General features: G+C 31.4%; 1 protein-coding gene across 1 annotated transcript; it reads right to left on the bottom strand.

Moving 5' to 3' along the window:
- Positions 1 to 1,143: 1,143 nt before the first annotated feature.
- LOC132713122 (uncharacterized) lies at positions 1,144 to 3,110 on the bottom strand. Its single transcript, XM_060695596.1, has 3 exons — positions 2,936 to 3,110; positions 1,508 to 2,441; positions 1,144 to 1,262 (listed from the first exon to the last, which is right to left on the bottom strand). The coding sequence occupies exons 1-2, from the start codon at positions 2,948 to 2,950 to the stop codon at positions 1,776 to 1,778; spliced, it is 681 nt and encodes a 226-aa protein (XP_060551579.1). The 5' UTR covers positions 2,951 to 3,110; the 3' UTR covers positions 1,144 to 1,262; positions 1,508 to 1,775.
- Positions 3,111 to 144,179: the final 141,069 nt, after the last annotated feature.

Here is a 144,179-nt window from a genome sequence, read left to right as displayed (position 1 = left end):
CGACACAGGTGTTCAATCCCATGCGCGTGTCAAACTGTTGATCACTCGTTATGTTTACGATATAATTTTCGCACCTCTTCAAGGATGTTTTTATTGCATTTTACAGGTATTTATGAAGATACATGTATATCTCCGAATTTCTAAACTAATTGGACACCAATCTCATTAAATCTAAAATAAATAGAAATTTTTTTTTTTTCCGAGTAATCGAATATCAATTTTGTTAACCGATATTCGGACGTTCGATCGAGTACTCGGTTAACCGAGTACTCATTGCCATCCCTACTTTATTTACTAATATTCTGACTAATATAAGTTACGTTTACATGTAAACCTTAATCATCTGATTTTTTTCCAAAATGAATCACATTTACATTTGACAAAATTGCCTTAAAGGGACTCCACTGAGGTTTAAAAGCCTAGAAACATAACATTTGAATTTCTTACATAAATGATCTGGGGCACAGAAATATACATGTATGCAAAAATAGTTAAGAAATATACTTTGAAATAATTGAAAATCGTATTTATATGCTTTTCTTAATCAGATTTGAGTGAAAAGCGTTTAAACACTTTTCATTTTGGGTCATTTATTTACAATATGAATTATTATTCTGGAAAAACGAAGTGCGCGAATGATCTGAAATCTTGCACAAAGATAAGAGTTCTAAACCTTCATCAAATTGTACATTTATATGGAAAAAAAATTTTTCAGTCCCATCACATCAAAAAACCTCAGTGGAGTCCCTTTAAGTTTGTAAATTGTTAATTTAAAAACCATGCAGTTTTGTTTGTTAAAACCATTTTTGGAATTATCAAATATATAGACAGGAGCCTTCAGACTATTGCACTCTCAATATGTTATTTGCACTGATAATTGTAATATTGCACGTTTATAACGTCATTTTTGTCACCGGATAATCGTGACGTTAATATTATCTGTATACTCTGCTGCAATCGATTTATAAATTTATTTCATATTACCTCTAACAAAGAAAGTTTGCATTATTATAAATTCGTAATAAATATTCTTGCTGAATGTAAACGGTAATTTGCAATTGCCTTACGGCTCGGGTTATATATACAACGGTCATATAACCTGTAAAAGATCTTTATAGCTTATACCATAACTGTCATAGGCATACCTTACTGAAGTCTGTGGAAAATGGTGCGACGGGTATTGTCGGTCGGGCGTAACCTACCATCTCTTCTCTCGCTTGAATTACCGCTGTCATGTACGCCTGACGTTCTGTTTGAGCATCCTAAAACAGTATGGTAAAACATAAATTGTGGTTACACTAAATACGATTTATTCAATCCAAAGCACAACTATATAAATATACAGTGTAATGTGTAATGTACGGTAATTTTACCGTTTCATTGAAAAACAAAATAAATGTACATGTATATAAAATATTTATGATTGTAATGTCTACGGTAATATTTAAAGGGAAAAATAAAAAGCTTCTTTGAAAATTACAAGATAACAATTAGCAATATAAAATACCTGCACATGATCTCTAAGACAATTTGCTGCATCAAGTTTTGCTTGCCCCGTCACAGCATCCATAACATTATGTCGCAACTGCTCACACTTATGGCACACGTCATCTTTTGGTGACATTATCTTAATGTGTGGAATGCAATTTTTCCATACATTTTTAAATGATGACACTCCAAGCTTCCGTACATCTGTCTCCTCACATGCCTTACAATATTGACTGTGTAGAGAAACTTTTGTTAGGTTCGACGGGAGAAAAATAGGGGCTTCCCCGTCACGGCCCCTGGGTGCTGCTGGCATAGGTAAGCAATTGATATCTGCATACCATAAAATCCAGTCTACAGTCATTATAACCGAGTGCATGCTGTGGTTTTCTTCCAGTGTTACCGTGGGTACGTGGTATTGCGCCATTGGTTGTAAAGTGATCAAGAAGGTTTCGGAGAGCTTTTGATCCGATATCATTGACATACATGAATGCCTCCTTGCAGATAGGTTTACCATGAAAAGTGTATCTAAATCGAGCCCGTTTCCGGCGTTTCCCTTTAAGAGTTTCGTCAGTAGCAATAAAATGTACACTCCCAGTAATGAACATCTCTGCTTCATTTTTCTCAATCTCTCTCATAGAAAGTATATGACTGTCAACACTAGCTTTGTCAAACTGGAAAAGGCAATCCACTTTACACGATGAAATATTACTGGCTCTGTTACATGATGCGTCATCAGTGACTCTGTCTGAGTCAGATTCCCTGGTATTTACAGTTTCATAATTTCTTACCACTTCTTCAATCCTTGCATTCACTACCTGTTCTGTGTCAGACTGTTCTTCGTCACTGTCACTGAATTCAAACTCATGGCTCAGATCATCAAAAATATCAACCTCTGTGGATGTAGGACTCTGCTCGGCAGGTGCTCCAAATGATTCAAACAATCCGTTTATTTCCTAAAATGATAGAAAAAGATATGTTCACTATGATACTGAAAGAAGATTAAATGAAAAAAAAAAAGAAAAAAAAGGACAGGGAGAAACACGCGAAACAACCGCTGTAACCACTGAGCTACGGACCCATATTAAATTTGCGGATCAATATTTATTATATAAAAATAATAATTGCTAAAAATAGCAAAACAGGGGAGAGAATCTCGTCGCTTAGCATTTATGTAAACACTGCTTTCAAAAGAAAAAAATCGGTTACAGCGATAATAAAATTCAATTTAAATAAACAAATATGAAATAAAGAAAATAGAAATTGCAAGTGTGATATCATTTAAAATCATTAAAGTGATAGTATTGCTGTGAATAATTCGTAGACCGGGATTTAAAGCTGCAAACATAGCGAACAGCAGACGTTTTTAAAAAGCTAATATTTTAACAGTAAAACAAAGACTAGACATCAGATATTTAGAAATAAATATAACATAATGTTTGTTTTTTACCTCGAATTCGTCCATTTCCTCAAAAAGTTCATATACAGCCAATACTTTATTAATCTCGCGCACCGAAACAAGTATATGGAGACGAAAAATTCGCTGTCATTAGCCGCTCTCCTTTTCCCGAAGTTTTTGACGTTACGTCATATATGCCCGAGTGCCCTTTTCTCGTGGCGGCGGTCATATATGAGCCGCTTTACGACAAAACCAACGTAATGCACCCGCGCAATCTGATCAGGATCTATGCTGGTCGCAAACGCATTACGTTGGTTTTGTCGTGACGCGGCTGATATGTGTATGGTTAATCTTAATAAGGAGATATATCCATGAGACAATCGATGCATACAAAATGGGCACTCTTTTGTTAGACAATATTTTTTCTAGTCGACAACAATAGGAAATATCGAAAAGCTTATTAATAATTAAGTTTGTGTTAACAAGAAATACTTATTTCAGTTTAGTGTGACGCATTGATCCCATGTTATATTTTCGTTTATTTTAAATATACTGTTTTAAATTTACTATTAAGGTAGCTATGGATGTAAAATATGTACAAACTACATCGTACTATTTACAACTTAATGTTACGTTTTCCTTTTTTTTCTCATTGCTATTTACTGGCTGCACTGCATTTAAAGACTTTATTCTCTTCATTATCTATTGCAAGGCACATTCATTTAATTCATATTTGAATAAAGACTGTTACCAAAGAAGGTAGTATTTAATGTTCTGATGAACAATTGTGCCTTGTCTGCATAGTATACTATATATTTCATATATGACCTATATTTAACTTAAAAATCTTGTTGCTATTAATATTATATCAATAATGAATTTGTTTTATATAAAACACTTTATTTGTTACACGATATCTAAAAATCAATAAAAAAAATCTGATCATTATCGTTTTGTGTGGTTTCCGTCGTAAACACATAATCTCCATTCGTGTTCTTTATCATTTCTTATTTAAGCTATGCAACTGTTCATTTTTTATTATTTTTATTACATTATACACCCGTTAAATTGTAATACGTTTATAAAGGATCATCTTCATTTTAGTTGCAAAGGCTTGATTTGATAGTTGATAGATATTAGTTTCAGCCATTTTTGTTTTAAATGTCATAAAGTATGCACATGATTATAATCAATTGTTATTTTACCATGGCAATATTTCAATATTTAATTCGGCATGGTAGTTTTAACCGATAAAGATCAACAAATGAATGTCACGTTTTGTCTCGCACAAAAGAATAATAAGAGGTTTTGAAACTTTTATAACTTGTTTGTGGTGCTTGTACATGTCTGCCTGAAAATAAAAATCCATGACTTGTGGGCATCAATAGCGACAACGATATTGTTTTTGGGATTGTCTTTAACAAAATAAAGTTTATCAAAATAGTACAAAATAATGATGCTTCATTATCATATAAGTTATTTTGTAATAAATTTTGAACAACATTAAAATGTAAATGTTCAAACACCGAGGTCATAAAGATAATAATTACAAAAGACGTGACACAACATGTATCATATGTTAAGTTTAAAGAAAAATGTACAATACTGGATCTGTAAATTAACATAAAATCCATAAATATATATATATATATAGAAACAAATTATCATCAATTCTGTTTTAATAACAAGTTACAAGAAAGCATTACAATTCAACATTAAAGAAATAGAAAAGGAAATGCACGACGCTTGTATTATTGAAATGTAAATCGAAACGTCGGTAAATGAATAAATGCGTACATTTAACACCAGTATTTTACACCAGCCGTCAGAATGTGCACATATAACTTTTCGGCAGTCATTAGTATGCGTACAAAGCATAGCTTATCACAAGCCATGAAGAAATGAGATGGATATTCAATTATGTACCTTTTTCTTAGGTTTGATGGGAAAGCACGATAAGGTTAAGCTGATACAAATTAAAGGCAATAAAATTTGACTTTTTTCCACCAAAAATGTTTATGTTCTTTAACCTAACTTATATCTTTGAAAATCAATTTTAATAAAACCCCTACAACATATTTACTGTACAAATATATTTCAATGTCTGTGAATGTATAAAATCAAGTTTCTTTTAGACTATGAATGCAAATGATGTAAAATATGATAAACAAGATCAACAAGGAAAGGCGGCGTTCAATGAACGCAACCCCTATACGACCCAGCAACAAGAACCAGTGGCAAGGAGCCCAGGCGGACCCCAAACAAAAACAGGACAGGACACAAGACAGGGCACGGACAGGCCAATCACTAAAATGATAAATAATTTGTAAATGATAAGGAAATCAAAGAAAACAAATAAATGATTGAATAATATGATATAATTTGTAACTGATAAGGAATTCAACACGCCCGGCAAACTGTCGCTCCACTTCAAAATTGTGGTGTACGGTAAAACGAGCGAACGGCATTTCCGAGGTAGAGCGGAAGGCCGATTTAAACGCCTAATTGTAAGTATTGTTTATGTTTTTGTCTTGTTATTCATTTAAGTTGTATTTTTTCGAAAAACGGAAAATGTGGTTCCGTGTAGGATTGACTTAGGCTTCCAATTATCTAAGCTGTTACAAAAAGAAAATTATATTAAGCCCGAGAGAACTTTTCTCCCTGACGAAGCGAACGATGATTTGTAGAATATTGAACTTCCCAACCATAGAAATGCCATACCTTTCGGATTTCTTGAAAAAGTGTATTAGTAAATTATCGACCCGTAATAAGAACTTTTCCTTCGTGCAAAATAAATTACTCCTGAAGGATTTCTTAAATTTGTAAATCGATATTTTTTGAAAGTAGTGGAGCGAAAGGGCAAGAGATGGAGCAAAAGGTTCGATGTTGAGCGCAAGGCGATATTAATTTGACGTATTAGGAGGAGCGTAGTCTATGATTTTTTACATATAAAAGCTATAGAAGTTAAAATAGACGTAATCGAGTGTTCAGACCGATATATATACCTTTGAAGACAACTAATAAAGTGTGATATCCTTTCAACGACTATAGCGGCGTAATAAATGTAATCGCGAAGGTGTCACCTATGGCTTCCGTGTAGATTTCTTTATTTATGTTCGAATTTTGGATGAGGCCCGACCATTGAATCATACACATGTATGCATGGCATAATACAGGATGCCACTTATTCTAGGTCAATCATGATTTTTGACACGGTTATGTACATTTAAAAACGTGTGTCCGTGCAAATGCGACAAAATCGAATATGCCACGTGATCATGGCGGCAAGTTTAGATTTTTATGTGAGCTTGAAAAATAGTAAATAATGTGATTTAGTGACAATATTTGAGGTTGAAATTTGTGCTGGAATGTAAAAAAAGGATTAATGAGTTCAACTGTCAAGTATGATTTTGCTTAAAATTGCTTAAAAGCTTGTTTTTGATGCATTTTCTTGTACAAAGTTTCCTTACGTTAATTTTACGCGCCAGTGACTTCCGTCCATTACCATTAGTGTATAGCACATCTGCAGTAAACAGTACAAGTGCACTTGAAAATAACTAACAAATATAAATAAAAACATTATATATATAGGTCAGTGCTAAGGTTTTCACCCATGTCTGGAGATTCCACACCAGATACTAATATTAGTAAAAAACGTTATATGTCATCACCATATGAAAGTATAGACTCGTGTTCTGCAGACTATGGAAGGCGACACCAACACATCAAACTTTTCATTTAGTGAGGACGATCTTGTAAAAATAGCAGAAGTATTAAAGTCTTCCTTTCAACATGAAATTACGCATCTTGTCAAAGATGCAGTTAGCCAGTCTGTCAGTGTAATTGTGGATGGTGTTCTCACTGGCCTTCAGGAAAAAGTCAAATCTCTTGAAACAGAAAATCTGAGGTTAAAACACGAGAATCATGAGTTGAAACTTAGTGTCAGTCAACTAAAGCTAGCTGCCGATTCTTCCGAGCAGTACAGTCGTCGGAACAATTTACGTATAACAGGCATACCTGAAACCAACGATGAAAACACTGATGAGATTATCATAAATACGTGTAAAAAAATTGACGTAAACATGAACCTGTCTGAAATCGACCGTAGTCACCGTGTCGGGAGACCGAATCACAAGGAATACTTCCTCCCTTATTTAGCATTGTTGTTTATCTGAAAGTGTAAATAGAAATTTCTACTATAACTAATTATATTATTGATAATTTTAGTCTGTACACTGACTGAGTTCTGCCTCACTTTGAGAGGAAAATAATAAACTAAACAACAATGCTTAATAAGGGAGGAAGTATCTTGAAACATAACTGGAATACGTGTTATATCCTTATAATGACTGACACCTTGTCAACCATTTTCATAGCGATTCCCCACCTTACAAATTCATGAAAACGTGACTTATTTGTGTTTTGCTCAGAACAGGTACGTTAGAGCTATTAATTACAGAAAGTCAATGTGAACTGAACTTGGTAGTAGTGATCCATTTAATTTAATGTGTTCCATGCATTGCATAATTTTGTTTCTGTTCTGCACCTTGAATATCTAACTTTTCAAAAAACATAACATTTTGGCGTAAACAATCGAGTTACACGTACCTGCTCGGAATCATTTGTTCGCGGTAGAACTAAAAATGTTCGACTTTGTCGCATTTGCACAGACACACGTTTTTAAATGTAAATAACCGTGTTAAAAATCATGATTGACCTCGAATAAGTGGCATCCTGTATTATGCCATGCATTAATGTGTATGATTAAATGGTCGGGCCTCATCCAAATTTCGAACATAAATAATGGAATCTACGCGGCAGCCATAGGTGACACCTTCGCGATTACATTTATTACGCTATAGTCGTTGAAAGGATATCACACTTTATTAGTTCTCTTTAAAAGGTATATATATCTTGGTCTTAACACTTGACCATGTCTATCTTAACTTCTATAGCTTTTATTTATAAAAATCATTGACTACGCTCCTCCTAATACGTCAAATTAATATCGCCTTGCGCTCAACATCGAACCTTTTGCTCCATCTCTCGCCCTTTCGCTCCACTACTTTCGAAAAATATCGATTTACAAATTTAAGAAATCCTTCAGGAGTAATTTATTTTGCACGAAGGACAAGTTCTTATTACGGGTTGATAATTTACTAATACACTTTTCAAGAAATCCGAAAGGTATGGCATTTCTATGGTTGGGAAGTTCAATTTTCTACAAATCATCGTTCGCTTCGTCAGGGAGAAAAGTTCTCCCAGGCTTAATATAATTTTCTTTTTGTAACAGCTTAGATAATTGGAAGCCTAAATCAATCCTACACGGAACCACATTTTTCGTTTTTCGAAAAAATACAACTTAAATAAATAACGAGACAAAAACATAAACAATACTTACAATTGGGCGTTTAAATCGGCCTTCCGCTCTATCTCGGAAATGCCGTTCGCTCGTTTTACCGTACACCACAATTTTGAAGTGGAGCGACAGTTTGCCGGGCGTGTCAAAGAAAACAAATAAATGATTGAATATTAGGCCCAGAAAGTCAAAGGGCACAGGGGAAGGGGACAGGAAAGGGGGGGGGGGGTAAAATCAAAGAAATAAAAACTAGGGGCAAAGGGGAAGATTCTTACCGTAGACGAGGAAACACCAAGGGACACAAGCAAAAAACCTTCATCTTAATATTTGGTCACAATGAACTTGAGTTATCTACGTCTACATGATACTGCATAACAATCAATTCTAATTTTGACTAGCGGGGAATTATTAATAAATTAGCAAGATGAAATAGCGTATGTCCTTTGTAGTTAATACACAATGTATGTTTATAGTTTGGTTCAATTATGAGAACCATTTATTCATCCGCCAAATTTATGCCCATTACGACACGTTTGATAGTACACCATTCGAGTTCCAAAGACAATATAACTTTTATAAAACTTTTAATTGTTGGTCAATCAATTTTCAAACAGAGAAATATAAATATCACATGAGCTCTGATCAGACATTGTCGCAGCAGGATTTTTACATTTTACAGGTTATTTTGAAAATCATCTTGAATAAAAGAATCACATAGAAACATAGCATTAAATTTTCGAAACAGAATTTTCTTCGTTAACAATTTTCCAAGGGAATCTGTTGCAAAACGTTTTATTTGATGTTCTTATCTTTGCAAATAGCGTTATCTGATTGTATGCAAATATTATCAGATGTCTGAGAACAAATGCCGAGTTTTATATCTTATTTAGACAGAAACAAATTTGTTGATTGCTTTTACTAGACATCAGTACTCCTGTTTGTATAGAGCAGTAACCTAATGGTTAAGTCCAACATTATGAACATAGCAAACATTAGCAGGTTTGATTAACAGACTCTTAAATAAGTAATGATATATTTTGTGATAGCTGGTTGACAAAAAGTAACAAAAATGCCGTTCTGCATGACTGAGCTTGATTCAAACGCAGGAATAAACATTTCTATAAATGTATATTATTACGATCGGGAAACTGAGTAGAACCAATCGATGATGATATATATTTAATGTAGACTTCGTTTTATTTTCTGATTATCAATTGCTCCTTGTGTGCCTTCTATACAATCATAATTCATATATGATCTTTATTTCACTTACAATCCCGACAACTACAGTATGATATATTCCCTGTACGGATATAATAAATACATGTACCAATGTACAGAGTTGTAGATCCATCAATGAATATCTCCAAAAATCTCTGATTTCAAATGCATATATAATTACATTACATGCTCTGGTATATTTATATTTCTTTTAAACTTTATTAAACCGACATATACCAATAAGAAAAAACACACACAATTTATGCTATAGTAAAACTGTAACTCGTTTATATGAAACAATAATATTTGCTTTTAAACTTCATAAAAAGAAATAAAACATGGATTTCCTTTTAAACATTTATTACTTCAACCCTGTCTTACTGCTATTTTTGCCACACAATTAAACCTGTCAATCAAAGCAGTAAAGCTAACAAGTCACCAGACTGAATAATTAGATTCTTATTGTCTTATCGATTGAAATCTTACAAAACATCGCAATATTGTTGTTATAAAAAAAAAGTTTATATTTTGGTTTAACATTTAGAATTGATGCAAATCTATTTTCAATTACTTGTTACTATAAGCAGTACCAAAAATACTAAAAAAGTTGGTTCATACAAAATAGCCACATCTGTTTACATTGACACTGACGATATCTTGAAATCAATTGGAATAACAGCATTTTTCTGATAATTTTTGTATCGCGCGGTTTCCGTCGAAACACATTATCGTCATTCGTGTTTTCCTTTCCTGTTCTTGTTTAAGCATTTGCAGTTATGCATTTTATTGTTCAACTCATAAGGCATCCGTTAAGTTATTAACAGATTTTAAAAAGTTTTGTAAGGATAATTGTTTTTTAGTTGCAAAAGCTTGATTTGAGAAAAATATTGGTTCCAACTTTTTGTTGTTGTAAATGTCATTAAGTATGCAAATGACGGTAATCAAAATTGCCATTTTACCATCACTACATATCTTTATATTTTACCCCGCATGTCGTCTTTGACCAGTAAAAACTCGTTTAAAATAGCAAAAATGCATTACTTTTTAACATTAAATAAATAAAGAATTAAACGAAAAGGTGCTTGTTTATTAAAATGAAAATCAAAACGTAGGTTCATTTGTGCATGCGTACAAGAGTCGCCAGAATGCGTACATCACCTGTCATGATCATTAGTACGCGCATACACAGCTTATCACAAGCAATGAATATATTTATAAAGGTGTACACAAATCCACCAATCAGTCGTCCGTATGCGCACAAACATCCAATTAACTTTCTAAGGTTTTCATACAAACAACTTCCAAGCTGTCGTAATAATTCGTACATAATACACTACATGGCTATATTGCCAGAATATTTTTGTTTTAATTGGAAACGTGATACGGTTATTATAAGCTGATACATTTAATAAATAGAATTTGAATTTTGCCAACAAAAATGTTCATGCACTTTTACCAAACTAATAACTATAAAAATCAATTTAAATAAAAAACCGCTACGTCATATCAGCTGCACAAATATATTTCAATGACAACTTATATATAAAATGTGTTTTTCTTCTCCCCGTATTCATTCAATTTCAAAGGAAGGAGAATTATTCTGTCAACAACTTTTGCAATGTAATCTGTAACACAAAATTAATTCATATATACTTTATTATAACAAGTATTCTTAGACTAATTATGTTTACACTATTTGTCTATGTACTTACTCATGTGCCTGTCTTCTATAATATCTGTAAAAACACAAATTATTATCTTGACTTTTAGAAAGTACAAATCTATTACTGTAACAAATGTTTTGTCACTATTCGTACAACTAGTCACTGTAGATCAATTTCTATTTCTACTGCAATTTCGACTTATAAGTTTCAATCCAGACATTCTTGTTAAAATAGAACATATAAAAGAACATACAACAGAATAACGTCCGAAACAGCTATCACTCTATGATAATTTAGATGGTTTAGAAAAAATAGTACAATGAGAAATAGAATTAAACAAAAACGTTTTAACAGTTGCTTATATATTCCTTATTGTAGGAGTAACACTTAAAAAAGCTACATGTACATGTAATATATATTAAATTAATTTAGATCATAATGTATTTAATGGGTATTCGTGTGTTTGTCAGTAATTCTTTTGAAGTATCATTGTTCTCTTAAAAACAACTGTATTTTGCTGAACTAAATTAAATATGTCTAGATGAATTCAGTCCCTTTTCGTAATCTCCTTTATTTTCAAGAATAACGGAATTTAACTCTTTGCTCTCTTTTATTCTAGAGTACAATTCGAACACCACGAACACCAATGAATGTATAAAAAACAAGATTTTCTAGGCCATGAATAAAAAATGACTGTAAACCTACATCTTTGCTCTTGCGTCATAGTGAACTTGAGTTATCAATAAATTATCAAGATGAAAGAGCGTCTGCCCTTTGTAGTTAATACACTATGTATGTTTACGTTTGGTTCAATTCGGAAATACATTAATCTGTTTTATGCCCATTACGATCCTTTCGATAGTATAGAAATTGAGTTCAAAAGACATAATTACTTTTATAGAACGTTTCATTGTTGGACAATCTATTTTCAAACTGAGAAATATAAATATCGTATACTTAAATTAGGTTGAAATGCAATTTTCTTTTAAATTGCGTCGTTAATTGAGACACATTGCCTTATAAGTATATTGAAATGATATTAATATTACGCCCTTGTTGCTTTTATTTTCCTTTTGTGGATAGTTAGCTCTGATCCTGTTCCTTAAAGACATTGTCGCAGTACCATTTTTACATTTTACAGGTTATTTTGAAAACCACATTAGATAAAAGAATATAAAACAGTGCATTTGACATTCGAAACAGAAGATTCTTTGTATACAATCAGAATTTTCCAAGGGAATCTGTTGCAAAACATTTTTATTTGATGTTCTTATCTATGGAAATGGCGTAATCTGATTGTATGCAAATATATATCAGAACTCCTTTTTGTATAGAGCAGTGCACAGTATGAACACAATAAACATCAACAGGTTTGATTAACAGACTTTTATATAAATAATGACATACTTTGTGATAGATGGTTGACAAAAAGTAACGAAAAGGCTGTTCCGCATGACTCAGCTACAGTCCAAGGAATGAACATTTCTATATAGTAACGGCCGGGCAAGAGAGTAGAATAAATCTATGATTATATATTTTTCAATGAAGACTTTTCGTTGCCCTACCTGTTGCCTTAGCAATAGTCCTGTTTGATAGGTGAAACTTTAGGGCTGCATTCCGTAATTCTTTTTCTTTAATAATTTTTTAAGCGTAATGTAAACAAATAGTGCTTCAGGAAGAGATCCTGATATGTCTAGACAATCTAGCTATTAGCCGTTGTCCTATAAAGATAGACATTTTATAAGCATTATCATGTGGTATTTTTTTTACTTTGAAGTTGCACAATGAAACGGCTATCACCATAAAGGCAATAGAATAGAAGTGTTTAATTAAAAAGGGATTTTAGAAACATTCTTAAAATGACTTATACGACCAAATACAATATAATTCAAAGCACTGAAATAACTGGAAAGTGAAAATGGGAACGATAACACTACAATGGGGAATCTTTGTAACATCATGTGATTTCAAAATGTTCAATTTTTGTATTAAGTTATTAAACTAGTACAAATTAAGTGCATGCTACTTTTGGCATTAAGATATTTTTTTTCGCAATTTCAGCGTTAACACATGCATTTGGGTAACGAGAGCTTTAAACGGCATTGTTTTGCTGTATTTTACCATGTTCATAAACGTTGAAGAGCTGACAAATGGAAAAGAAATCGCCTTGTTTTGAAATACTTTAAAACTGATAAAGGTTTTACAATTCCTTGCAATTACCAATATATATATCAAAGCATTTATTTTATCATTCATTGCAATACCTGCGCCTCACACTTTTTTTCAAGATTTGTATACCTTGCAACAGCAGATGTCAAGTGCTGTGTCTTAGCTGTAAAACGTTGCCCCATTCTTCACTTCAGAGTTTTAATATTTTGCTGGTGCTTCGGGACCATTGATTCCAGCACTTTTAAGTGTTGAAAATTGAGTACCGCTCAAGCCGATGCTAGGGGGCGTGAGGGGTGTTGCAAACTTTCATTAACCCTTATGTACATACTCAATCAAACCGAGTCTGCAATTTTCATGTAATTTTGTTGCGATTAATGCTTCCGTAAGATTTGACTTTTTCCAGATGTATTTACCAATCTTTTTACAATAGTAGCCTAAAATAAAATTTTGATTGATGGTGGTATTTGTAGCTTTCCTTCCGGATGACAGCAAACCACTTTGATTACACGAGAGCACAGTTCAGCCACCGCGTCCTTCCGTTTTCCAGTCCTGGATGCATTCACGTCTGCAAAGAACTGATATTACTTCTGTATGATAAATCTTAACGAAAATAACTTACTCGTCCTGGAATTGAACTAGGGTCACCGTTATGCATGTAAATAGTTATCCATGATTTTCGTTTATCAAATAAATATTATTAATTTATTAAAACAGATATGGGCTAAATATCTAAACTATTTTTATTTTACAAGGTTTCAAAATCTATTGGCGGTCGACAGGTATGATACATACAAAGGCATACAAACATAATATTGAGTATTATAATTAAGATTACAAACATTTTATAAAGTAATATTTTCAGGGTATTGGGTTAATTCATCTTTATTTTATTTAGCTTTGCTTTGCATTTTTTCCTGTACATCTTTTTCATACAATTGGAGAAGTTCGTTTTTCGCTTTTTTTTCTCATTGCTATTGACTTCGATATTTTATCCGGATGTTTGCTGCATTGTATTTCAAGATTTTATGGTCGATTATATTATTGTATCATATATTCCCTATACACTTATTATAAATAATAAAGTTAAAGGTTGTAGATCAATCAATAAATGAATATTTCCAAAACTTTTCGACTTTAAGTGCATATATTGAGACATTACTTGCTATTGTATAAATTAATTTCATTTTAAGATTATTGCACCGAATATGAACCAATAATAATACCCAATTTATGATATAGTAAAACTGTAATTCGTTCATATTAAACAATAATGTTTGCTTTTTAACAACAGAAATGGGAAAAAACACGTATTTCCTTTCAAAACTTTATTACTCAAACACACTTTTTAGAACATGTCTCACAATCAAATCTGTCAATCAAACGAACAGTAAAACTACAAAGTCACCAGACTGAATAATTAGATTCTTAACGTATGAAATCTTACAAAACATCGCAGAATTGTTGTAATGAAAAGTTTTATAGTTTGCTTTAACATCAACATTTTTATTACTTTACTATTATAACAATACACAAAATATGTAATAAATTTGTTTCATATTGAACAGCCACACTTTTTACATTTACACTTGCGATATCTTTACATCAATCAAAATAGCAGCATTCTTCTGAGTATTTTGTATTGGGTGGTTTCCGTTGTAAACACATTATCGTCATTCGTTTTCTTTCATTGGTCTTGTTTAAGCATTTGCAATTATGCATTTTATTGTTCATCTCATATCATATTGCATCCGTTTAAATGTAAATACATTCTAACAAGTATGTTAAGAATAATCATTTTCAGTTTCAAAAGCTTTATTTAAAAGCTGAAAAAATATGAGTTTCAGCTTTTTTTTGTTGCAAATGTCATTAAATATGCAAATGTGCCATTTTACCATCATTATATTTTACTCGGCATGTCATCCGATTAAGATCAACAATTTAAATGTCACTTTTTGTCTGGCTCAAACGTAAAAATATAAAATTTATAAATTAAAAGTTTATATAGACAAAAATTACAAAAGACGTCAAACAACATGTATCATATGTTAGGTTGAAAGATAAATATGCAGTCTAGGTTGTGTAAATTACCATAAATAATTCGTACAAATATTCACCAAGCAATGGTAATAATGCGTAAAAACATTCCATTAAGTCGTTAGTATGCGTACAGACAACTAAACATACATCATAGTTATGCGGACAAACATCCAATCGCAAGCCCCTAGTATGCAAACAAGTAAGTCGCGAGTATGCGTCCAGGGACACAATCATCAGTCTTAAAAATACGTACGGAAACGCGGAACCGTAACTCACTAATAGTAAGTATACATATTGAACAAACATCCAACAGCTGTAAGAATGTATACGACTGTAGGAAACTGAAGCATACACTTGACATTTCCGTGACATTTGCTTCCATTGTATAAGCGGAGCATCTAAAATGAATTTGGTATACTCACCTATTCATTAAACTAACACATTATTATCAATGAGATACAATTATGTACTTGTTTCAAAGACAGGATAGTAAATATCTGCATAGAACAGACTAGACTAAACCTGTTGGATATATTGCCAGAATATTTTTGTTTTGTTGGGGGAAACGTGATAAGGTTAAGCTGATACAAATTTAAAACACAATAATTTGAATTTTTACAACAAACAAATCATGCACATTAATCTTACTAATAATTAAAATCAATTAATCTAAATAAAACCCCTACGTCATATCAAGTGTACAAATACATGCATATTTCAATTTCAACATAAATAAAATATGTTTTTCAAAGTCCGCTTATCCAAGCAATTTCCAAGGAGGAAAAATTATACTGTCAACAACTCTTGCAAAGCAATCAGTAAAACGAATAAATACAATTCAGATATATTTTATCATAAAGAGTAATCTAATTATGTTTGCTTTATTTTGTCAAGGTACTTATTAATGTGCCTGTCTAAGGTAACTGTACATTATATCAATGTTCTGTATCAGACAAATCAGAAAAATCGAGAGGTACTGTCCTATATGAAAAAAGGCCACTCCGTTTTGTCCGTTCAAAGAACATATATAATGAGCAATATTTAAATTAAAAAAGATTTGGGATGGTTTGGCAAAATCTTTCTCACTCATTATTAATGATGTACATGTATAAATTTATATCTGTTTATTGTTTAACAGAGAGTAGACAGTTATAATTCACACATTATTTGCGAATGGAATAAAACATGTATTGATGGACACATTCATTTCCTAAGAGTGTCATTAAGAATCGTATTTATATTTACAGATAATTCAGTCTAGTCCTGAAATAAAGTCTCGTTTTTGCATATAAACTGAATCATATGAAACATCACCTTAATTGCTTTATTTTCTGATTCATTTTTGTGGGTGATGTTAAACTTTAGTTTCCATATAAACAAAATCATTTGAAACATCATCTTCATTGCTTTTATTTTCTCATTCTTTGTTGTAGGTGATGAAAACTTGTTATTCTGAAGAAAAAAAAAAAAAGAACAACAACAACAAAAAAACAAACAACAACAACAAAAACTACATCTACATGTAATATATAAAAACAATTCGGATCAAATGTATTAAAAGGGTATTTGTGTATTTGTCAGAAATTTTATTTGAAGCATATTTGTTTACTTTGCAGAATAACGGAATATAACAGTTGCTCTTTTTTTTATTGTATGTTTACAATTCAAACATCATATAAATGTATGAAACAAACCTCTTTTCAAACTTTGAGAATGAAAATTGATGCATTTTCTCTAAGCTGCATCAATTGTTGTGTAATGAAAGAAATCAGAGATGAAAGAATTTGCAATTTGGTAACTGTCATCATATCATTGTTCTGTATCAGACAAATCAGAAAAATCGAGAGGTACTGTCCTACGAGTATATGAAAAAAGGCCACTCCGTTTCGTCCGTTCAATGAACATATGAGAGCATTTGAGCAATATTTAAATTAAAAAAGAGTTTTGATGGTTTGGCGTAATCTTTCTCACTCATTATTAATGATGTACATGTATAAATTTATATCTGTTTATTGTTTAACAGAGAGCAGACAGTTATAATTCACACATTATCTGTGAACGGAATGAACATGTTTGATAGACACATTCATTTCCTTAGAGTGTCATAAAGAATCGTATTTATATTTACAGATAATTCAGTCTAGTCCTGAAATAAAGTCTCGTTTTTGCATATAAACTAAATCAGTTGAAACATCACCTTAACTGCTTTATTTTCTGATTTATTTTTTTGTGGGTGATGTAAACTTTAGTTTCCATATAAACAAAATCATTTGAAACATCATCTTCATTGCTTTATTTTCTCATTCTTTGTTGTAGGTGATGAAAACTTGTTATTCTGAAAAAAAAAAAAAAAGAACAACAAAAAAAAACAACAAAAAAAAAACAACAACAACAACAAAAACTGCATCTACATGTATTTACATGTATTTTATAAAACAATTCGGATCAAATGTATTTAAAGGGTGTATTTGTCAGAAATTTATTTGAAGCATATTTGTTTACTTGCAAGAATAACGGAATATAACAGTTTGCTCTTTTTTTATTGTAGTGTACAATTCAAACATCATATAAATGTATGAAAAACAAACCTCTTTCAAACTTTGAATGAAAATTGATATAAACCTACATTCTTATTTTTACGTCAGAGTGAACTTGAGTGTCAATAAATTAACAAGATGAAAGGCGTTTGTTCTTTGTAGTTAAATACATTATGTATGTTTATTGTTTGGTTCAATTAGGAGATACATTCATCAAATTTATGCCTATTACGACCATTTGATAGTATACAAATTGTGTTCATAAGATAGAACTTGTCAATGTTGGACAATGTATTTTCAACTGAGAAATATAAATACCGCATCGATAAATTAGGTTGAAATGGGATTTTCTTAAACATTTAACGTTTAGGCAGACGCATTGCATTTGAAGTGTATTTATGAAGATAGAAATGAATACTACACCTTGCGTTGTTTTGTTTTTCTTTTTGTGGATATTTAGCTTTGATCCTGTTTCTTGCAGGACTTTTACATCTTACAGGTTTTTTGAAAATCATCATAGATAAAAGAATAAAAAAAGCATTTAATTTTCGAAACAGAAGTTTCTTCGTAAACAATTTTCCAAGTCAATCTGTTGCAAAACATTTTATTTGATGTTCTTATCTTTGCAAATAGCGTAATCTGATTGTATGCAAATATTATCAGATGTCTGAGAACAAATGCAGAGTTTCATATCTTATTTAGACAGAAACAAATTTGTTGATTGCTTTTACCAGACACAGCACTCCCTTTTTTTAGAACAGTGACCTGTAAGTTAAGTCCAACCTAATAAACATAACGAACATTAACAGGTTTGATTAACAGACTCTTAAAAAGATATTATTTTGTGATAATTGGTTGATAAAAGTAAAAAGGGCCGTTTCACATGACTCAGCCACATTCCAAATCAGTAAGTACGACCGGACAACCATGTAGAATAATCTATGATGATATATTTTTCTGCCTTACCAATAGTCCTGATTGGCAGGAGCTGATATGTTTTGGGGCTTATTCCATCTCTTGTAGATATTTTTCCTTTTTATACTTTTTAAGCTTAATATAACAAAAAAGTTTCAGAAAGAGATCCTGATATCTCTAGACATTCTAGCTTTTTGCCATTGTCTAATAAAGATAGACATTTTATTAACAATGACATGTGATTTTTACTTTAAAGTTGCACAAGAAAACGGCCATCACCATAAAAGGGATCTCATAGAATAGAAGTGTTTTATTAAAAAGGGTAATAAGAACATTCAAAAATGACATATACGACACAGGACAAGATAACACAAAGCACTGAAGTAACTGGACAGTAAAAATTGGAACGATAACATTGCAATAATAATAATAATAATAATAAAAATAATAATAAAAATAATAATAATAATAATTGAATAACCTTTGAAATGATTTCATGATAATGCTCGACGCAAATGACCTGCACCGTCCGGAAATCGAACCAGGATCACCCGTTATGCATGTAAATAGTTGTGTATGGTTTTCGTTTATTGTATTAATCTTTTTTTAATGTTTTGAAGCAGATATGGGCTAAAATGTTGAAACTATATTTAACTTCAAAATTTCAAAAATTTTTGGCTATCGATATGTAAAATGCCTTTAGTCATAATTACATCGACAAAAAGACATAATTGATATGCATAAATACATAAAAACGTCGTATTAAATATCAAATGTTTAATAAAGTAATATTTTCATGGTATTGTTTCTTAACGTTTATTCATTTTTAAATCATATAATAAGAGAAGTTCGTTTTCCACTGTTTTTCAATGCTATTGTCTGCGATATTTTTATACGTAGGTTTGCTGCATTGCATTTTAAGATTTTATGGTCGTCATTATCTTTTGCTAAGAAAATTCATCACACTTGTATTTGAGTAAAAAGAAATATCTCTTTTTAGCATTTAATAGTTCGATTAACAATTGTTCCTTGTTTGCATACTATACGGTCAAATTATTTATACTTATTTGTTTAAACTTTATATAACTTGAAACCCCGAGAACTATAGCATCATGTAGTCCCTAGACGGTAATTGTAATTTATAATATACAAAGTTGTAGATCAATCAATAAATAAATATCTCCAAAAATCTCCGATTGAAAATGCATACTCGTATATTGATACAATGCATGCTATAATCTATATCATTTTTTAAATATTATTTTTCACCGAATATGTACCTGAATAAGAACACCAAGCCTAGACCTATGCTAAAGTCAACTGTATTTTGTTCAAAAACAAATAAAATAATTAAAACAATGATATTTGCTTTAAACTACAAAAATGGAAAAGAACCCATGCATTTCCTTTTTAAACATTTAAGACTTCATCACACAGTTTGTTTGAGAACATGTCTTAACTTCTATTTTTGTCACACAATCAAACCTGTCAATCAAACTAGCAGGGAAATTTTAACGTCACCAGACAGAAAAATTGAGATCTTATCGTCTTATTGTACGAAATCTTACAAAACATCGCAAAATTGTTGTAATGAAAAGGTTTTTAGTTTGCTTAAACATCTAGAATTTGATGCAAACCTATTTTTTCACTATTTACTATTAACACCAAATATTTAATAAATTTATTTTATACAAAACAGTCAAACTTTTGACATTGACTTACGTACGATTCAAAAATCAATTAAAATAACAGCATTCTTCTGATCATTTTTGTATCGCGAGGTTTCAGTCGTAAACACATTATCTTCATTTGGTTTCTTTCTCTGTTCTTGTTTAAGCATTTGCAATTATGCATTGTATTTTTCCTCCTTAATGCATCCTTTTAATTGTAAAAGCTTTATTTGTTGCAAATGTCATTAAGTATGCAATTGTGACGGTAATCAATTGCCTAAAATTGACATATTACCATCACTAAATTTTCATATTTTACTGGGCATATCATCTTTACCCGATAAAGATCAACAAAATGAATGTAAATGTCACGTTTTGTCTATTATTTTTGATATTAACATAACATGTTTATTGTGCTTGTACATGTCTGACAATAAACGTGCAATATTAACTTTCGGGCATCAAAAGGATAACTATTGTTTTTGTGATTGTTTTCAACAAAATAAACTATATCTAAGTAGTAGAAATAATGATTCATCATTATTATAAAATTGTTTTTGTAAAAAGTGGTAACGTTTTGTATTGAATACACACTAACATAAAATTTTTTCAAACACCGTGTTAATAAAGATAACGACCACAAAAGATGTCGAACAACATGTACCAAATGTAAAGTTGAAAGATAAAAGGGAACAATTATTTTTGAAAACAAAATATTATTAATTTCTGATATTATACATCTTTAAACTGCAATTTTAATGTACAATTTTATCTTAACACTATAATTCACATTTTTAAAGTCACTTTCGCTCACTTTAGTAAAAAAAAAAATCACTTTCGTATTTTAGTCATTTTGAACAAGCAAACAAACGGTCACCCAGCAGCTGTAAAAATGAATACGTTTTGATACTTCTGAACTGAAAATGGATCAAACACTTGATATTTCTGTGACATTTGCTTTTATTGTACAAGCGGAGCGGCTAAAATGACTTTGGTATACTTGCCTAATTATCAAAATAATATATATTAATTAAAGTAATATTGAGTAATGAGAGGGATACACAATTGTGTACTTTCTTCATAAGGACAGGATAGTGAATATCTGCGTAGAACAAACAAGCATGATTAAGACCTAACCTGTTGGATATATTGACAGAATATATTTGCTTTGATGAGAAAGCATGATAAGGTTATGCTGATACAAATTAAAGACAATAAAATTTGATTTAATTCAACAAACATGTTCATGTATTTTTACCTAATAAAATTAATTTAATGAAAACCTTATCAGCTGTACAAATGTATTTTGATGTCAACTTATATATACAATGTGTTTTTCAAAGCCCCCTTATCCAATCAACTTCAAAGGAGAAAACATTATAATGCCAACAACTCTTGCAAAGAAATCAGTAAAACGAAATCAATTCAGATATATAATATAATAACGGGAATTCCAATTATATTTACATTTTTTGACAAGGTACTTATATATATGCCTGTTTTTTATAATTCTGTGAGGGACAAATTATTATCTTGACTTTTAGAAAGTACACAATTATTTCTGTATTCTGCTTAACGTAAAACAATAATGCTTTTTCTGTTCTTACATTTATAAATTTCAATCCAGACATTAGTATATAGTAAAACATATACAAGAACAAACAACACATAAAAATTATAAAGTTTAAAACATCTATAACTCTATAATAATAATTTATATAGTTTAGAAAAAAAGAATGGATAAATAGAACTGAACAAAAACACTTATGCAGGCGTCACACTGTCCCGAAAATGACACCAGATGGGCATACGAATATGAATTTTTTAATTTCGTGCGAAGATAGCCCCGAAATTGGTCGACAGTCTCTCAACAGCCGAAACAAGAACGATTCCTACAGAAGGTCACACGATCGCATCCGAGCCACACACGATTCCAACCGAAGGTCACGCGATCGCATCTGATACACACATGAAGTCACCTCAAAGATGCAATTTTGTACAAAGTAGTTTACCAGCAGGACACGCGAAGGTCACAGGATAGGTACCCAACGTCGTATTTTGAGTTCGATGCCTTCGTACGTGGTTACGAAGGCGTCAAGTGACCTTCACCTCCGGGTGGTATACAACCCACGACCAACCGCGGCAAATTTCAGTTGCAGATACATTGTAGTAGTGGGAGCTAATTAAAAAAAATTCTATTCACACAAAAATCTATGATAAAAGTGATGACTTTGATTATGGTTTAGTAAACTATCCACATTTAGATGGAGACGTACCGCATGCAACATCTGACGGGGTATATGTATCTCAGTAAATTAGATTCGCTAGAGCTTTAAGCAACGTGAAGGTTTTTAACAAGCTAAATATTTTCATTACTAGCAAGCTACTCAAACAGGGCTACTGCTATTATAAATTACGAAGATATTTTACAAAATTTAACAATCGTAACTTTGATTTAATCTCAAAATTCAGTAGTGATTCGAAAAAGATTTTAATGGAAATGTTATTTACAAACTTCGCAAGATCTTTGGTCATTGTTGCCTTTACTAAAATTATTAAACGTTTAACCAAAAGAGGTTTTGACTGTACCTTTTTAGATATACCGCATGCTTAGTGTTCAACACTTTAACAATTGGTCCTTTCCTCTTTTGATTACATCAGACGGACCAAGTGGGATACTCTATGATGGACAGTTCTTATTCCCTTTGGGACTGAATTGCCATAATGTTCGTCTTCTGCCTTGCTTCGTCGGGCCTTTGTAGGTGATTTTTTGTTACTCTTCCTTTAAATTATTGAATACTTTTGTTATGGTCATATGGGTATTCCTTTATATGTATCTACATAAACATCAAGGTGTTTTACTTATTTTACCCTTTACTTGGCGGGGATTCATTTTATTTACACCGTTTCGTTTATAGGAACATGGTGGGCTAAGGGTGAGGTTAAGTGCACTATTAACCGGTTTAAACTCCCCAGCAGTGCCTATGCTGCTGATCGGTCTAAGGCGGCGCCCCTCTTTCTTCCTCAGATGCATGTCTTTGTTATTTCATACTGTTTTGATGACACCTTTGTCGGCATCTCTTGTTGTTTTCTCGTCTTTGGTAAGTATTTTCCATTTTGCCCCTAGTTTTATCTATTTAATATATCAATCATTGATTTGTTTTCTTTGATTTTCTTGTCGTTTACCATTATTTCGTCTTATGTATCATTTAAGGGATAAGCCTATCCGTGCTCTACCTCGCGCCCTGTCCGTTTTTCTGGGGGGGGGGGGGTACTTTTGTTTTACTTGGTTCTTGTTGCTTGGTTGTGTGGGGGTTGCGTTCATTGAACGTTGCCTTTCTTTGTTGATTTTGTTTATCATATTTGATAAAACTTTTTCATACCACCCAAAGTGGGCCTGTGGAGATGTTTTCTAAGGTGTCTTAGAAGAAGCAATGCTGCTGCCTTCTTTTTCTCGGTTGACTCATCTTCAAAGCATGTAATTCTGCAGGAAATAAACTGAAAATAATTGTAAATTAATTGTAAATAATGGAAGCTTTTGATGTCTCTGTAGAGATGTGCAAGAGTGACAGATGAGGAAGATGGTCTAGCCGTTTATATGTCCACCATGATAAACATGCAACCCTTGAGCCACTAAAAATTGCTTTCTTCGTCCTCATCGTGGTCCCATCTCGATGACATCGTACCAAAATACGATGGTGACACGACGGTATTGCGGGGGCTTCACGTAGTCGTGTTCCATCTTAAGACAATCGGGAATCTTCGTGTTTACCTCGTATTGTCTTCTTGAGGCTAAAAATGCCAGATTTCACCAATGATCACACGAAGAAAAGACGAAGACTACACGATTTGACAAGATGGCCTCACGACGGCCTAACGACGGGCAAAATTGACATACGAATTCAACACGAAAATGAACCTTCGCAATGTCTTCGGGCAATTTTTTGGCATGCCAAAGATTTTGGAACCGCTCACGAAGTTGCTGCCGGAGCTTGTAATATTCAGCCGGGGATCATACGATGGCAAAATATGCCCTCACGAATGGCACGATGTTATTACGATCAGATCCGAATTTGAACATTTCCTTATTCGTGTGTCCATCTGATGGCAAATTCGGGACAGTGTGACGCCTGCATTAACAGCTGCCAATATATCTCATTTGAGTCTCAATGTAACTTGTATTGTCGAATTCGCAACTTATAGTTATCTTTATTTGAAAAAATCGTTCTAAATTATGGATAATGAATAACAAAATGGGTGTGGTAGATTATTGTCTTGCATAAATCTAAGTTGCATCAATTGTTGTGTCATGAAAGCAATGATGAATGAATTTGGTCACTGTACATTATGTCATAGTTCTGTATGAAAACGAATCATCCCGGAATAATCCGGACGTTTTGTACTAGATGAAATGAGGCCATTCCGTTTCGTCTATTCAATGAACATATGGGAATATTTGAGCAATATTTTAATTAAAAATATTCTAGCTGGTTTGACGTTATCTTTCCTAATCAATATTAACGATGTACATGTTTTCATTTTTATCTATTTCTTGTTTTACAGACAGTAGACAGTTATAATTCACACATAATCTGTTAATTGAATGAAATATTTTTTGATAGACGCATTCATTTCCATAGAGTGCAATGAAGAATCGTATTTATATTTACAGATAATTCAGTCTTAACCTAAAAAAGTCTCGTATTTGCATACAAACAGAATAATTTGAAACATCAGATAAACTGCTGTACTTTCTGATAAATTTGTATAGGTGATAAAAACGTCAGTTTGCATATAAACTGAATCATTTGAAACATCACCTTAATTGTTTTATTTTCTGATTGATTTTGTAGGTTGTGAAAATGTCAGTAACACTGAAAAACAAAACACATCTACATTTATTACGACTCATATATAAAACCATGAGGCTCAAATGTATTTAAGGGTATTCGGGTGTTAGTCAGTAATTCTTATGAAGCATACTTGTTTACTTAAGCAAGTAACATTATTTTAAAAGTCTCTTTGCTTAATCTCCTGTCTTTTCGAGAATTACGGGATTTAACAAAGATCATATGAATGTATGAACAGCAAGTTTCTGTTAGACTATGAGTAAAAATGATGTAAACTTTTGCGTCATAGTATCTTGAGTTATCAATAAGAGCGTCTGTCCTTTGTAGTAAATACACTATGTATGTTAATAGTTTGTTTCAATTAGGGGAATCATTTATCAAATGTATGCCAATTACGACCTGTCTGATAGTATACAAATTGAGTTCAAAAGACATTACTACATTATAGAACTCTTCATTGTTGGACAATCTATTTTCAAACTGAGACGTATAAATATCGAATATTTAAACAAGGTTTCTTTTAAATAGGATCAATTAATGAGACGCATTCCCTTTGAGTAAATTTTCCCGTCTGTCGGGTTGTATTTACAAAAACACTTTTGAGGTAGGTAATTAATTCTTATTCTGTTAAAAACTACTTCAGTATGAGTATATGTTGGCAGGGTATTTGATATTGCATTACTCCTTATACATTTCTGTACTTTCATTTTACTTCTTTTTTACGGCGTAGCAAATGTTAAATTGAACATTTGAAATCAATTAATAAAACAATAAGATTTTTCTTACTCATGCAGTGTAAGACGTTTTGTGATCGTAAATAAAACGCAGTTTTGTCATATTTACAAATTTACATTTAAGAAAATAGCTTCGTTCTTTATATTAAGCAATAATATGACTAAATAATTGAAATACAATTAAAACTACGACTTGTGTTGTCCTCTGTGGACACTTAGCTCTGATCTGGTTTCTTAAAGACGTTGTCGCAGTAGAATTTTTACATCTGAAAATCATCTTAGATAATGACATAATAAAAGAACAGAAAACATGACATTAATCTTCAAAACAAAGGTTACTTTGTAAACTTTGTAAACAATCAGAATTTTGCAACGGGTTTTGAAACAAACCATTATTTAATGCATTTATCTTTTCAAATGGCGTAATCTGATTGTATGCAAATATAATCAGTTGTCTGAGAATAAATGCAACGTTTTATCTTTTATTTCACCAGAAACAAATTTGTTGATTGCTTTTACCAGACATCATATGTCCTTCCTTGTTATGTAGTTCACTGACCTTTAAGTTAAATAAAACATAATGAACATAATACACAGCATCAAGATTCAGATAATTTTTAGAAAAAAGAGTTTTTTCTCTGATAGCTGGCTGACAAGAAGTCGTAAATATGTGTTCAGTCACTCAACAATCCCTATATACAATTAGTGAGTACATATTTGTGAACACACAGCTGAGACTGTGTAAAACAGTGAATGTGACTACAAACAACAAAAATCTTTACTTACTAGTATCCTAAGCAATCGCTTTTTTTTATAATTTATGTCCAGTTGTGAATTTGCTGTTGGTTTTTAGATGTTGTAGTGGGTGCAATCCGTGGACTTTGTCCTCCCTAAAATTGTTGATATGTAGTCTAATAATTTGTCTTAAATCTACAGCCAACGTTTAATACTGAAGATCACAATGTGAGAAAAAATGAAGCCTGACCATGATTCGAGCTTTGGACTACAGTAACACATGACCGAGCTATTGTGTCTCTTAACCCATTACGCGATATACACGCCTTTTAACCCCCCTTTTTTGTTGTCTCAAATGGTGCATAATTGCCTTATTTAGGCCCCAAAAACTTGTTTTTGTTTGAGAAATGTTGTCAAAAAAAGTGACCACTTTTTCGGCGCGGCCCCTCAAACAAAAGATACATCAGGGGTTTGCCAGAAAGGGGATGTGCCCCCTTCTGTTTGGGGGGGGTGAAGGGGGCGGCGGCAGTGCCCCTCATCGCCAAGAAAATTTTGGACTTGTGAGAAGCTAAAAATGACCCCAGAACGATCATTAGGTAACGTGTAACCAACGCTGAAAAGCATTTGACTCTATATGTTGCCTGCTTTTTAAATTTGTCTTTTGACGTCTTGTCTGTGATATGCAAGCTTCTAAAGCATAGATCCCCTTTCAAAATTCCATTTTATTTAGTTCCGCCCATTGTTTTCTCGTTTAGGGCACACACTTTCTTTTACTTGGGGATCATACGCCGCTTTTCATGGAATGACACTTCTGTGTCACATTGAAGGTTCCATGATAACCGCCGTATGAACACATCTGCGGATGTTTGTAAATTCAAAATTTCACCATTTTAGTGTTTAAATGTTGAATTCTACTAAAGCCGGTGCAAGGGGGCGTGGACGGTTACACTTGCACTTTACAGTACCGTCCATGAACATGCTCAATCAAACCGAGCCTTCAACATTTTACAATTTTGTCGTGTTGGGCCTTCTTTAGGGATTCTGTTTTTCACTATTTCTATCTCAATGGATTGAGAAGTTGCAGCACTTCTCAATGCAGCACTTTGAAATCAATTTTGACGGAAAAAAAACAAAAAATCAACGAAAAATAGTGATTTTTGGCAATTTTGAGATGTCCCCTCGTTGCCATGGTAACAGAAAATTTAAGACTTAGTATGTTGTTGCAAAGGCAATGGTCCAGTCAACATTTGTGTCAAGTTTGATTAGTATTGAAGCAGGTTTTATAGTTTTATAGCAATTTGAACTTGTAACGGGAGACTTTTCAATGAAAACAGCCATTTTTCACAAAATGCTCATGAAGTAATGGGTTTGATATTCTAGGGGAGTTTTCCTTGCGTACTGTTACACAATAATGTTTCAGGAAGGGCTCCTGATATCTTTTATCATTCCAGATAATTGCCATTGTCTCATAAAGTGAGATATTCTTAAGCAAAATCGTCTCATATATTTTACGTTGAATATGCACAATAAACCGATAATCTTCACAAAAAAGACCATCTCATCGAGTAGTTGTCTTCAGTTAAAATTAAACAAAAATATATCAGAACATTAAGAAATGACAAATACGATCAAAAGCCATATAATATATGATAAACAAGATCAACAAGGAAAGGCGGCATTCAATGAAATAACACTGAAATAACTTGAAACATGTTAAAATTGCGATATGGAGTCTTTGTAAAATCATATGTTTTCAAAATGTTCACTATTTAATATATACTACAAAGTTTAAAGTAACTTAACTGGTACTAGTGAATTACATGCTACTTAGGTATTTTAGCTTGAAACGTTAAAACGTTAGGCATTTGTCAGTCACGTTAAACTGCAAATGTTATGTTTGTGAGCATAAAAGTTGAAGAGCAGTCATTGGAAAAAAGTCTGTAAAGAAATACCCCCAGTGAATTCGACAGAGCACGATTCAGTCACTACATCTTTACTTGTCAGGTCGAGCAGTTTGCCAGTACTAGATGCATGCCTTCGCCTATCAAGGAAATGGTATGGAATCTGTACATGCCAGAGCAGAGATACATTGCGAATAAGAGTTGAAAAGATTTGATGATTAATCACAACGCAAGTGATCTGAGCTGTCCGGGAATCGAACCTGGGTAGCCCTTTTCACAAAACTCAATCACATATGCTTTCGACAAGAAACAGTATTAAGCTATCACCATGTCTGTATAATGTACAATTTTATTCAATTTGTTTATTTTGCATTATGAGGAACCACTTAAAATTTATTGATACATTACGTATGGCAACATTTATGGAAGTAACACCAATAGCTTCCGAAAGAACGCTGAATTGTCTCGTATAAATTCGTCCAATACTATTATGCAAGCTTCAAATAATCTTGCTTCGTCGAGCCCGTGGTTTTCTTGTTGTTCTTCCTTAATTTAATGCATCGAGTATATTAGCTGTGGTCATTTGGCTCTACCTTTTGTACATATTTACAGAATTATGTATGTGTTTTATTTATTTCGTCTATTGTTATCGGGGATTTATTTTATTTACAAGTTGTCAAATTGGGGCAAAGAGTGCGGTTTTGTTCGCCTAAATTTGGTTTACACTCCCAAGAGGTGTAACTACAACTGACCGGTCCAAGACGGTACCCATCTGTGTTCCTTTCCGTGTTTCACATGTGTGCATTGTTATATGTTTTGAATGTTTGGGACTGCGTCATGTGAACGTTGCCTTGGCTTTCTTGATTTTCATTCTCATTTATTTTATATATGAATATTTTTTCTTTTCTTTGCAATCAAAATGACAATGAAACATTAAGACTTCCGTGTTTTATGAAACAGATCTGGAAATAAACAATATATTGAAGAATTCGAGTAAAACTGTATTTCAACACTATGCTACGTGCCCCATGATACATTTGTCACATTGTCAAATCTTGACCAGACAGGTCCTATGTTAGTCTTTAAGTATATTAATGATCAGGAATATTTCTTAACCTTAAGACTCGCTGAACACTTTAAATTGATCAACTTGAAGTATAAAGTAATACATGTAAAATCAATAACTGGTGATTTTTTTAAAAATCAATATCACCTTTGCACATGAGTTTCATATTCAAATGATAAGTATTCAGATGTATTGAATATTTCAATATTGATTAATTATAGTTTAAATAACAAGAAACAAGTTCTGTTATCATCCTTTCTTTTAGAAATCTATGACATTAGGTGTAAGCTGACTTCATATAATGCTGTTTTGAACCCCAACCCCTCGAATAGCAACCAACCCTTAAAGTTGGTCCACCTTAATTCATATATTGACGAGTGTCTGTGTAATCATGTTTTTAATTGATATTTTTCTTTATTTTGAATCATAACAAAAAAACGCTTGATACATTATTTTTCATTTACAATGTACCACTAATTTATATGAGGTACCAATGGTTTATAAATAAACCATCTTAAGGAAACAAACGTGTTTGCTTATTTTTGCGTTTGGCTTTCATTGAATTACAAAGACACACATTCAGTAAATTAACTGAAAAGATGTCACGACTAAACTAAGGATGTGTTGTGTTTCTAAATTTAGTAACACGTCAAATTGCATTCATCTGAGAATGACAACAAAAGCTTTTAGGAGGAATCAATGTGACAGATTCAGGTTACAGAAGATGATCGTTTGTCTTCTTCATCCTTGGTAATGTAGTTATGTGTTCCTGTATGTGTGCGTTTGTTAATATAACGAAAGCTCGGATCTTATTTCTGAAAATGAAAGATGCTATACTTCTCACCAATTTTACATGTATATAACATCTTTCAATCTTTTTAATTTTGAGTAAAACTCTAGTCGAAGGAATAGCTGCTTTAATTGTGTTGCTAAATCTCAAGTATTTTAAACAAATGGAAAATCCAGTAGCCTACATGTAGTAAGAATACTCATAATAATACTTTTAGAAACATTAGGTGTTATACATAACTTTCAGGTTAATTGGTGCCCTGATCCAATTGTAAGTTGGTTATTAGAACACTTCAAAATGCTTAGATTTCATTTTTATAATTCTTTTGTTCGGAATTCTATAGAAAACATCATCAGCATGCTTTAGGGAACGAGATTAAGTAATATCAGTTTAATAGCATTATTGATATTTGTTACCTAAGGGTGGAATGTTTTACAGGACATTTTGTTAGAAGCAATAAAGGATTTTGTCTCGTCAGAAAAACAGCCCTATTTGCATATAAATTGGAAAGTCTTCATAAGCTGTTTCAACTAACGTGAGCCGTAAACCTTCATTGTTCCTGCGGATTAATTTCCTAACGTTTGCCAGTGTAATGAAATATTTTTATGCCTTAGCAACTCGTTGCAAAATCAATACCATATATTTCATTGGTAAAACCGATTATTTAAACAGAACTGTTAAATTGCAGTACAAGATCTGAATGACTTCAAATATATATTTATTTTATGTATATTCGAAGTAAACTACCTTTAGATTGTTTTGTATTTCACACACACATGTAGCTCAAAGCAAGAATTTTATGATTATTTATTAAATATAAAAATCTGTCACTTTATTGTAAAAAATATTATTTATATAAAAATGTCTGTTTACACTGTATTGTTTGTTTTATTATTTTAACTTTTATGTGTTGTTTTGTATTGCTCAAACTCGTCACTTACTATTAATACTCGCAGCTCGTACAATACTGAAAATTCTGACGACAAATGTTAAATTTAGGAGTTTTAAAAGATATTCAGATGAGTGGTTATACTCATTTTATAAAATAAAGAAATAAATTTTTATTGAACATGTACAAACTGATTTTGAGAAGTTGCATTCCCTTTTACTGGCCAGATTTATTTGGTCCTTGCCAGTTTTCTTAAATGATATCATTTATTCAGACTAAATTGACCTTTAGATTGTGTAGCGTTACGGCGCAAAAACACTGTTTAGGCAATATGGCGCCGGAACATGAAAGATGATTTTGACTTTAAGTGGATGCCCCAAACTAAACAACACCAGGGGTCAAAGCCACCCTATCAACACAGGCTCAGAGAGGCATATATTCCATTATTTAAACCCACTTAGTCGCCAATACGAAAATAAGAGTGTGTTATATCTATGTGTGTAATTAAAAGTAGTTTTTTTCTTTCATTATTTCTTTTAACAGTAAAAAAGGACTTTTTAACATTTATCAGCATTTCCAAAAATCAAACATGAGCACAGTTTATCTTTTAGTTACTATGCTCAATTCATGAAATATTAAAAAATAATTAGTGAATACTGGCGCAAAGTTGAATTTCTTTTAATAAGAAAAAGAGTGAAATATCTATGATGCGTGTAATGAACAGGGCCAGATCACAATGAGTTCTTTTAAGTCTTAGGCAGCATTATTTATAAAGTAACTAAGGTTTCATATAGAGCATATCATTATATAAATATGTAACATTGAAATTTACATTTTGACATTTTAAACCTCAGAACACGTGAATATCATTGGCGGAGATGATTGTGCTACCTACGTTTATCAGAATATTATTATTGACAAATTGATTGAATAATTCCAAAACCTGTTTTAAAATGAACTTTGTGAATGAACTAGACGTTTGTTTCTCTATTTTCTCTATTTGCAATTCCTCAGAAAAAGGATATATAATGAGTTTCATTTATTATATAGCAAGCGTCTAACACAAAAAGTAAATGTGTAAAATGAATTGATATATATGATGATCCCATAAAGTCGCCAATTACGCGTATAAGGACATTACTGTATAAGATAATAAACGCAATTAATCAAACAGATTTTCTTAAAAAATGGTATCTAAACAGTCATCGTGACTTCATCAAGTACTTTTAAATGCAACAAATATACACATAGTAGACGTGATAAATCCTCGACACAGCAGACAAGTAATCTAATCTAAGTGTCTGCATCTGTCAAATTAACACCTGGTTAAAGCCTTTGCTGTCATTCTCGGATAGCATCAATTTGTTTGTGCGACAGAGTGATGACGTCTGGCTGTATGTTGTTATACTCACTAGTCATGCACCCTATGTCTATAATCATAAATCATCCTTTCTTTTTTGGGGGAAAATAAGTATACTCGTATCTGGCGTGTAAGTATGCTGTTACCAAAAAGTACGTTGTTATACGTGAAATGTACTTTTCCAGATTTTTGTCATTTACAGGGCTTCAGTCAGAGGTAAATATAAGTTATCAAAACTCATTTGAACATTTGGATTCAATATAGGTAATTCTAAAAACAAAAAGCAGTTCAAAACGGTTAGGCTTATGTTAAAACATTTTCCCATATTTAATATAGAATTCGAATGTATTGGAGAAATGATTAATTACAGTTTAAATTCAACTAAACAATAAATATTCCTTACTGGTCTAATGTATTAAAGTCGCAACTGCTGATTGCAGTCAAGTCAAATCCGTAAAATATTCCACATCAGGAAAGGTTGATATGGCTGGTTTGATTATTACTAAGATAACGGTTACGTATAGGATATCGACCGAGTACGAGGTCTTTCTGTTTAGGAAGGACCTGGTCACGAATTTCATGTGACACCGAGAGCGAGTAGCGCTCGAGGTGTTTCAAGAAATTCGTGACCAGGTCATTCCTAAACAGAAAGATCGATGTACGAGGCCGATATCCAACTTACACACCGTCAAACTATGGCTTGACCAATGGCTGATCCGAAGTATTTGATGTAATGCACAAAAATTGTATTTGACACAGCGCATATATAGGTAAGCTTTTATCAACGTTCTGCTTAAATATAATATATATTTTGCATTTAACTCTGCTTTTCTCTTTAAGAGCTAAATGTGCAATTTGTCAAAAAAGTGAATGGATGTGTAATGTATGTTAAAGAATGAATAATTATGTTGATAGTATTTCGTATCAGACATAGCGCATTGTAGGACAGTTGCCTCCCGGACAGTTGCCGCCTCGGACGTTTGTCCTCTTGTTTTTGATGTGACGACTTGTCACTTGTCCTCTCGTGTATAAATTTTATATATGTTATTTAACAATGCAAACGGTATATTTATTTATGGATGCTTTTTTGTTTTCACAAATTTGCGTGGGAGTTTTTGTGTATTTAAGCACAATGGAATTTCGACTATTTGACAGTAGGCGATGAATTTCGGTAACAAACAATTCAACAATTAAATATTTTTAACATTTTTAAAACAGGGGGAGGCAAATGTCCGCCACTTTCAAAGATATGAAGGGCGAAATGTCCGCCACTGCAAAAAAGGGGGAAACTTTCGATGGGGCTACTGTTTGAGGGGCAAATGTCCAGCAGACCATGAAAGACTTACATATATAAACATGTATATTGTTATACATAATCCGAAACTATATTTTATATAGCAGATTATAAAGTGGTGTAGAATAAAATATGATCGTTCATCATATGAATTTTTATACTAAATCACTTATAATTTTACTAACATTTCTTTTTCAAGATTTTTTTAATAATATCCGAATAATACATTTCTATCGTTTTGTTGATATTTGGAACGTGCCCATTGTAGACCAAAACACTTTAAGTACTTGCATGTCCTAACTTGCATGTCCTAACTTTGATGTGCTATCCATTATTTTCATTCAAAGATTTAATAAAGGAAGGTTGGAATAATTGTTAAGTGTACTCAAGAAACATTATCTTGTTTCCAAAATGTATCCAGATTATTTAAGTCAGGAATATTATGACAATCATTTAAATTTTATTTTCATTTTTTGATTGCATTTCATGTTTTCGTTGTCTGCGCACAGGTAGGTCTATTTTTTCACGTGATTTTCATGACTGGGTCTGTCTGACTAGAACAGACTTGTGCACGTGCAAAAGATAGACCTCATAACGGACTTTCTTTTGTTTAAACAGGTCTATCCGAAAAATATAGACCTGTCACAAACAATAGAGGAGGTGTGTTAAACATGGGTAGATTGTCATACCTTATTAAGAACAACTTTGATGTTATTTAAAATTAGCATCTAGTATAGCCATCCTTTCAATCTATGAATTGAAATCGGGTGCATACAACTTTTTCGTTTTTGGCTGCTTTGCGATTCAATATATTTGCATGTTTTTCTATAAATAGTTTGTATTTATTGATACAAATTAAATAAATACTCTACAAACGGAAGAGGTCACTTCTTGTGACGATCTTTGTTTGTTTTTTGTTTGATTTGGGTGTAGCGTCACACCGACACAGCATAGGTCATTTGGCGACGTTTCAGCTTTACTGGTGCAGGAAGACCTCAGGTGCCCCTTCGATGCATTTTTTTCAGACAGGAACGGGCACCCGAGTATAACCACCGACGTTCCGTAAGCTAGCTGGATAGCTTCCGCACATGAAAGAATCCAAAGTCCCTGTCGAGATTCGAACCCACAGCGGTGAGGGGCAAGTGGTTTGACGATCTTATCGTATGTTAAGATTTGATTTAATATTTTAGAGATTCAGCATAGTGTGTAATTTTCTGTCGATTCTCATAACTGGGAATACATTTATGTCTTATGTATTTCAGAAAAATATATCGAAAATATTTTTTTTTTTTAAAGTTGCAAGTCTTTTTTATATAAAATAACGATTGGATATTATCAAATTACCGAAATTTCAATGACACATAATTTGAAAAATTAATTTACAATTGCTTAACTTGACGTAAGAGAGGGCGGGCAATGTATTATTTCCTACAAGTGTATATATACATTTGTGTAGTTGTTATGCCTTTTTCAATTTTTACGGATTAATTAATTGGTTTGTTTTTATTTGTATTTAAAACCGTTTTGGATTTGATTTAATGAATTGTCAGTTAAGGTACGATTTTATTTTTGACTGTTTCTTCCTTTTTTAAGTTCAGAAAAAAATCAGTTTAAAAGCTTTTTTATTACTGTAATATGATGAAAAGCATGCTTTGTTTTGTATAGTTTGTGGCAATTAAGGTACCTGATTAAATATATCATTCCAATTACAATTTAATTCATCAAATTCTTTTCCTTTTTTATTTTGAAGACAAATTTAAAGTCCATAAAATTCGACTAAATACATTAACCAAGAAAAGAGTATGCCAAACAATCAAATTACCTAAACTATTTCTGCAGTAATGACACTTATGGAGTTCAAGTCCCGAATGATTTTCAATTTAGAAATTTAAAAAACGGAACATGTCAAGATGTTTGTGGTTTACTGCTTTCCTAGTCTTAAAATGTAAAAGGTAACCTACAAATACATTTCAGTTTGTAGAAGTTCACCAGAAAATTGTATAGGATCACGCATCACAATACTGCTAGACTGTGGCACTTACATAATAATGCACTTGTCAATCAGTGTTTCTTTCTAAGTGTCGGTTAATATTGTAAGTGTATTTAAATGGTACAAAGCACTATAGAATTTGTGACAAATTTATAAAACAATCTCACCAGACCAATACTAAAACAGTATTTGATTTGAATTGCAAAGCAAATGATAAAAAATAGCAAATTAAGAAACTAGCTAAGAATATTGAAGCACTTTATATTAGCATTGTATTATGTCCTGGTGATCGCGGATATTCCATGGACTAGCAACTGGCAGTTACACAAAAATATTATTTTATCAAACCGTGAGTAACGCAAGCAACTGAATGTTAGTGAATCCAATCCTTAACGTTTTGTACAAATCAACATATCCGTTGACAACTTATTTGTGCTTTGTTTTCATATTTCAATGGGGAAATTATCAATGTTTTCTAAAAGAAATTAATAAAGTTTCCTTAGACTGTAAGACGTTCTCTTCAATACTTGTTTCTTCATTCATGAATTCAAATGTCATTTGTTTTTGATCTAATTTAAACTCATGTTGTAAACATGCTCAACAACATAATAACTGTTGATTTTTTTTAGATAAATGAGCAACTAGAAAGAAAGCGGTGTTTATATTTCGGTGCAAAGGGCTGGTTTGCGATCCAGTATTATATTAAGTCTTTCAAAATTAAATACAATTATATCGTATCGTATCGTATAAGACACTTTTCAATTTGTTTTTATTTGCTTGCTCATCAATTAATGTGTTATTTTAGAAAGAAGTGGACTGTGTGTAAAAATAAGGATCTAATTACTACAAAGTATGACTGTAACAGACGTTAAGATAAGGGTGACATTTTTTTTCAATTTGTCCAAGTCTTGTAATAACTCAATATTTTCCTGTGACTTTTGTCGTAAAGAAAAACTACTTTTAATGTTGTTTGCATGTGTGTAAAATAACTGACAAATGCAGTTTTGTTTTAGTTTATTATGGTTTACAATCAGAAGTAGTTTATATGCAGTAGGTAGTTAATATAGGGAAAATGCATTCCTATATGAAGTTAAACACAAGTAGGTAGGCTTGATGGTTTAGACCATGTCAAGGTGGAATCTTTAAATGAAGATCAACATGGTAACTCTAAAATGTCGCAGGTCTTATTGAACATGTCAACTTATTTTATTGCACATAATCATATTATGTTAAGAACGTACAATTACATATATAAATTAACACTATAAATCGCATTTGCATTATCATTATAAATCCATGTCTGTTGAGCTCCATGATTACTAAAAAATACGAGAAAAAGTGGAAAGTGGTTGGCTATCGTGCAATGTTTACTGGCAGTGGAATGAGAGTGTGATCGCATTTGTCTAGAACATTAGGGAGAATACCCTTGTCATTTGAAATATTCACAGAATTGTTGTTTGTAAACATATTGAATTCGGTTTTCCACTGTATATACAGCGATATGTTCCAAAATAATTGTGAACTGTACATCTGTAGTCCTATTACGTTTTAAACAAATCTCGTATGCCACCTTTATATTTTTATTTAAAATGGTGTCATTCAGAAAGATAACAAGAAGTATCTTCAAAAAGATACTCGGCCGAAATCAAACTTGTTAACTTGCATAGGATAAGCTACTACTAACCATTCTAACCGCAAACAGAACATTTTATTCGTCCTCAATAGTTTTCAGTTCAGTTCATTTTTACCCGCAATGTTTTTCCCCATTAATAGTCATCTTAGATATAAACAATATTACTTACATTATTTGATTTTAATCAAAATGGAATAAGATTTAAATAGGAATTTGTTATAAAACAAAAATTTAGTAGCTACTGTACACATTTTCTACGGAGAATTTTGCAACTGTAAATTAGTCGACAGTTCGTTTCAATCGTCTTATGCCCGGTTCGAGAAGAGAATACAATGACAAGAACAGCTTAGAAGAGCAACCCAATCGAACACAAAAGTATCAAAAAGGCTGATCCGCCTGGGCTCCTTGTCACTGGGTCATGTGGGGGTTGCATTCATTGAACGCCGCTTTCCTTGTTGTTCTTGTTTATCATATTTCGGATTAATAATTAATCATAACTTAATAGCCCAACGGTAAAGTTATTGTAGGTTAGTAATATTCGTCATTCAGTAAACGATCATGACACATTTCAATCTGTTATAGACCGGCTTGCAGAACACACGATTATAAAACGTTTAGCGAATAAGCCATTTTTATATTCCCATTTTGATTTTATTATTGGATAATAACATCCTCACATACATATATAACGCCCAGAGATTATATAATTCTCAAATTGAATATTAAAAGCGCAATTTGTTTTCTAACAAAAGGAGGCAGGTGCCATAATGTACACAAGAAAATAAATACAATAAAATTAAGAAAAAACATTTCTTTAAATGTATATTTTTTCATTGAACTTACAACATAGAGGACAATAGGCTTATACCTCTCCCTAAGCGACATTGCAAATCAAATTGGTCAAGAAATACAATTGGTAGGTAAACTCGATCAATTATACAAATTCACCAGGAAATAAATAACAACGTATCGTTCCCACAGAGGATTTCCTGTGAAATTAGCGAAGGGAAATCTATAGCTGTTGTCAGTCTTATAGATTGATCGTAGGCAAATTGTATAATATATCGTTTTATCAGTAAAAGATAAACATTCACAAAATTCACGATATATATTTATTTTCGCTGAATTGTTATAAATTGTTAGTGACATCATGCCACCCATGTGTTAATTGCGAATGTAAAGCTAAAATAATCTTACATTTTGCCCAAATAGTTTTCATTAAGCAAAAATAATGAGTAAACCCGGACAGAGCAAAGAAATTTCTATAAATAGCCCTCGGAATTTCAAGAGAACCCCTTACTGTTCAAAACGTGTGGGGCAGTCTTTTTATACATGCATATTAGGTAGTTTATTTTTATTCCTTAACATTTGTCAAACCAATTAGCCAATCGACATTATAATACTCAAGCGCTAATTAAGTTGAACTTTACAGCAAACAAGAACATAATGTCACTTGAAGGTAGAATCTAAAATCATTAAGTATGTGTATGAAAGATATTACCACTGACAAATATTTAGAGGTATATCTGTATAATGGCAAGTCTAGATGAAAATCATTATGACAGAGGATACTTACAAAAAACAACAACAACAACAAAACATACAGTCGAGAACACGTCTGTTCGTTTATGTGACTTCACAGTATAGTTCATTCGTCAAAATGTCAAAAAAGTCTATGTCAAAATACTCTCAAGAATTATATTTTCAGAGAAAAAATTGTTACACGTATGTTTATTCATTTAAAAGTCACATGTGCAGGAGAGTTGATTGTAGAACCATACAAGCAAAGTCAGGCCTTATTGAAACAAAACATGTTCCTGTTTAATTTCAATCTTAAAAACAAGAAAACTATTATATGATATTAATCCCTTTCGAGTCCGCTTCCTAGAACCAGTACTGGTGTCATATCAAGAAACATGGTCGGATTCGAGCCTATGATCCAAGGGTTGAGAGGCAGACACCGTAACCACTTGGCCATCTCTCAACTTATCACCCTTAAGAACGCCAAAAATAAAAATAAAAAGCATATTGTGGGCATTATGGGCATTTTTGGTTTTGTAAAAATTTCGCAAAGTGAAATGAAGGAAATTGATATACTAAACTGTACTTCTAACAATAGAGAAAGTACATTTCTAAATTGTTTTGACGATAATTTTATGACATATATAGCCTATTTATTAACTTGTTTGTTCCAAAGGATAAATATGGCCACGAGAGAGAAAATCCGACCATCCAATTTTCCCTGTGTTACCTTACGTCAACCTACTGTTGTTTATATTCTTACAGTGTTTGTTTCTTATATGGACATTAAGCTTTGAGCTGTGAAATAAAAATAGGATTACTGACAAATAAAACTTAGATAAAACTTAAAAAGCTGACAAATGCTATTAGAAAGGAATGCTTTCTCAAATGCCACAATAGCTTGGTTAGTTTCGCACATGAAAGATTTTACCAATTTCAGTAAGAAATGAATACAGGAAAGAAATATGTCTGACAGTAATACGAAGACCGAACTTTGTTGCATCTTTAAATGCGTATATTTATGCAGTATTGTATATTTTCGGAAAAGGATGACTTTACAGGCTGAAATGTAGTCTCATTGGCATAATTACTATACTCGTTGTTTTTTTAGATAAACTTCCAACAAAGGCGTTCACGTGTTGAACGGCGGCGATGGATTTGCCAATAATCTAATATAAATGTTGCAAAATTTAAAAACAAATGATTGCAATTTAAAGCAGCACGCCTGCAGATTCATTCTAATTTTCGTGAAAATTTTGAAAACGTATCTGAATGTTTGATATTGTGAAGTCACCAAAAGGAAGCCATTTACACATTTTCAATGGCAATAACAACCCACGTAAATTACAAAAGTGGTCAAAATATGCATAAATAGCCCTTACCGGGTTAGTAACTCAGTAGAAATATTGTAACTGTTGTTAATACTGAGAAATCAGTCATTAATCGCACACATCATGTAAAATATTACTTGTATTATGAATCTTTTTACTTTCCTAAAATGTAAGTAAATATTTCTTAAGTTTTATTTTATTGAAAAACTTTGATCCATCTGGAGGCATGTAGCTTTAAATTTTTTTTTTCAGTTTTTAAAATTATATTTAGAAATGTTACATGTTAATGTATAAGTTTATTCATTACATTACAAGTACAAAATTAAAACTTTAAAACTAAAACAGACATTCAAATTTGACCTCTTAATTGTAGTTTATCCTCATCGAAAGTTTGTGCCTTTTATTTGTAAGTTTTATATTTATTAACACTTCCCATGCATATATGCATGTGATGATGTTGAACATATATATCATTGTATGCTAGCAAAAAAATAAGAGCGAAATAAGAATCCCTAAAGAAAGCCCAACACGGCAAAATTAAAAATGTTGCCGACGGTGTACATTTGTATAAAAATCTGGACAGAATCATTTATCACAGAAAAGTTATAGGAACATCGCAGACTCAGTTTGATTGAGTTTGTATATGATAGTCTAAAAAATAAAGTTATCTTTTGTTCTTCCGTTCATAACAGAATAATAGTGATCTCTTTTTATTGTTAAAGTATGCATTAGAGGTTAATACTTGGTTGCTGCTCGCCATTATGCAAAAATGGCCCGAAAATGTCCATAATGACCGGAGAGCCACAGGCCTAAATAAAATTATGAATTCGAAAGCCATTATCGCAGCAAGTATTTACGTCTCAATACCTATGCTGGGTATTCGGCGTTTAGACATTTCTAAGAAATGGTCAGTTGTCAATGAAAAAACGTCCGATTATCTTACAAAACATGATAACATAAAGATGAGAAACGTTTGAATGTTCTTCATTCGTAAGAATAAAGTTTAGTACTAGTTTTTACATATGATGTCATGCGCTTAAACGTGTCTGATGTTGTCAAGTCAAAAATCTAGCTTTTAATGACTACGCACTTAAATATGTTTTATGGTTTGATTTATTGCCCTGTTGCACAGTTTAAAATAGTTTCTTTTAAAAGATCTGTCCTGAATCGTGATTTATACACGACTAATTCTTTGGATTTAACTGGCTTATTCGCCCATTATTGAAACGTAATGCCTCATAGCAACGCGAAAATGACCTTAGACTGCTGCAAATGTTGGTACTATGTAAAGTAACATATGTTTTGTTGCAGATTCTATCCATGCAATGTGAATTTATTATAAACGTTTACCTTGAAAGAAAAACGATAACTATATTTCCGCAATATAAACATGCCAAAATATATTTTAAGTACATGTTAATTATTACTTTTTCCATTTATTTAAAACACGCTATTTCTCTCGGCATTGTGACTCCAAATATAGTTTAATTCAAAAATAAAGAAGATTGAAAATTTAATATGTTATTTCCATGTAACTATTGACGATAAGTATAGAATCTTTCATTTTAAGAAATAAGATCCGGGGTTTTGTAATATTAACAAACGCACACATACATAACAATATTACCAAGGATAAGAAGACAAACGATCATCTTCTATAACCTGAATCTGTCACATTGATTCCTCCTAAAAGCTTTTGGTGTCATTCTCAGATGAATGCAGTTTGACGTGTTACTAAATTTAGAAACACAACACATTCTTAGTTTAGTCGTGACTTCTTTTCAATTACTCTGCTGAATTTGTGTCTTTGTAATTAAATGAAAGCCAGCAGTAAAAATTAGAGAACAAAGTTTATTTTAGTAAAGATTTGGTACCTCATACATTTTAGTGATACAAAGGTGTTAATTTAGAAAAGGTATTACGCTTTTATTTGTTATGATATCAATTAAAATATGATTTCATCCAAATTATGTGAACTAAGGATGACTATTTCTAAGGATAGTTGCTATTTGAGAGGAGTATCAGAACAGTATTAGTGATGTTGCACCTATTCATTATCACTCATGTACAGACTCAATCAAACCGAGTCTGCAATTCTTATGTTATTTTGTTGTGATTAATGCTTCCGAGGGATCACTTTGTTTCCAGAATTTTATACGAATTCATTCGCACCTTATTTTAAAAATTTCCAAGATGAAGTGTGATAAGAGAACTTTTTTTCTCAATTTTTTCAAAATATTGATTACTTTGTCTATTGCCATATTTGTAATTCTTAAAACAGACAGAAATAGATTTCATATATAAAATGTTGCAGGCTCGGTTTGATTAAAAAATTCTGGAAACAAAGTGATCCCTCGGAAGCATTAATCACAACAAAATAACATAAGAATTGCAGACTTTTCATAGACGGTACTTAAGAGTGCAAGTTACTTTCCACACCCTAAACAGTATGGACCTTTCCAGTGTTTATAGTTTTATGTTAATTGGCTAACTTGTTATCCATTTGCTACACTGAGATAATACATAGTCACAAGTTAACCTGGTTTGTACAAAGGAACAGGTGGTTATGTTTGTGATACGGCCTGTGAGCAGTTGACATGCAATGAATTAAAAGGTAATTTAAAGTGTCCAGTGGGCCTTTACATTCAGAAATATTCTTGATAATTGATATACTTAAGGAATAACATAGGACTTGTCTGGTTAAGATGTTTCATTGCGACAAGTTGGGAAGGTATCAAAATGTTGAACAACATTTGTACTCCAACTCTCTCCTCTAAAGTGCAAGTTCTAAAAGACAAGAATAAAGATTAACAAGGCAAAGTTCACAGGACGCAGGCCCCGACACACCAAAGTAGGGCACCCAGAAGGCACCAAACCAAAACCTGGAGTGGACATTAGGACGGTGAAAGGAGAGGGACATGTAATGTGTGAAATGATATAAACTAAAATGTGCCAATATGGGAATTAAAGGAATAAGGGTTATAAGGGTGAAAAGGGGAGGGGGTTAACAAGTTGAAGGAGGTGTGAGAAAATACCTACCGTAAACGACAATCCAACAAGGCAGACATCACAAAACATATAAACATTCAAAAAACAAGTAACAACACAGACATGAAAAACGCGTGAAGGAACACAGAAGGGTACCGCCTTAGAACGGTCAGTGGTAGTTAAACCACTGGGGAGTTTAAACCGGTTTTAGGCGCGCCAAAAATATGATAAACAAGATCATCAAGGAAAGGCGGCGTTCAACGAACGCAGCCCACCACCAACCTCACTCTTAGCCCCAATATGATCCTGAATGACATGAAAGTGTAAATAAAATTAATCCTCGCGAAGTGAAATTCTAACAATGGTCATGGTTACATTAGACGAAATAAATAAAGCACATACAAAATTATGTAAATGTGTAGAAAAAGGTACAGCCTAATGACCAAAATCAAAGTACTCGATGCCTTAAAGGAAGGCAGAGCAACAAGAAAATCACCTACAAGGTCCCGATGAAGCAAGACGAACATTAAGCCAATTCAGTCCCAAAAGGCTTTAAGAACTGTCCATCTTTTGCAAAGAAAAGATGAAATATGGGAAATTAATCATGCATAATAATATAGGACGTATTTATATAAGACAATTCAGCGCGATCTTTTGGAATCTATTGGTGGTACTTCATAAGTAATGTATCATTACAATTTTAAAATAAAGAGAAATAAAGAATCCGAATGGCAAAATTGGAAATGTTGCAGACCGAGCCTGTCGTGTTGGGCTTTCTTTAGGGATTCTGTTTTACTATATTTTATTGTCACATCCGTGTTGTTTGTGCCGTGTGGCGGCTGTGGAAAGTCTCCCCGTACATTTAATCAATGATGTTATATTTTCGATCCTTGAAGATCGTTCAGCACGACATTGTTGTCGTGTATACATGTAATATGGTACTTTTTGTTTATTCTATTTGGCCTTTTTCAACTTGGGTGGTTCCAGTATTCCTACTTGAATACTGTATAATCACCCTAAGGATATGTTGCCTGCTTTTTAAATTTGTCTTTTGACGTCTTATCTGTGATATGCAGGCTTCATAACCTCAGATCCCCTTTCAAATTCCATTTTATTTAGTTCCGCCCATTGTTTTCTCGTTTAGGGCAAACGCTTTCTATTACTTGGGGACCATACGCCGCTTTTCATGGAATGGCACGGAAGTGTCACATTGAAGGTTCCATGATAACCGCCGTATGAACACATCTGCGGATGTTTCTAAATTCAAAATTTTACCATTTCATGTGTAAATGTTGAATTCTGCTTAAGCCGGTGCTAGGGGGCGTGGACGGTAAGTTGCATTTTCCAGGACCGTCCATGAACAGGCTCAATCAAACCGAGCCTGCAACATTTTCAATTTTGTCGTGTTGGGCTTTCTTTAGGGATTCTGTTTTACTATATTTTATTGTCACATCCGTGTTGTTTGTGCCGTGTGGCGGCTGTGGAAAGTCTCCCCGTACATTTAATCAATGATGTTATATTTTCGATCCTTGAAGATCGTTCAGCACGACATTGTTGTCGTGTATACATGTAATATGGTACTTTTTGTTTATTCTATTTGGCCTTTTTCAACTTGGGTGGTTCCAGTATTCCTACTTGAATACTGTATAATCACCCTAAGGATATGTTGCCTGCTTTTTAAATTTGTCTTTTGACGTCTTATCTGTGATATGCAGGCTTCATAACCTCAGATCCCCTTTCAAATTCCATTTTATTTAGTTCCGCCCATTGTTTTCTCGTTTAGGGCAAACGCTTTCTATTACTTGGGGACCATACGCCGCTTTTCATGGAATGGCACGGAAGTGTCACATTGAAGGTTCCATGATAACCGCCGTATGAACACATCTGCGGATGTTTCTAAATTCAAAATTTTACCATTTCATGTGTAAATGTTGAATTCTGCTTAAGCCGGTGCTAGGGGGCGTGGACGGTAAGTTGCATTTTCCAGGACCGTCCATGAACAGGCTCAATCAAACCGAGCCTGCAACATTTTCAATTTTGTCGTGTTGGGCTTTCTTTAGGGATTCTGTTTTACTATATTTGATTGAGTTTTTTTATTGGCGGTATAGAAAGTGCAAGTTACCGTCCACGCCCCGTAAAATAGAGAAAATCAGAATCCCTAAAGAAAGCCCGACACGTCAACATTGAAAATGTTGCAGGCTCGGTTTGAATGAGCTTGTTCAAAGACGATACAAACAAACAAACAAACAGTCAAGTGCAAATTACCGTCCACGCCCCCCCCCTAGCACCGGCTTAAGCAGAATTCAACATTTACACATGAAATGGTAAAATTTCAAATTTAGAAACATCCGCAGATGTGTTCATACGCTTGTTATCATGGAACCTTTATTATGACACAGTAGTGTCGACACATTCCAATGAAAATCTGGAAACAAAGTGATCCCTCGGAAGCATTAATAACAACAAAATTACAAGAGAATTGCAGACTCGGTTTGATTGAGTCTGTACATGAGGGATAATGAATACGTGCAACATCCCTCACGCCCCCTAGCACCGGCTTGAGCGGTACTCAATTCTCAACACTTAATAGTGCTGGCATCAATGATCCCGAAGGACCAGAAAAATATAACAACACTGAAGTGAAGTACGGGGCAACTTTTGGTCTCCAAGTAATAGAATGCGTGTGCCTTAAACGAGAAAACAATAGGCGGAACTAAATAAAATGGAATTTTGAAAGGGGATCAGAGGTTATGAAAAAAAAAAAATTCTTTTTTACAAAGTGATCCCTCGATAGTCCAGCAGTTGTCTAAAATGGGAAAAGTAAGACATGTTTTTCTAGACCTGGTACATGAAGAAAAAAATCATGCTTGCTTGATGTCTGATTTTCTTCCCTCTAAATTAGGTAAAAATGAACAATTAAAATATAATTTTCATTTTAGAAAAAGATACCTGTGACTGCTTCTGGTGAGACACTTTGACTGGCTCGGTAAAACTCTAAACTGTAGCTTGTTTTTCTGCACTTATCAATGACTGATAATAGCAATTTACAAAATATCCTTAGGGATATGCACACTGTCATCAGGACTGGAAGATGTTGTTGACATTTGTATGAGTGTATTAGTTGATGTACTTTTGTTACCCAGCTGATGTTACTGTGCTGCTTTGAACTGCCAAGAACTATCTCTGCTGTCCTTTCTTGTTGTATGCAAATAAAAGATCACAGCTCCAGTTTTGAATAAGTCATACTATTCAGACACAGTAATGTTGTTAGGCAACTTAGTTTCTTTATAGTCAAGAACATCAGAATGTAATTCATCTACTGAGCCCTTATCAAATCTCCTTATACAGCATTCCTACTAACATCTACCTTCCTGGTACCACCTCCAAATCTTTTCCTAACCTGAACATAACCATTTATCCAGTCAAGCTCAACAATTTTACGTGTAGGTTTCCTTTCTACTTTCTTTTCCTTTCTCTAACTTGCAATTCTTCTCATTTGTTGTTTATTGTTATATCACTTCCTGCGAGTTGGGTGCGTAGCTTCTCAAATAAATAAGTACGTTTTCTTTTTTTTCTTTCTTTATTTTGTTTCGGTTGTTGTGACATGTAACTTTTTAATGCAACTCTGTCACATAGCTTTAATGCTCAACAATGGAAAAAAAAACAATTTGAAATCTGAAATCAATCCCTTCAGAATAAAAAAAGAGCAAAAAGTATATGAAGTATTAAAAGATGAATTACCAGTTTAAAGAGGATTTTACTATTGAAATAAACTAAGATGCTAGAGTTATGAACCTTGTGATGCATAATGTAATGACAAAGAACACATATCTTAATTACAGAGTAGCTATCAGTTTTGGAGCTTCAGTTTAAAACCTTTTCACATATGTTTGGATTGATGATAAAAAGACGTGTTTAAGTCTGAAGACTTTCACTTAAGAAATGAAGAACTATAAGTAAAAGACAATATATTTTAAAGAAAATTCAAAGTTCTCTAAGAGGACATAATTCTGACAATATTGCATTTAGAGATATGAACCTTATTGCATAAGATATGGCTGATGGTAATGTACATTATTTTTAAGTTGATACCCTAAAAATGATATTTTTAAGTTCAAGGGTATATTGCTCTGACAATATTGTATTAAGAGTTATGAAATGTTTCTTATAAGGTTCGGTTGATGATAAACAATAAACAGTTGATGTTTTAAATTATTAACTTAAGAAATAAAAAATACACTGTAGAACAATTTTTTTACTGCTCAAAAAATTTAACCTGAAATCTGGATAAGGACACCGAGTCAGTTGGGCAGGTTCGTTGTGACAAATTAAAAATGAATAACGTTTGATAGAAATATATTTACAGAGTGGGAGACAATTTAAACCAAATCAAAATATTTTGGCACGTATTGGTGCCATTTACAGAAGCGTAATTTCCCCAGTTCTGCTCTTTTTTAAACGTAGCATAATCATGGATTTTATTCCTCATTTCATACCTTATCGTCAATCAAATGACTTGAAACATCACGTCCCTCTGGAAAAGTGAACATGTGCGTCGGCATCCATCCTCACAACAAATGACTTATTATAAAATAAGGGGCACTACTCGGTGCGACGACCAATGTTTCCACGTTTGAGTCGTAAATTCATTTTAAGGCTTTAAAATCTCGTACGCAGGAGTTACAAAATCCTACGTCGGAGTTTTAAAACCCTACGAAAGAGTTTTAAACTCCTTGTCATTCTTTTGTATCTCGTACGTAGAAGTTTTAAAAGTCCTACGTAAGAAGTATTAAGTCCTACGTAGTAGTTTAAAACTCCTACTTAGGTTTTTTAACTTCTACGTAGGAGTTAAAAAAGTCCTACGGAGGAGTTTTCAAAGTCTAACGTAGGAATTATCAAATCCAATGTAGGAGTTAGGCTTTTGTGTCCCCTACGTAGGAGTTTTCAAAGTCCAACGTAGGGATTTTAAATTTCTAATTAGGCTTTTCTTTCTCCTACGTAGGAGTTTCAAAAGTGCCTCGTAGGGGTTATTATGTCCTACGTAGAAAGTTTTAACTCCTAATGATTTTTTTTTATAATCTTCTACGTAGGGGTTTGAAAGTGAACCCTTTAGGAGGCTTAAACTTCTTATTAGGCTTTTTCTTTATCTCCTACGTAATAGTTACAAAGTCCTACGCAGGAGGACTTAATCTCCTAATTGTGCGTTTGTATTTCCTACATAGGAGTAATAAAATCCTAATTAGATTTTATATTTTTATAGAATATTATTAATTGAAGTTATAAACTCCTAATTCGGTTTTATGGACTGGCACCAGGACGCTTCCGTAAGCACTAATATACATCTAAAAGGAAATTGTATTTAATATGGTCGAACGCTTAATATAAATTTGAGCACAATGCTAGCCCCAATAGACAAAATTGTATAATAGATTATTGATATAAACCCATCCTTAATTCAGATAAACCTTAATCAACTCACATGGAAACTCTTCGTTATAATAAAATGAGCTTCGAACTGTGAAATGAGTACAAAATTATAACACGACGACATATCTCAAGGTAAATGGAGCTGACATAATGTTATTCGACACATTTTAAAACAACTGTCTATCTATCTTCTAATTACATGTTTGTACAGCGCCTCGGGGGGGACGTAGAAATCAACCATCAACAATTTTAGAGGAAGGTTGTAATTACATTTCTTTTCGTTGATATTAGACAACAATTTAGTTCCGAAACTCGCATCATACGAACTGGATATTAAATGAGCTCCACTGAGGTCAAAAAGCCTAAAAACATAAAATGTGTAATTCTTTCATAGATCAAGTGAAACAGATCTGCAAAAGATATTTAAGATATATACTCAACATGCAATTGAATATCGATTATTTGTGCGATTCCTAGCCCGATTTCAATGAAAAGCGTTGCAACGCTTCATGTTTTTTGCCATTTTGCATAACGAATATGCTTATTCTGAAAAAAAAAAAACGGATTGAGTGATTTATCTCAGAATTTTTACGTATGTTATTGGATCAGACCTGCATTAAATTATATACATATCTTGGAAAAATATTTTCCAGTTTCGTCATGTCAAAATCTAAGTTAAGTCTCTTTATTAAAACAATATAGTTTCAGTGTATTTAAAATAATGAAAAGAATAAGATAGCTCTTACATTATTTGTAAAAAATAATGCACCGTAAGAAATCGAGTCATGTGTGCCTGACTTAATGAACAAAACTGGGCATAGGTGTGTGTTTTATAGATGAATTTGGAAATAAATAATTGAAGAAGATGATACCAAGGATTAACAGTACTCATAATAAGCAATTCTGAAAGGAAATGCATCGATATATCACATTGTATCTAAAATATTACACCTGGTAAGAATTATCAAATTGATAATCTATATATTAATTTAAACTTGACTGAAAACATTAAATTGTTTTAAAGCTATTTTGGAATAATGTTTTCAACGGGAAATGAATATTACCACCTCATAAATTCCTGACGGGAAAGTAGTTCTTTGCGTCAAACATCATCATCACATACTTTAAAAAACAATCTAGAGGCAGTATCTTACAGAATAAAATTAAATTATAATGATAATCTTCATATTTGTTCATATATTTTCATGAAATTCTAAGCTACTATCTGTCAAACTGTCTTTTGATAGAAGCCTTTATAAATAAATTATTGTGCCCATATAGGTTTTCTATAAATAATAGATTGCATCTAAATGAATTTGTTTGTTCATTTTAAATCTTATTCTTTTTATAAGCATATTTGTATTGCAGTTGATACGCATTTTATTGATAACATATTCATTCAATAAAATTATATCATAATTTTGTTTATAGAACATTTATGCAGGTATTATACATTAATAATTTAATCTTTATAATGAAATATTAATTTCATATAGTCCATTATAGAAGTTAAAACATGCAATATATTTGCCTGAACTGTGTTTCATTTGTAGTACTGAAGTTAAATGATTTGACGCAAACTGCTGTATCCTTAAACAATTACAGCGGCAATGTTTTGTATATTTCCAAATGGTAGGAAAATAAACAACACATATTTATTTTAACATAAAGACGTCATAGAAAATTGATAGTGAGTATGACAAGAATAAAACAACTTTGACAATATAAGCACCAGGCTTATTGACACATTAATTCACAAAAGCAGCAGAGCATTTCCTGCTTAACTGTGTAAAATTGGATTTAAAATCATACGGTACAACCGACACTGTAAAGCTCATTTCATTTATGGACTTCAATGTCTACTGTTTGATGTAGATCTTAGATGCCCCTTGAATGGAACTACCGATCCCCTCCCTAACCTATTTGGGATATCTTCCCTATATGCAAGAACCTAGAACTACTGACCTAATTGAAACTCACATAGTGAGTCTGTGACCTAAACCACATGGTCACTAATGACCCTGTGATTTAGTGGCTTAAGATTATTTAAGTCTTAGATTCGAAAGACAGACGACACAAAATGTTAATGTCCAATACAAATACTTGTGCGAGTGAATAATATAAAATGTCTTCTTTCTATAGCAATAAGCTGTCATTTCAGTGCAAAACAAAGTCTTATAAATAAATTCATTTCTAATAAACTAATCTACCTGAGCTTATATGATCGATATCTTACCTAAAAGGGACCAGTTTGCAGACATTATTATGCACAATGACAAAATAATAATAACATGAGAATGAAGAAATGAGATTTATGAATTTTAGAATTATTAATATAACATAACGGTATAGTTAAGATCAGTTTACTAAAAAGACAATGGATTAGTTGGAAATATTAAACTTATAATTTTTACCACATATTTTCAGGTACATTAAGAAATTTTCTTTTTGGCCTTAAAATAAACAATATTGCTAGCGCTCTTACACCAGGCTTAGATTGTTCTCTATATGTAGACGCTTTTCTTATCTGCCATCGATCGAAAAGTATGAGAACAATTGAAAGGCAACTTCAACAAAATTTAGATAAAATTCAAAGGTGGGCATTAGAAAATAGTTTTAAATTTTCGAAGTCAAAAACTCAATGTGTTCATTTTTGTCGATTGCGGAAACACAATAATGACCTTGAACTTTACATATCTGGTTCTAAAATTCCAGTAGGTGATGAAGCTAAGTTTTTAGGAATTATATTTGATAAAAAAATTTCTTTTATACCACATATTAAACATTTAAAAACTAAATGCCTAAAAGCTTTAAATTAACTAAAGGTTTTATAAGTACAAATTGGGAATCAAATTCTTCCACATTACTGAAATTATACAGAAGTCTTATCCGATCAAAATTAGATTATGGTTCTGTAGTATATGGAACCGCCTCCGTGGTCGAGGGGTTAGAGTCGATGACTTCTAATCCGGTTACCTCTCTGGCGTGGGTTCGATCCCCGGGAGGTGCTTTGGTAGTTTAGCGCGGAGGAAGGTAGTCTAGTACTGGTTTAACTCTCCAGGAACGATGGTTAGGAAACTACCCGCCTATATGACTGAAATACTGTTGGAAAAAGGCGTAAAATGAAACAAACAAACAAACAAACAAACTGTAGTACATGGGTTTGCAAGAAAACCATATCTTCAAATGCTAGATACCATACATCACCAGGGTTTACGTTTAGCTTTAAGTGCTTTTTTGCACCTCACCTGTAGAAAGTCTATATGCGGAAGCTGGGGAACCATCGCTTCATTTTCGTCGAAAAAAGCTATCACTTCAATATGCAACTAGAATTTCATCTAATAGCAACAACCAAGCTAAAACTATTATTTTCAAACCAAGTTATACTGAAAAATTTGTTAACAAACCAAAAGAATTAAACCATTAGGCTTTCGTTTAAAAGATGATAAACTTAAAAATTAATCCAGACAGTATACTTTAAAATGACGATGAGGATGTTACACCTTGGACTTATAATTCCCCGAAAATAAATATTTACCATTCAAATATAAAAAAGTCATCAAATTCACCTGAACATTTCAAAGAGAAGTTTCTACCATTTAAGGAAGTACATGAAGATTTTATACATATTTATACGGACGGTTCAACAGAAGGTTGTACAGTAGGTGCGGTTGTGTTTGAAAATGATTTTACATCTAGTATGAGGTTACCAGATAATGCATCAATTTTTACTGCTGAAGCACAAGCTATAGATTTAGCATTGTCATACATTGAACAGTGGGGCGTCCGTGGCCGAGTGGTTAAGGTCGTTGACTTCGAATCACTTGCCCCTCACCGCTGTGGGTTCGAATCCCGACAGGGACTTTGGATTCTTTCATGTGAGGAAGCTATCCAGCTAGCTTACGGAACGTCGGTGGTTCTACTCAGGTGCCCGTTCGTGCCTGAAATAATGCACGGAAGGGCACCTGAGGTCTTCCTCCACCAGTAAAGCTGGAAAGTCGCGATATGACCTATACTGTGTCGATGTGACGTAAAACCCAAAACAAACAAACAAAAACATTGAACAGCATACCCATTATCAGGCGGCCATGATAAATTTGTGATATTTTCTGACTCGCTTTATGTTTTAATATCCATTAAAATAATATGACACTAGAATAAGGAAACTTCTTTTACGATTTGATGATATACTTAAAACAACATCTGTAAAATAATATTGGATCCCAAGTCATGTAGGTATACGAGAAAATGAAAAAGTAGATGCTTTAGCTAAACAATCATTAAATTTTCAAAAAAACTGACTTATTGTTACCTGCTTGTTGTGATTTTAGACAAGTTATAAATAAACTCGTATCATCTGTATGGAAAGCAAATTAGGACAATGCCGTTTTTAATAAACTTCACGATATAAACCCATCTCTTGATGTGTCACCATCTCTATCTCTGTCAAACCGCCCATAATCAAAAGTTCTTCTTTCGATGCGAATTGGACACACTAAAATTACCCATTCTTATTCTCCATGAATGACAATGCCCCTTTCTGTGTAGCTTGTAATGAAAATTTTACTATTTTTTCACAGGCTCGTAATAGATTTTATTATGTATATTCACTCAAAGAACTCTTTAATACAATTCCATCAAAAACACCATTGATTATTTGAAAGAGAAAAACTTGTATTCAAGGATCTAATTGGCTCATTTTCATTTTCACAAAGTTTTACATAACATTTTAAGCCTATTACAGCATTTGGCACGATATGGCCAGTTATGTGTTGACGTGCCGTAAAATTCAAACAATAATAATTATAATAATATAATATTAAGAAATTTTCTTTAAAACACCAGACTAGCGCATTTACACAAAACTAATTCAATAAATAAAACACTAAGAACGACAAGAGAGAAACATCATTTCATTGCGTTGCCTGAATGTGTCACGCAAACTCCAGATAAAAGCTTTTCTTGTGGAATACTGTATTAGCAACGGAATCACAATGTAATGTTTATTATATTTGTTGTTCGTTCCGAATGAAAATGACCATCACTTGAGGAAATATATTTTTATCAGATACTGAAGATTATCTCTGATATCATTTTGTTTATTTGTCATTTCTAAACAAAATGATTCTGCAAGTCTAAAGATAAGAACACAGCTGCTTGTTTTCACATTAACTACATAATTCGTTGTTGAGTGGAACATTATAAGCTCTCCATAACTGGACTATGATATGCGTTTGTTTTGGAGTATTTTACTGTTGCAAAAGATTGAAATAAAAGACATGAGCTGCATGTTTGGTTCCTTCTGTTTGTTCTAGTGTGTTATACAATCCATTGAATGTTAAGCAATCAAGAATAACGATATTTTGTAAATGTAATCGAATAAAATTGAGATATATTATATTATATCTTTAGATGGTTTAAATGTTTTACTTATGACAAATCGGATTGGGAAATATAGCTAATGAAACCTGTTTCAGTAAAGATGTTGTCTATCTTAATAATATAATTCTTTGTTTTGTAACTTGTTACTTCTGCGTTTATATTTTTGTTATTAATATATTATAATTGTAAAACATTATGTTGGCTTTAAATGAGATTTTTGGTTCATCTCGTTAGTCTAGAACCATTAGGTTTTATACATGTTGTCTTCAGCTTTCTGGTTATTTTTTGTGTTGTTGATGTTATTTTTTAACAGTTTAAAACTGAATTTGTCAATACTTAAGATTTGACCGAAAGGATAGTTGTTCCTTCGTCGGCATTTAGGAGATTCCGCTTTGTCAGCCATGTTTGTTTTCACTAATTTAAAAGTCTGTCCAAAGTGAAAGTAGGCCAAAATTCATATAACAGCTAAGCTCTTATTGTAAAATGATGAACCATTTGAAAGTACAATTCCAGGTTTATATTTTAAGGACAGTTATAAACAAAAATAAAAATGATAACAATAAGAATATTTACCTTGAATGTGCTACATTTCTGAAGACCAAAAACATTCTGTTGCAAAGTTTTATGCACATTTCATGAATGGCTAAATCCTTTTTAAAGTCTGTTTTAGTGCCAACAAAAGCTATTTTTTGCAGCAAATACAAAAATCTTTCAAAACTTAACTCCAAATAAATCAGTATCTCATGTCCTTCTAAGCAAATGGCCTCCATTATTTTTTGTAAAAAAGTAGTGCAAGAAAACAATCATCATTTATAGCCTTATGAACTACAATTAAAATGAAAACACAATCAAACTTTAAAATCTAACCTTTTTATGTGTAACAGTGAAGTGTGTCTGTTTTTCATGTACACAAGAAATAGGTAAATGATGTTTATTTTCATGGTACTACTTTTTTACACATGTCATGGTGGCCATGTTTTTTCAAGGTCAGATAAACTTCTTTCCTAAGATTTATGTTTTTTAAAAAAAATATGTATTTTCTGTAAAAAATAGCAATTGTTGGCACTAAAATAGACTTTAAATTGGATTTTTGCCATTCATGAAATGTGCATAAAACTTTGCAACAGAATGTTTTTGGTCTTCAGAATTTAGCCCATTCAAGGTAAATTTTCTTATTGTTATCATTTTTATTTTTGTTTAAAATAGTCTTTAAAACATAGAACTGGAAGTGTACTTGCAAATAGCTCATCATATAACAATGTGAGCTTTGTTGTTATATGAATTTGGCCTACTTTCACTTTGGGCAGACTTTGTGAAAACAAACATGGCTGACAAAGCGGAATCACCTTAACTTTTATTTTGTAATTAACATTTTATTTCCCATATTGTACAAAACATGTAACAAAAATATTTGTCGATATAATGAATAGGCAATCAATAAACAGTCAAAAGCTCACTTGGTCAAACCCCCAACTAATTATTTCTTTTCATTGACAAAAAGCCCCCTAAAAACATTACAGTGCCAGCCCCTTAACCCAAGTAAAGGATTCTTTGATAAAACCCTCTTCTTGTCTATATAGGAAAAATGTTATTTTTTTCCTCCTGTGGGACCTGGTACAGGTTTGATGTAATCATGCATCAAAAGTACAAGTCAATACAAATTCAAAAAACACTCTCAATTTAATGCCAATTTAATCAGTACACATACAATCACATACAATAGTTTCAAATGGAGCCATATTAATCAGTACAAATACACTAGTTTCAAAATGAAGCTATATTAATCAGTATAAAAACAAATATTCTCAAATGAAGCCATATTAATCAGTACAATTATAATAGTCTCCTATGAAAACTATCATAATTAGTACAAATACACAAGTTTCAAGTGAAGCTCTATTAATCAGTTAAAAAAACAACAGTCTCGAAAGAAGCAATATTAATCAGTACCAATAAAATAGGTTCACTTGAAACTATATTAATCAGTACCAGTACCACATTAATCAGTACGAATATAATACTTTCAATTGAAGCCACATTAATCAGTACAAATATAATAATTTTAAATGAAGCTATATTAATCAGTACAAATACAATAGTTTCGGACGAAGCCATATTAATCAGTACAAATACAAATGTTTTGAATGAGACTATATTAATCAGTACGAATACAGTAGTTTCATATGAAACCATATTAATCAGTTTAGAAATACATTGATTTTCAATTGAACCTGTATTTAACCAAATCATATCAATTTATACATAACTATAATTCAATATTGCTTTATTTCCTGATGGCAGTAGAGGGGAACTCTATTATCAATTGAGGATTTCATATTGTTAAAAGTGAATTTTGAGAAAAAGGAGGAAAGGATATTAAACCCTTCCTTCCCCCTTTTAATAATTTAGAGAATCTATAGCCTTTTAAAGTAATGTTCAGTAATGAATGCTTAAAATTAAATATATATTTTTAAATATTTGTTTACCTTTGGGATAATTATGTTTTCAAAAAAAAAGTTATTAAAAATGGGAGAAAATTAAAAAAGGGGTTCAGGTAAATCTCTAAAGGATTTCTTATATCAAGATTCAAATTGAAAATTTCAATTTTAATGGGGAAATTTCTGAGTTTGGGGTGTGGTCAGCCAGTGAAGTGTCAAAGTTGTAGAATATTAATACATGACTTAAACCTTCATTAATAACACAGAATACTACAAACACTATTCAGAATTTGCCTAGGTTTTTTTGTATTTCTGCCATGATTTCTGAAAACAATTCATATGTTTGATTCTGGTTAGGCTATTTATTTTTCAACTGTATATCTGGCATATATTTGAGTTTTAAAATTATGCCAATAGAAGGCCTTATTTGTTTAACTCCTACATATAGTTAATGTAATGTTTTCCATTAAAAAATCAAATCTCATTTATGACTTTTTTTATTGTATTACCTATAAATATGAATGTCAGTAACATTCCAAATCATCACAAGTAATATTACATTTATCTTTGACATAATTTTGTAATATTCCAAATAATTTGACAATTTCACAATCATAGAAAAGATATATAAGAGTTTCACTCTTCAGATTTACAAAAAGTAACATACATCGTTATTTACAATGTTTCAATTTTTCAACAAATAATTTGTGGCAAGTATTCTGTGGTTCAGTCTAAACTGGAACCAGATTAATTTTGAATCCTTTGTAAATTTATATGGTAATTCATATATTGAATTAATTTGAAACTCTGTGTTAATTCATTTTTCCATTTCAAAAGAGAGTTAGGATATTGTCCGGTTTCAATCATAGTTTTATAAATCTGTTAGCAACCTTTTTTATCATGAAGAATTATGCCTAGTGTTTGAGGAATATGTACATTATACTTATATTCCTTAGGTAGATCTCTGGCATGAATTCTTTCTAAAAACTCATTCAGTGCTCTAATAATCCCCCCTATATTCTAAAAAGTTGCTTCTTATGTTATATATTTCAATAAATTCATTGAATGAATAAAAAAATCACCTGTCTGACTGATTAAGTCTCCTAAGAATAGAAATTTCCCTCCATTAATGCATCTAGTTTAGATGAACACAAGAATCGTTCGGGTCATTAATTTGGTCAAGAAAAATAAAGTCTTATTTTGCCCAACTACCGGTTTAAATTGCTCTCAGAAATTCGTCCCTTGATTATCTTTTGGTTCTTTTGGTTGAGGACCGACTTTATTTACAATGTGTTTAAAAGATAAATTGAAGAACAACCGATCCCCTTACCTCTTGTACGTTCAGCAATTCACTTCAACAGACTACACCACTAGTTCACAAGGGTCTATAATTGATTTATGAATTGAAATTTCTGTATTTTCTAATTAGAAAAAAGATTATTATATTATATTTATTATAATTATTATATATATATAAATATATATATATATGATTTTATGTTAATTTATATTATATTATATATATAAATACACCGTGTTAATCAATTTATGATTTTGATTTATTTATAAACATGCGTGCAAACACAAAAAATAATGTGTAAAATAATAAAAGAAGTGGGGAACGGAGTTTTATGAAATTGATATATATGATGATCCAATAATAAGGGCATATAAGGGCGTTACTGTATAAGATAATAAACGTAATAAATAAAACAGATTTTCTTTAAAAATGGTATTTTAACAGGTTATATTTTCATAAATTCAGGAATATCCTTGTGATTTCATCAAGTACTTTTACAAGTAACAAATATACACATAGTAGACGTGATAAATCCCCGGCTTGTGAAGACCCAGTGTCACAATACGATGGGATACCAGGCCGACCACAATTGCTATCTAAAACAACCAACAACTCAGAACAGAAAATATATACAAATTTATTTACAAGAAATGAATATTTATAAATGAAAAATGATTATAGATGAAAAGTCACTACGTAAACAAACACTATCAACGTATATCAGTCTATTTCTCCCGTAAAGTTTCTGTCATGATGTTTCAATAAAGTGGTGGCGTTGTTGAACAAAATTCGTCACAATGGCGGGCGTCTTGTATAAAATCTTATCAAGCGTAACTGTACTTCCTACAGTGTTGGCACAGTTGATAGGATCCTGAACAAGGGCATGCGTCACCCTTTAGCCATGGAAATACGTGTGGAGGGCCCGTGTCATCTTCGGGTGTGTCCTCAAATAAGAAGCTACAAAGTATAAAACATGGTAAGTTCCATGATAATCAAACATAAGGGTATAATAAAATCCCTTGGAAAAGACTCGACCTTTGTCGGTTTCTAATAAAATAACGTGCTTCTTTGAATAAACAAAATGTCCACTATAGTACACCATACATTCCGTGGAACAAAAATTCAATCACATCAGCATAATACTGCGTTGCAAATATATTCAAATATACGCCACATAATAACCACCAATAAATAAACGTCTTCCAAAATCATGCCACAGAAGATCCTTCTCTAGAGATACGTTAGTTTTGATACGTTGTATTTACTTATAACAAAAACTGATGATAAATGAAATGAAGTAAGATGATAACGTAAATTAAATTGATTGAAACAAATCATTACGATACTGCAGCATTTTACATAAAGTTACACAAATACGGTAGAACCACAACAAATTATTTATGAATAGATATATATATCTATAAAATATTCATGGCTCCTATACAATTACAATATAATTAAAACTTCAATTAACATACATCAATTAACATGTCTCGGTATAAATTTGCAATAGCGAAACACTAGAATAAAAAGAGCTTTTAAAATTTAATCTGCAAAAATTTAGAAAATTTAGAAAACAGTAAATTACTGCCAAATAACTAAACCTGAATCAAATAAACTATAATTCTAATAGAAAATAGTAAAATAGCAAAAATTTATGAAACAAAATCACTAGAAAATTAAATTTACCTTGTACAAGCTGTAATTTTATGACAAATATAATTTGTCTGTCACCGTCATAGTGACCTGTATAACGTCCAGTGCATTGCAATATGTCACTTAAAATTTAGTCATTATATAGCAAACTACTGAGTACTGAGCGGGAAAACGGATCGTGCAAAACATGAAAAATCGATTTGCACGAAATAAAGCTTGGACGGCGGGAAAAATAGTTATGTAAAATAAAGGCCCGTCCTTCAAATACAGACATAATACATATATCTGGTTCATAAAACAAAAATGTAACTTTCTTATTACTGAAAGGATTTTTGTGAAATAAACGGCAAAATGTTTAAATTGAGACATGGAAATTTATGCAAACCATAAAAATACTCTAAATAATAATTCCACCCGAAAACTCTAAATTGAACAAAAGATGATGCAATCTCACATCAATGAATATAGAGTAAAAATGAGGTTCGGCGTGAAAATATAATGCAATATTTTACAAACGTACTTTCACTTTGTGACACCCAGAAGACAAATAATCTAATATAAATGTCTGCATCTGTCAAATTAACACCTGGTTAAAGCCCTTGTTGTCATTCTTGGATGGCATCAATTTGTTTGTGCGACAGAGTGATGATGTCTGGCTGTATGTTGTAATTCTCACTTTAGTCATGCACCTTATGTTTATAATCATAAGGCGTCCTTTCTTTTTTGGGAGAATAACAAGTATATCTAGATCTTGCGTGTAAGTTTTCTGTTATCAAATGGTTTATACGTGAAATGCACTTTTTCAGTTTTTATGAATGGGATAAATGATAAATTACAGCTTATATCCAGCTAAACACTATGTATTCATAACCGGTCTAATGTATTAAACTCGAAAACGCTGCTGCTTCTTTTAAGGTAGACCACCCCTAAAACATTACCTAGAGTCACTGTCAACTGCATTGAAAAAGAGGGGCGTGGGTTCAAACACCAGAAGGGGCAACTTTTTATCTTTCTTTTTTTAAAAATTATTTATATATCTCTAATATTCCTGTTGAAAAGAAAAAAAAGTGTTTGATGTTAATTTTATAATTATTGTAGGTACATGTATTTATTTGCAAAATAATGCCAACTTTAATAGCAAACATCATACCAGATATTTTCAAAGTTTAATGACATAAAAACTACTCGGTAAAAGTATTTTATATTTTCCAAGATGAACCTATATGCTTTAAAAAAGGCAAATTTTGGAAACATCTCTTTCATTGTGGCAAATTTTAGGGATATTTTGATTCAGGCTGAAATGGTCAAATAAATGCTTAAAATGGGTGGGGTAGGGTAATATTTTTAAACATATTAAAACATTTTGTGTAGAAACAATCATTTGCTCGTGTTATCTTTTACCTGAATGTTATTATTTGTTTCTTAACAATGAGCAATAGGAAAGCAGTTTTCATAATGATGATATTATATTTTTTTTCGAGTTTTCTCATTTCTGAAAAAGAACCCTTCTAATGGCAAAGTTTTAGTTCAGAAAAATGTCCATAACTTAATAACCACATGGTAAATTTTGTTTAAAGTTTCATACAGGTGCCCTTTAATGCATATAACTGTCTCATGTTGTCAATTTTACGGTTTTTTATAGTCTACAATCACTGCTGATTGCAGTTAAGTTAAATACGTAAAATATTCCACATCAGACAAAGTTTATGTAACTGATTTGATTTTGACAAGCAAATAATTTGAAAGATAACGTTGATGTCAATAATTTGATTCGACGTAATTGTGATAACGCATCGCAAGTGATGAATGTGTTACAAAAAGAGATATTTGCTAACTTATCTACATTTATAAGTTACAAGAGATAAAATAATTCAACATACTAAATGGGTTGCATATATAACCTGATTAAATTGTCATACCATATTAAGAACGACTGTCATTTAAATTTAGCGTCTTGAATAATACTTTTAATCTATGAATTGATATCGAGTGCATACAACTTCGTGCATGGCATTCTTTTGTCTGCGTTACTTAACAAAATTTGTGCATGTTTTCCCAAAACTGTGTGCTTATTTATTGATACAAACGAAATGAATACTGTTTACAAACAGAAAAGGACACATCTTGTGACAATCTTATTGTATCTAAGGATACTGTTTAATATTTTATATATTAAGCTTTGTGTTCTATAAAAATCCGTTGATTCTCATCTAAATGAGATTATATTTATGTCCTCTGTATTTCAGTAAAATCGATTTATTTTTCAAAGTTGCAAGTTCCGTCTTTCTAATATAAAAATCACGCTTGAATATTTTCAAATTATCGACATTTTAATAAAACATAACTTGAAATCAGCTTTACTTGACGTAAGAGAACGTGGGCGACAAGAAAATTAAACTAGTCCGTACATTATTACCCTACTATTGGCTGTGCAAGTTACTTTCAACGCTCCCTGTTTTCTTATATTTTTGTAAATATATATTCACAATAGGAGATTCCCAATACAGTTTTGATACGTTAATTTACGTAAATCATATTTCAACATTTCATGAAAGGTTTTCTAATTTATAAATTAAATAACAAATTAATGCTTTCAATCAAATCATGTGATCCAAAAATATGTATTTATAGGTGTTATAATGTTTTCATGTTTTACTGATTAATTTGATTTTTTTTATATATTTTGTATATTATCGTTTTTTATTTGATTTAATGAACTGTCAGTTTAGTTGCGATTTCATTTTCTTTTCGATGCTTTCTATTTTAAAGTTGAACTTCATAAAAATAATAATTGCCTAGCTTTTTATTACTGTTATATGATGAAAAACATGCTTTGTTTTGTATGGTTTGTGACAAAATTGGTACCTGATTAAAAATATCAGTTCAATTACAATTTAATCCATCAAGTTCTGTTCCTTTTTTTAATTTAAAGACAAATTTAATGTCCTTAAAATTCGACTAAACACATTAGCCAAGAATAGCGTATTCCATACAATCAAATTACCTAAACTATTTCTGCAGTGTTGACACTTATGGAGTTCAAGTCCCAAATGATTATCAATTTAGAAATTTAAATAACGAAACATGTCAATATGTTGGTAATTTACTGCTTTCCTCGTCATAAAATGTAAAAGTTACCCTACAAATATATTTCAATTTTGAATTTGTAGAAGTACACAAGAAATTTTTATAGGATCACGCCTCACAATACCGCTAGAGTATAGCACTTTTATAAAAATATGCATTTGTCAAACAGTGTTTCTTGTTAAATGTCGTTACAAGTGTATTTTGAATGGTTCAAATCACTATAAAATGTGCTACAACTCATTAATATAATCCATGCAAACAAATACTGAAACAGTATTTGTATTGAATTGCAAATGATATTCAAGAAGGTAAATTCATACGTTTCAAGAAAATTAAGCATTCTACTTGTCGGTCGTTAATTTGCTTGTGTGAATACATGTAATTGCTACTAGTTGTAAAAAGGATAATTGTGTATGTACAAACGTGCATGAATTAAACTATGTTTACGAGTGAAAAAACAGAACAGAACAGAAACTTTATTTTCTGACTTGAACCTCACTTAGAATATTGATGCACTTTATGTTGGCGTCAAAGTATGTCCTTATGATCGCGGGTAATCCATGGACTAGTCATATTTTGTTCTCAGTTAACTTGTAACAGTTTGACGCACTGATTAATATATTTGTCTTTTATTCTTTTTTTTATATATTTTTAAATTTTATAGTTTTACCAGCAACAAAAATCGGACAGTTACCCAACAGTAGTTATTTTATTTAACCGTGAGTAACGCAAGCAAAAGAACGGTAGTAAATCGCATGTAAAAAGTTTTGTAGGATCCGAAAATGTATTTATGTTTTGTAAAAGAAATAAATGAAGTTTACTAAAATTGGAATTCAAATGTCATTTGTTTCTGGTCTAATTTAAACTAATGTTGCAAACAAGAACCGTTATTTTTGTGATACATAAGCAACTAGAGATGAAACGGTGTTTATATGGCATTTTGGTTCATGGCAGCTGATATACGATCCAGTATTATAATAATTCTTTCAAAATTAAATACAGTTATATCGTATCGTATAAGACACTTTTTTATATTGTTATTATTTGCTTGCTCATCAATTAATGTGTAACTTTACAAAGAAGTAAAGAAATAGCCCATGTGTAAAAGTACTGACCTAATTACTACTAAATGTGACTGTAAAATATGTTTAGATAAGGATGACATTATTTTTCAATTTGTCCAAGTGTTGTAGTAATTCAATATTTTCCTGTGACTTTCGTCACAAAGAAAAATTAATTTTTAATTGTTATTTTGCCTGTGAAGGGTGAATCATTTACATGAAAATCAACACGGTAACTCTAATATGGCGCAGGTCAAATTGAACGGGCCAAATTATTTTATTGTACTTATTCATATTGTGTTAAGAACGTACAATTACATGTGTAAATTAAAACTATAAGTCGTTTTTGCATGTTCATTATCATTCCATGTCCGCTGAACTCCAAGATTACTAAGATTAAGAGAAAAAGCGGAAAGTGGTCGGCTATCGTGCAATGTTTCCTGAGAGGGGAATGAGAGTGTGATCGCTTTCTTCCTCGCATCTCCACATATTAGGCCTGATCATAATTATTAATAATTGTATAATTGAATATTAGGGAGAATACCCCTTGTCATTCGAAATATTCACAGAATTGTTGTTTGTAAACACATTAAATTTTTTTTTTTTTTCACTGTATATACAGGGATATGTTCCGATATTTGACTTTTGAAAAATTGCATACGTAAATGAAAAACTGTGAACAGTAGAGTTGCAGTCCTATTACTTTTTGAAAAACTCTCGTATACCAGCTTAATACTTTTATTTATTTCTTTTATTTTTTCTTTTACTTTTATTTATGATGTTATTCAGAAATAAAAAATGTAAACCTTTTATTTGGTATTCCCAGCAGTCTGATACAAATCACATTATAGGAGCTCAATTACCACTCAATCAACTATATGCCAAATATGGCTTTGTATTATCAATTTATCATAACTGAATAGTTCATCGGTAAAGTTATTGTAGGTTAGCATTATTCTCTATTCAGTAAATGATTATGACACATTTCAATCTGTTCTAGACCGGGTTTCAGTACACACAGACATAAAACGTCTAGTGGACAACCCATTTTAATATTCCCCATTTTGATTTAATCGTGCATATATATAACGCACAGGAATCATGTTATTCTCAAATTGAATATGAAAGAAAGCTGCCACGCAGTTCTTAGCTTTCTTAAATTAAAAAACAGGCCCCAGGTGCCACCTACATGTACATCACAAGATAAATAAAATACTCCAAAAAATTAGACAAAATCATACTTTTCTCTTATAAAAGGATTGTATATATATGTTTATCTAGATTACTTTCATGATAATAGTTACATTTATGGTTGTAAATGTTAAATTGACATTATGCCCACCTATGTGTAAATTGCGAGTGTTAAGTTAAAATAATTTGACATTTTATGCAAAAAATAATTAACGAACAAAGCCTAAGGAAATTCCTAAAAATAGCCTTTGGAATTACAGAGACCCATAATTGTTCAAAAAGTGTGGGACAGTCTTTTAAAACATGCATATTAGGTAGTTTATTTTTCTTCCTTAACATTTGTCAAATCAAGTAGTCAAACAACATTATAATACTCAAGCTTTTGACATAAAAAGCTAATTTAGCTAAACTTGACAATAAAAAATAAATAAACATATCTGTATAATGGCAATTCTAGATGAAAAATAATTATGAGAGAGGCTTCTGCAAAGTTCAGTACAAAGCAAACATGCAGTCGATAACACATGTGCTCGTTTGTGTGAATTCATAGTATAGTTATTTCGTCAAAATACTCTAAAAATAAATTGTTTAGAACGAAAAAGTGTGTGTTTAATTTGATACTCAGTGTCCCGTTAAAGTCAACTTGAACGGTAAAATGACTGAAAGTGTATATCACACATATGTATATTCATGCATATTTATTTAAAAGAATGTTGCGTAACATGTTGATTTATAGAACCATATTAGGCAAAGTCAGGTCTTATTGGTACAGAACATTTTCTTATTTGACTTCAAGTTTTCAAACTAGAAGAATTTATGTACAAGGTATGACATAGGAGATATTTATATATTAAGTGTAAAAACAAACTTTCACGCACACGTTAAATCGCTGCGAAAAATAATTGCCATCTGTACACCGCAAACCGTTAGGAAACCCGAAAAGAATGCTACCTAGACAAATGTCTGTTTGAATTTGCGCAGTTGCAGAAAATAAAGTGGCAGCGTTTTTTCACGAAACGTTTATTACGTACGTACTAGTATACTGAAACAAGACGAGTATGATTAAGTCAATGTCGTATTGTGCAATGAATCCGATAACATTTGTCTTATTTATATATAGAAAATGCTGACACGTTCGGTGTGGATTATTCATAATGTCTTGAACATTAATTAATTATATCCCAATATATTACTTTTATTAAGCAAATGACCACATTTGAGCATAAACATAGTAAATAAGACATGAAAGGCATCAGACCCGTTACCAAATCTAATCAAAATAAAAAGCACGTGTGTGATCTCGCTTTTACTATAAAAGGCGATTGTTGAAAGTCAGAACTTTTTCCGCACAACACAATTAAAATCATATTAAAAGAAAAAAAAACTTCGAGAGAAATAAACATTTAAGTTTTAAAACGAACTTGTTTCTTAGTCACCTATAGTAAACACATGGATATTAAAAAAAAATCAGGTGATTTATGATGATGCAATGCAACAGTTCTTACAGCACTGAGTTTTGCCCAAATGCAAACAAGTTACCATATAGCTGGGGACAACGTGTTTACTCATGATTAATTTAAACCTGGTTCCACGATATTAAGTCTCGGTAAACTACTCTCATTACGTAAATTCAGACACTTGCCCCTTATTTGCATACGGAGATAAGAAAACATTGTCTTTCGACCTGGAGAAGATGAAAACATTTTTTTTTCAGCAAGCAAGAAATTTTAAATAGATGATTTCTAAACCGAGCCTGCAAAGTTTTCAATTTTGCCTTTTTGGACGTTGTTTAGAACTTTTTTATTTCTCTTTGTTTTATCGCCACATGAGCCGTGTGGAGACCGTAAAAAGCCGAACCGTACATTAAATCAGATGTGTTATATCTCAGATCACTGACGATCGTTTCGTGCATTATTGTTGTGCTGTTGCAACTGTTAGTTCCTTTTATTTAGCTTTTTCCTAGTTGTGTGGTTCCAGTATTCCTTACTTGATACTGTTGAATCACCTGTAAGAACACCACAAATTAAAAAAAATATTGTGGGCTTTATTGGCATTGATGGTTTTAAGCTTTGTAAAAATTCATTCAAACAAACATAAAATGAAGTAAAGTGATATTATATAATACCAAACTGCTTGTACTTCTTATAAATCAGAAAGTACATTTCTGATTTGTTGTGAGGAAACTGGTATGACATATATAGCCTATTTATTAACTTGTTTGTTCCAATGATAAATATGGCAACGAGAAAAAAATGCGATCATACAATTTTCCCTGATTTACTTTACGTCAACCTACTGTTGTTATTTACATCCCAGCTAATTGAACTTTGAGCAATAAGCTTTGAGCTGTGAAATATAAAAAAAGATTACTAACAAATAAAACTTGGATTAAACCTAAGCTGACAAATGCTATTAGACAAAATATAGAGAATGGAACTCTATCAGGTATCTAACAAACGAATGTCACAATAGCTTGATTATTTCCTTACATGAACGATTTTACCAATTTCAGGAAGAAAATAATACATAAGGGAAAAATGTCTGACAGTAATGCGTAGACTGAATTTTGTTGTATCTTTAAATGCATATATTTATACAGTATATATTTTCTGGAAAAAAGATCATTATTTCATGTTGAAATGTAGTCTCATTTGCATAATACTATACTTGTTGGGGTTTCTTTTTTAATTAACTTCAGATAAAGGCGTTAGCGGTTGTAGTGTTGATCAGTGGCGATAGAGTTGCCGATAATCTAATATAAGTCTTGCAAATTAAAAAAAAAATGCAATTTAAATGCTTTTCTGCAGTATCTAAAGCAATATGAAAACATGATAACATAAAGGTGGATGAGAAAATGTTCTTTTAATGTTGTTTATATTGGTAAATGTTCATTATTCGTAAGATAAAAGTTTAGTGCTAGTTTTACATTTGAGGTCATATGCTTAAACGTGTATGGTGTTGTCGAGTCATAAAATCTAGCTCTTGAAGCCACAGACTTAGATCTTTCTCTGATTTGTTGATGCGTTTATTTCTTCCTCTGTTTCACAATTTCTAATAGTTTTTTTAAAGGGTCTGTCCTGGATCTAGAGTTATATATGGCTAATTCTTTATTATTGTGATTCAAAATTCTACTCATTCGCCCATTAATGAAAAATAATGCCAAAATAGCAACGAGAAAATGGCCTCAAATACTCTAAATTTTGGTACTATAGTAACATAGGTAGTATTGCACTTTATTGTAAACGCTTGTTTGAAAAGAAAGAAAATAACTATATTTCCGCTAAATAAAAGGTCAATGAGTATTTAGTACATCTAAATTATTACATTTTCAATTTATTCAAAACATGTGAGATTTTGTCAACGCAATTAAACCAGCTATTTCTCTCGACATTGTGACTCCATATATAGTTTAATTCAAAAATAAAGAAGATTGAAAATTTTGTATATCCATGTCAAAAATGAAGATCGGAATAGCATTATTTACTTTTATAAATAAGATAATATTAACAAGCACACACAGATAGGAATACATGATGAAGAATACAAACGATCATCTTCTATATCCTGAATCTGTCACATTGATTCCTTAGGCTACTAAAAGCTTTTGTTGTCATTCTCAGATGAATGCAATTCGACATGTTACTAAATTTAGAAACACAAGAAACTAAATTCCTGAGTTATTTTCAATTACTCTGCTGAATTTGTGTCTTTGTAATTAAATGAAAGCCAAGAGCAAAATTTAAAGAAAACCCTTTTTTTTGCAATCACAATTTAAGATAAAGAACATTTATTCCTTATATTATTCACAGAATATAGGTATACTCATGAAAAATGTTATTATTATTCATATATATTAATAGATATATACATTAATATACATATTTTATATAGGCAGGTATATTAATACTTGCGAAATGGAAACAATTCCTACATGTTAATAAAGCAAAGTATTCCTGCTATGTGAATTAAACACTAAGTATGTCCATGTACATTATTATTGTACATTAATACCTATGTTACTATATATAGTAACAACATCTAGGGTATTTCAGGGCCATTATGGCAAGATCTAGGTCATTATGCAATTTTGGCTGCCTTGCTAATCGGCATTATTTTTCTATAATGGGCGAGTGAATGTGCGCACGTACAGAATGACGTAATCAATTCACATTGACTTTAAAGATGGCTGCTGACGTTGAATGAACTGTAGTCACTTGCACACAATTTTTTTTAAAGTTTAAACATGACATTATAAATCAAATCAGCAAAGCTTATCATTGAAGATTTATAAAGTCAAGACAATACATGACCCTAAGAAATTCCAAAAAAAATATTTTAGATTGACATTACGAAAAGGTCGGATCGTTCGCATTTAGACCTACACAATCTCAGAAACCGTTTTGAGGGCACAAAACTTCATAAAAAACTGGCACTAGATCTAAATGTAATTATCACAAAAAATGTCAAGAGTAGGATTCTGTATTTATAGATAAAAAACAACAAATAAAACAACATTTTATTTTGTGTTTCTAAATTAATCGGAGTGTTTAACTGTACAGTATGATAGATATTTGTTTCAGTGACAACTGTCCGTTTCTTACAAAGGAGGACAGCCAAATTAGCGGCGATGTCTAAACACCGTTTTTCGGACTTAGGTATTAATACTTGGTTGCAGCTCGCCATTATGCGATAATGGTCCTCGAGTCCATAATGTCATTTGGGCATGCAGCCGTCAGGCCTTTATGCACATCTTCGGGCGATTATCGCATAATGGCGAGCAACAACCAATTATTAACCTCTAAATAACTTTGAGATCTCCTGCCTTGTAATCGTCAAATAACTTCTGCACACTAACAGCATGATCGCCCTCGTGAAGTCTAAATAGCCTGGTACCAGAAGAGCACATTAAAAGGGCATTCATTTTCACAATATAACCAAAATGTTTTGTTTAAATAATTTCCTTTTTAAATGTAACTGCTAATAAAGGTCATATTTTTGTTTTAAAAGTTTTCTTCCAAATTATTCATGAACAAACAGACATGTTATATTATCAAAATGATTGAACCGAAGTAAAAGGAAAAAATGTAAAATATGTATGTATGGAATAAAACCTTTTTAATGAACATATAGATGTGTACGATTACAAAAATAAATAAAATACAAATCAAATGTGAAAGCAACATGTAAAAAAAGCAACACAGAATATAAAATGTGATTATGAAAAACAATAGCAACAAAATTATACCGAAGTTATATAGCTATCAGTGCAACAAACCAACAAAGCATGCGCATGTTGTCAGAATGAAGAAAATAGGAAAGGCAGTTGTAAGAATACGTTAGCAGTCAGAACAACAAAATAAACGACGGAAAAGAATTAAAATAATGAAGTATAACCCAACGCTATGTAACTATTTTCATTTGTGAGATTACACAGCCAGTCCACCAATGTTTATCACCATTTTCTTCAAGACAGTGTTGAACCTGTTTGCCTGTTAGGATTCGTTTGTTATTTCAGTCTCCGTCTGTTTTGTAAATGCATGATTCACTAGTTTGCAGCATTGGCATTTATCTCCACAATGGTCAGTTAAAGTTTCCCTCCATTTTCTGTCGTCGACATATGGTAACATCCACTTTCGTTTGGACACTGTTTCAACACAAAGCGCGAGCTTTTGAAGCTTCAAGTTTTTCTGTTTTTTTTTTGTTATTTCATAAAGTTCAGCTTCTGATTGCCACAAATCAAATAATTATATAACCTCGGAGAATTCTCTTGTCGCCCTCGACGTCTTACTTCTGCAGATTTGATTGTTTTGTGTTTTCTTCAAATCCCTTTTTTTATTTTCCTCTATTACGTGTTTCTTTTTTGTAGTCTTCTCGTGAGGTGCTTTTGATTGAAGTTTGTAACATACCCTTAAAGTCAAAATCACCTTTCATATTTCGGCGCTATATGACCTACACAGTGTTGTTGCACCGTATGTCTGAATACATAGTGTCATTAAAAAAACTGGTGTTTTATTAAGTCAAGGACAAAATAAATCTGACCAGTAATAGGGAATGCAACTTCTAAAAAAACAGTTTATGCATGTTTAGTAAAAAAAATGTTTTTCTATAATATATATAATGTGACTCATCTGAATATCCTTCAAACTTTCATTACCACCAGAAATTTAAGTTTTGTAGGAGTTGCGAGTTTTCTAAATAATCATAAAATACAAAGCAATCTAATAGTAGTTCACTTAGTATATTCATTAATAGATATACATTAAAAGTCATCTAGATGTTGTATTGCAATTTAAGCGTTCTGTTAAAAAAATCGATGTAACCATTAAGATATGTATATGGTATTCCATAAGATGCTAAGGCAAAAGAATATTTCCGTACACTGATAAACTGACAAAATTAATCCGCAAGAACAGTGAACTTTTACGCCTCATGTTAGGTTTGAAACATAAATTTTTTCCAATTATATGCAAATAGGTCGTTTATCCTTACGAGGCATAATCCTTTATTGCTATCAACAATGCCAAATAATACGCGAAACTGTAAGGTAATTATTATCAGTAATACTGATAAAAACTGATATTACTTTATCTGGTTCCTTATAGCTTTGCTCAGCATGTTTTCCTAGATAATTGAAATACTAACAAAATATTAATTAAAAGGAAATCTTAGCATTTTGTAGCGTTCTAGTAACCGGCTAACAACTTGATCAGGACGGCAAAGGATGTCGACTTGAACATTAAAGCAATGACTCTGACCTGAATATTGAGCAATTAATTCACCCCCCCCCAACGATAACAACAAAAGAAAAAAATCAACAAAAAAAAAAACAACACAAATTAACCAGAAAACTACAATGTATAAGACCTTTTGAGATATCATTTATAATATCATTTATAGCCACTTGTTTACAATTTCAAAGACGCAGAACTTACAAGTTTGAATTTCAAACAAAGAATTATAATATAAAGAAAATCTTCCTGCATTTAGTGGTACATAATCCGGGTTCATTTACGTTACCACATTACGCTGAACAATTTTTACCTGGTTTTGGTTAATAATTTGACACAAGAAAGATATTTGTTATAAATTGTTTTTAAAATGCCGCATATATGACTAGATCGGCTATATTTGTCATTCCGACTTGCCATAAGTAAAAAAATTTATACCGTCTTAAAATATAAAATAGACATCAAACGATTTAATTCGAGTACATTAACACAATATCGTTATTCTTGATTGTTTAATATTCAATGAATTCTATGTTTACGAGTCAAAACAAACTAGATTAAACACAGAGAACCAAACATGGATGTCATTGATTACTTGAAAAGGAAGGCATACAATAGTCCAGTTACAGAGAGCTTATAATGTTCCACTTAACAACGGATTGTGTGAGTTAATATGTTAACAACCAGCTGTGATGTCATCTTTAGACTTGCAGAATCATTTTATTTAGAAATGGCAAATAAGTAACTATATTAGAGATTCTGTCCAGTATCTGATAAATATGTATTCTCAATAATTGGCATTTTCATTGAGCACAACAAATATATGAAAAAACATTGTGATTCCGTTTCTAAAACAATATCCCGCTAACTATGAATGACAAGAAAAGCTGTTATCTGGAGTTTGTGTGACACATTTAGTCATGTGTCTCCCGTGTCGTTCTCTGCAGTTCTTTATTTTATTGTGTTAGTCTTGTGTAAAAAGCAATTCTAGTGTTTTAAAGAAATTATCCTAATGTCCCTGATAATATTTGGTAGAAAATGTTAGTTTGATATTTTCAACCAATAGTTGTCTTTCTAATAAACTACACAATTTTTCTGATTCTTTACTATTCACTTACTTAAAATTATATAATTTTCATGATTTAAATTTCATTTCTTTATTCTTAGAAGTGAATTACTAATTTGCCATTGTGCACAATATTGTCTGCCACTTGATCCTCTTAATGTCACAGGATTCTCCGTGACTAAGCGGCTATGGTTACTACTTTAACTGTGTGGTTTCATAAGCAGTCTTAGAGTCCCTGCATATGAGAGAGATATCCAACTAGATTACGGAGGAGGTCGACAGATCTACTCATGAGCTGCTTGTATCTGAAACACGAAGAGACATCTAAGAGATCTGCCTCAAACAGTAGACATTGAAGTCTCTAAATGCGTTTTACAGTGTCGGTTGTAACGTATGGCGGCTTTAAATTTAACAAATATTATAATTCCACGCGAGTGTTGCAGGGAATTCTCTGATGCATTTGTTAATTTATGTGTCTATAAGCCTGGCGCTTATATTGTAATAGTTGTTTTCTTTCTGATCACATTCACCATCAATTTACTAAAAAAAAGCCTAGGCTATAAATATTACTTTGACGTCTTTATGTCAAAATAAATATGTGTTGGTCATATTCCTTCCATTTTGGAGATATACAAAATATTGCCGTCGTAATTGTTTATGTTTAAGTATATAGCAGCTTTCGTTTAATCGTTTAACAATTTCTTTTCAAGTAACATATAGGAATTTGGGTACTTCAACTGAAACACAGTTCAGGCATTTAAATTGCCTGTTTGATCTTCTGATATAGACTTTATGACATAACTTATTCATTATAAAGATTCATTTTCAATACATTCCACCGTCATAATGTGACTGATTAGTTTTGAAATGAACATACATATTCATATAACTGCAACCTATTATTTTTAGAAAAGCTTTTTTCATTTATTTGAAATCGAAATTTCATTTGTATTTATGTCAGTATAAAAACAACAGAGTAATGTCACGATAAGCTTCTCATTACTTTTCTCGCATTACATTTCTTCGATAAAGTAGATATATTCTCAAGAGCTATATTGATAATTTCCATTGTTTTAATAAACTGAAACTAAAGCGTTTAAAAAAATTACTGAACTAAGATTTTTGAAATAACGGATCTAAAATATTGTCCAAGATTTGTATACAATTTAATGCAGGTCTGGACAAATAACATGTGTGAAATTTCTCAGATATTTCCCTCAATCCATTTGTTTTCCAGAATAAGCTTCTCTATTATGTAATTGACCAAAACATTATGCTTTCCACTCAAATCAGAGAATCGCACAAAAATTATATTTAATTTCATTTCGAGAATATTTCTTTAATATTTTTTTTTGCAAATCTTTCAATTTTAATCGCTACGCTTGATCTATGCAAGAATTAGAAATTTTATTTGGCTTTTCGACCTCAGTGGAGCTTCCTTAATATTCAGTCCGTATGATGTGATTCCGAGTTTCGGAACTCATTTGTTGTGTCATATTAGTGATGGGAAAATGTAATTACAGAGCACATCCAAATTGTTGATGATTGATGTCTACGTCCGCGCGATGGGCTGTACATAATTCGAAGATTGATAATGAATGGTTGTTTAAAAGTTTGTCGAATAACATTATGTCAGCTCTATTTATCTTGAGGTCTGTGTTGTTATAATATTGTACTCATTTCACAGTTCGATGCTCTTTAATTGTAACAAAGAGTGTCCATGTGAGTTGATTTAGGTTCGTCTGAAATCAAAATTAATTCTACAATTTTGTCTCTTGGGGCTAACAATATACTCAGATTTATATAGAGCGTTAGACCCTTTTTAATACAATTTCCTTTTAGATTTAGATTAGTGTTTATCGTTTTTTTTAATAACATGCCATTTATGATGTATGAAATTCCTAATTATTTGTTGGTATCATTTTCAGTTAGTGATGTTAACCGTTATATACATGTTTAGTATTGTTGTTAAAGGCAATCATGCTTTAGATCTCCAAGTCTTTTTCAAATTTTAATTCTTTAGAAATGTCAAACAAGTGTTCAATAATGTTTTTATAATAGATTAAAAGCATAATATATGTTTAACATCTGAGGAAAGTTTCACTGAATGTGCAGTTATCTTTCATAAAGGTAGCTAAATGTAAACAAAGTAGTGTTTTGACTTCCATATTAAATACTCATTTACTATGATTATACCCATTGCCAACATAGCACAATAAGTAAATGAAAATGATGGTTCATCTATCTGGCAAAGGATTAATATCTTTTGGAAACTGTAACAAGATACACAAAAAGTGTATGAGAAATAAACATGATAGCATTCCTGAGGCATGATGGGCCTTTTTGACACTTTCTACACATATTGGGACCATACTGATATGTCAACAGGTTGAAATTTTAAATTTACTTAAGGAAAGGTTAAGCAAAACATTGAATATACCAATTTATTTACGTACGATCAACTAGTGGAAACAGTTTCTTCTACATAACGACATAATCACCATGACACTATTATATTATTTGATAGTTATCTTCTGAAATTCATGGCAGTATTCTGAAGGACAATTAAGACTTTAAAGGAAAATAAAAAAATAATTGTAATTTAATTTTCTTTTCTTTATACCTATTTATAATACAAATGTATAAGCAATTAGCTTTTTAATCTGCACTTAAAGTGACATTATGCTTATTTCTAATTATCAAGTTGAGCTGAGTTAAAGATATAATTATGGACTGTAAAAATAGTAGTTAATATAGGAAAATATTTAGCATTAAATATTATTTTGCCTGAAATATAAAAAGGTCTGCCCAATTCTTTTTACAATATGAACGTAACAGGTACAGTCCGATGGATATTTTATGGAAATTTCGCTGGGTCATCTGAGTTTTTTAGCGTTCATGCGAAGTAAACTATGAAATTAAACCGAATTATGGCGAAATATCAACTTATTTTGATATAACCTGTCCACTCACTTATACCACTTTAATGGTTATTGTGATTAGATTTTAATTGAAAACATGCAATATGAAAATGACTTAATATTGATTAATTATATACTGGCTTTTTGTACAGACACTTATCAAGGATATCAAATAATCTAACAAAATAGAATAATTACGTTTGGCAATGTCTGCACTATGGCAGCTGATATATATTTGATTGATAATGATTGTTTACTAATTGGAAACAAATGTTCGGCGAACAATCCAGATTTTCAATATCGCATTCAATATCCGGTGTATCAAAGTGGAAAATATAATCCTTTAACAATAATATATCCAATTACTTAAACAATATATCCAATTAAGAATAATATAATTCATAATAAATTAAGCTTTCAAATAATATTAGCATGAATCATGTTCATAATGTTTCACTTAATTATATTTCTCATCTGTATGATATTTATGTAAAGAAACAAAAGTTTTTATGTCAAAAAATTATCTACTTGATTAACACTATCAAATGTTTTAACTAAATTTGATTAAACATTTTGTGATTAGGCCTTTGAGTATTCTTTTCTGTATGTTTTGATCAGAATAGAATCAGATAGTAGAGAGTATTAAGATCAGGTAGATAGGTCATCAGCAGTCGATGCATCGATGGAGGATGCTAGGATAGATAGGATAGGCAGTCAGCATTCAGGTTAAAACACACATACATGTATACATAATACAAAGCATTTTATATAAAACTGATGACACAAGTGTAAATAAAATATTTCGGAAGTTTGTCAAACATAAATATCACAAACGGCTCATTAAATATTAAAATATTATAACTAAAAACAAAATCTAAAACTCTTGTTTGTGGTACTTTTAGTTTTTTCTATTTGATATTTTCTAGAAGAGTTTTCTAGTATTCCTACTGTATAGTTACCAATAAGAATGCATCGCCTGCATTAAATTGTATTTGTACGTGGCAATTCATATTAAAGGTTCAATAATAATATACTGTCGTATAAACACATATGCTGATGTGTCATGAATCTGAATGTCACCATTTTCATGTTTAAAAGTTGATGTCTGCTTTAGTTAGTGGTAGGGGACATAGACTGAACCTTGCAATTACCTTCCATTTACCACCATCGTCCATGAACAAGCTAAATTTGACTGAGCCAGCAACATATTCAATCTTGTCGTTTTGGGTGTTCTTTAAGGAACTCCATTTGTCTCTATCTTAATGTAGTAGTTAACATAAATATATTCCTGATTTAAAGGTTCATAGACAAGGACACACACTTATACTTTACATACAACAACTGTTAAATATATGACTAAAATGAAACAATCTTTTCATCAAGTTTGGTATTTTGTCAAAGATGTCTGAAATCTTTTTTCATGCAGACCTAAATAAGTTGACGGAAGTCGCAGCAGTGATTGCTGTTATTGGCATTTATATTCGTTTCGTTGTTAAAGCGAACCAAAACGCGTTTTTATTTCATTAATGTATTTGTTGTCGGAAGAGCGCTGTCTGATTCTATAATTTACATATGATGTATATTTTATGTACGGATGCTTTTGATAAGTCAGCTAGTTTCCTATATCCTATATACTCATTTACGATTGGTTTCTAATAACAGGGTCAAACTGACGTAGTTTGTTCACCTCGTTATCACCTAGAGTAGGGAACAATCTCACTTTCTATTGACTGTCAATGGCAACATCGGGAAAATGCTAGTTATTTTAAAATCATTTACATGTCATTAGAAACATACTTGTTAAAAATGTTATGTAAATCAGGTCAACCATATAAAGATCTTATATGTCGTTATTAAGGTTGTTACCACACATAAGTGAAATCTTATTTGTATCTTATGTATATAATTATGCTTCTAAAACAATTATCAAAAATCGAAGAATATGTCAAATTTGTACTGCAAATATTTGCCCACATTATATGTAATCATTAAAATATATGCATTCATGTCTTATTGGAAAATTTGACTAAGACTTTATAGAATATAAAAAAATTCTAATTACCTCCCTTTATTAACATAAAATGTAAGTATGGTAATATCTTTACAAGTAATGCTTTTTGAAACTTACAATATTAATAAATCTTTATTTGAGCATTATATTTATGATATAAAACCGTAAAAAATTGAGTTACAGAATCTTTAAATAACTCTGAAAACAATGTCATGCATTTTAGATGTGTTAAATATACAGGGCAACGTTTTTGGGGGTATTTGTAAGATCATAATATTTTCGTAGATTAAACCAGGATAATTAAGAAAATTGATATACACCATTGAAACATGTCCGCTTTTTGTATGTTAAGTATCGATGCTGTAATAATTTTAGTTATGGCTTTGTCTGTTTATCAGTATAAAGTTCCTTAGGAGCATATGTTTGACAAGGTCAATAAGATGTCGAGCTGAAAACTTTGGAGAAATGTCAGGCAATGCATATTTAGTAAGAATGTCTTAACAAATAATTAGAAAAACAACAACAGAATTATTTAATTTTGAGCTGATATCACATAATCTTATTATTAAGATATTTCAAAATCCTTGCAAGTCTGTTCTGAACGGGTTAATTATGATATGTAACTGGTCAATCCATGGTTTTAAACTTATTATCTACTATATATTATCTAATTTATTATCAGCATTTCCAATATGTACATGTTAATAAAAGCTACTATCCCACACATTGTACATCATAGTTTGGGCGTTTTTTGTCATCAAAAGATAAATTTAACCACTGACTCGATCATTTTTATTAAACTAGATGATTCATACATGTCTTGTTCGAAGAAAAAACCTTAGTAAAGTTTTTGATGCTTTAATTTTAAACCGTTGTAACGTTTTTTATTTGGTAAATATTGACATAAATTATACAAACACAAATAATGCAAACGGATTAGAAAACCTCTCATTTTTTCTTCAACTATGCTTAATTAAAAGATTTATATTTTTTTCGGGAGCATAATTTTGTAAAGACTAAATATTAATTATTCTCTTTGCAAAACATTCCTTAAGTTTCGCAAGAATGTACAACTTAAGACTTTTGATTTTTCTCTCACCGGTAATTGTTAAATGAATAATTTGGCTAATCGATATTAACAGATATTGCTCAGCATGAATAATATATATGTACATCAGTTTGAGTATATCAAAATATGAAAGTAAAACAAAACAAGCTGTTTATATACTGTTCAATGAGTGACAGTAAATATTTCGATTTATATCATAGGGTTTGTTTCCAATAGTTTTTTATGGTTATCGATGTAATAATCGGTGGTGAAATAAATATTATATTCATAAATAAAAACAACATATAAATAGTTTTGTAAAACATCTTCAAGGGTGTGATAAAAGGGTTATTTATATATGTGTCAAATGAAACATAACAACCGTTAGGTCACAGTTATCTCGTGAAAACTGCAAATTTTACGTATATCCATATTTAATATATGTAACACAATATATTGATGTTTGTAGATCCATTTTGTGTGGGAGAGTAGCTAAGCTGCTTTAATGCGAACATTTACTAATAGTGAATGGATTAGTGAAAGACAAATCATTGCGAACTTTCATCGGAGAAAAAAACTTAAAAAACATTCAGGCCAATATGTTAGAATACTGAATGAAAGAGTAATAGAAACCTTTATAAATATTCGCAATTGTCTTCTTTATTTCTGAAATAATCAAATGGTTTTTGGGTGAACATTTAAGAGGACAATGTGCTAAACCTTTGTTATGTGCTATTTCGGAATTAGTTTGTACTTTAAAGATAAAATTTTGTCTGCACCAAATTTCTCATAGTCTTGATGGAAATTAAATGGATCTATTTTGATTGACACTATCTGTAGTTATCCGTTTAATTTGGGTGATTTCTTTGACTCTGCTTTTTTTTAGAAATGGAAAGCATACTTCAATTTTAGTTTTTACTCTTGAAATTTATGATTTTTATTAAATGAAACCTTAACACACCGTACAATCAAATGTGATTTATTATCATGAGAAAATATAAGTTTTGGTGACTTAAAAATAAAAATGCCACATCTCATCGGATAGTGTAGTTATTTTCAGACAAAATTCACGTGAAGTAAAGCTTGCACAGGGCCAGAAATTTGTTAGTATGCTCCTTTGGATGTTGACTTTGAATCCATAACATTGATTTACTCAACACAGTTGGGATATGTTAGAAACAGATAAATACCTACCGTCCGTCAATTGTGTTTCGTGCGCCGACATGTATATACTGATACAGCTGTCGACTTTGGAACTGCTGTCTTCCCATTTGATTGTACTATGTGCTTAAGAGATTCTTAAACTAAATGTTACCGTGTAAATTGTTTACAGGTTTGGATGGCAATTTTTATTGTTGGAGTCATGGGGGCCCGTTGCTTTCAAAGGATAATGTGTTTTGTCCGTTACTTAACTAGCTTTGACCGTATCAAAAGGATTCAAACAGAGAGTAAGTTAACTACAGTATGCTAAGCAATTTGACGATTTTATTGATATCATCAAAGTTAGATCAATCTTTTTTGTCAATGCAATCATTCACTTCATTAATACACCTCATCCTTGACCAACAGCGAAGAGGTCGACTTAAAGATGGCATTTTATTACATCTTTAATCTTACATTTACTGCTTAATATCGTAAAAAATTATCAGAAATGTTTTAAATGCAATAGAATGATGACCTTTCAACATCTGCCATAAACATTCTGTCACTGTCAAGTTAATTGGTCAAGATCTGAGATCTGAGAAATGTCAAAATGCATCAATTAATTGTGAATAAGAAAATATACCTCCTGAGTATTTGGTTGTCGCGATTCTGTTCTCATACACGTGAACATAAATCAAATAGATTGCTCTTTAATACGACATGTTCTCTTAGATAGACAGACATGATTAAGTAAAGGTGATAAATGTGTCCTCGTCTCGTTGGTCAACTGTCCTTTATCACTACCACTTAATTAATGATGCAACACTTAATTAATCCAACAGCATGTACTTACTGCATTTGTCAAGAAAATACATTTTCCTTATCATAATCACTATTTCGTATACACGTAACATACAATTTGAATGATGTGCTGTTGATTTGAATAAACTTATTTCATTTAATGTAAATATTAATTGTTGAGACAAGCTGATATTTTATATACATATGTTCTTTCAGTCAATTTACATAACTTTCAAACTCAAGAAATGATTATGTTCCAAGTCGAATATAATATCAAGAATACCCCCTGTTAAGCCTTTTTCTAGGAACCATTAAAAAGCAACTTTAAATGATAAGCATGAAAACGTTAAGCAGGCTAATATACGGTGTCCTATTTCGTCCACAAAATTTCTCTAGTAACACGCGATAATTATCGCCTCAAAAAGGCGAAATTAAGTACTAAATTTCGCATGTTTTAAATTTCGCTAGTCTCTCGAGCGACTGTTCTTGAGAATAAGGAAATAACAAGTTGAAATAAGTTCACACCATAACCAGTTATTTCGCATCCATCTATTACCAATGTAATTATACTTTTACTTATTTGACACTTGTTGTTGCTTTGGTCATTATTTAATTGGCGGGTCTATAATTTGTCTAGCTTATTAATGTTTATATGCAGTATAATGAATATCTTTGTGAGATATTTGACACTTCCTTTCTAGAAGGATCTGTAAGATTAATCACGTCAGATTGCGAAGACATTTGTAAGTCTCCCAAAAGTTCCATTTGATCAAGATTCCTGTGAATAACACCATGTCTTATACGTGTTTGTTTTGATGAAATAATTTGTAGGCGCAAAATATTATAATTATGTAAATATCATTTTGCAAACCCTGATCAATGCATGCGCACAGTAGTTACAAACATACAATAATCCAAATGCGTTCTGATTTTATAACAGACAATTTCTAATATAGTATAACTCTTTGTTTTATAATATAAAGTACTGAACACATGTTCCATCAGATGTTTCTATGTATAAAAATGTACCTCTTGATATGAATTACATAAAGGATATTATATTAACGGAGGTCTAATACTGAATTTATTGGAAAAATTACATTATGTAAGGTTAGCACACTAATATTTTATTCCGCTAGTTCGATAACTTTTAAAGAAGTAATGAAGCTATAAGAAAAAAGAAATCACTGAAGAACGCCCATGATTTGAAATGTCGCAGACTTGATTTGATTGCACCTTTCCATGGACGGTACTGGAAAGTGCAAGCTACCGTCTAGGCCCACTTGCACCCGTTTAAGAAGAATTCAACATTAAATCGGAAACAATCCAAATTAATTGTAAACTATTCAAAGCATACATGAAGAACTTAAATTCATTTTACACGTTGTCGAGTTCTTTATAAACAATCTATTGCTTGTTTTATTTGTCGAATTTATATTATTATTTCTTTGCTGAGAATACCATATCAGATCCGTTTCTGTAAGAAACATTCTAAAGCAGCAACATCTAATTAAAACAACACTTTAAAATGAGAAGCTTCAACAAACTAGCCCCCCTCCCTTGTGTTTATATTATATTTCTATAATGGCTGCCAATAAGCGAAAGGAAGTATATAAGTTGTCTGCTGTACCACTTGTTCTGATCGTTAGAAATAATACCCCCGTAATATATTTGATATCAACAGAAGGCAATCGGATATTCTGACATGTTCAATATATATTTCATTAAGAACTGGGAAATCAAATATCACAGTCTGGATTTTCGGTGTTTCGACATCAGATAGACACTTGATTGATAGCTTTGAAAGGAATCAATCACAATGAATGTTGTATGCGTATTTGGCATACAATGGTCAATTAATCCAAAATTTAATGCGAATGACAGCATGCCTTTTGAACATACCAGAAAACCTACTGTCTTACATTTTAATATTTTAAAATCTCTCTTCAAAACATTACATAGTTTTAAAAAGTCGAAATGACACTTTTAAATGTTTTTTTTTTATATTTTAGCCTATGGCTTTCATATTTTGTAAATGAAAGACGAAGAATATGCATCGAACTAAATACATTTGATTTTTAAATAAAATCAAACCAAGAAATGCCCATCATGTTTTAACCGATGCACAGCAACGTTTTCGAAACAAGCGTGTCTTAGACTACTGTTATGAACCAATTAATCACCATTATGTCACACAAATCACACAACAGATTTAATCTACAAGGAAGAAACGAACGAATACGTATTTACCAAGCCAGATTTATCCTACGTTTCGGCTAAACCTCAACAAATTAGAAAAAATGATCTGTTTTGTATTGATAAGGGAAAAACAGTCACAATTTTACGCAAATTACCAAAGAGTGACAGTATGTCTAGACGATAAGTCAATTCTTTAGTGTACTTGTTTCAAACTGATTGTCTGATAAGCTTAATTATGCTCTATAGTTGAATTTCACATGTTTAATTTAGCTTGCACATACCTTTCAACGATGATTAAGTTTTGACTTATTTGAGCAAATAATTAAATATGGCATAGAAATATTGTCATTCTTGCAACAGCAGACACTTCTAACTTAACTTAAAGACTGATATAATCTCGCAACACAAGGGGTGATTATCAAAATCAATTTTTGAAATTGATTGATATTATTCCGAGGGAGGAACATAACTTTGGTTTCATTAAAACTATTTAATATTATAATATTTCATTTACATCTGAATATAACTATATTATTTACCAGTTCAGTATCATCACTGGTATTTGATAGAAAGGATAATAAACTGCATTCAAAGAAAAATGATGAACAATATTTTTCATAAGATGTACTTGTATATGAACAAGAGTTACAAGACATAAAGTATCGGAATATGAAACACCAAATCATGGTGGTGTTATAATTGATAAATAAAATACAATTCATTTTTGTAAAGACCATTGCTAGTTTTATTTATGTTTCGGGACAATATACACTGATAAAATAATTTTACATTCATATTTAGGTAGAAGATATTTATTCAAGATTTACATGTAATTGTAATGGAAAACCAGTATGCTTCTCAGACAAACCGCCATTAAATCCTCAGGCTGGTCAAAATCATCTTAGTGAATTTAATCGGATTACGTCTTAACAGGCTCTATAGCGGCACTTATACACTAGACGATGACATCATAAATCTAAGGAATATAATCGGCCAAAGAACATTTTTTGTCACACTGTTTTGCATTACAATGTAACATTAGACCCTGCTAAAAGCTTTTGGTGTCATAAGCTCTACGAATCATCCGAATAGGATGTGTATTCATTTTTACGTTAATATATCTTTCACAATTGTTTATTTAGCAATAGAGAAGGTAGCAACGTGGATGCATATAATTATTTTGTCCGTCAACAGATGACAGGGCATAGACATATTCTGAATCATTTTTCCCCCGACATCTAATCAAAACATCTGTGCATCAAAATGCTAAAAGATACATTAACTGAATGATCCTAAAAATATTGAAGAATTGAAGAAATATACAATTGCCATCTACAAGACTTTGTAACGAAGCAAAATCCGACCTAGTACACAAATCTTGAATCGGAGTTTTTGTTTAAAAGAGCTAACACAAGAGTTGCACATTTGTTAGAAATAAATAGTTCTATTTTAACAAATTCGAATGAAAACTAGCATAATTTTCATCATTTCTGCCAATAAGGTGATTGATACATTTAGCATGGCCTTGAATTTAAATGGATGAAGGAAATAAGAATAATTATTGCCGAGTTGGAGACATGAAACCTTTTAAGTAACATTTTTTATAAATCTTCATTACTTTCGTCTACTGAAAGGAAAATAAACAAAGAAATTATTCGAAAATAGGATCTTAATTAGTCTAGCATATATATTGGCTGATTTGATTTAGCTGTTTGGTTTGCATTTTACCATTTACAATTAAATAGGAATTCCTACGCAATAAAACGAAAGCCGTTATTTTCAGTTTCCTCAGTAAAGAAAACGAGATACTATATATAATCAAGTCATCAATTTCTGTACGAAAACAGACTATTTGCTGAATTATAGACTCTACGAAATCGCCTTTATATTTCATTATAAATTTCCATATTTTTATATAATAATCGTTTTTTAATTATAGAAAGAAAGAGACACACGAAAGCTTAATATGTGCTATGCAGAAAAATTGTTCACTCAAACCGGTATTATTTCCGAAATATTTACAAACATATGTTCATTGAATCACATTCGTATTGCAAATATCATTTGTTTTCATTATAGGGCAATTTTTAGACAACATCTAGACTGATTTATATGTGTTTGCTTTCCCAGTTGTAAAATCTTATCATCGTCCCAAACAACGTGGAGAAACTACATACTTTTGATTTAGGTAATATAATATAGAATTTCATTAAGATAGAACAAAGCTTCAAAGATAGAAAAGCTCAATCCGCAAAGATTTGTATTGAGAAACGTAAGTTCTACCAAATCCTTAAACCTCGGTACATTATCTTGAAGTGTGTACTTTTAAACTTTCTGTCTTGCAACATTTGAATTACATTTGGCGAAGATAAGCTTTTTGAATAAGGGGTTATGTTGTGTTTAAGACAAATTCATCTCCAGAAATGAGTAGATCTAAATATATTTTTCTCTTTGTAGAAACTGCAAACATTTGTTTAATAATGCTGTAAAATAGATTTGAATAATTATGTAAGATGCTTATCACCGAAAGAAAATAGCTTTGAAAAAATACTCTAAAGATAAAGAACAAGAAAATGCAAACAAAGTAAAAACACACCACCAAATATCTATTATTTAAGCAACGTACACTGCAGAGCTTCAGCTTGTAGAGTATGAACTTTATACGAAATTCATGTGAGGGATTCCTCACTGGTGTATTATCATAACATGTGTTACTAGTTTTGAATCCGTTTTTGTCGTGAATATTACATTTGCGTTCATGGAGTTCTGAAGCATTGTATACCTTATATCAAATGTATAAAAGCCAGAGCGCTTATTTTTACTACAAACAACGACTATTATACAGCTTGAATTGAAAATATCTGATATTGTTTATACAAATATTTGATTCGTCCATAGCATAATTCAAAGACCAACATGAATGTTTGTATGTAGATTATGAAATAAAGGGCATGAGAAATTAGAATAGTGTCATACATAGCAGTACAAAGTAGCTGAACCGAATGACAGAAGTCCTTGACATTTCATCTATTCATATAACGATTATTTATCTAGATGACATACTGAAAGTTAATATTTATTTAACAAAAACGAGAGCATGACTTTTTTTTACTTATTTTTGACTATCATTAAAAGTTCATTTTTTTACTTTTGGAGTATTTAAAACTTTAACGTTTCAAAGAAATATTCTTAATATGCTACAAAGCCACAGTTATTTTCAGTGCCTAGAGCTGTTTGAGTTACTTAGACACATATGATTGTTGCGAAAAAAACATGTTCACTTTGCTTGAACAGATTTTTCATAAATAAAACAGATAAAACCGTACTTTTCAATATGTCTGTATTTGATTTGACACAAGATTAGTAAGATTCTTTTCATGTTGTATTAAGGATAACATAATATTTCCTTTTCTTTTGTTTTTGCAATTTAAGTTGAAAAGATATTGTTGTAATGTATTCAATTAACATTTGTGCAATAATGTCAAGGAAATAAATAAGTTTAATAGAGACTAAATAACAATCTCATGAAATTTATATTTAACCTGTACTGTTTTTCTATTATTACATTTTGATCTGTACAAACATGAGATCTCTATCAATCTGCAAACGAATACTAATTTCCGATCTTGTGCTAATTCATTTTGATTTTTACACCAAATTTAGTAAGGAAATGTAAGATTTCACCCGAAACATTTTGTATTTAAATACTATTCGATACTTAACAACATGTTTTTAAAAACACGAATTTTAAAAAACATATAAACCATATCCTGACAGTTGGTCCACCTGACCTACCTTCCTGGATAATTAAGCAGTAATTACCAAAATTTCTGCAAGTGACCAACCATTAATTCAACTTTATTTCTTGATCAGCGGGAGAGACAAAGGACCATTACACACAATTATCAAGATCATTTGTAAAAGAAAAGTTTGCCTTGCCCGGGATAGAGCATGTATTACAAATCCTATATTCTCGGACGGAGAGATGTTGTACCAACATAGGGGATTTTACTTTCAGGTAACTTGTGTGTGTGTTTGTGTTTGTTTACCCTCGCCACCGGAAAGAGACCATATGGGCGAGCATATACTTCATTTATAATCATTAAAAAAATGGGGATCTGATGTTTATTATACTTGTTATTATATCCGTACATGTGTTTATGTGCATACCATATCCCCCATGACAGGGTTGTCTCTACGTACAACCTTTGCCATGGGAGGAAGATGGGGCAGTCCCATACTAAGTTTGAGAAATCTAAAATTTATTAATTAAAAGCACTTAATTTAAAATCGGCCAAGACGTTTATATAGAGTACCGTCTTTCATAACAGGACTAATATTTATTTAATATAACTAAAAAGTTTTTAGAAATTTACCTATAATTGTAGAGTTCGCATACTTATGTGCGAGAAGGCATGTCAGGAACGTTTTCTGACCAATTCAATGTGGGCTGACTGTTGTTTATGTTGGTTTCTATTTACATGTTATAAACCGTATACATTGGGATGCATATAATTAATTACATGTTTGTAATTAGCAGAGTTTGTTTTAAATTTTGTAAATTTTGTAAGTTCTACCGAACACCCGCTTTATAAAGTTAATTTTGATTGGTTTTGAGAGGATTGCCTCCTTTGTCCTCATTGGTCTAAAATTTCTTCTATCTAAATAAGGAGGTCAATCCGATTTTCTTGAAATTTCTGCAAGTTTTTGTGTTGACCTATTTCGACAAGTTTGTCGCGCGGACTGGATAGAAATTTTGCGGGTGCCCGTTGCATCCAATGTATACGTGTTTTTACCAACTTTATTTCTAAATTAAAACAAATATAATAATTAAAATGTGGTGGAAACGGCCTTATCTATTTATCACTGTCTCATGGTCTATAAATTATTATGCATCTAGATATCACACATAATAATTAATCTTCTACTACTTAAACAATTCATAGAAGAATAAGAAAAAATCTAAGTCCCAAATATGGCTAATAATAATAACTTGGTTACCCATAATGTGATGAGATAGTCTTTTGTAACATATTTAAGAAAATCTCATGCTTGAGTGAACCCGTGATAAACGTATTGCTCCATATGGGGACACGGGTTCACGTTTACTAGTATTAAGGATACTAGTTTATATATACAGGAGTAAAAAAGATAGATAATAAATAACACGGGGCGGGGGGCAAGGGGATATATACAATATGGAGTCTTTTTTGACATTATGGGTAATCTGTAGCCAGCACCTCCCAATTTTGAAAATAACCATGAGACTGTATGGTAAAAATAGTCTAGTGCACAGCCTATTTAAGAAATTATTCAATTAAAATTACATGGCAATAAAATTACAAATTAAATAAATAAATAAACTTCTCAATAGCACCGTTTCACGGCCACTTATTAGGGCCACTTTTAAAATAAACACTTAAAATAGGTTATGTACACTTTATACAATGGCTGTGCACTGACTCAAAAATTTAAAACGTAAAAATATATGGTCGAAACTTACATACAGTATTCTATACTGTAGTATATAACTTAGGCAACTACCCCTCGCGTATTGTTTATATGTTCGCGTCTTAACCTAATACATCAAAAAAGTTTTGTCTAGTTAGACTACCTTGTATTTATCTTATAAAGTTTCATTTTACGGCATTGATTATATTTTAATACATTCACCTTTTTGCTGGAGAAAATGTGAGCTCGCGGACCACGCACTGATAAATCACTCAAACCTTTATCAGAATCGGATAGATGGACCAACCACCACATATAATGATGTTAAACGAGACGAAAAGTATTTTAAATTTACGAAAATAGAAGAGAATAAACCTTTTACTGTACACGATAATTGTGACCAATCATATTGTTGTATTTCTGTTATTTAGAGAATACTTCATTTTCATTGGTTGTTGGAAAATACCATAGAAGAAAATATGAAAAATTTTCTTCGCGATTACCTTAGTTTATGAGCCCATAATTTTAATGATGGGGACATATTTACAAAAAAGACCATTGTTCTACAATGTCTAGTATTATTATTTAACGAAAAAGTATTTGGTTTTGTCAGATCTTATTCATATTATAAGATCTGATACCCCATTTTCTTCTTTTCGTGTTGGATAGAAAATGAGGTGAATTAACCTATTGGATACGTCAATTTGTACATTCGATAAATTTTTATTCTGATATTGAAATAGCGAGAAAATTGTTTTCTACAATGTGCGTTATATATATTAAGCGATAAAATATTCCAAGACATTATATATTATCTATATATTCAGATCTGATATGTCATTTTCTTCTTTCGGTGTCGAAAAGATATCAAATCTAAATTTGAAAATGTGGTACAAAATGCTGTATATGTTGTAAAATATACATTTTAAGGCAAAATAGTCCATAGTTATAGATCTTGTATCACTATAAACTGAAATAACGTCTGTTTTTAAATTAAATATTAACCATGATTTCAAGTCACATTCATTTCATTTATAGAAAAAAAACATGCCCACTAGAGTCATGCATCTACATTATGATCTACTTTCTAGTGATTATATCATGTTTTATTATTGTTGTTAGTGCTGAATTTAGTTAATATTCTAACGCCTAAGAAACAAATATAACGAACGTACGGCAATATTTCCATGTCGCGGCGCATAGCCAGAATGTTGATAAAACACCTTCCGAATATTGTGTCTTAAGCTCTTTTTGACCATATCGAACTATGGTGTTTAATCCCACTTTGTCTCAAAAGACAGAGACATTATAAATCAAAGAATTGTAATGGACGGAAGACATCTATTTTCTTCTGCCCACACTTATCACATATGTTCCTGCTAAATGTTTTAGATGGCATTCCTAGATTATAGAATGTTATAAAATTCATCGCGCAAGAATGTTTTTAAATGTATCTTTGATGTCATAGCACTAATTTGTATATGAAGCTTAACAGTCCTGTACAAAATCGCTAGAGAGACAATTAATTCCAATAATTTTCATTTAGGATGGTAATAGCAGATCACTTATCATGTGGAAAGTTTACTGACAATGGTTTTTCTTCAAAATCCACTTTTAATGCATATTTACTTCATTTTCCTAAAAACGTTTCGTCGAATTTCGTAGCATATCTAAAAAGCCATACCATAACTTTCTATAGATATTTTCCGTTTTGTTAAAGACAGATACGGACTTAATATAATGTGAAAAATCAATATTGAATAAGTTGAGTTTTTTTCATATTGCATTATATTCACCAAGTAAGTGAATATTAGAAAAGTAATAATATCTTAATTTATAAAACTTTTTAGAAGGAAATAAGTCCAAACGAAGTATGCAAAAACGCTTTTCTATTTTACAATTTAGACGACCCACCCCTCACACTGGCTGTTTTGTTGGATTCTGGCAAGACATAAGATCCGTACACATCGGAAACGAATTTAAAACAATCAGTATTCAACGAACGTCAAAAACGATAGTGTTGTAGTTTATCAAACGCAAAAATGACGAGTATCAAAAGTTTTTACTTTTTACATATTTTTGCAATATCTTCATGTATGATTTATAATTATAAAAATATGTTAAATGTATGGATTGACTTGGTTGTCTAATCGCATATGCAAAAAAGGAATCGTACAACGGCAAATTATTTTGATTTTTTCCTCTCTTTCAAAATGTCTGTATTCATAATAGTATTTGGAGTGTTGTATGGCAGATATTGAACCTTAAATGATATCAGGTTTGTGTTTTGTCTTCGATTGTTCGAAATTTATATTATTAAAACATAAGACTAAAATGCCTGTTTTTCGCTGTTAAACGATCCTTCTAAGTCAGAATTGTTTTATTTAACTTGTCATTTGAGATCATGGGTGTCTCTACATTTTGAACTGGATCGATTACCACTTAATCCACTGCTAAGTAACTTGTCAAACTCAGTTAACTCACATTAATTGTAGCCTTGTTTTCTTTGCTCTCAATTAATTTCCCTTTTACAGTTTACAGAAAAGGTGATTAACACAACCGTCGATATACATGTTTCAAAGTTTATGAAAGTCTTGTAGGAAACAAGGATACAAGTATGCTGACAAACAGAAGTAACATGCGTCATAAATAAAAAATTTTACGTTTGTTAAAGTGGATAGGTCTACAAGGATACAAGTATGCCGACAAGTTAAAGTTACATGCATTATAAATTAAAAAAATCTCACGTAAGCATATAATTTGTTGTTAAAGTCCACAAGTCTACAATGAAATATTTTGACATAACTATTTCAAAAATTGATAAAAACAATAGATATGTATCATTCGAATTTTCTTAAAACATTTTTTGAAATAAACAAAACAATTCAGATAAAGTTCTAAGTGAAATAGATTGAACATTTATATAACCAATGAAAATAGTTATAGAACAATTTATTATCTACAATATAAAAAAAGTAATATCAAATGATGTATCTCACACTTGCCAACAACTTCCATGTATAATTCCTGCATAATTCTTATATAATTCTTTTCCAGTTTGTTGCTGTCCCTAATACGTAATACTATCAAAGTAAATTCTACTGTTTTACAGATCAGTTACTTTTAACAGTCAATAGTTTAAGCTTCAAAATACCCTCCGTCCGGTGTTGGTTTTATTACATGAAAGTTATGCGATGTTTCACGTTGGTTATATCTAGTTCGACAGTAAAAGTAAGAAAGGGTGTCCTGTAAACACAATTCTTTCTTTTTATAACGCCATGCCTAAATCGTGATTGTGTTAAAATCCAAAATACATTTGTTTTATAGTCTAAGCTGAACTGTACAATGGTTTCATCAGAAATGCACTTTAAATTCACTTTTCAACATAACAACTTTGAATTACAATTTGCAAAGAAAGAGACACACACTCATATAAAAATACGTTATCTTTATAAGTTCTAATAATGTGATAACCTCTTGAGGCTAAATTTCTATAATTTGCCCATCTAAAGAACAATTACAGTGATGTCCTACTTTTTCTTTCCTTCAGTAATCTAATTTGAACAACATTTTTCCAGGAATATATTTAATGCTTTGATAGCTTATAATCACTTTAGGTATAAATGCATCACTTTATGGTGTAATTTATACAATTAGGGTTACTGTTATCAGTGCACGTCTTTAAAATCTTTTTGTAGCCTGATTTCTAAAACTCAAATTTTCTCAATTACTAGATTAACTTTTTTATTGGCCAATGTTTTAGCTGTTACGTTTTGCGGGTGTCAAACCGATTTCATCCAGATGAAATAGTTTGTAAACATGATTATCACTTTATTTTCAGTACCGTTTATAAATATTGATTATGAAGAAGTAACTTGTAGTTGTTTAGTTAAAAACTGTTCTTTTTTTAAACATAATTAGTATTTAAACTTTATTATGACGCCGTAAAATAGCGTTATTTGGATGACATAGCTTTTGTTTCAACGGCAACGAGTATTAAAAATGTAAATAACGAAATTGTATCCATAATATTAATTTATATTAGTATATTTTCACTTCAGAAATCGGAAAACCAACATCAACGTATATAAACCTGAGTTGTGTATGTATAATTAGATTCAAAAGTATGAAATTGACTTAAATTGATTACTGTCCAGTTCGAGACATGACAGTCATTAATCAATCTTCATTACACTTAAGCTCTCAATGGAGCAGTAGTAGGATTCTCAATGGACAATAAGCGGATATATCATTTTAAAAGAGTTACTTAATAAGTCTTGAATGTAAATTCATTGGTTTGTTAAGGTATTGCAAACTAGCCATTTTTAACAATATAGGCGAACTTTATACCTCTGTTTATGCCAGTCAATCATTAAATGGGGAGAAACGAACGCTTCAAAACACGATGTCAAAAGATCGTCTGTCAAATAACCCCCTAACTTGCTGCAATTATATAATGATTTAGACTTGCTTTGAATATGGAACAGTCAATTCAAAGTTTCAGGGATTTCAATATATAAATTGATAATAAAAACAGTATATATATAGTACAGTCGGATAAGACTCCACGGATATGCAGGCTGACCTTGCTCTATACTTGTATCAAAGGCTAATCGATTCCGGTTTCAGCCGGTAAAGAATAAATGTATTATTGTCGGTTACTAGACATCGTTTAATCCTGAAATCATTTATTTTATAAGTTACCACAAATTAGTCTCAATCATTGAAAACAATGATATTATTCTTACCCTAATTTGACAGCAAACGTGCGTTAAATCGGTTAGTGCTTTTCAAAATGATTGATTTGCAAGGTTTTTATTATTGATGTATGTTGCCTAAAAAGTCGAAATTATTCAAGATGTGAACCGCATGCAAAATGTTGGCAAAATGACGTATCTTATTTACTTTTTATATTTTAATCAACTTATTGAGATGAAAATATGTCAAGATTTAATTGTCAGGAGCAAAAGTTCTTTTCATAAACTACCTAAAAATTAGACGTAAATGGAGTCAAAATATGAGAGATGATGAAGAATTACCCGCACATTTTTATAATTTGGAAAATGGTCGTGTTATATTCATTAGATTTTCACCTCTAAAATGTTGGTATTTTTAGTTTCAACTTTTCAGCATTTTCTAGTTGGGTGGTTCCAATATTCCTACTTGAATAATGTTGAATCACCCTTAGGATATGTTGCCTGCTTTTTAAATTTGTCTTTTGACGTCTTATCTGTGATACGCAGGCTTCATAACCTCTGATCCCCTTTCAAAATTCCATTTTATTTAGTTCCGCCCATTGTTTTCTCGTTTAGGGCACTCGCCTTTTATTACTTGGGGACCATACGCCGCTTTTCATGGAATGGCACGGAAGTGTCACATTGAAGGTTCCATGATAACCGCCGTATGAACACATCTGCGGATGTTTCCAAATTCAAAATTTTACCATTTCATGTTTAAATGTTGAATTCTGCTTAAGCCGGTGCTAGGGGGCGTGGACGGTAACTTGCACTTTCCAGTACCGTCCATGAACAGGCTCAATCAAACCGAGCCTGCAACATTTTCAATTTTGCCGTGTTGGGCTTTCTTTAGGGATTCAGTATTTATCTATTCTATTTAAATGCATTATAGTATTGATTTAATGTCAGTGCCGTATTAGGACGCATTGACATGTCATAGTATCGCCACTGCGACGAAGCTCAAAGAATGTGACGCAAGTTTAGCACCAAAGTGCCTGATTTAAGAATGGATCGTGTCGGACCTTGATGTTAAATACGAAAAATGATATGCTTAAATTTGACGTTATTTTAATATCGGATTCTTCCGTTTTTACGAAAAGAACCATTTAAAAACATTCAATATGACAAATGTTGTCTAACATAAGTTTCTAGACAAACAAAAGTTTTCTAGTGGCAAAGACGTTGTGGTTTCTTACGCAAAATATGCAACGCCAATGTTCTCTGTCACTGTGGCACTTGAAAAAGTCAAATATGCTATCTTTTTGGCTTGTCCGAAATTTTCGTGAGTTTTTTGTACTACTGATGAATTTTATTTGTCTAAAATTCTGAGTATTTCTGAAACATATCTGGTAGATAGATGAAGAAGAAGTTTTTCGGGACTTTAAAAATGATTCGACTTTTCTCGAGATTTCGAGAAAAGCGAGTTTGGGTTATCAAGAGTCAGCTGCATAAGAGTCAGCTGCATATATCAAGTTAAGAGTTTTGATCAGAAAGTCCTGGTCTATGTAGAAGTAATTATCGTTGAACATTTAAAATATATTAAGCTACATTCAAACATAGTCGTTTCCTAAACTATGGAACGTTTGATATATCTTTTAAATATTAAAACGTCGAAATTTAAAAATAGTTAGAAGGCAAACAACTTTCTATTGGCTATAAAATAAGTTTAAGTAACAACCAGAAAAAAAACAACTTTGCATAGTATTTCAATTCAATATTTGGTAACCGGACATAAACATGACACATCTATTAAAAGTATAACATTCTTTTTTAATTGGCTTAGTGCAGTAGGTTTACAGGTAGAAATGATCAAATCTTCTAACTGTATATGGCGCCGTCAAAGAACAACGATATTGTGCCTAGAGACAACAATAACGCTTGTTCATTGCATAGAAAATATGGAGGATGATTTTGAAAGGTGATGTAGGTCACACCATATACGGTTATGTGGAGCTAGTATAGTTAGAGACGAGTGCTTCTAAAATTGCGCTTTATAGTGTTTAAGGTTTTATGTTATGTTTATCTTCATAAGCTGTGCGCGAGACAATTTAAACATTTGATAAAGTGGCTCTTAATATTTACGGGACTCACTGCATGCTATGGAAACAAATATATTTATTTATGTTTTAAATGTTTCTCTGTTTGCATTAACGTTACGTTATGTACGTAGTTTTTCAAGGTTTCATCTGTAACTGGCCATTTTCAATTAATTTAGTTGTGATAAATGGTTCCTAGGTCCAGCTATTCATACATCACAAAAGCAGGTGTCATTGACAGTCACGAACACTGAACGGTAATCAAACCGTATCGTATTAATAAAAGCGGAATCAATATTAAAATTGTTAGTCCCTTAAATATGCATAGATATGAAAATACTATGAACATATTTGTGTTCATTCCTGAAGCGACAAAAGTTTGGACACTTATTCTAAAATTATGACAAATTGTCATTTCAAGACAAACATGGTTTATAAAGTTGAAAGTAATGTATATAGATTTTCTGATAGCATGCTGAGTGGTGTATGGCGATAAAAACGAATGCGAGCATTACACACGCTGTTTACCAATCAGTATATCCATCTTACATTGATATGTAAACTATGTACATTTGTTATGGTAACTGTATAAACCAGTCATGCATAAACTTGTATAATATCTGCAGATTTGCTTACTTAGCAATACCGCCAGCAGTAACGCAATGTTCATCCAAAACAACGTTAATAACAGCCATTATGTTATTTTCCTTCTAAAGTTATCCATTAATGTTCTTAAACGCGCATTACTCATTCTATATATACAATTTCTGTTACGTAAAATACACTACTACATGATTTAAATATCCACACATTGAAAAATAAATTTACCTTCATTATTATTATAATAATAGTTGGTATCATCAGTATTATTTAGTTCAAAGAAGCGAATTCGAGACTGGTTCAAATTACAAAATTACGGGTTACAAGGCTTCTTCACAATCGATCAGCAGGAAATAATGTTGTTCAGTATGATGGAGTCTCTTTATGGACAATAGTGGTAATGCACAACTTGTAGTACCGACTTAAGCTGAATTAAAAAAAAACTTGAATCTATAGATATCTACAAGTGTGTTAATATGACAGTTACCATGGAACTTTCAATGTTCAGTCAATGACAAAAAAAACAGCGTATTGTCCCCATAATTCCTGGGGAATATATTCAAACTAAACAAAAATATAACCGTAAGAATTCATGTGCCTAAAACAAAACTAAATAAAAACGAAAAAACTAAGGGCATCTGAGGTATTGAGCCGTATATTACAGATAAATCAAGGGAAAAACGACACAACTGATTTTTTTTACAGAAAATTCATATTGGTGTGTATTTTATCTCAAATATAGCTAACAAACGCTATTAATATGTAGAAGGATGATCTTGGCTATAACGCCCTATACATAAAATGAATTTATCTTGTTAAGGAAATTTGAAGACGGGAGATTTAAGAGAAATCATCTTGCACCGTTGTAGATGAAGCTTGATGAAGTAAGATCAAGGCACCTTTTTGTATCTTTAACCATGAGAGACGTGCGCACCTGGCAACGTAATCATTTAACATGTGTATAATTAAACTAAACTAAAATATAAATCAATTGCCTTAGTGAAACAAAAACGGTTTTATTGATGAATAGAAATGCTTGTATTTAAGAGTTTGAAAATAAGTTCATCCCTGCTTTTTAAATATTTTTTATTTAATAACATTGTGATTTACTGACTAAACTTAGATAATATTTTATTTATCAGATCTCAAGTATAGGAACGCATTTAAACATGTTTATATACTTACTAGCGCACTTATTTCATTTTCACCATTCTGGGCAATATGTCAAACTTATTACGTGTCGCAGGAAGTCGACAAGGTTTCATTCGTTAGAAATCTAGTGTCATTATAGAAGTTTGACCTTTAGCAAAATGTCAACTATTTGAAAGATAAAAAGAAATTCGGTTATAGTTCACTTACATATGTAAAAATATTAAATTTCAAACATGTGTGTCAAAATAATACTTTATATATTCATATAACTATTTCAAACTAGTTATAAAAAGATAAGATTAACATTATTTAAAGTATACAATAATTGCTTTTCTGTAAGATGACTTGTATAGGCAACTATATTCAATAATATATTTGTGCTATTTTCTATCAATTCACAATTTGAAAAATAAATCTTTTGAAATGAGCCTCTTGTCTCTATCATTTTTATTTGTTTGGGTCGTCAGACCAAACAAATAATGGTAGCGAAATTTCAGAGCCTAATGCTGTTTATTGCAAATGCCTAAAGTAGTCCACTTTTTTGAAGCGGTTACTTCCCTTTATATCTTCACTAAAGCCGAAAATTTCAGGGGAAATCAATGCGTACAGATTGGATTGTCAAATGACAGGCGCATTAATATTCAAGCAAAGTAGTTCCCGAATGGTCGAAGATTTCTAATATTGTTTCATTCTTTATAGATATACATGCTTATAGTAAGCTACATGATTATTTACATCTGTGTTTAGCGTCGAAATAATAAGTTACAAACCCTAATTTAGAATAATATGGTTTTCTTCAACATATAACTTCATATGGCCGAGGGGTTTGCACGCTCGCTTAGGAAGCGAGAGGTATCGAGTTCAAATCCTAGTTGAGGCCACTCATTTTTTAATTTTTTTTTTTAAAGTCAAATAAACATTGAATCAGTGTTGCAATTAGCTACAATTAACTACAGTTAAAACACTGGAAAGCACTGGTGGCACTATAAAAAACAAATTGGTTTATAATCTCACAACCTTCACCTTTCTGACATTCTGAGACCCAAAAAAATTCAGCGCCTTCTGTGCTTTGATTAATTACGCTATAAAATTAAGTTATATATATATCTTATTCGATATAAAAACACTTGGCAAACAGTTAGTGTTGATTTTTTTTTCAATTTTGACAGCGTATTTGTGTAAAATTATGGCCTAACTTAAAGACAGGAAATTATATTTTATCCTAGCTTATCATAGCTTATTAAACAAACATTGTTATAAAATTTATATCGTCAATACTTCATTGGTTTACGTTAAATATTTTTTTTGACAGGCAGCTTAACTTATGAGTCACGATTACATATAAACTTTTCTAGTACTGATTAACACTTAAAAAGAGAAAACATATTACAAAATTATCAAAATAAACCTAATTTATTTCAGTTTTAATATGGTTTATTGAGTAGAAAATTAAGTTTTCCGTACGAATGATTTTATCATAGGTATGTTAACATTTTAGAATTACAATTCTCAAAAGAGAAAATATAATGTTAGAAACAGTAAATATGTTCCAAACAAATTTCATGTAGACAGTGTTTTGTCTGGATTATTTATGACTTCTGTTTTAAGTTGGCTTATCTAGAGAGTTTGTGATTATTTTTTTTTCTTTCAGAACAAAGCATTCCTATAAACAATGTACCGACGTTATAGCCAGAAGAAATTATTTGTTGAAAAGAGGTGCTTCATAGAATGAACAACTTTGCATAATTCGCCTCCCCTTTATTATCCTATGTAAACATAACTTACATCATATAAACGTATTTTATTATTTTTACCGTCCTCCGAAAGTAAGTTACTCCATTTATAGCAATCACATAAAGGGATATTTGTAAAGAGATCTTTCGGAAAAGGTAAGAAATACACATTTCGTTGAAAAAAGGTATTCCATACTTTTGTAAAAAATATGAAAAATGTACTCCATGCAATCACACGGAGTTCTTTTCCGGCAAATTGAAATATATCTGGTTTAATTCAAATATGCGTAAATACGTATTATTGAAAAGCAATTAAAGAAAGTCTGTCTCTAAAATTTATTAGCCCGTGTAATTAAAATCAGTTATATCATATGAAATCTTGGAATTTATTATCGTTTTTAACTTCCAATGGTAATTAAAAAAGTCTTTGTACTCTTAACATATGTACTTTCTCGAGTGTCAAAAAATGTAAAAGAATCATAAACTTGTTTCCTAGGGAATAACAAGAAACATTTTAGATAAGTGTTTTAGTAATTTTATACTTTTATGATATATTGACGTGTTCTAGCATTTTAACGAATCTGATTTTCACCATATCATACTTTAATAGCACAATTGATTAACTGTACCTTATGACAAGCCTAGATTCTTGTATACAATTGTATGATTCATTCACCAAAATGCAAATTCGAATAAATATTCGGAAAATCAATATTCAAATTACATATTCATTCGACCGTTGTTTTTTTAAAGTCACCCAATGATGACAACATTAACACTGCACTAAAAACTTGTAAAAGTAAAAGCCTGTCATATGTAATTTGAGATTTCTTTTGACAATATTTTCACATTTTCAAAATTATTGTAGATAATGTGTTTAAATACAAAAAACGTTGAGATTTTTAAAGAACCATCTTCCTGTAATGAAATATTACTTTGTTTCACTGCGCTGATATTACTCTTGAATTTGATATTTCGATTTGACATAACAAGGATAAATAGTATCTTGTTGCAACTTTAAAGCTAATCCAATAACTTGTTTTTAATTACAAAATGTCTTATCTCTTGTCTAAATATATTTTCCCGTGATGTCCAGTGGTCGACTATTGAAATATTTACAATATTAAGTCTTTGAACTACATTTTTGTATAATAAGAATGTCTAAATTTGGTGATAGTCTATTTCGTATAAACTGTACTCAATAGCATTTATTAAACTATTTATTCATCGGCGTCACTCCATTTTTACCTGTTTAAATCGTTCCAGTTAGCTATTGCAGTTATTCTACAGCTAAAATTGTATCAAATGGGCATTATTTAGGATTCCCATAAATCGTAGTTCTAGAATATTTTTTAACAAGTGTTCCCAATACAATTGTTTAATATCTAAAGGGCCTGTCACATTAGACTGCGCTTTTACTGCGTTTGCACGGCGTTGTTAAATTTAATAAAGCCCCGCGAGATCGCAAGAAAAATCTGACATTTTTGATGACATTGAGACTTCACGGCGATAATGGCGTCCTCATGGCGATAATGGCGTTGCTACGAAGCTTCCACGGCGTTGCAATGCGTTCTTGAGGCGTTTTAATTGGCGATTGTCTGCGTTAGGACTGCGCTTCAATAGTGTTCTTTGCGCTTCCACTGCGCGTTCAAAGTGCTGACACGGTGCTCTTGCGGCGCTCACACTGCGCTGAAATTGTGCTTCATATACCAACGATTACTTATTCGGAATAGTCGTTTACCTGTTGCACCTTCATGCAAGCAATCAGTATTTCAGCTAGCTGCCGTCCATCATCCATGGTTCAAAGGACATTTACTTGCAAATACATTCTATATACACAGTGAAAACCCTTTATTAAGACCACCAAAGGGACTGGACTGAATTGGTCTTAATTGCGGATGGTCTTAATTGTGGATATAATTATCAAGGCACATATATTAAATGACCACTCTATTTGCATTATTATGTATAAACATGTTTATACAATTATATCATAACCTTCAAATATTACTATAAATTGATGTTATAATCCTTAGTGACAGTGCCGTAAGGTCGCAGTAAAAGCGTTTAAGAAAAATTAAGCTCCGTCAAAACGCCGTCACACGCAGTATACGCGCGAAAAAGACGCTGCACAATCTCCGTACAAGCGCCGTGGCTAACCACTGCGTTCATTCGGCGATCCTTCTGCGCATTCACGGCGCTCCTGTTGCGCTGTATGAGATTCTACTGAGTTGCTACGACGTCCTTACTTCTTATCAGAACGCCGAGTGACGGCGTTTGTGTTGAGCATGCTCAAAAGGCGCGCGCCGTCGGTCGGCGTTCTATGCGATGTCACTGCGATGCTGCGGCGATGTTTGCGATCTTACTGCGCTCACCTCGGCGTTCTCAATTTTCTTTGGACGCCGTGAGAACGCCGCCCTAGTGTGACAGGGGTTTTAGACACCCATAATTGAATATAAAATATTAAGTAATTCCTAATGACTACAATTGTAGAAGCCTAATTTTAGAAATGATAACTGTTTAAAGACAAACGATAAGACAAACAAGTTTGTTCGTTTGAAAATTAACAGTTTTAGAATTCATTTCAAATGAAAATTCAGCTGCTGCGGATATATTTACCTTTGAGTCAAAATATCCTCTAGAGAAATTATATTTCTAGGAAAAAATGACTAGCCGACAAATGTTACTAACGTAATTAGAATTATGGAATCATGGAACTATCTAAATGTATTTAGTTTTAAGAATTACTGATAACCTGGCAAATAATAGTGACAGAAATAGTTTAAACCACTAAATCATACCATAAATAACGTAAGATAATTATTTGTCGAAAGTCTGTCCTAGAAATATACATTTAAAATATAGCTACTGTTGTAACTTCTTTATATTTCGGCACTATGTTCACTTATCACTGCACTGAACATTTCCCACTCTTTGTTGATATTTACTTTTCTTATATATCTGTTTATAAAGCAGTAAAGGTTATGTTACTAATTATATTCCCTTTAAAATATAGCATGCACGTACGATTTGAGTTGACCATTTTAGGATTAACGCCGTATAAAATCTTTGCAGATGTTTATGAAATAAGTACAGTTTTCCTAGTTACAAAGGTCGGGTAGCTTGCCTTAACTTCAGACTATAAACAGAAGTAAATTTTTGAACATGCAAATCATTTATGTCTAGCATGGTTCTATTAAATCTCGTATAAAATATATTTTTGCGTATTCATAACATATATGGAGTCGTCTGGCTGTCAAATGCAAATTGAGAATTTTTACATAATATGATATATTCTTAAAAAGCCAGACATGGCGATTTACGGCGGTATGTCATTTCAATGAACTTTGTAAGGAAATAAAAACGTATTGACGAATCTAGACTGGTAATAATAAGCAGACATACATTTAAATTTTAAGTGATTTAAGTATATGTTTATATTTAATAAGGACGTAAAATTAAGTGGAATTTTACAGCCATATTTTTGTTTGTTTGGAAGTTTGAATGGAAATATGATGATAAATTGTTCACATAGCCATGCTGCTTTTCTGCTTTTGTTATCTATTGCATGGCATATTGAATATATGATGTCTGACGCATATGCGTTATAAGAACATAGCTTTAATATTAACGTTAAAGTATGTTAAGCTTGACAGTAGGGCGAATTTGCGATTGCGTATTTACCAAAGAAAAATACATTTGTGGATATTTAAATTTAAAAGTCTTACCATTCCCATATTCAAGAAGGCAATATTGAAGCAGGTGCCATTTGATGTATTGCATATCCTTCAATCAACAATTTTAATCATACATAGCCTGCAACAGATGTGTAAATATCTATGCGATGATGATATTGCTAAGTGGCAATTATTTTTATTTATTTTAACATGGGTGACGGGTGTATTTTTTAAAACTGCTTGTTTTTAATTTGATGATTTCCATGCATTTTTAGATAACATTGTCAGAACGCTAAAGCAAAGTAGAAATAATTTTAAAGACTTACCTAGTATGAGGAAAGCTGATTGATTGATTGATTAATTGATTGATAACAACAACAAATTCTCAAGTTGAATCATTACAAATCTTTTTTCTAAATCAAGAGTAACTGTGATGTCTTCCTCTTGGATTCGTGCCATTCTATATTCAATGCCATTTTACTTATCTGACAGCAGTATTAGACAATTAGGCCAATGAAGCGGTTTCGTGTTTGGTTTGAAGTTTCTTCACTATCAAAATAATGTGTAAATTAAATTTAATTAAAAGATATTAGAAATATCAAAATCTTAAATAAGCGACAACAATGAAAAGGTTTAAAGTGTCATATTCTCAGCTTTATTGACCCTACATATATTGAGAGTAATGGCAGTTTGACAGAAGATCAGAGTTAAGGATGTCTAGATCTCTTACTCACAGTCAAGACATCAAAAGAAAAAATTAAAATAAACAGGCATCATCTACTAGGGGTAATTAACACTATTCTAGAACGAATACACCCGACTAGAACAAAGTTGAAAGAGAAGAACTTAAAATACCACAAACACAACAATGATCGAAAATATAACATGCATTTTGATTTACTATACGGAGTGGATTTGTACGGCATCTACACGGCACAAACAACACTGATGTGACAATAAAATAGGAGAAAAAAAGAATCCTAAAGAAAGTGCATCTGCAATTTATTGAACACATCCTTTTTACGCCTATTAAAATAAGATCAAGGATTTACAAGGAAAATTCGATGTTAAAAGACTGAAGCCCCCGACAAAACCAAGACAATCAGGACACCAAGAAGGCAATGAATCAAAAAAGTGAGGGCACACGAGCGGCGAAAGGAGTTGAGGGAAAACTGCTGCTCACCAGTATGGTGTTCCCTACACAACTGTACTCTTGCCTTTTGTAAAATAGATGTTGATACTCTATTCTGTCGACCACATACATTTTTTAACAAGAGGAAGAGGCTTTATTTGTTCAGCAAATAAAGCTATATCGGAACCTGAGTATTCACGATAAGTTGTTATGTGCATTAAATCCAAGTTGTTATATTTTCGATCCTCGAAGATCGTTTAGCTGTACATTTTTGTTGTGTGTGTGTTTTGTGCTGATATTTCAAGTTCCTTTTATTTGACCGTTTTGTAGTTGGATGGTTAACAGTATTCCTACTAAATAATCAGCGGAATCTCTGTTCATCTCAAGCCTCGTACGTCACATTATCTATATTCTTAATCTTCATGCGTTATATTAAATAATTTGCCCTTTTTATTATCATAATGACAATGACAAATAAATGCAAATAATGGACTTTTTGTTTAAACGGGATTGCCTATTATATAATATTTTAGTTAAGTGTGGATTTTATATTTACTTATTTGTTTCAATATTATAAATATTTAGAAGAAAACAATTAAATTGTTAAAAAAGAGGCTTAACGTGCCTTTATTTAGATAACAACATTTTCATACTTGATGACATAGAAAATGTATCAAATATCTCAACTTTTAGAATATAATATGATGTTAAATGTGACGACATGATGTTATTCTATATAGATGCATAACAACTGCGTAAACTTATGGCGGCCGATCTAGCGACAACACAACAATATTGTTATCGCATTTAAGGCTTGTCGCTGCGAAACGAACCAAATTGCGCATTATTGTGCGGTGCGTTGCCGTCATGGCATCCTGTCGCTTGGCTTATATTGAAAAATTTGCTTCTTTTCGTGCTGTCGTATGGTTCGTCAAAGCCCCAATAAGTCTATTCTTCCATCTGAACAAAACAATAATGGGTCATCACAACAACACGCAACGGGACAACGCTCCGCTTGGCGTGTTTCACTAGCAATGGCAAGACAACAAGGCGATGACGCACAAAAGTGTAACAAATCAGCCACTGTATAAACTTGCTTAATCAATTGAGAGAATATAGCATATCCAACGTAAAATTCATTGGCTGTTTCTTTGAAGAACGTTCCAATTTTTTTGATAGATACTCGAATAATATATACCGGATACATTGTGTCTGATAAAAGAACTCAAAAGAATGTAAAATGGATAAATTCGACGACGTAAATAATTAAAAATAAAACGGTTACTTTATCAGAAGGTATAGTGAATTTGAACGTTAATAACGTCATGTATGTAGTACAACTACTTTTATTTAGATATTGATTTGAACGTACTATAACAGTAATAGTTTTTGTAGGACTTCTTTCAGTTTTTAAAAATGGTAATCAACCTGTCTGATAATTTTTACGTAATCCGTTTGTAAGTTACATGTAGAATCTCAGTAGTTTTCAGCTTGATCATGAAGATCATCTTTACTTGCTTCGACTCAAATAAACATTTTGATTTCCGATAAGCGAAATTGTTACATAGCCTACGTTCCAGAAATAAACCGTTAATGTAAGTTGTAACTAATGTCTAGAATTGAATTTAGTCATTTATCAAATTACACACTATTGGCATACTCAATAAATAAAATAAAGATATATTTTCATTAACAACTTATTATCTTAATTGTAGGCTAATACGTTGGAACGTGTTAACACATAGTGATTATTCAGCAAATTAACCAAGTATTTCTTCTTTCATCTCTAGCTGTTAACAGATACAAATCTGAAAAGTCCACGGAAAATAAGTAAACACAAAGTAAACACAGTAAGAAGGAACAGAGGCTACCAAAATCTTTTGCCGTGATTTTTGATTTAAGTGCGGAAGGAAAGAATCGGCAACAAATAAAAAATAATATTGCTGTCATTTAAGAGTTTGAAAGTTGTCCATCGCTTTATGCAGAATGTTTTTTTTGTTATTTATTTAGAGTGATTTAACATCTAAACTTAAATTATTTATCATATACGTGATGTATCGCGACGTAAAGGTAATACCATGCAAATAATTATCAAAGGCTTTTAGCTCGATAAGCATGTATTTAAATAATAGAGAAATGATTTTGGTTATTATAAGCTGACAAATTGTGCTATCCGACTCGATACTGATGACTAAATATTGCTATGTTGGAATAATTTAATTAACATGTCAATATAACTTGTTTATCAGCGAACTTATTTCGTTGTAACCATTCTTGGAAAATATCTCAAGTTTATAACGTGCCACAAGACATCTACGATAAGTTCCTTTGTTATATCAGTTGCCTTGAGAAATATGTTGTTATTATAGAAGTCGTAATTATATTAAAATAGTATTTGACCTTTAACAAAATGTCAGGTATCTGACAGATATAAAGAAAGCCAGTTATATTTCACTTTCATGTGTAAAAATGTCAAAGTTCATGCATTAAAGTACAACTTCATGTTTTTTTTAAAATGTGACACAAAATACAGATAAGTGAGAAATATTAAAATTTTTCAAGTTTAAAACATATAATAAGAAAAATAATACTGAATGTATTCGATTACATTTCTATGCTATCATTTCTCATTTTAAAATAAGAAACCGTTTTAGATCTGCCAAATGTCTTTGTTATAGTAATAATTAAATAACGTTGTGCATGTAAGTATATTTTATATGTTGCATCTACTTATGTGTTATTACATGTACGAATGTAAACTGATCTAATATCTGTTTTTAACAAATTTTTTTGACAGGCAATTACTGAACAATTACTGTTCATTGCCGCGTACCACATGACATGAAACATAAATAAACTCAAAGTAAGAAAAAAACCTTTCCTCCTGAGTGTTTTGTCTGGACTGTTTTAAACATCTGTTTTAAGTTGTTTTAAGTTGGCATATCTAAGAGTTTTGTGATTTCATTAAGAACAAAGCATTCCAATTAGCAATGTGTAGTATTCCAATGAAAATATGAAAATATTTGTTACAAATAGTTGCTTAGACGAACTTAATAATATTAAGTTTAACAATAATACATCATGTTTGCTTTTCCCTGAAATGTTACAAATATCACATTCACATGTTTGGTATGTTTACAAATCTCCTAAAACAATTTACAGGAATCAATTAAATAAATTAATAAAAAGTTATTTCGGAAAGGTTAAAAATAAATAAATATGTACTAGAATATACACTTGTTTGACTGAAAATCAATTAGATGATATCCTATTACCAACATAATACATAACATAACAAACTTAAAGCATAAGTTTTACATGACATCACATTACATAACATAAAATAACACTTGCAGCATTAAACATAGTATATAATGCTTATAGCAAATGGGAATATGTGAATTATGATCAACGCAGTGATAGTAAAAAATTAATATATATTTTACAGTAGAACAAATTATTGGTTTTTTACTCTAAAAACGTTCATTAAAAACAATTACAGAATATTATCCAGCCTGTATAATTGAAAACAGATACATAATATGAAATTTTGGAATTGATAATCACTTTGAACTTTCAATGGCAATCAAAAACCACAAACGTGTTCCCTATGGCTTGGCAGTTAATATTTAAGACAAGTGTTGAAGTACTTATTAACTGATATATTGATCATGTGTTTTTAAATTCTTATTGCAAAAGTAAATATAATGATGAATTAACTGTACCTGTAAAGCTAAAACTTTTGTACCTAATTGCCTCATTCTTCAAAATACACAATTTGCAGAAACATTCAGTAAAATAAGCATTCCAATTACAATAAATCAATTAGTGATGATGATGGTGATCAAATCAACACTGCATTTGACAATTGTAAAATTATTGAAAAAAAAATGTTATGCTGTTGTGGTTTGACTGCACTGTTATTTACTGTTCATTATGTCGATATTTCGACATATCATAATAAGGAAAATTATTGTCTTTCGAAATTAAAACAGAACAAAATAGGTTATTTCACATAGTTTGTTCTCTTCTACTTTTTATACATTATTGTATACACCTGGTACCATAATGGTTATATCTGTAAACAACACACAATCAGTAAAATACACATCCACTTCTATAGATATTAAACAGTAACAATTGCAAGCCTCGTTCCTGTTCACAAATTGTGGCAACATAAAAGAACACGACGAGTATAATGTCTGACGCAAAATAATTGTTGAAGTTTAATATAGTTTGCTACAGTGTGGTCTTTAAATAGCAAATATAACATTTAATATATCCTTGTCCCATTATGCTTTGTAGCATTAAATACATATGTATTTTGCCGTCGGCCTAAAAACCAAGCATTCTACAGTTTCAGTAATCTTTTTAACAGTATTGTTGTAAATCTCATCAAATTTTGTTCATAAATAACGATTGTTAACGGAAAATCTCATGGTAACAAACAAGTTCGTATACGAATTTTAACATGCAAATGAAGACTATAATCAACTCGTGTAGTGACTGCTACGTCACAGTGTTATAGTTGCTTTCCGGAACACAGCAAATATAATATGAATTTTCTTGTGCAAACACACTTTTGTTAACCGTTTTAGCTTCACGGGGCACTATAAAAAAATCATACCATGAAAAAGATTAAATTTGTATGAAAACATCCGTTACAATGCGATAATATACATTACATCATTACATTAGGACTGCTTTTGTCCAACAATATTGGCCTGGCACTTCTTTAACTTTCGTAAAGGTAATCTGATAAACACTAACCATCTTACAAATACTAACTTCACTCGTCAGTGAGATGTGGTGTATTACTAAAGATGCGGGCTACCGATCTGAATATCTCTGGTTCGATTCCTTACCAACATCACGTTTTTTCAAACTTACTTGCAAGAATTTATTTAAATCTTTTCACTATACATGGTTTTAGAATACCTTTCAAGTAGTGTGTTTTATTCACAATAATAGTTTTTATATCTGTTTCATTACTTTATCTTTCAATGGTTCTCTATATGATATTTCTACATGTATATGATATTATGCTATCTTATTTGCTTAAGCAGTTATTAAAATACTTCATAGATAGTACACATAACGAAATGGTTTGCAATAGTTTGAAGAGAATTGCAATTTCAAAAATAAATTGCTAAGATAAGATTAGAACCTGTCAGTTTATGTCTACATTCTTCAATTGAAAACCCCTAACCGACTGCGCTAAGAGGGATTTTTAATAACGTACTTTTAACAATTGGATATTTACATTCAAATCGATTTACAAGTTCATCGTAACGTTATCGGAATTTACCGACCACAGGGTCAAATGCAAGAGTGCCAGGTCAATGTTGTTGGACAATACTTATAATGATGTTTGTTGATATTGATGCATGGATGATCCGGAGATTCTCATGCAAACACAAATTATACTTCGAATTTCGCCACAATGGGGTTGCAGATTGTCTGGACACCTAAATTAGATCTGAAGTGGATATGAAACCCAATTTATTAATGAAATGTCGCTATTTCTGTTTTTATGAAATTTATTAAAGTAGCTTATAAAGATCCTTCAAGCGTTTAAGTGCGATTCACATTTATTTGCGACTTATAAACAAAAAGAAAAGTTTCAGTAACGATTTTTCACTCATTAAATTGAATTGTCAGTAACTAAAGTAATTTATAAGTTGATTCACAAGATAAGAATCATATCTAAATGTTAGTTAATAGTCCATATCAATAACACATTAAATTAGCAATCAACTTGCTACTTTTTATTGCCAGGCATATCAGTTTCCGGCAGATGTTAATACAATTTTATTTGTTTGATTGAAATCGTTTCGATCATTCAACAAATGTTTTGCTCATAATGTCAAACGCATTTACTATCACGATGCAAACAATTGAAAAGGTTATTCGATCAGGTAGTCTCTATAATATTACAGTCTGAGCGTAAAGATTGGTTTATCCACCGTTTAAGATTAAATTACAACAAGTTAAATGTTGATGCTGCACATCAAAGACTCAGCCGCAAAATAATCTATTGTGGTTAAAACAATCCACCTAGTCTACAGTGTCAGGAAATACCCCCGACTGGCCGAGGCATAATTAAATGTTTGTACACTAGATTTAAAATGTTCAATTCAACTCCTTTTTATTATTTTTAAAATGCAAGTTTACACTTATCAAACCTGTTCTATATATCGTCGATACAATGACTCCTAAATATAAGGAGGCATCACTCGATTGAAAATGCATTACGGTAAATACACGCATTACGCAGATTATACACTAATTTCCTCAACCTCAACTTTTCGGCCCTTTCTGTTGATAATAGCCGAGGATATTCCACTCGATAATTTCCTACTGGCTCATTGGCACGTTATTTTATTGGTAAATAATAAAAAAGATTAAAAGAATGTTATATTTAAACAGGGAAGTATTAATTTTGTTAAACGTTTATTTAATTCCATGACATTCGGGGACATGTTGATCATCAGAAAAGCTATTTTTATCCGAAAATCAGAAAACTGTGTAATTTTGTTAGAACAAAAGAATTAAACAAAAACACGACTAAAATTTTCCCCATTGCTGAATGAACGAATGCATATCTACATTGAACAAAGAAAATTCCGTTTGGAATATACTTAATCTATTTTCACTTAAAATCATATCGCCTTTCGATTTGGTTAGTTCCAACAATTGCTACTTTTACTTTGAACACATGTAACAACTCCGCTTTCATGGAATGGCAGACGACACATTACAGGTTAATCACTGCCGTATAAAAACATCAACATAAAATCATATCAAAAACTCATTTGCATCGTCTGAATCGTCTTATTTGAAACATTACTGTTGATCTGTATTTGCATCTCAGGCGCAAATTAGTTAAGATTTTTATTCAAAATACTTACTAATTTAACTGGTATACTTTAGTCTTTCAGTATGGGCAATATGAATTACTATATACTTAATGACTTAATATCTAAATGTAACAACGAGTAAGTAGATTTATATGCAAACTAGTTTCATTTCATCTTAAAAATCCGAACAGATTTAAACTGCTAGAATTCAACTACAAAGAGCAAATTTCATCATGTAGCCGTATCACAGTAACATCTTTATAAGATTGTTGATGTTGACAGAATGTGCTGTTCCCTTACATGTAAGATAAACAAGTTTACTACTGCTTTTGTGCTTGTGTGTTAGGTTTGAGAGACTGATCTTTGCCATGTAATGTCAAATATTTGAAAAATATTACATTAAATTATGAAGTAACATTGTCATTATATGTATGTTTATCTGAAAATTTCTCTGAATATTGTTAAGTGTTAAAAATAATATCCATCTTCTTTATGTAACACTATCTCCTGAGAAAAAAAAATTTGGAATTTGTTTGTGATATATTTTTCTCATTCGCATTCGAGCAAACACATCAGGCATAATGAAAAAATATAAATAATGATATATGACATTGTGATATGTAGATATAATTTTCTTTTTTTGGTCTTTGCGAAGCATATGGATATTCTTATTAGGTCATGAAAGTTCTAGTCACTGGTTGTTATTAATTTTTGTTGCAATCAATAGCACACTTCGTAAGATGAAGTAATGCGAATAGATAGAGTATGTCATAATCAGTATTAAAAAATTAGATCATGTTTATAACTATTACTATTACTTAGAGAGTTAGAAGCATACACGATTATAACAATATGTTAGTACATTGTATGTAGTAATAATTTTCAACATGATTGTACACTGTTTAAAATGTTGTCCTCATGGGCTTTTGGCCTTCAGGATATTTTATGAAATAAAACTTTGAAACTTTGAAACTTTGTTAAACAATCTCATTACAGTTTTGTGGTTTTGTTAATTCAATTTTATATTAAAACAGTATTTTATATTTTAAAACAGCATGTTGTCACTACGACTATGATAATGTGTTTTCATAAATATTGTAAGATTTTGAAATGGCAGAACAATTTATTAATAATTTAAAAAATATTTGTAAACACAATCATACAATATTGACAATAAATATTGAATTTCATACAAAGGGTAACAAATGCATGTGAAAATGCAATATTTAGAAACAAACAGTTAAGCTATTTTCACTTCTCAATGTTTTATTCACAAATCTGCAAATAATGTCTTGATTAACAACGTCTGTTTTCTTCTGGCTGATCCAGGGATAAACTGGTTAGAAAACAAAGTGTCTTCATATCTATATGATGCTTTTTTGCAAAAACATATGTAATAATGTGCTTTTAAAACCGGCATGTTCATTTCAAAATAAACAAGGGAACTTGCATGTGCAAAACTAGTTTTTGTTTTGCACGTAATTATTTTTCGAATACATTGTATATAACCAAAATGTATGATGTTCTAATGTTGCGCGTGTGCATGCTGGTATGACAGATATTATCTACATTCTACGTGTTGTTGTTGAAACAGCAGTATATCGTTATATTTGGATGTATGTTTAGGACAAATGTGGTAAGTGATGTAAAAGAATCTTCATTTAATTGATATTCACATAAGTTGCACTATATCAAGTTCTTTTTCAGGTTTCAATTTCAAATGAATAGCCTTTGGCTACATTTTTGATGAAACAATCTAGTTAAGTATGATATCTAGATAAATAACAATTAAAGCGTTTCCTACAGGGAATCATTTAAAAAAAAAGATACACGTTTTGTAAATTAATTATATATCAATATAAAGAATAAATGCCTGAGAATGGTGTAACATAAAAGTGCTATAACAGAGACAATAAAACAAATTCATATAATATAAGACTGCTTATTTGATCAGGTAGCGTTTCTGTTTGCTCTCATTTCTGTCCAATTTGTCATTAAGATATATAACCTCGTGTGAAATATTCTGTCACTTCAGTGTTGAATTGTATTAATCTCCGACTTGTGAATAAGAAACAAAACAATACTGAATTTTTCCTTTTCTGTGGTGAATACAAACAGTGCGTGCCTTTAATTTGCACATATTTCTAAAGTGAGCACCAGTCTATATCTTCTTTCTTACTACCTTGTATAGACTAATTTTATTTATCAAATATTTAGAGAATTGTTCATCGATTTTGCTCTATATCTTACATTTACTTGTAAGCAGTCAAATCATGTTAAGCAAAGTTAGCTAAGTTTGCAAGAAATAACATTCTGATATATTTAAAGTATTATTCGCCAGACTGTATTTGGAAACGATCTTTATGTACGCTCTATATACTCTTACAACTGCATAACGCACTTAGAATTGACACATACATGATATCAATCTTACCTAACATTACAACTTACACGTCATTGTGTCAGATTCAACTGTAAGACAGTACCAAGAGTACATCTCTATAGGGCTTTTACATGATATGTAAGCGCTATACCATGTGCGTTATGGCCATGTTCACCCCCAACACTCCTTCCCGCCTTTTACTTCTTTAAAATACAGCTTGTTTTCTCTGAAGTTAAATCAAAATGAGAATGTGTATATGTTCTTTATTATTATCACGAAATGTCGCCTCAAGTGACGCTGGAGGAGATGTGAAAAACTCACAATGTGCAAAGAAGTTTTGTTTACCCGACCTTACCTCTGGTGAGGGGGACTTCAAATGTTGACCGATCGGTATTATTAAACTCAATGTACACTGTAAACGTGTAACCATCTCGCGTAAAAGAGTGAATCAAACAAATTTGCTATAATAATCAGTTTATCTAAATATTAATGTAATTAAAAAGAAAAATTAATGATTTTTAATATACGTCCAATTACAAAACATAAGGAGAAAATGAAAGGGACTTTGGTAGGTTTATTTATTCAAGGAATAAATTTCAGAATAACTGAAAAAGTGTTGGAAAACCTTACAGGACGACAAAGGGAAGATAAAGAAAGAAGTGAAAGACTCCTGACAAGATTATTGACTTAAAAAAAATATAACTTTTCACTTAAGGTGACAACAGACACTTTCCGTGGTACTCACATAAATGTCATTTAAACCAACTTATTTTAGTAATAATTATTATTTATTTAATCTTTGTGCATTAAATGTCGTTGATCATCATAAAAAATAACATATTTGAAAAAAATGCCTTTGTAAATGATTGATTTTTAATAAAAATCCTAAAATTTTAAATCGTCATATCAAAGTCATTTTTCATTTTTTTGTCATCAAACTTTTTGGAAAATAAACATACTTATAATATCTGGGGGAACCGTGTCTCAAATTTTTTCTATCTTTTCTCAAAAAAATTATTACGTAACGTCAAACATTTTATACGACTCCATACATATTACGTAATTAAAAAATAATTAAGTCGCTGATTAAGCAAACAAAAATCCCTGACACGGTTCCCTCCGTAAATAAATTCCCTTTCATGTGCTTTAAACCGCATGTTTAATTGCTTGATTATTAAAAAATTATGCCGACTCAAAGTTAGTCCGACCCGCATCAAACGACAGTGTCATAAATCGGCTGTTCTCTCTCGGACCCCTACGTTTCACGCTAATTAATTGCATAATACACAAATATCGCACCAGAGAGGGTCACAAGTTGCGGTAACATACTCTAACAACATTTTATGACCCAGTGTCATCTGACCAATTAAAAATTTGCTGATTAATATCAGTTTATAACAGAAATTTCTTCAAATCTTAACGTGATTTACTTTTCGTCTGGTATCGGTCTCACAATGTCACGTGACTTTCGGTAAAAATTTGAGGCACTCGGTTGGGGGGGGGGGGAAATGGAACGTATTTGCGCACCGTTAGCGGGGTATTTAATTGTTTCAATCACGTTTTGAAGATTATTATTATTATCATCAGCATTATTATTATATTATACCAGTGTCACTCTGTCTGTGTATTCGTGTATGAATTCCGTTAAAATATAGATTAAAATAACAAAAAAAACTTAGTTTCTGACGGTCTTTAAAGTCCATGGTAGATGTACAAATTAGAACGGGATATTATATATATTTTTTCCTCCAAATTGATATAAATGCTTGACATATTTTAATAGAAATAAAAGGTATCACTCGATAATTATGATCTGACCTTTTTGACATCTATTATCATGAAAATCATTTACGCACGGCATAGAGATCCAGTTTCTACTGGGGTATACAATAATTCCATACTTTGTCCCAGTTTTATTAGTACTGTGTTCGATTTACTGGCGAACAATTTATTCAAAGCATACACTATTAATATATATTAATATTATTTTTATTGATTCATAGAGAAATAAATATCCTTAAACAATCTAAAATGGTTAAGAAATTTGTCAGGGACACCGTACCGCAAGTCATATAGGCGTTCACATAAAAAAATTGTCTGTTTTTGTTGTTGTTTTACTTGACATTGTTAGAAAACGAGGTTGAATGTAAGCAAGCCATTGAATCCGTTCAAAAGTCCATAAACTCAATGTAATATCTATCAGGACTAACGGGACAGACAAATTATTTTCAACACATTATGGATATTTTAGCAACCATATTTTTAAACAACCCCGTGGTCGTGTGCGATTTTGCCGCTATGCTTAATTGTTTATGTTTTATACATTATGTTACGTACATTGGCCGACAATTTCTTATTTTATAAAAAATGCTAAATAAAAGGTAGACGATATTCATAAAAGATGTACGGTATTTGTACGATACATGAATTACGAGTAGTATGGACCAGTATGGACCGGTAATTCACGGATATATGGAACTACCGATTTCCCTCATTGATGCCTCAACAGGGGGCGGAGCGTTATCGATAATTGACAGGTTATGCGAATAGCAGATAAAAATGGTACAGGTACCGTTTAAAAACGTTTAAAAACACATTTTTTGGACTAACTGCTTCCAAAATTAAATCACGAATGTGTTGAGAAATGGTTGATAAATCTACTAAGCAAAAAATCTCATTTTAGGTATTTTCAGTTATAATTGACTCCGTTGTCACCTTAACTTAACTAAGTTTATTCTAAACTGACTTTATAATCTGAATACCACTTCACTGAATAGTTAAGGACTGTCTTGACCGTTAGGCAAGTATATGGGATATACTAATTGAGGGTGAATGAAAGTATAAATTCTGAATACACGCCTACGAGAATCCTTTAATAACGCACATAACAGGAAAATAAAAATGCTGCAGGCATTTCGTTTCCGATTTCTAATGTATTCCTATTGATCAATAAATATGAAATGTTTAAAGTATGACATTTTATATCGGACATAGGTAACATGTACGAGTAATTTATTCATCAGTCTGGTGAATTTTGATTGGTGTATTTATTCTGTTATAATGTTGTCAAACATTTCATCTCTGAAATACTATTTCTAAAGTAATTAAAGTTTGTTTTATTAGAGATATGTCAATATATTTATGTCATGTTTCAACATTCATTTGCATTGTATGGATTTGACAGTTCTCCTAACGTAATCATTGAAAAAGCCTAAGCAATATGAAAACGTCATAATTTATACTCTAGCACGGGAATCTAACACTCTGTAAACATTTTATCCATTAAAGCCATCCGCGTTTATTGCCTAGAGAATATCCTGTACTCAACTACAAGCATGATTATCGACTACGCAGAACTATATTTTCTGAGACTTTAATTCAATGTGGCAGTCACATACTAAATCGTTTTCCATTATTTTGTCTCACAAAAGCAACATATATTGCACTATATTTTGAAATTAATCGACTTATGAACGCCATTGTTTTCGATATCATCACTTTCTCGTGAATAAAACTTGTTATTTACAGAATATACATCAATTCTTTTAAATGTGAAATATGTTGTTTTTTTAAACGATTTTATTATCGTTATGATTTAATTATTTATTATCCATGGTAGAATCTCTATGAAAATATTGTATGGTAGAAACACATTGATCATTTACGATATCTCGAAACAAAGAAAACCGAAATAACAATAGTGAAAAGTCTAATTAACGAATCCGCGATGGTGGAAGGTCGAAAATATGATGACAAAAAGTCGGAAGTACGATCGTGAAAAGTCGAAATAAAAAAAAAACAACGAAACCACGATGGTAAAATTTGGAAAATACGATGGTGAAACCACAAAATAATATCGAGTTTTCTCTATCGTGATTTCATTATTTCTACTATGTTTGTAGATCGATTTTAGTCTGACAAGATTATTCAATAATTTTTATGAACAATTCGTGAATGCTTATCATCCTAACATATAACATACCATTTTTCAGTAAATCAAATCCAATTAGTCATTTTTGAAGAATAAATCAGATTTCTTGCTTAGTTTAAAAATAATTTCGGAAAGTCCGCCTGGCAATGCATTCAATTCATGTTATACATTGAGACCTTAACCACAAACACAGGAATATTTTATAATATTTTATAATATTTCACTTTCTGTTAGTGGCAAAATGAACAATATCAAAGAACGCTGATTTATATTTTGCTGGAATTTGTGATCAATATTATTATTTGCTATATGTCATATAATGTTTCACTCTTTGTTACTTTTGTTGTTTGTGGCAAAATATCATAGGTCGTTGAGTTATATTGTGCTGAATTTGTGATCATTATTTGCAATATGCTTTGACAGCAGCCAGGTTAACATCAAATACGGTCATTTTACGATGCATTGTTTAGGACCTAATCGGTCATCTGTCTATAACCGAATGAATTAGTGCTGATAACTTAACGTGGGTGCGTGATTAATGCTACAACCAATTTAAATCTTTGTTCACGAGCCAAATCATATTCCATAGAGAAATAAGAAGGTTATTCCAAGTTTAATCTCTCTGACCTTGAAAAACGATCACCATTTTAATTTTTGTTCCGTCCGCTCATGCATACATTATGCCATTTACACATTCTGTCTTGTTCGTGTAATTTAATGTTGCATTACATGCCTATACGTTCAGGATCTGAGATAAATTTAAATGTCCTCTTCAAATGTATAATATCATTGTAATAATTACATTGAACTTCCAACTAGTTTGCAGGTGAGTCCCTATGTTAGCGTTTGCTAGGAAGTTCAGAAATTTGTGAGCTATGGGATGGTACAGGTCCTGAAACCTTGGTGATGCTTTGTTCAAAACATGCTCAGAAATTTGCATCTAGTAATATTTCGTTATGGAATATGATTTTAATAAGTATGTTTTTTTGGAAACATTGCAACAGATACAAAAATTTTAACAGTCTCTGAAAAAATCACTGATAAAATGAAAATATCACTGATAAAACATGAATAAATACTGTTTTATTTGTATGCTTTTCAAATCTTAGGCATTGAGCATAGTAATTTTGAATTTTTAAAGTTGCATTAAATAAATAGGTAAAAATATTTGCCGTCGGCCTTAAAATCAAGCATTCTACAGTTTCATTATACTGTTTTAACAGTATTGCTGTAAATCTCATCAAAGTTTTTTCATAAATTACGATGTTATGCGCTACGTCACAGTGATGAAGTTGCTATCCGGAACACAGCACATATGAGATTTGCAAACACACTTTAACCGTTTAAGCTTCAAGGTGAATTAGGCCAAGCGTTCAGAAAAAGGTATTCATTTCATAAAAAGATAAAATTTGTATAAACACATCCGTTACAAAGCGGTTAATACGTAAAGTTAGGACTACTACTTATAACCATGTTTTTTTTTTGCTTTAATATTGATGTACGGATAATCTAGATGCGGAGTTTCTCATGCAAACAGAAACTGTACTTCCGATTTTGCCACAATGAGGTTGCAGAATGTTATGCTTATAAACCCCATTTTGGTCGCATGGACACTAAAATAAGATCTGGAGTCGATATGAAACCAACTTTATTAATAAAATGTCGCTATTTCTGATTTATGAAAATTATTAAATGCAGCTTTTAACTGTAAAAGAATCGTATCTTTTATAATGAGTAAGTTTGCCGAACTGGTCTGAGCAATTTCAAATTCATGGAATGAATTAGCAGTGTTGTTTGCCAAAAATCACATTATCTTAAGCAATCAAGTATTTATATATAAGTAAGAATAATTATGCTTGTGTTGTGTTCTTAAGAGTAACCACCGATTAAAAGGAGAAAGAGTTTGAAAGATATACGCAAAAAAAACTTAAGTCCCCGTTAAATTAAGCAATAATGATAAAACACAAATTCAAACACTTGAATACTTACATATATCGTCTTACTTTACAATCCATTTTTAACTTTAAATGATAAAGTGTTTTTGCTGTCAAAATTTTCGATCAACTTCGAATCTTGTGTTACAGTTGTTACCATTTTAGCATCTTTTAAAAAAAGTAGCTTTGATTTCAATATATATTTAATTATGCGGATATCTATGCGTCACAGAAAATTTGCGAATGTAATCAAGTGGACATTTTACGCGAAAATATGATTTCTTGAATGTAATTCTGTGTTTGTGATATAATTTATTAAGCAGGTACATGTAAAGAATATGCTATTACAGTTTTATTTAGTTGTTTAATACCTTTATTATTTATATATATGTTTGAAATGTACATTGCTAGTTGACGAAGGACCTGCTCACTCATTTCCTTGTCATATTTTAATACATTGTTTTATTATATGAATAACGTATTGTTTTAATAAAACACCTATTGTTTCATTAAAACATTTGCGATTTGTAAAGAGAAAACTTAAACAAACAATGAGAAATTAATTTCAGTACCTGAACAGTCTAACTTATTCATGTAAGATGCTGTATGAAAACGTGTTTCAAATGTAAAAGAAGAAAGTTTGTCTAAACAGAACTGATTTTTGCGCGCTAAAGTATTTGCGAATAATTTTATATGGCAAAAATGTACACGTATTAATTAAGATTAATTTCATCGAACGTAAAGTGTTCTAAAAAACCTAACTAACTGAACAAGAATACGTCGTTTGATTATAGGCCTGAACTTGTACGTTTTCTTAAGATGATCGTTGACAAGAACTTAATTATACGTCTGACGTTAGTAGCTGATTTTATGACCTCTTTACTGCCCTGTCTTCTCATTGACATCAAAGAAGTGTAAAACAATCTCGCTAGAGAGTATATAGTGTATACTTAGTTCAACATACATGTAATACTACTTACTTTATGATACTTAGTATGTCAATAAATGTGTTTTACATTTGTCTTTGCTAAAAAAACTTAAGACGTTAAGACGAATCATTTACGGGAAATATAGAACAAAATACAGTGAAATTTGAGAAAACCGGACGCTGAGAAAATCGGAACTCTCTAAATACCGGACGAATAATTCAGACCCAAATTTTCCCTTCTTTAAAATATTGTATTAAACATTGACAATACCTGAATCTGTAAAAACCGAATATCGGGCGGTTGATAGGGAACTACAAAGTCAATTATATAGACAATTACCCTGACAATACCGGACGACGAAGGTGTGAATAACCTTGTGTACTTTTCAATTGGTTGTGTCTAATACGCTAACAGAGCGGTAACGGAACAATGATTGTCTGATTTGTTAATTATGTCTCATTTCACAGTTTGATTTATTTTAAGGTAAAGATGTTACCGTTTTATGTAAATGCCAAAATGCACGAGGAATTGATAAGTTAAAATCAGTTGACGAGAGCTGTCTATAAGTGACACATTTAAATAAATTAAAAACAGTGAATTTGTCGAGACCTACCTTAAAAATCTTTATCCGACAAAAATGGTATAAAGTAGGCAATATTTACAATTGGGGAATTATTATAAACAAACAAAGTAAACTACATGTATGTTCGTTAAATCATTATCCATTACCCAAATATAAACATATGCGGCTGTAATCGGACTTTATCGTTATAAGGTATCTGCTGTTCGTTTAAATCCAAAATTTTATTGTATTTATATGCAATAATGGAACAAAAACAATTAAAACATATCGTATAGAATTTTTATCATTTCTTTATTTAGCAATATACTTACTCATAATCATGAAAATGAAAATGGAAATATACGTTCAGCATCCTTTGTAAGTCATTGCTCGGTTTATATGATCCTGAACAGCTGAAGGGGACATTGAAAATACCGGACCGCTGAGAAAACCGGACAAAACCCTCGGTCCGAAAGCCGTCCGGTTTTCTCAACTTTCACTGTATATAATTCAATCCAAGGATCGCTAGCTGTGTGAGTTCAAAGTTGTTTTTTTCTCTCTAGCAAGAATCTTTACACTCATTGCTCAGTACTTGCTTGCTCCTGGAACAGATTTGATATTTTGTCTACATAAGCCTAAAGCTTCGTACACAATCGAACTAAATTTAACTTAACTATACTTGACTTATGCCCGTGTAATCTAGACACACCATTTTATGGATTATTTGTTTCTATAAACGAAGACAAAAAATGACAGATAGGGAAATAGAGAAACCGAAATATGTAATATTGAATGTTGGTATAAATGTGCTACCAACACAAAATGTATTCACAATAATAAATTCGAAAGAAAATATCATACATGTTCTTCTCTAAAATATATAAGATTGAAACAAACTCTAATTTGAAATGTTCTAAGCAATGTATGCTGTTTTTTTAATCGATATTTTAAACCTAGATAAGTGATCATGTATGCATTGATATTACAATTTATGTGTTTATGATTTATGATAAAAATGAACGGTTCGGTAAATAATCTTATTTGTGTCAACACAGAAAAAGTTTTCACAGAGTTCAAGTACATAATCGTAAACGTATCACCATCAACAATTATATCCTTATGTAGTTTATTGATAGTTATATTTGCAAAGTATCATATTATGGTCTTATCATCGGAGCTATGACGTATTTATAGTTCTAATAACTATAACAGACTGATTGGTGGCAATTTTGATAAAACTAATCAATTTAAAAGTGATTTGCTACAGGTTACTACTGGAAACGAAAAGTATATGTGATTTTTTAAAAATATAATTATGAAGTATGTTATACGAATTTATAAGTCTTTTAAGGTAAAATCCCTGTAATTAAATCGTGTTTTCCCGTGCCATGACGACATAAAACGTCACTTATCGGCACATGAGGATCCCCTCGCCCGGTTTCGTAAAGATATTAATATTTTCTCTAAATGAATATTTAAAGCGTACTTTTATATCCTATATCTAAAACTATATTTCTTTTTATCTCTTTTTTTAAGAAAACAAAAATGCCGAAAAGCATATGTTGTTCATAAAGTGACAATTCGTAAGAACTTCGTTGCTTTGTAATCTGTTTGTAAACCAACTTATTATTAAAAAAGATAAAATGTTTTAAGTATGACATTTTATATTGGAAATAGGTAACATGTAATTTATTCATAAGTCTTAATATTCATTGATTTATTCTATTATAATGTTGTCAAACATAACATCTTTGAAATACTATTTCTAAAGTGTTTAAGTTATTTTTATTCAAGATTTGTCAATATTAATATCATGTTGCAACATTCTTTTGCTTTGTATGGCTTTGAAAGTTCTTCTTACTTAATCATTGAACAAGCCTAAGCAATATGAAAACGTCATAATTTATAACATAACACGGGAATCGAACACTCTGTAAACATTTTATCCATTAAAGCCATAAACGTTTATTACTTAGGGAATATCCTGTACTCAACTACAAGCATGATTATCGACTTCGCACAACTATATTTTCGAAGACCTTAATTACATGTGGCATTCACATACTAAATCGTTTTCCACTTTTCCTAACAAAAGCAACATTTCATTGCACTATATTTTGAAATAAATTGACTTATGAACGCCATTGTTTTTGATGTCATTATTTCTCGTGAATAACACTTGTTATTTACAGAGTATAAACAAATTCATTTGAATGTGAAATATGTTTTTTTATGATTTAATAATTATTGTTATTTTCATTATTTAATTGTAAAATCTTTTTGAAAATATTGTATGGTAGATCTTTTGGTAATTATCTTAAAACACATTGTCATTGATACCAGTCATTTACGAGAACTCGAAACAACAAAACACAATTTACAATGGTGAAAAGTCGAAATAACGAATCCGCGATGGTGGAAGGCCGAAAATATGATGACTACAAGTCAGAAGTACGATCGTGAAAAGTCGAAATAACAAAACAACGAAACCACAATGGTAAAAGGTGGAAAATACCGTGGTGAAAACACAAAATAATATCGAGTATTAATCATCGTGGTTTCGTTATTCCTATTCGTTATTACTATATATGTTTTTTTAATATTTTTTATGAACGATTCGTAAATGCTATTGAGCATAAAGAATAACAGACACTTTTTCAACAAACCATATTCAGATTTGAAGGATTTTTTTTTGCTTCGTTTTTTTAAAGAAATTCTAAAATTCTGTCTGGCAATGCATTCAATTCAAGTGATGCAGACTAACAAAGTCATATTCTATAATATTTCACTCTTTGTTACTTTTGTTGTTTGTGGCAAAATATCATTGGTCGTTGAGTTATATTGTGCTGAATTTGTGATCAATATTATTATCTGCAATATGCTTTGACAACAGCCTGGTTTACATCAAATATGGTCATTTTACGATACACTGATTCGTATTTAACGGACATTTTGTCTATAACCTCAAGATATTGTGAATGAAATAGTTCTGATAAAACTTAACGTGGATGCATGATTTATACTAAAATTAATCTAAATCTTTGTTCACGGAAGAAATCATTTTCCATGACAAATAAAAATGTTATTCCAATTAGTTTTAGCGCATATGACATATCTCTCTGACCTTTATAAACGATAACAATTTTAACATTTTATTTTGTCTGATCATGCATAATTTATGCCATTTACATATACTCCTTCGTATAACGACATTTAATGTTGCATTACATGCTCAATAGTTCTGAGATAAATCGAAAAAAGTCCCTTCAAATGTATTATATTATTGTAATAATCATATTCAAACTTCGGCGATTCCCGATGTTAGAGTTTGCTAGGAAGTTTAGGAATGTGTGAGCTATGGGATGGTGCAAATCTGGTAACCTTAGTGATACTTTGATCCCATCATGTTAAAAAATTTCATTATGGAATATGATTGTAATAAATCTGTTTGTGGAAACATTGCAACAGATACAAACATGTAAACAGTCTCTGAAGAAAATCACTGATAAAATGCATTAAACTATTTTTATGTTTGCATTGAATATAATTATGGAACGGTGGGAGAACACATAAGTCTTACATCTAAACAACTGTACAGACAATACAATTTCTAACCTCTAACCCAATTACTTGACGTGTTGTCAATATTTTCCTTAAGAACTCATTCGACAAATTTTAGCGGTATGATCAAAGTATGTCACAATAACGTTTATTGCCATCATGCATACTTTCACAACAAAGTAAATATATATTGAGTATAGTTGCTATTTTTTTTTTAATCATAGGCTTTCTAAAAATTAATGATGATTTTTAATATGTTAGATTATTGTATCTGTTATTATAAATAGCTTTTTCCGAGCTGTCCTAAGCAATTTAGAGTTTATGGAATGAATTAGCAGTGATGTTTGCTAAGAATGAATCACATTATCTTAAGCAATCATGTATTTACCCTATGGTACGAATAAATATACATGTAAACTTATACATGTAAAGTATTCTTGAGGTTAATCAATTGATAAATAGGAGAAAGAGGTCGAAAGATATACGGAACACTTATAAGTCATCCTTTAATATGTATTGAATGTATCGAATTCAAAGCATTCACGGTGATTTGTGTTGTTTGTTTACACTCATGCCACCATCTATTTCGATTAATCTGAATACTTAAATTCTAGAATAAATAAAGAATTTTGATTTCTTTTATCTGCACCCCCGCCCTCACAAAACAAAAAGAAAGACAATACCAAATGTTGGTATACTTATATAGCCTACTACTTTACATTTCATAATTTTCGATTAATCCCGAATCTTTTGTTACAGATGTACATAAAGGACAACATTAAGTACACTAAGTAATGATTCACGTTCACATGGAGCACAATACTTTAAAGTTGAATACATAAACGCACGTAATAGTTACTAGAAATAAAAAAAATCCTGCTTTTAGTCAAACTTTATTTCCTTTCGAGATGGATAATTGAATTTCATTGCTAGGCAAGTTGTTCTGATAAACGTAACAAACTGAACTAGATTAAGACCTGAACTTGTACGTTCACTTGAGCAGATAGTTGAGAAGAACTTAATTATCCGTCTGACGTCGGTAGCTAATTTTATGACCTCTTTACTGCCCTGTCTCTCATTGATATCAAAGACGTGTAAAACAACCTCGCTAGAGAATAAATATTGTATACTTAATACTTAGTCCAACATACACGTGATACTAAGTACAAAAATATGTGTGTTACATTTTGTTAAAAACTTAAAAACGATAAGACGAATCATTTACAAGAAATATAAATCAAAATATATAATTTAATCTAAAGATCGCTAGCTGTGGATTTCAAACCCGTCAGGGGAAATTTGTTTGTTTTAGCATGAAACTTTACACTCATTGCTCGGTACTGGCTTGCTCTAGGAACAGATTCGATAGTTCGTCTATATAAGCCTATAGCTCCCTACACAATAGAACTAATCTAAACTAAACTATTACCCTTGTAATTTTATGGAACAAAAACAAAAAAAATGACTGACGGGGAAAATGAATAAACCAAATTATATGGTATCGAATGTTGGTATCAATGTGCTACCAACACAACATGTACTGAAAGTAATAAATTCGAAAAGAAAATATCATATATTTCCTTCTCTAAAATATAAAAGATGAAAATAAACTTTTATTAGAAATGTTCTAAACAATGCATGCTGAAAATATGTTTTTTTTATTGTTTGATTAGTATATTTCATACCCTTATAAGTGATCATTTATGCATTTTGTACAATTTATGTGTTTATGATTTGAAGACAAATGAACGGTTCGATGAATTGTTCTAATATGTGTCAATAAAGAGAAAGTGTTCACAAAGTTCAAGTACATTATTGTAAACGTAATTAAGGCCCTATAAATTGATATCTGTAAAGGGTTGTCGGTTTAGTTTAGACAATATGTTATTCACAAAATTATACATGGTAGTACATTACAAATTGTATTGAGTTTGTTATACATATATAATTGATATATTATGGAAAAAAAGAACGAACACAATATATTTCTTATACATTTTGGAATCGGATATGAAAACAAGTATCAAATACTTATGTTGGTTCATCTCCTAAGGTGTTGTAAGAAGAATGGCTGTGATTCGCAAAGTAATGTAATGTGTTAGGATATAGACTTAATAATAATTATTATTAGGTTTTGCTGCTACAGTGCTTGGAGTTTTGGTCTTAGCTAGAGTGGTGTAAATTACTAGGGTCTACAGTCAATAATATCGGGCCGTTGCTACGTAAAGCGACGCAAGGCGAAAATAAAGTATTGTACGCGCTTAAAAACAGTTGAATTATCAACAATTTTAGGGTTTTGGGATCCGTAAAGAAGATTTTGAAATGTCGTTGGGCAAGGTAAGTTGGATAAGAGCGTTTGTCTGATAATGTCAAAGATAGAACAGTAGAGAAGATAATGACCGGTTGTCTCTATTTCGCCGCATGTGCAGTTTGGTGAATAAGTTATGGATTTTCTAAAAAGGTCTTGATTTAGTGAGCTACATCCTAAACGCAATCGAGTGTGCAATATTTGGGCCTGTCTGTTACCAGAAAGATAGTATGATGGAGGTTTACGTATATTTGCGTTAAGTTTACTTTTGAATATTCTTAAGGTAGGGCTAGATTTAGCCTCTTTAGGCAGAGTGTTCTTATATCTTATTACGGAGGGTAGAAAGGAGTCCTTATATAGCTGAGTTCTAGCATGTATGTTAGGAATGTCATTAGTGTTTCGGAGTTGATATCTAGTTTGTGAATGTTCTTGTATGAGGTTGGAAATATATTATACTGTGAGATTGCTTTTCATTTTACAGAATGTTATTAATTTATGTTTTTTTCTACGTTCTGATAGAGTTTCTAATTTCAAATCGTTATATAATTTTTCTATGCTGCATAGTTTAGTTGCTCCAGTGACTAGTTTTGCAGCTTCTGTTTGAATAGCCTCGATACTAAGTTTTTCTGATTGTGTGCAGTTGTCCCAGACGGTATTACTATATTCTAATAAAGGTCTTATAAAAGTAAAATATAAAGTTTCAAAAGATTTCCTATTTAGCGTAAATTTTAGAGATCTTAGAACTCCAATGCGTTTTCATGCTTTCGAAACAGTTAAAGTTATATGTGAATGCAATTTGCCTTCGTGGTCGAAAGTTAAGCCAAGATGTTTATGTTGTTTGAAGTTTTGTATTGTTGTATTATTCATTGTCAGTGCAGGATGTTTGGGTTTATTTCTTTTGCGGGAGAATATAACAGTTTTTGTTTTATTTGGATTGAAGTCTATTAACCATGATGTTGCCCACGAGTTAATGTTTTGTAAGTCATTGTTAAGTGATGTTGCCGTAGTGTTTGGTGTATCAATAATTAGATATAAGCTAGTGTCGTCAGCAAAGAGACGAATAGTAGAATTGACGATTGAAACTATGTCATTTATGTAAATTAGGAAGTTTTAGAGCAAAGGACCGAGTATTGAGCCTTGAGGCATGCCAGCTGAAACAGAACACCAGTCGAATAATGAATTACGAATAACAACACGTTGTTTTCTATTTGAAAGATATGAGTGAAACCACTTATATAGAGGACCATTTATTCCAATAAATAAAAGTTTTTTTTCATTAAACCCTTGTGCCACACTCGATTGAAGGCCTTTGAGATGTCAGAGAAAACCATTCTTATTTCTTTGCCTTTATCAAGGGCTTTACAAATGTCATTGTAGATATATAATAGTTGATTGGTTGTTGATGCACCTTTTAAAAAACCAGATTGATAAGGAGAGAGTATATTATTTTGAACTATAAAGTTGTAGACATTTTTATGAACACAACGTTTCATTTGTTTACCAATACAGCTTTGAAGAGAAATAGGTCTATAGTTACCAGGATAAGAAGGGTCTGACTTTTTGAAGACAGGGTAGACGTGTGCTTTTTTCCATTCATCCGGAAAGTAAGACATAGACACGAGTTTATTGAAGAAAATAGAGAGTGGGTTACAATGCACTTGAAGCTTCTTTTAAAAGCCTGGGACTGATAAAAACTGGGATTGACATTTACGATTGAGTCTAACACGTCTTGTGGTGATATAGTGATATTATTAAGGAATGCAGATGGTGTAGTATTGAGAGATGGTGATTCGTTGTTTCTGTCGTTGTAAAGAAGTTTGTTGACTGAAGAAATAGTTTAGAAGATTTGCCTTGTCTTGGTCTGTGTTTGCTTTGGAGGATCGTGTGTAGAGTGTTGGTATATGGTTATCGGTTTTAGTGAGTTTGATGGTTGTTTTTGATATCTTAAACCAGTTTTTTGGACCTATTGTCTTATCATGAATTTTGTGTATCATTTTCTGTTGGTGGTCTACCTTTGCTTTTCTTATTTCTTTCGTTACTTCATGTTGTTTTTTTTCTTTTGACCAGTGATAATCTGTATTTTTTGATTTTGCAATTTTGAGAAGAATAAGTTTTGTTAAGTTAGAATTGAACCATGGAACATTGCATGAACGGATAGTTATATCCTTGTTTGGTATTGTTTCTTTTGCGGCATTCAAGATTGTATCTGTAACTTGTTTAGTAAGAAGATCGAGGTCGTTACAAGATAATGTGTTCCCAGTTAATTTCGTTTCTTAAGATATTTCTTAAACGATCAAAGTCGCCTTGGTCATAGTTCCAGATTTGTATTTTAAAGGATGAGTCTATTTGTTTTGTTTGTGTTTTAGGACGATTACTATAGGACAGTGGTCTCTCACTCAATCAGGAATAAAGGGGTCAGCAACAAAGCTTGTGAGGACGTGGGTGATATTCTTAACTACGAAAAGATCAATGATGGAGCAAGATGTTTCTGTAAAGTGTGTAGGATCTGATATAGTTTGATGCATATTATAGAAATTAATCAAGTTTTGCATTTTCTGGTTTTTGGGTTTGAGTAAGTTGCAATTAAAATCGCCAGTGATGATAATGTTTTGAATATTTGTGTTAAATGCTCTGCCAATGCTTTCTTCTAGTACCGACCAATAGTGATTGTTGGCATCATGTGGTCGGTAGAAGCAACCAAAGGTTTTGGTTTTGTTGTGTGATTTCGATCCAGAGAGCCTCGAGGATTGTCGGTTTCACCATCAACAATTAAGTCCTTATGGAGTTTATTGATACTTATATTTGCAAAGTATCATATTAGGTCATATCTTCGAAGCTATGACGTATTTATAGTTCTAATAACTATAACAGACTGATTGGTTGCACTTTTGATAAAACTTATCAATTTTAAAGTGATGTTCTACCTTTTAATACTGAAAACGAAATTAAAAGTTCATACGATTGTTTTAAGGATACAATTATGAATTATATTTCATGAAAATATCTGTCTTGCAAGGTAAGATCCGTGTAATTAAATAGAGTTTTTTTCCGTGCAATGCCAACATAAAACGTATCTTATCGGCACATGAGGATCCCGTCGTCCGGTTCCGAAAGCATATTAATTTTTTTTCCTTAAAAAAAGATATATCCTCACATATTTGCCTGAAAGTTTTCTTCTTCTTCTTTATTTCTTTCTTTGAAGAAAAGTCAAAATCAAGTGTCTGTCACTAATTCAAACAGTATTTAATTTAATATGATAATTTAAAATGATTAAATTTATAACATTCATCATCAGTTTAATACTCGTAATATGATTGCATTATAGATATTATTTGGTAAAACGTCTTTGCCGGATCTTATGATAGGGTTTTTATAAAGATGTGCATATGCAATTTTCCACTCAGGATGTAATTTAAGTGCTTGTCTACATCAACATGTTTATTTAGCAACATAATGACAAGACAAACAACAATATGTTGTTTTACGGAGCTTATATGGACAACTTTGTATGTTTCGCAGCTCTACTTTATGTGGAGAAAATAATTTGTAGCGTCAACATGTATGGCTTGCTTGAAATGCTATTTAGAGTCAGTTTGTGATTACATTTAAAAATTCATTTCGCTGCAGATATTTATCTTGAATCTGAAAAAAAAACACATGCTAGACCGGAAAAAGTGGCATTTGTATCATTAAAAGGCTTGATGCAATTAACTTAACATTAGAAGAAGAAAAATCGTTTTCTGTTATAGAACTGTTTGCAACATGAACATCAAAACGTAATGATTTGATGACGTCAGGTAGGATAGCTTATGGCGTCATACTGTGAAAATTAGTTAAATGACTAAAACATATAAATGTCACACAATAAAAAAGAGAAATTATAAGATGAAATAACAGTTCACTCATTTTAGACGACAAATGTGCTAAACCTATGTAATGTGCTTTTCTGGAATTAGCTTGTATTTTAAAGATGAAAGTTTGCACCAAAAGTTTTTATAGTCTTGATGGCAATTGAATGGATCTATAAATTAGATTGGCACTATCTGTTGTTGTCCGTTTAATTCGGATGATTTCTTCGACTTTGCTATTTTCAGAAATGGAAAGCATACATCAATTTTAGTTTTTATTCTAGAAATTCATAATTTTAATAAAACGAAACCTTAAGAGTTCCTAAACTAAATGTTACTGTGTATATTGTTTACAGGTTTGGATGGAAAGTTTAATTGTAAGAGTCATGGCGACTATCGCTTTCAAATGATAACCTTTTTTATCCGTTACATAACTATCTCTGACCGTATCAAAAGGATTTACCTAATTCAAACAGAGAGTATGTTAATAACAGTATGATAAGCAATTTGAGGATTTATTTATATCATCAAAGTTAGATCTAATCTTTTTTGTCAATGCAATTATTCACTTCATCTGTGTCCAACAGCTAAGCGGTTGACCTAAAGATGCCATTATTTACATCTTTAATTATTATGTTTTACATTTACAGCTTAATGTTGTAAATAGATAATCAGAAATGTTTTTAAATGCAATAGAATAATGACCTTTTAACATCTGCCATACACATTATGTTACTGTCAAGTTAATTGGTCAAGATCTAAGATCTGAGAAATGTCAAAAAGCGTCAATTAATTGTGAATAACAAAGTATACCTCCTGAGTATATGGTTGTAGCGATTCTATTCTCATACTCGCGAACATAAATTAAATAGATTGCTCTTTAATACGACATATGTCCTTAAATAGACAGACATGATTAAGCAAAGGTGATAAAAATGTCATCGTCTCTTTGGTCAACTGTCCTTTATCATTACCACTTAATTTATCCAACACCTAATTAAACCAACAACATGTACTTACTGCATTTGTCCAGAAAATACATTTTTCTTATCATAATCACTATTTCGTATACACGTAACATACAATTTGAATAATGTGCTGTTCATTTGAATTAACGTATTTTATTTAATTTAAATACTAATTGTCGAGACAAGCTGATATTTTATATACATATGTTCTTTCAGTCAATTTACATAACTTTCAATGTCCAGACATGATTATGTTTCAAGTCGAATATAATATCAAGAATAACTCCTGTTTATCTTTTATTCTAGGACAATCAAAAAGCAACTTTAAATGATAAGCATGAAAACGTTAAGGAGGCCAATATACGGTGTCCTATTTCGTCTACAAAATTTATATAGCAAAATGCGATAATTATCGCCTCAAAAAGGCAAAATTTAGTACTACATTTCGCATGTCTTAAATTTCGCAAGTCCCTCGAGCGCCTGTTCTTCTGAAAAAGGAAACAACAAGTTATTTCGCATCCATCTATTACTGATATAAGTATACGTTTACTTATTTGACACTTGTTGTTATTGACGTCTGATATTTTAGTCATGTTTTTTGGTTGGCAGGTCTATAATTTGTCTAGCTTATTAAGGTTTATTTGCAGTCTACTGGTACATGCAAATTAATAATGAAGATCTTTGTGAGATATTTGACACTTTCTTTCTAGAAGGATCTGTGAGATTAGTCACGTTAGATGGCGAAAATATTTGTTAGTCTTTAAAAAGTTGTTCCATTATGATTCATGTGAATAACACCATGTTTTATACGTGTTGGTTTTAATGAAATAATTTGTAGGCGCAAAATATTATAATTATTTAAATATCATTTTGCAAACCCTGATCAAAGCATTTGCACAGTAGTTACAAACATACAAGAATCAAAATGCGTTCTTATTTTATAACGGACAGATTTTAATATAGTATTACTCTTTGTTTCATAATAAAAATTACTCCACATATTTTCTATCCGTTTTCTTTTATTAAATATGTGTCTATATATAAAAAGATGTACTCATGATATGATACATATATACATAAAGGATATTATATTGGCGTATATCTTATGCTGAATTTATTTGAAAAGTTAAATTCCATTACATTATGTAAGATTAGTACAATATATTTTAATCCACTTGTTCGATAACTTTAAAGTAGTAATGAAGCTATACGAAAATATATACTTCTATTTATAATACCAAAAAAAAGAACAAATTACAGTCAAAAGAATATATTCATACGCACTTAACTTAGCCTATGCTTATAATGCATATAAAATAGAGTGTAAAAGAAATCCCTGAAGAACGCCCTTGATTTGAAATGTCGCAGACTTGGTTTGATTGCGCCTTTCTATTGACGGTACTGGAAAGTGCAGGCTATCGTTTACGTCCACTTGTACCCACTTAAGCAATTTAAATTAATTGTTACTATTCAAAGCATACGTGTAGAACTTAAATTTATTTTTGACATTGTCGAGTTCTTTATAAACAATCTATTGCTTGTTTTATTTGTCGAATTTATATTTATTTTTATTTTTTGCTGAGAATACCATATCAGATCCGTTTCTGGCATTGTTTTAAGTAAAGAACCATTCTAAAGCAACATCTACTAAAACCAACACCTTACAATGAGAAACTTCAACAAACTTGCTCCCCCTTGTGTTTATATTATAATTCCATAATGGCTGCCAATGAGCGGAGGAAAGTATATAAGTTGTCTGCCGTACCACTTGTTCTGATCGTTAGAAATAATACCCCCGTAATATATTTGATATCAACAAAAGGCAATCGGATATTCTGACATGTTCAATAAATATTTCATTAAGTACTTGGAAATCAAATATCTCAGTCTGCATTTTCGGTGTTTCGACATCAGATAGAATATGAAAAAACAAGATCAACAAGGAAAGGCGGCGTTCAATGAACGCAACCCCCACATGACCCAGCAACAAGAACCAATGGCAAGGAGCCCAGGGGGACCCCAAACAAAAACAGGAGTCTTGATTGATAGCTTTTAAAGGAATCAATCACGATGAATGTTTCATGCGTATTTGGCATACAATTGTCAATTAATCCATAGGTTAATGCGAAAAACTGTTTGTTTTCCATTCTTTGAAACAGCATGCCTCTTGAACATACCAGAAAAATCTTCCGTCAATTCGGCATCGAAGAAGAACTGTGTGGCGGTTTAACAGAGATAGAGATGGTGACACATCAAGAGATGGGTTTATATCGTGAAGTTTATTAAAAACGGCATTGTCCCAAATTGCTTTCCATTCAGATGATACGAGTTTATTTGTAGCCGGTCTAAAATCACAAGCAAGTAACAATAGTCAGTTGTTTGAAAATTTAATGATTGTTTAGCTAAAGCATCTACCTTTTCATTTCCTCGTATACCTACATGACTTGGAATCCAATATAATTTAACAGATTTTGTTTTAAGTAAATCGTGAAATCGTAAAAGAAGTTTCCTTATAATGATATTGTCAGATTTTTTATTGGATATTAAAACAGAAAGCGAATCGGAAAATATCACAAATTTATCATAGGGATGCTGTATTATGTATGACAATTTTATAGTAAAATCAAATCAAGAAATGTGAAATGTATCATCATATTTAAACCGATGCACACCAATGATGTCGATTTCAAGCTGTTAAAAAGTGTGTCTAAGAATGACTACTGTTTTCAGAAAATTAATCACCCTTATGTCACACAAATCACACAAATGATTAAATCTTCAAGGACCGAACGAACGAGTATGTGTTTACCAAGTCAGATTTATCCTACGATTCGGCGAAAACCGCAACAAATTGGAAATACTGATCTGTCTTTTATTGATAAGGGCGAAAAACAGTCACAATTTTACGCAAATTACCAAAGAGTGACAGTATGTCTAGACGATAAGTCAATTCTTTAGTGTGCTTGTTTCAAACTGATTGTCTGATAAGCTTAATTATGTTCTATTGATGAATATCACATGTTTAATTTAGCTTGCAAATACCTTTCAACGCTGATTTTTTACTTATTTGAGCAAATAATTAAATATGGCATAGAAATATTGTCTATTGTCATTCTTGCAACAACAGACACTTTTAACTTTAAGATTGATATTATCTCGCAATACAAGGGGTGATTATCAAAGTTATTTCTAGAAATTGATTGATAGCATTCCGAGAGAGGAACATAACTTTGGTTTCATTAAAACTATTTAATATTATAATAATTCATTTACATCTGTATATAACTATCTCATTTATCAGTTCAGTATCATCACTGGTATTTGATAGAAAGGATGATTAACAGCATTCAAAGAAAAATGGTGAACAAGATTTTTCATCAGATGTACTTGTATATGAACAAGAGTTACAAGACATAAAGTATCGGAATATGAAACCCCAAATCATAGTCTCTGTGGTTTTATAATTGATAAGAAAAATTACAATTCATTTTTGTAAACACCATTTCTAGTTTTATTTATGTTTCGGGACATAATACACTGATAAAATAATTTTACATTCATATTTCGGTAGAAGATATTTATTTAAGATTTAAATATCATGGAAAACCAGTATGCTTCCTAGAATCATCAGGCTTGTCAGAATCATCTTAGTGAATTTAATCGGATTACGTCTTAATAGTGGCACTTTTACACTCGACGATGACATCATAAATCTAAGGAATATAATCGGCCGAAGAACTTGTTCTGCATAACACTGTTACATTAGAACCTGCTAAAAGGTTCTGGTGTGATCTCGAGTTAAAGAATGACATTTGTCGTCTCGCACGAACCTTGATACAGTAATGTAAAAACATCTTCGTTTGAAATCAAAGTATATTATTAATGTGCACAATTTGATAGAAATATTTGTCGTTTAAGGTCTCGGCCAAGTGAATTTTCGTACCCTTTGTTATATAGTACATCAGTCATATTTGAGGCTTTATTCTGGATTCCACTGTCGTGGATGAATTATACATCCTTTAAACATCAACACAATCTAAGTCAAATGTGGCCCGAAATATTATATGTTAGCCATCTACTTTTTTCAGAAATCTTCTTTCTGTTGTAACAATGTTTAAATTCACCACATTAAAACTCATGACTGCAGGAGGGTAGTACATCTTTAATCCTTCCGCCAACAAATGAGGTCCCAGAGAATACACAAAAACATCTTTTTAAGTCATCATATAACACACAAAAACTACACAGATGCAATAAAACACTTTAATTATGACCAATCAGTCTTGAGATTACTTAAATTGGATCACTTCAAAATGTTAAAGAACTTCTTTATAGACTACAAAGGATTGGGTCTAATTCCGTACCGGGGTGAGACATTAAGGGTTAGAACTGTTTACTTTAGAAGCCGCGGAACGGTACTCCATGGTCGTTTTTCTCAGACTGCACATTTGTCTCGCTCTGTGACATTGGCGCCAACGGGGACCGTGATTGCTTATAGCGCAGACTTTAATTTCACTTTGGAACTCTGAGTGATTCGAGAACGAATTCCAGTACAGCAGAGGGCAAATCATGGTTTAGAAGTTCACTATTTCGGGAGAATATGTGTAAGCTGCCAGTACAACTGCGAACAGTATATTCCTTGGATCCGAGTAACATTTTTCTCACCTTGTGACATAGTGAAAGGCAATATGATAACAAAATTTAATAAAGTCATAATTCATGCAGCTTATGTTGAGTATAATGCGTCATGACACAAGTTGATATATATGGTATTTTAAGTCTCTTTAGGTACCAGATGAAAGGTTTGCATAACCAATGTCATTTTACAGACATTATGTACCCTTTTCGAAAGAAATACAACTTTGATCAACCAATTTTATACTATGACGGAAAATTGTCTCATTTCGAGAGAATGACTAAATGTCAATGTTGCCAATGCATATATTAGAACAGTAAACCGACAGTCTACGTAAAAAACAGTTCATTTAAATTACAGAAAGTTTACTTCAATTTTATCCATTTGAATGTACATAGTCTAATGGAGCTCTAAGGATCATACGAATAGGATAAATAATTAATTAATTTATTGAAAAATATAAATAAAACGGAAGGTTTTCACGACAGTATATTTTACATGCAATATTTCATGTTAAGAAAAGTTATTTGATTCATGTGTCATTCAAACTATATGGCCATACTTTTTTATTTTAAAATATATTTATTAATATTTTGTGTTTTTTCTCAATTAAATAATGGTTATAACAGTTTCAATAGCATATCAAATGAGTGGACATACTTGTTATTAGGTTATTAATGGGCATAATACTTTTAAACGTATAACCAGTTGATAGTTATGATATTATGGTCATTTAGGTCGGTTAAAATGTGTTTAAAATCATGAAATACATCCGTATTTTTTTACGTTGATATAACTTTCACAATTGTTTAGTAAGCCATTTGGAAGGTAGCAACGTGGATGCGTATAATTCTTTTGTCCGTCAATAGATGACAGGGCATAGGCAGATTGTTCCCCCCGACATCTTATCAAAACATATGTGCATCAAAATGCTAAAAGATACATTAACTAAAAATATAGAAGAAATATACGAATGTATCTTTAAATACTTCGTTACGAAGCAAAATACGACCTGGTACATTCTAATAAAAACATCTAAGCATCAAAACGCTAAACGATACCTTTACTGACTGATCCTGAAAATGTAGAAGAAATATACGAATGTCTTTTAAAGACTTCGTTACGGAGTAAAATACGACCTGTTACATTAACTAAATGAGCCGTGTCATGGCAAAACCAACATAATGGGTTTGCGACCAGCATGGATCCAGACAAGCCTGCGCCTCCGCGCAGGCTGATCAGGATCCATGCTGTTCGCTATCAGTTTCTCTACTTGTAATAGGGTTTGTAAGCGAAAAGCATGGATCCTGATCAGACTCCGCGGATGCGCAGGCTGGTCTGGATACATGCTGGTCGCAAATCCATTATGTTGGTTTTGTCATGACACGGCTCAAATATCTCGAATCGGGGTTTTGGTTTAAAAGAGCTAACACAACTCGTTGCACATTTGTTATAGATAAATAGTGCTAACAAATTCCAGTGAAAACTAGTATAATTATCATCATTCTGCCTTCAAGGTAATTGATACAGTAAGCATGGCTTTGGTTTTAAATGGACGAATGAAATAAGAATAATTATTGCCGAATTGGAGACACGAAAACTTATTTATCAATCTTCATTACTTTCGTCTACTGAAAGGAAAATAAACAGAAATCATTCGAAAATAGGATCTTAATTAGTCTAGCATACATATTGGCTGATTTGATTTAGAAAGTTTGGTTTGCCTTTCACTATTTAAATTAAATGGGAATACCTACGCAATAAAACGAACGCATTTATTTCGCAGTAACTTCAGTAAAGAAAACGAGATACTATATATAATCATGTCATCATTTTCTGTCAGAAAACAGACTGAAAGATTAATTTTAGAATTTACGAAATCGTCTTACGTTTTCAGAAACATTATACATTATAAATATTCGCATTTTATATATCGTTATTCAAATATAAAAAGACAGAGACACACAAAAGTATTTGATTATATGCTGTACAGAGTAAATGTCCACTCATACCGGTATCTTTTCCGAAAAGATATCTAGAAATATGTTGTTGAAATTAAATTCGTGTTGCAAATATCATTTGTAATTATTATATGGCAACTTGAAGATAATATCTAAACAGATTTATTTGTGTTTGTTTGCTTTGCAAGTTGTAAAATCTTATCATCGTCCCAAACAATGTGAGGAAGCTATAAACTTTTTATTTAGGTAATATGATAAAAAATTTCATTAAGATAAAACAAATTGAAAAACTCAGTCCGCACAAATTTATATAGAGAAACGTTAGATCTACCAAATCCTAAAAACTCGTTACACTATCTTGAGCAGTTTTGAACTTTCTGTCTTGCATCATTTGAATCACGTTTGGTAAAAATAAGCTTTTTGAATAAAGGGGTTTTGTTGTGCTAAAAAAAACAAGAATAAAGATCAACAAGGCAAAGACAACATTCACAGGACGCGGCCCCCGACACACTCAAGTAGGGCACCCAGAAGGCACCAAACAAAAACCTGGAGTGGGCATAAAGGTGAAAGGGGTTGGACATGTAATATGAAATAATATGAACTAAAACGGACCCATAAGGGAATTAAAGGGATAAGGGCTGTAAGGGTGAAAAGGTGAGGAGTGGGTTAAAAATGGGTGAGGGGGATTAAGAAAATACCTACCGTCAACGACAATCCAACAAGACAGACATCAGAAAACATGTAAACACCCAAAACAAGTAACAATACAGAGATGAAAAACACGTGAAGGAACACAGAGGGGTACCGCCTTGGAACGGTCAGTGGTAGATAAACCACTGGGGAGTTTTAAACAAATCTAACGCATCTGCAGAAATGAATAGATCTTAATATATTTTTATTTTTGTAGAAACTGCAAACATTTGTTTTATAATGTTGGAAAATACGTTTTAAACATGTAAGGTGCTTATCACCGAAAGAACATAGGGTTGAAAGTAAAATACTCTAAGATAAGGAAAGAAAAATGCAAACAAAGTAAAGAAACATCTAAACAATGTACAATGCAGAGCTTCAGCTTGTAGAGTATCAAATCTATTACGGAATTCACGTGATATTGTTTATACGAATATTTGATTCGTCCATAAGCATAATTCTGGCCACCACGACTGTTAGTGAAAATAACTCTCCAGATTACGAAACAAAGGGCATGACAAATTAAAGTATTGTCATACAGAGTGGTGCAAAGAAGCTGAACCGAATGACGGGATTCTTTGATATTCCAGATTTTCATCACGATCATTTATCTAGATGACAAACTGAAACTGAATATTTATTTATAAAAAACACGAGTGCAAGACTTATTTGAATTATCTTTGACCATCATCTGCAAAGGCACACCAACAATTTATTTCTGTACTTTTGGAGTATTTAGAACTTCAGACGTTTATACGTTTCGAAATATTGTAAAAATTTGAGTTAGTTAAAAACATATGAATGTGGCGAAGAAAAATTGTTAACTTTTGCTGGAACTTAGAACTGTTTTTTTCCATTTAAAACAGACATAAAGTGAGTTCGATCCCCGGGAGATGCTTTTGTAGTTGAGCACGGAGGTAGGTATTCTAGTACTGGTGTAACTCTCCAGGAACGATTGTTAGGAAACTACCCGCCTATATGACTGAAATACTGTTGGGAAAAGGCGTAAAATGAAACAAACAAGCAAACTGTTTTGTTCATTATGTTAGTATTTGATTTGATACAAATCAACTAAATTGTTTTCATGGTGTATTAGGGAAAGCATAACATTTTCTTTATGCAATTTAGGTTGAATTATGATTGTTGAAATGTAATAATTTAAGTTTAATACTCTCAAGAAAATATAAATAAAGTTTTTCTTGAGACTTGAAGATAACAGTCTCACTTTTGACATATCCTAAATTTTATATTTTGTATTTTACTTTTTCTTTTTATCATTACATTTTGAACTGTACAAATATCTTTATAAATCTTATAACGAACTCTAATTGCGGATCTTATGCTTATCCATTCTGTCTTTTACACTAGACTTAGAAAGTTAATGTAGCATTTCGCCCGAAACATTATATACTAGTAATTAAAAACCATTGGATGCTTAACAACATATTTTAAACAACTCATATTTAGGCACTTTAACGATATCTTGGCAGATGTTCCACCTGACCGGTTTCCTGGAAAATGATCCATTAATGATAAATTTCTCTGCTAGTGACCAACCACTAATTCAACTTAATTTCTTGATCAGCGGGAGAGACAAATGACCATTACACTCAAATTTCAAGATCATTTATGAAAGAAAAGTTTGCTTTGCCCAAGGAAAGAGCATTGGTCACAAATCCTATAAAAACATCATTGAGCTTTCGGGCGGAGATATTATTTATTAACATGGAGGATTTAACTTTCAGTTCAAGCTCATTTCATTTCTAGAAAAAAAACATGTACACTAGAGTCATGCATAACCATCCTGTTCTAGCGACTATATCATGTTACACTAGTTGTGTTAGTGCTAATTTAAGAAAATAATCTGACGCCTTAGAAACAAATAAAACGTATGTACAGCAATATTTCCCAAACATAATAAAACATAAAAATTTTGATTGATATAACAATGATTATTTTCTTCATATTTGTGTAAGTTTAAGATTTTTTTAACTAAATTTCTTTAATTGAAGAGCATTACATTGCTGCATGCATGAATTTCTTGTTGTCTCGGGGCATAGCTAGGATATTGATACAACTCCTTTTAAATATTGTGTTTAAAAAAAAAAGCTCCAGCTCTGGTGTATAACAACTGACCATTTTTCTCAAAAGACAGAGACTTCAAATCTATTCTTTCTGGTCACTTATCATGTGGAAAATTTTCTGACAATTGCTTTCCTTCAAAATATTTGTAATGCATATTTACTTCATTTTTCTAAAAATGTTGCGTCGAATTCCGTAGCATATCTTATAAGCCATACCAAAACTCTCTATAGATGTTATCCGTTTACGTGCTTTCTGGTAGATGGATATAATGTGAAAAATCAATATTGATAAGTCGGTTTTTATTCAGTACATATTGTATCATAATTATTCACCAAGTAAGTGAATAATAGAAAGCCTATAATATCTCAATTTAAACTTCTTAGAAGGAAATAAGTTCAAACGAAGTATCCATAAAAGCTTTTCTATTTTACAATTTGGACGACCCACCTCTCACAGTGGCTTTTTTGTTGGATTCTGGCAAGACATAAGATCCGTGCACATCGGAAACGAATTTAAAACAATCTGTATTCTGAAAACAACGAAACGTCAAAAACAATAGTGTTGTAGTTTATCAAACGTAAGGAAATGACGATTATCAAAAGTTAATTGCTTTGTACATATTTTTGCAATATCTTCATATATGATTTATTATCATATTATTATAAAAAAAAAGTTAAGTGTATATATTTACTTGTTTGTATTACCGCATATGCAAACAAAAGGAATCGTACAACGGTAATTCATTTTGATTTTTTCCTTTCAGAATAGTATTTTTAGTGTTGTCTGGCAGATATTGACCCGTATTTGATATCAGGTTTGTGTTTTGTCATACATTGTTCAAGATTTATATTTAAATTATTAAAACATAGACTAAAGGGCCTAGTATTTGCTGTAAAAAAAACTGTCCAACTCAGAATTGTTTTATCTAACTTGTGACTCGAGATCATTGGCGCCCCTTCATTTTGAACTAGATTGAATACTACCTAATCCACTGCTAAGTAACTTGTCAAGCCCAATCAGTCATTAATTATTTATAGCATTGTTGTCTTTGCTCTCAAGGAATTTCTCTTTCACAGTTTACAGAAATGTTGAATAACACAAGCGTCGATATACAAGCTTCCAAGTTTATTATAAAAGTCTTGTGGCAAACAAGGATACAAGTATGCCTACAGGTCAAAGTTACATGCATCTTAAATATAAAAGAAATCTGACTTAAACATATATTTTGTTGTTAAAGTAGATAGGTCTACAATGACAAATTTTTACATAACTATAATTTCAAAAAATGGTAAAAACAATAGAAATGGATCATTCGGATATTCTTATAACATATTTCTTGAAATGCACAAAACAATTAAGATAAAGTTAAATAGATTGAACATTTATATAACCAATGAAAATAGTTACGGAACGATATATTATCTACTTTATAAATAAATGTAATATCAAATAATGTATCTCACACTTGCCAACAACTTCCATGTATAATTCCTGTATAATTCTTGTATAATTCTTTCGTGGTTTGTGGTTGTCCCAAATACTTAATACTATCGAAGTAAATTAACTTTAACAGCCAACAGTTTAAGCCGGTGTTGTTTACATTACATGGAACTTATGCGTTGTTTCACATTGGTTACATTTAGTTCGACAGCAAAGGTAACAAAAAAATGTCCTGTAAACACAATTCTTTCTCTTTATAACGATATGCCTAAATTGTGATTGTGTTAAAATCTAAAACATATTTGAATAGTATAAACTCAACGAAAAAGCACTTCAAATACACTATTCAATTTAATAACTTTGAAATACAATTTGCAAAGAATGAGACGCACACTCACATGAAAATACGTTGTGTCATCTTTATATGTTCTAATGACGTGATAACTTCTTGAGACTTAATTTCTATAATTTGCCCATATATAGTACAATGACAGTGTCGTCCTACATTTTCTTTCCTTCAGTAATCTAATTTGAACATAATTTTTTCCAGGAATATATTTAACGCTTTGCAAGCTTATAATCTCTGGAGGTATAAAAGCATCACTTTCTGATGTAATTAATCTAATTAGGTTACTTTAAGCAATGGAGTTTCTAGCCTGATTTGTAACACATAGAAAAGAAAATGAAATTTCCACAGAACCTAATCAACTTTTTGATTGGCAAATGTTTAAGCTACGTTTTGCAGGTCTCAAACCAATTTTATCCAGATGAACCAGTTTGTAAACATGAATATCATTGTTTTCAGTACAGTATTTATTTTAATATCGATAATGAAGAAGTTAAGTGTAATTGTTTGGTTTAAAACGGTTCGTTTTTCAAACATATTTAGTAATTAGACTTTATCATGACGACATAAATTAACATCAGTGTGATAAAATAACTTTTGTTTGAACGGCAAAGAGTATTAAAAATGTAAATAATGAAAATGTTATATACTGCCGCACCAATGTAAAACATGATAATACAATTATATCAATTATATTTTATATAAAATTATACTTGTTCTTTTTTTATTTCACTTTAGAATAAGACAAAATCATCATCAACGTATAAAAACCTGAATAGTGTATGTATAATTAGATTCAAACGTATAAAAAAGAAGAAAATTGATGACTGTCTAGTCCGAGACATGGCAGTCATTAATTTTAAGACTTTATATCAATCTTTATCAATGGAACAGTAGTAAGACTCTCAATGGACAAAGATATATCATTTTAAAAGAGTGACTTAATTAGTCTGGAATGTTAATACTTTGGTTCATAAAGGTATTGCAAACTCGTCATTTTAACAATATAGAATGTTAAAGCCAATCATTAAAGGTGGAGAAACGAACGCTTCATTTCACGACGTTAAAAAATCATATGTCAAACAAACCCGCAACTTGCTGTAATAATATAATGATTTAGACTTGCTTTGAATATGGAACAGTCAATTCAAAGTTTCAGGGATTTCATTTTAAAAATTAACCATTCAACAATATAGAGTCGGATTAGACTGCACGGATATGCAGGCTGACTTTGCTCTTTACTTGTGGCAAACCTATTCAATTTCGGTTTGAGCGGGTTCCGAATAAATGTATTATTGTCGGTTACTAGACCTCGTTTAATCCTGAAATTATCCATTATGCAACTTACAGCAAATCAGTCTCAAACACCGACAACAGTGATAGATTTTCGTACCCTAATTTGACAGCAAACGTGCGCTAAATCAGTTAGTGTTTTCAAGTTAAATAGATTATCTGATTGATTTGCAAGGTTGTTTTTATTGATGTCTCTTGCCCAAAAAGTAAAAATTATTCAAGATGCGATATCGCAAGAGAAAACTTGGCATAATGACGTATCTAATTTACTGTTTATATTTTGATGTCTTTCGTTTCATATTCATTAATTTGAAAAGCTTAATGTTCAGAAAAATTATTATTGATTACTTATTTTTACACCCCTCTCATTATTATGTCACTGACTTAACCAATATAATGATTAACTCTAATTTCTTTTATAAGAATGTTTAATTTAGAATATAAATGTAATACAAAATAATGTAGAGAACAACATGAAAATATATTTCTTAAAATAGTAAAGCTATTGCTCATAGAAAACCAGGCGAAAATAAAAGAATACATGCTTTAAGTTGAGGGCATGGAAATCATACATAACTGAAGTTTGTGTCACTACTTGACGAACTTTTTTTCTTTCGATATAACTTGATGCCATTATTTTGTGTACTGGTGTTCTGGTATTTACAGCTCTTTATGTACAATTTGTTGACGCTCATGTTTGTATAGGAGTTGGCCATTTTCACATTTCGACTTATTGAGATGAAAATATTGGTTATATTTTTTATTTTTGTTACATTTTTTCGTCCTTTTCAAAAGCACCTTTACGCATAAATATATATTGTATATGTGTGTGTAATATAAATTTTACTAAATCAATATTATTGAATATAAGGCTAAATTCGGGTAATTCTGAAACATCTTTCGTAGAAAAGTAGAGAAGAATTTTTATTC

Source organism: Ruditapes philippinarum, unplaced genomic scaffold, assembly GCF_026571515.1.
Source record: "Ruditapes philippinarum isolate M1 unplaced genomic scaffold, ASM2657151v2 ctg2390_1_1_1_1, whole genome shotgun sequence".
Classification (NCBI taxonomy): domain Eukaryota; kingdom Metazoa; phylum Mollusca; class Bivalvia; order Venerida; family Veneridae; genus Ruditapes; species Ruditapes philippinarum.
Note: the sequence above shows the minus strand (reverse complement) of the source record. Positions and strands in the feature narration are given on the sequence as shown.